The sequence below is a fragment of the Kalmanozyma brasiliensis genome, assembly GCF_000497045.1.
Source record: "Kalmanozyma brasiliensis GHG001 unplaced genomic scaffold PSEUBRA_SCAF20, whole genome shotgun sequence".
NCBI lineage: Eukaryota > Fungi > Basidiomycota > Ustilaginomycetes > Ustilaginales > Kalmanozyma > Kalmanozyma brasiliensis.
In genome coordinates, this window is record NW_015961960.1 from 133157 (window position 1) to 262031 (window position 128875).

The following is a 128875-nucleotide window of genomic DNA, read 5'->3' on the forward strand; positions in this document are numbered from 1 at the left end:
GCGAATCACACCCATATTTGTGCAGGAGCATGGAAGAGAGGGTGCCAGAGCGCATCTTCGTTGGCATGTGCTAGTCTCTTCCGCGTCCACGTCCGCGTCCGTTCGCGTTCGAGTTCGCCCAGCCTGCTTGCCCTTTCAACTCTTTTAGACCTAGCCGACTTCCGAATCGAGGTGGTACCCGGGTGTGGACCATCATCTGGGTTCATGCCGGCGGTTGATCAGCTGGAAGCCCTACAGTAGCGCGCATCCCGTTTCCGAACTGGGCACAGCTTCCCGCTTCGAACTCCCCCTATCTGAGCTGCAACACTTGCCTTCCCCCTGCCCCTTTCCGCTGCACCATGATGCTCTAATGTCGGTATCATGGTATCGTGGCGCGCTGATCCGGTGCATGCAGTATCGCCTTTCTTTGCACGTGTTGCCGGACACCGTTCAGTGACACTGGGTGACCCTTCCAGGTTTTGCTCGACCCTTGTTCGGCTGTTCGTTCTGATTCCGTCGATGTCAAATCATTGATGATTCTGCTCGAACGCGCTCGCCGTCGTCCATGTAGCTTTCGCGCGTCAGAGAGTCCCCTTTGGCGCGATCCTCTCACCTGTCTTGTTCGTTCACCACGAAAGACTTCGGTCTCTTCAAGAAACGAACGGGTCGCTTGCGCACCCAAAGTTTGCCCTAAAGCGACACAGACAATGCTCGGCGCTAGACAATTGCTATTGTTTCCAAAATCGTCCATCCTCCCGCTGTTCGACATCTCACATGGTCCATAGTTCGCCCAATGCTTCTTCTGTCCGCTCCACCATTGTTTAGTCTCGGACCTCGTGTCCAAGGTCTACTCACGCTTCCTTTGTGCTCTCCATCTACTCGCTCTCTCCCTCCTCTCCTCGCTACTCGCCGCAAACATCCGCGTCGACAGCTAGCCCTTCTCCTTGCCCCTTTCACCTGCTCGCTGCATTCCCTCCAGATTGTACGGCTCGGCAAGGCAGACTCACCTACATCAATACTCGACGAGCCGCATCTGCACTGAAACTTTCTTTGCGCATCCTGCTGCACGTTCTTGCACTTGCGACCGCCCGTTCTGACCGCACTCATCCGTGCATTGTCCGGTCCCACAGCAGCCGATCGCCTTCCTGCACGCTCGGGTCCCTCCGACTCCGCGCTGTACGAACCTCGATGACAGATCGTTGGTGTCACGCCCTCATATCACACTCGCACTAAAAAGGGCTGCATAGCGGCAAGACATTGCCGCAGAGTCACTCACGCGCTCTTGGCCACACGCTCATACGTTGACGGAGCGCAGCGGCCTTGCTTCCCCCTCATAAGGGCACGGACGAGGGCGCTACGCTCGCTCTTTGTTCTGTCCGTGGGTCCATTCTTTCAGTAGGACAGAATCCCACCTCTCTTTCTTCATAACAACCACATGGCCTTTCGCCTCTCGTAAAAGGGCTCGCATCTCTTGGTCCCTTTCTCGTCCGCCCTCTCAACAATCAAGGCTATTCTTTTCGCTCCCGGCACGACATTGTCGGCTCGGACTGGCTGTCATCGCCCGGAGGTGGCTTCATTCACCTATCACAGCCGCGTGACCATTTTCCGGACAGCCCCACCATCTCGCATCTGCCCCACCATCGACGCGACTCTGGTCACATTGGCGACTGCGCACTTCATTTGCGCGGTTCCAACGCTCTGCTGTTTCTGTCAGCTTCTTTTACGCGGCCTGTCGTTACGTCGCTAGCTGCAGCAATCAGCTGTGCCAACCAAGCAGTGGGCACGCTTCTGCGTCTCGTCACCACCACCGACAAGACCAGGGGCTGCCGCTGATATGAAAGCGATCTCCCACACCATAGCGTAAGTGAACTCGCCATTCGGTCCCTCATACTTGGTTGTATTTCTATTTCATTGTGGGCAGGCTAGACATGAGGAGGATCTCATCAGCCCCTTTCTCTCCTGAGGAGATCAGGCCGAAAGGAACCCAGCAATCCGGTCGGTGGGCGTAGCCGGATTGTTCGTTTCTCAATGGTGTGCCCGAGATCGAGCTGCGGTCCATCTACAATGCTCTTCGTCGCCCATCGGCTCAGACTTCATGTTCTGGTCATGGAGGCTCGGACAGTGGCGCTGGAGAATTCGACCCCCGCGCTGATCTCCTCGCTTGCAGCTCGTTGTCTCTGACGAGTCTGACCCTTTTGTCAGCCTTCGCATCCCCAAATGCTTCAGCGAAAGCGCAATGTGCTGAACGAAACCCCTCTCCATCCTCCCTCCGCCTTCCTATTTTCGTGCTGTCCCTTTATATCGTCCCGAACACCCCGAAACACCAGCAGGCCTCACAAAGTATCCCGCTCCGCTAGAAGCACTCTGGACTCCGTAAGTTGGCCTTCCGTTCCTTTCCTTCCCTGCCCGAAGCTGTTCTCCGCTTCTTTCGAGCACAATGGGCTTCTGTCATTGTTCTGAAAGCGGCGGAGAGATGAATCTGCGCGCCGAGCATGCATTCTTTCTCCGAATGCTCTCGACCTCGACTGTGCTCTATGTGCCGACTCCCGCCAATCCTGATTCGCCGGTGATGTTCCACTTTAAGACGCCGTACCATCTCCTGCAGAGGCCCTTTCTGCGCAGCATCGTTTGTTTCAGGATCTCAAAATGAGCAGCACGCTGACAATCGCTTCGTTCCTTTGTCACAACTATTCATGGTGGATCCACGGAACCGTATTTGCACCTTGGCGTCTCCTCTCTGTAACATTGTCGACTCGTCAGATCTCACGAGGCGCGGCTTCACTCCCCCGCACGATGGCACAACAGGGCTACGGCCTTGGCTCCGGTCCCTCTCGTGCCGGCCAGTACGATGACAGAGGGACAGGCCAGAGCCGTTCTGACTACGATGGTGTCGCGGTCGCAGCACCGCAGCCCGAAGCTTTCGGACGGTCTCAAACATATGCCGATGGGTCGCCACTTTTCTCGACGGCATCGTACGATCAGACAGCGGTAGGTGGAAACACGTCGTCTCCGCTCAACATACCCAATCAGCATCCGAATAACGGCTCCTATGGATTTGCGGGCGGCAACACCACGCTCCCTCACCATCAGACGCACTACGCGCCGTATTCGCACGCCTCACCGCATCTCGGTCACTCGCCGCACCTCGGTCACTCTTCGCAGACGTACCCTCACCACCATCACCATCAGCAGCACCAACATCAGCAGCATCAGCCGCCGCCGCCGCCGCAGCAACAGCAACAGGGCGCTCAGCACCATCAGCTGGGCATGCCGATACCGGGCGATCTGACCAATACGCAGCCTCTGGGCATGCACATGGGCCCATCAGCTTACGGGCTGCATCACCATCCGACGGGTCACGCGCCGGTCTCGCTCGATGCGCAGCGCAAATCGCAGACTCGAGCCGAGACCGAAGAACCACACACGCCACGACCTCCCAACGCCTGGATCCTATACCGGTCGCAGAAGTTCCGCGAGATTCAACAAACGCGCGACTCGCAATCGCGCTCCGGTGCGGCCGAGAAGCCCAAATCCCAGGCCGAGATCTCGCGCATCATCTCGCACATGTGGCAGAACGAATCGGTGACGGTCAAGCAGGAATTTGAGGCGTTGGCGGACGAAAAGAAGCTGGCGCACCAACGCATGTATCCCTCCTACCGATATCGACCCAAGAAGAAGGGCAAGTCCAAGTCGAGCACTTCGGCGGCGCAGAGTAGCAGTGCGAGACAGCAGTCGTCGGAGAGCCACGAGCTCAAGAAGCGCGTCTACGGCGGATTCTGTGGGGGCCAGCAGGAGCACGATGGTGCCGAGGGCAGCTCGTCGTCTTCGTTCGATCGAAAGGGAGGCGAGCCGCAACGCATGGTGGCCAGTCAGGGAATGCCTAGCTTCCACGACCCGGCGGGACGCGATCGCAAGCCCAACTTCGGCGGCGATCGAAGGGAGGTGGCGACCAACAACTACGGACGGTCTGCGCTCGGCAACATGGCTTCGAACGACCACCTGTTTTCGTACACGAGCTCGCGCATGCATCCGTACGGCGAGCGGCCGGGTTCGCGCACGACCGAGGTGTTTGGCGAAGCTTCGTCGGCGTCGCACGCGTACGCGGGCAGTCACTGGCCGGACTCGGATGCGCTCAGCGGGTCCTCCGGCAGTGCGTACGGGGACAATGCGCGCAGTGGAGCGGGCTATGCTGGTCTCGGCCCTGCTAGGCTCGGCTCGACCTCGCTGTTGGGCTCGAACCCCATGGGCGGCGCGTCGCTGTTGGCGGTTCCCTCGCCTCAACGCCCCTCCGTTCCCTCCCAACACCTCCACCATTCCATCGACCACCTCGACTCGAGCGGCCTCAACCTCAACGAGCTCGCGAACGCAGGGGGCAGCTTCCGCCCCAATCCGCTGACCAACCATCCCCCACCGCCGCCGCTTCCCTCCCGATTCAACCCATCCAGCTTCGGCGAGTCGAGGTCCGACCCCAACGCCGCCAGCGGTCTGGCTGTCAACACGGGCAGCGATGGTCTGCCAGACTCGTTCGACCCGCATCGCCGCCTCCAGATGCCCTAAACCCCACTCCACCTCTCCCCGTCACAAGCAAGGAGAGAACAATGCAGACAAAGCTCCCCTTGCGAACAAAAACACGCACAGCTTGGGCCAATACTACGCACATACATGCAGCACCAAAAACAAGTTTCAAATGCGACGCCGCAACTGAAAGTGTGAAGGGAAAGGGGAAACGGCTCAGTCGTCGCAAAAGGGGATTTGAACATGAGGGTTTCGCGTGGCGACGCAACGTAATGGCCGGGGGGGAAAAGGGGAGGAATGGCTTCGCATGGCGACGCTGCTGTTCGCGTTCGGGCGACACACAGGCACGCGAGCTGTTGCGCACCCAGCTTCGAACCCTAAGCCCCCCAAAGCCACGTTCGCTCGATGTCACGCGGAGAAAGAGGCTTAACCCCGAACCCACAATGGCCGATTTCGCCGAAGCCTTTTTTTCTCGGGCATTTGTTAGAGCGAGATTGAGTTTGGGCGAATTAAGTTAATGGCGGAGAGCTCCACATTTTGGGTTCGTGCGCGCTGAGTCGGAGGACCCTTTCTTCTCGCTTTCATCACCTCTTCGACGATACGATTCAACGCCGCTGCCGGGCTGACCACGTTAAGCGACTCTTTCCCAACCCAACACAAGGAGTCAAGTACAGGCAGAAGCGTCAAGATCTAGCAGCACACGTATCGCCCGCCGCCATGTTGATCAAAGTAAAGACGCTCACGGGCAAGGGTAAGTTCCTCGCTTCGTTGATCGGCCTTCTCACCTGCCCTTCCTGACTGTCCATATCTTCCCGCATCGTCTGACTCGTAACGTGGCCTCATCACTTCCCGGCGCCGCAACAGAGATCGAGCTGGACATCGAGCAGACGGACAAGATCCAGCGCATCAAGGAGCGCGTCGAGGAGAAGGAGGGCATCCCACCAGCCCAGCAGCGCCTCATCTTTGGCGGCAAGCAGATGTGCGTCCCATTTCCCCTTTCACTTGATTCGATGGTATAGGCATAGCTGACATTCTGCGGATTTGGATGCCGCGCAAAAACAGGCACGACGAAAAGACGGCCAAGGACTTCGGCGTCGAAGGCGGCAGTGTTTTGCATGTGAGTGGTGACCCTTCAAACCCCCGTTCAAGCCCTGGGACGAAATGTGCTGCGGAAAGGCGGGGACGGTATGCTGACACACTTGAGAATCGTATTTGTCGTACAGCTGGTGCTCGCACTCCGTGGAGGTTCCCTCTAGACGCCGCGGAATGGAGCTCCCCCTCATCCTGCATTGACCGCCTTGTACCCATAGCTTCAGCCCATACAACTAGCGTCTTTTCTACTCGAAGCACTTCGTCTTGCTCAATAAGCACGTCGATGTGTCCGACAGGGGTGAGCCACAGACGAAATGAGTTGCAGCTCCCAGCGAGGGATTAGCAGGCACTTCACTCAGATCAGTCGACCTACAATCGCTTCGCACACCTCCATCAGCACACACATCTCGCTCGACTCGTCATCTTTCAACATGTTTTCCTCGTCATCTTTCAACATGTTTCCTCTGAAAGCTCGACGTGCGAGCCTAGATGATGCTCTCCCTCTCCTTCAGCGCCACAGCGCCCTTACCCGCACCGAGGCCCTTCAAATACTCGACCAACCCGTCCAACCTGACCACCTCACCCTGGCCCTGTCCCTCATCCGACTCCTTGCCCTTCTGCTGCTTGACTCTAACCTCCCTGGTCTCGCCATTCCACTCGTTGGGCGCCAGAATCACCGCAAACGGAATGCCCTCCTTGTCCACCACGCCGAACTGCGCCGGCAGCTTGGGTTTGGCCTTGTGCATGAACTCGGCCTTGATGCCTGCGTCCCAGAGCATCTTGCTCACCTGCATGCGTTCCTTGAGCAACCCCTCGCCGCCGATGGACATGACGTAGACGTCGGTGTCCTTAGCACGGATGGTGCGTTGGTTGGCGGCTTCCTTTTCGCGAAGACGTTGCATCATGATGGCAAAGACGCGCTCGACGCCGATCGAGACGCCGACGCAGGGGACTGCATCGGGCTTTTTGGAACCGGAAAACATGCCGACCAGGTTATCGTATCGACCGCCGGCGGCGATGGAGCCGACGCCAACGGTGGATTCGTCCACCTCGTCGTCGTCGCCCCCCTTCTTCTTCTTTTTGAGGGTCTTGTCCGCGCCACCGGCGGTAGGCTCGCCCGTGAACCCAGGAGGCGCAGATGCCGACGTGACAGCCTCGTAGATGAGTCCCGTATAGTAGTCCAACCCGCGCGCAAGGCTCAGGTCGAAACTCATCCGATCCGCAATACCATACACATCCAGGTAGTCAAACAACAGCTCCATATCCTTCACTCCCGCACTCGCCGTCTTGTGTCCCATCATCGTCGCGTCCGTCTTCAACTTCTCCAACAGGTCTCGTCCACCTTTGAGTTTGACATACTCGCCGATCTTGTCGGCCACGTCCTCGGCCAGGCCCTTGTCGACGGTCATCTCCCGACGCACTTCGGACCAGGGGCTCTTGTCCAGCTTGTCGACGGCCGAGCTGATGGTGCGGATCTTGTCGGCGGGGACGCCGCAGATGTCAAAGATGCCATCGAGGATCTTCCTGTGGTTGATCTTGATGGTGAAGCCCTCCATGCCCAGGGCGTCGAGTGCTTCGACGAGGATGCACAGCACCTCGGAATCGGGCACCATGGGATCGTACACGCCCGCAATGTCGATATCGCACTGGTAGAATTCGCGGAAGCGACCTTTGCTCATCGCTGGTTGATCGCGACGGTAGACCTTGGCAATGTGGTATCGTTTGACGTTGCCGTATTCGGACTGGTTCATGGCGACGAACCTCGCAAAGGGGACGGTGAGATCGTAGCGGAGCGAGCACAGCTCACCACCCTGATCCTGCAGGTCGTAGATGAGCTTCGAGTCCTCGCCATACTTGCCGGAGAGGATCTCTTTGAGCTCAAACACGGGCGTGTCGATGGTCACAGCGCCGTGGGCGGAAAAGACCTCTTCGATGGTCGAAAAGATGCGCTTGCGAAGCGACATGGCGAGCGGCTCCCAGTCGCGCGTTCCCTTGGGCGTCTTGAGCGTGAACTTGACCTCTTGTTTGGAGGAGCCCGCCTTGGAAGAGCCGAGACCGAGCGCGGCGAGCTGCGCCTCGAGCTTCTTCAGCTTGCCGATCTCGGCCTTGAGCGTCGTCTGGTCTGTGTTGGAAGCGCGGAGCTGCTGCACTTTCGAGTCCTGCTCGGCCCTCTCGGCCTGCAGCGAGGCGATCTTTTGCTGATCGGCGTCGGACATCTCTGCTGAAGGTGCTGAGCCGGATCGCAGGTATTTGAGGAGTTGCTCGTCGGACACTTGCTTGTTGGAGAAGAAGCGAGGCTGTGGGCGAAGTGCGGGTGCTTTTCGGGACGCAAGCGCAGATGCGAGGGAGCCGAGTGGGTAAGTCGAAGGTCGGATGCAGGACCGCAAGAGAGACATCAAAGGACGGTGGTGATGACGATCGAGGTTTTATGTGTAGTCTTGCGATGATGAGAAGATGAGGGTATGGAGCATCGAGAAAGATAGAAGAAAGCTAGCCGAGTCAGACCGCAAAAGAGCCCTTTTTGACATTTTGAGTGTGCGCTGCGTCAATTGCACGTGATTTTTCGCTCTAACATCTTCTCCAAAAGCGCCGAGTCCCGAGGTCTGTGCTCTCAAAAGTAACAGCTCCACCTCGACATCTCGACACCTCGACACCCCCCTCGTTCAGCTTCTCTTCCCTACCACCAAGCCCCCGTTCTCTGGTGCTGTTCATAATGTCGACAAACTCCTCAGCCTCACCGCTAGCGGACGCGCAACTGTCAGCAAGCGCACGACACCAATTTCAGCAATACCTCACTCGCCTACCCACCGCCTCCTCCTCGCGCGCCGCCCCACCTCCCGACCTCAACGCGCTCCTCCAACGCAGCGCCGCTCTTGCATCTCGTGTCGATGCAGTCCACGCACAGGTATCATCCGACGACATAAGCAGCCGCCCTGATGATCCACAGCTCTTCTGGTCCACCACGACGCTTCTGACGCAGCTTCGCGAGGTGTCTCACCAGCTTCGGCAGGCATCGTCAAGCGCAGGAGATAGGAAAGCGTGCGAGGCAGCACTGATGAGGACGCAGCAGGACGTCGAGATCGTCGACTCGATCCTGAGAATGCTGTCCGTGTCAGGTGGACAGGGCTCGAGGGATGTATTCACTGCTCCTGTGGGGTCTCAGCCCGCGGTCGCTGCGCCGTCGAACGCCGGCCCTACGAGAGGCACAAGGAAAGGATACGAGTATTGGAAACAGCGAACGCTCGCCGCTATCGATGCGGACGACGGTGACAACCACACCGACTCTTCTCACGATGATGAGGGCTCGGGCGCAGAATCGGTCCTCACCGATCCGGACATCCACGTTGCATCCACCAAAGACACCACCCCTCTCGCCGGGCTCAAACCGCAACCTCCGCACGAGGACGAGGACGACATGGAACAGTACAACCGATCGCTTAAAGCCAACCAAGCCAAACAGCCCGCTCCCAGCACCAGCACCGCACCAACCACGACCTCAGCGAGCGAAACAATCCTCCAATCGGACCGCGCGACCCACGAGGCGCTCTCCTCCGAACTCCTCCGCATGGCTTCCGTTCTCAAATCCAACTCGGTCGCCTTCGCCGACTCTCTCGAGCGCGATCGTCTCCTCCTCGAGAAAGCCGGCACCGATCTCGGCCAAAATCTCGACCTCATGACACGCACACGGGGACGACTCGGCGTCTACTCGAAAAAAGCTCGTGGCATGGGCTGGTTCACCCTCTCCGCCATCCTCGTCGTCGTCGTTAGCTGGATGATCATGTTCTTACTCATTCGTTTGACCTAACATCACATCTTGGATCGTGCCTCGTCGTACGCTTCCCGGACCAGTTTCGCCTGCCCCTTCGAGTGGGACTTTTTGGAGGCCAGCTTGAGATACTTTTCGTCCACCCGGTCGTCGATGAGCAGAGGAGCGAGTTTGTCGGCCGCCACCCATCCCCAGGTGGTTTGCTTGCCGAAGAACTTGATGGCAACCCGTGCATCGTTTGACTGATATTTGAGCAATTCGCGAGGTAGTTTTGAGCGGTCGGTGATGACGATGCCGGGATGGTGCGGGAATCTCTCCATTTTGGCCCACACCCGCGTGCCCTCCCCCGGTGGGTTGGTAATAAAATCGAGCGGCAATGCTGATGTGGAGCGTTGTCGACTCGAGGTTGCGGGCGATACAGAGCGGTCGGCAGAGACGGTGCGGGTGCGTGCGCTGCGTCGTAGAGAGCTGGGTGTCTCGCTGGCGGCAGCTTCTGAAGGACCTTCGGAGACTTGGCTGTTCTCCCTCTTGACAGTGCGCTTTGATCTGGTCTGCCTTCCTTGCGCGGAAGTGCCGGCGTGCTTCTCACCTTCATCCTCCGAAGTGAGCGGGGAGCTGGCTGCCGTTTCCGCCTTCTGATCGTCCTCCGGTTCGGGCTTCGCCACAGATGCTCTGCGACCGCTGCTCCGGCGTCTACTAGTCCCGACTGCTGGCGTGGTGTCAACCTGCCGGCTTGACGACGGAACGGTGCGCGATCGTGGACGCTGCTGAGGTGTCATCGCGGCGGCGGCTACCTGCTCAGAGATCTGGCTGAGGTCCATGGGTGCCGGCGATTCAGGCGCAGAGATCTTGCGTGGACGCTGGCCGATCATCTCCGGTCTGGCTGCAGCATTGCGATGACGCTTGGAGCCCTCTGGAAGCACCCATCCGGAATTGAAGAGCAGGAACGAATCGTGTGCGCCAACGTCTCCGTTGACCTGGACGCCTTCTTGCGCTTCTGCTGACATTTGCGACGCCGATCTGGTCATGGAAGCTGCTTCTGGCTTCTTGGCACTCTGCGTACCTGCATTTTCGGTGGATGCTGGCTTGGCTGAGCTCTGCGATCGGAGGCGTTTGTTGCGCGCTGGCGTCGCAGGGACGGCTTCTGTGGCCGGGTCCTGCGCCTTTTCGGATTCTGCCTCCAGAGCGATGGACCGACGCGTGCTTCTCCTTTCAATCGGGGCCGGAGGCTCCGTGTTCGATGCTTTGCGCTTCCGTGGTACCTTCGGCGCCGCGTCCTCTGCGGTTCCCGCGGTTGCCGGGGCCTTAGCAGCCTTCTGATTCTTGGACGAGGACACAGGTGACACTCGAGCCGGCGGCGCAGGCGGAGGCGGTGGAACGTACACTTCGCGAACGAAGTCGTCCATCAGGTTGAGTACCGGCGTGAGGCCCCTCCGCTTCGAGTGCTGGCCTACTTCATTCTCGCCTTGTCCCTCCTCTTCAGCCTTGATGGGCACACTCGACGGCATCGGATGCGTACCGTACGCTTGCTGCCTGATATCCAGCTCCTCTTCATCTTCCATCGCACGATAGTCTCGGAGCAGAGAGATCAGGTCTGATGGGGGCTCGAGGCCCAACTCGAGCAGCTGACGACGAGTCTCGGCGTCAACCGAAGGTGAATTTTGCATCGTCAGCGAGGCTGCTTCATCACCTTCGGCCACGTCGTCTTCCATCGGCGGCTCTGTCTGCCGCTGTTCGACCATTCTGTGCTCGTGCACACGGAGATGCGACGTCTCGATTGCTTGCAACTCGGCAAAGACCTCGGGTATCATCTTGAGGATCTTGGTGGCGGCCTTGTGGTAAGGGGTATCCGGCTTGTTGTAGGTCATGGAGTTGGTAGCAATCTTGAGCACGTCCTCGCGCATCTCTCCGACCGTGTCGTACACTTTGAGGTGGATCTTGTCCTTGATGGTCGCCCAGTCCATAGGCTCTCTGATGATATCGTAGTAGTCAGGCACGTCGATCTTGGAGACGGGCAATGCAAAGTAGCCGAATCTGTCAGCAGCTTCGAACTTTGCAATAGCGGCACGAAGGTCGGTATGAAAGGGAAAGAGCACGGGCTCCACGAGCGAATTGCGGATCTCTTGTGCTTGGCGCAGCTTCTCCTTCTCGCGTTTGCGGACCTGTTCGACGAGCATGCGCACACGCTCGAGGTCTCCTCGAATGCTTCGGAGAAAGTGGAGCTTCTTGGCCTTTTGAGCGTCGGTCTGCTCTTTGTTGTTCGTGGAGGCAGTCCAGGGCTCGAGGTGGAGCCGTTTGAGGAGCGGCGCACCCCGGCGGGCCTCGCGTTTCAAGGACCAATAGCGGGCGATGAGCTGCAATGCGGTTGCCTTCTTGCGCAGGTGTAATTTGGTGATGTACTCGAGCACGCGGTTGGCAATGTAAGCGGGAACGAGCGGAGGTCCCGCCTTGAAGCTCTTCTTGTAGGCACGGGCCGACTTGGAGGTGCTCTTCGGGTCGGCAGCGGACGATGCCCCGTCATGGCTGCCGACCATGGAGCTACGGCGGCTGACCGAGATTAACGGCGCTCCGATGCCTGACTCGACGGACATTTCGCGTGCGCGTGAAGAAACAAGAGGCGATGCACGATAGGAGGTCTCGGACCGCTCGTCATCGAGGGCCCCTTGTCGACCAAAGTCGACTTTGAATTGGTCGCGCATCTCGGGGGGCATGTGCCTGTGACAGCAGGCTCGCAGCACCTCGGGCCCCTCGTCATCGCTGCCGTCCGAATCCTCGTAAAGATGATGTGAGACGCGGGTGCGCTCCGTGCGAAAGAGAAGCCCTGCTTTGCGAGCGCAAGTGACGTGGAAGGCAGTGAAGCAGGAGCGATTGTCGCACTGAATGCAGGCGCCCATTCTGTATCTGCACAGGTAGCACTGCAGCTTCCACCTCGCTTTCGGGATTCGCTCCACGCTGTCGATGGGCTCCATGTAGACGGGATTGCTGACGCCCGTCTCTGGAATCCACATGGCGCAGAGAAGATGAGCCCATTTGCCAGTGGTAGTTTGCTTGAAAGCGCCGCCCTCGTGCGGACAAAGGATGCACGATACGGCACGGTCAGGTGAGACGGTGCATTTGCGACAGAGCCACTGGCCTTCAGGGATGTAGGGAATGCCGTAGCAATCCTGGTGGACGGCGAGATTGCATCCGTCGCAGAAGACGATGGCATTCGAGTTTTCGCATTCTCCATCATCGCAGATGGCGCACTTGCTGTCTTCGCCATCTTCCGAGTCTTCCTCGTCGGCATCAGCACCGTCAGCTGCCGCGTCTGCGCCCGCTCCATGCCTCGCTTTGGGCGGGACCCGGTTCATCAGGTCGAACCATTCTTTCTCTAGCTGATCAAGGATGATCTCGAAGACCTCGTACGAGATGCTATCGAGTCCCTGACTGCGCCTGTCGTGGTTGAGAGCGTCGAGCCACTCTTGATCCTGCTCATCCATGTCATATTCGACCTGCTTTTTGAGATCGCCCTCGATGGGCTCAAGGTAGCGAATGTAGTGGTCTGGCTTATCGTAATTTGAGCTGTCATTGTAGCCGAAAGGAAGAGCATGAGGCTCGATGATGCCTGGTGGTATGTGAAAAATGAGCGCTTCATCTGGTGGCACTTTGCGAAAGCTGACCTTAGGAAGTGAGGAGGCCAAGGGTATATTGTTGGGTTGGGAAGGAATGCCCGGCATGGCTGCCAGTCAAAGGGAAAGCGAGTCGCTGACCCGCCTAGCCTAATACTATGAGACGATCGCTGTGGGACGATGCATTGCGTTGCTGGAAGGACGGGGTTGCGCTAGTTAGTCGCGTTTGGCGACCGGTGAGGCGCTCAAGGTCGTGACTGATGGTGGTTCGGCCTGGTCGGCGTGTGTGTGTATGCAATGAATGAGCGTCAATAGCTACCGTGAGATAAGCGCGGTAGCTGGCGTGGACGAAAGAGTGTCGAAGGGGCTGCTGGTGAGGTGGGTTGTAAGGAAGGTAGCTGCTGTCAGTGATGATGGTCCATGCTGGTATGCTGCTGGTTGACTGAGCATTTTGGCGGAGTGCGTTGGTTTCAGCGCGTGCAGGACCCTTCTTTCTCGCGTTGCAGTTACAGACCCAATTTTCTCATGTGTTAGGGTCGAGCTGCATACAGCTTGGAAATTTGCGCCGGGTCCCGGTCAGCACCGCCTGAGCCTTTTTTGAGAGGCTTCTGAGCTCAGAGTTGCCCTTACCTCTGCTCGCCACTGACACCATACTCACCACCAACACTTCAACAGCACCAAGCACAACACACAAGCATGCCGTCCCTTCCGTTTTTCAGGACGGCCTCCGGCTCCGCCTCCCGCACAATCATGGCGGCAAGGTACAACTCGACCCAAGCTGGCAGCGGCCCATCCTACGGCTCGGCAACCCGCTCAACCGTCCCTCCTCGTTCAACACATGCGACGTACCACCCTGACGGCTATGGCATCTCGGAAGGCCTCAAGCGTGCACGCAAGCCCTATCGCGTACGAAACATCCTCACTGGCTCGCTGATCATGGGCTTCGCCACGAGCGTCTACTTCTACTCGATCTCAAAGGTAAGTACTCCCACCGTCACGTGCGCCCTCACGAAGCAATCGCTGACACCACATTTGCTGCTCTCCTTTCAACTTCAACTACAACCACAGGTGAAGCAAGACGACTTCTCAGATTTGGCCGAGATCAGGGCACCCACTGCAACGGACTCGGCACCTGTTACCACCGAGTCGGACCACAAGCACAAAGTATGATACCAGAAGCGCATGCAGGAATACACACATCTCCACTCTTCTACCACTACGACAAGCTGAAATATTTCCTGGGCTGACTTGACAAAGGTGGCGCACCCGTTCGCCGGAGAGTTGGACGGCCAGCCTCCCTTCGACACGATTATCTCAGGCTCTGCTGGCTCCGACTACCACTTTTTTCGGAATCTGAGTGATCCTGAAGAGCCGCAACTTGATAGAGGTACAGCTGTTAAGCTATACACGCTCCTGTCTTGGCCTCCTTCGAATGTGCTAGCGATGCGCCAGCCCTCGAGAGCTGAGTGCGTTCCCACAGATGGTCTGTTGTCGGCGGTGGTTTGCAGAAGGCTTAGCCGCGTTCCGAAAAAAAGCGGGCTGGTAACCTCCACTTTTGACAGCTGCTCAGCAAGCTGATGAGCGTCGTGACACATAAGGCTTCCCTTTGTTCCGACCGCACCGTCCACACCTGACGCTGAACACACGGCGCTTGACTACTTGCGACGTCAAGCACACGCTGACGATGACGGGCGCGAGAGCATTTGCAGGCGTGGCCGAGCGCCACCTCGCGCGGCGAACCACAGCCCCTCAACGTGCGACTGCGTCCGGATCGGCGTCACCACGGTCGCTGGTGCTGCCACACGCAGCCTCATCATCAAGGACAATATCCACGACTACAGCTACAGCATCGTCGCGAATGGGCAGAGGCTCTCGCTACACGATCTCGAGGAATCATCGCGGCCCCAGCAGAGCGTCTGCTGCGTCTCACACGCCTCACCATGCTTCGGGGCAGACCACTTCTCACGCTCCAGCACCGACACAGCATGCCAAGCCCGCTGCCGAGCCCGTGGCTCAGACCACGGAGTCTTCAACCGACCCTTCATCAGCATCGCCGCCAGTACCCACCGATCCAGCCGTGCACGTCCCCGCCATCGTCCCCGATGCGCCTCAGGACGTGCTCCAGTCCTCCTCTCCCTCCTTCTTTGGCGCAACCCGCTTGCTTACCCAATCGGCCCTGGTCGTCACACGCGAGATCGAGATGATGAACATCTTCCTTGGCTTTGAGCAGGCCAACAAGTATTCCATCCACGCCCCATCCGGCGAGCTGGTGGGCTACCTTGCCGAGGAGGAGCAGGGTCTGCTTGGCGGTGCGTTGCAACGACAGCTCCTGCGGACGCACCGACCCTTTCGTGCCACAGTGATGGATACACAGGGCAAGCCAGTGCTCATGATTCGCAGGCCGTTCACGTGGATCAATTCCACAGCGCACATTTATGCGGTGAGGGAGGATTATCCGGCTGGGTACGGCGCCCCGCAGGATAAGGATCTGGAGCTGATTGGGGAGGTGCAGCAGCGGTGGCATTTGTACAGACGGAAGTACGAGCTTTTCCTCAAGAGACGTGGGGAGGAGGGAGAGAGCTTTGTGCAGTTTGCCGGCATCGACGCACCGTTGCTCAGCTGGGCCTTCCTCATGCAAGACGCAGACGGTAAGCTCGTCGGTGCCATCGATCGCAATTTCAGAGGCCTTGGGAGGGAGATCTTCACCGACACAGGCCAGTACGTGTTGCGCTTCGACTCGGTCGGCGAGACAGCGATGACAGACGCTCGACTTGCCGCTTCAGCCGCCTCAGATGGGCCTCAGAACAAGCAGACCGGAATTGCGGAAGGCATGGAGCTGGTCGAGAGCCACGGTACACGCGCGCTGACACTCGACGAGCGGACCGTCGCACTTGCCACGGCAGTCAGCATCGACTTTGACTATTTCAGTCGCCACTCTGAAGGCATGCACGGAGGAGGAGGCATGTTCCCTTGGATGATGATGCCCGGCATGGGTGGAGGAGGACAGCCGGCGGAAACACCACAAGGCGGGCCGAATAACGAGAACGTTCCGCAGAACCCCGCTGCCGGAGACGGCGGCTTTGGAACAGGTGTCGCGGGAGGAGCGATTGGAAACGGAATGGACTATCCATACGGCGCATCTGACTCGGGCATGAGCGAGGACGGCAGGCTTGGTCAGCCACCTTCAAATCCGAACGACTACGGGCAGGATCCAATGCCTCCCCCGCAACAGCAGAACGAAAGCCCGTGGTGGAGCTCAGAACAGCAACAGCAGGGCGGAGGGGAGGTGTGGGGCGAAGGAAGATCCGACCCCTGGGCCGGTGCTGGAGACACGCAGCCACAACAGGAAGAGAGCTTCTGGGGAGGCTGGGGCGGTGGTGGAGGTGATAGTGACGGTGGTGGTGGTGGCTGGGGCGGCTTCTTTGGCGATGAGTGACGGTGGTGGTGAATGTGTGATGGCCATTCATGACGCCGAAACGAACGCAACGTCACCTCTCTGCTTTGGCAAATTTCACAGTTGGCGCTCCGGTCTGATCTGATGAGCTGCGCTGTTGGGCATCATGCTTGTGCAGCATGCTTGTGTTGGTCAAGCGTCTGTCGACCATCAATCTTGTTGCTACGATGTCGACAGTATCCGATGTCGATAGTTTTCACACGTTGGGTGCTGTGAGGCGAGTTCTCCTTCGCTCCTAAGTCTTCACTGACAGTCCCCCGCCATCATGCCCGCTTTCGCTCCTCCACCTCGACCCGTCCCCCTCTCGCCCTGCTCATCAGCTCCTCCTGCTGTCTCAACGCCACCGCTCTCTGCATAGGCGTCAGGTACGGATTTGCCTCGATCCCTTCTGTCCTCAACACGGTTCCGATCGACATGAAGAACCCAAACGTCGCTGCGGAGCTGAGCATGAACTGGGAGAGCGTGCCGAGTGCGCCTCTTGGTCCAGGTCCCGCACGGAGGATCTGAATGCCGCCACCGATGAAGCCGATCGTCAGGCCGACCAGTGTGCCTGTCATGGCGCCCATTTTGACTGCAGCATTCCAAAGAAAGGGAAAGAGAGGGGGTCAGTGGATGAGGAGCAAGGATGAGGGGGGGAAGAGATTCGAGCACGTACTTTTCTGGAAGACCGTCGGCTCGCCGCCTGGCATCCCTTGCATCTGCGGCGGAGGAGGCATCCTGCTATTTTTATATGGGGTGTGTGTGAGGTGGTGCGATGGAGTTTGCTGTCGTGTTGCAGACGTTGACGAGGTTAGACAGGAGGAAGAAGGCTTTGACAGGCGAAAGCTCTAAAAACGGCTCCGATCTTTCCCCGGCCACCGAAAGAAAAAAAATGTGTCAGATCGCCTTCCCCAGGCCTGTGCAAAAAAGTGTCAAACCTCCACCTGCAGCTGTGCCTTGACCACCCTGCAACCCCGACCAACACCATCCTTGCTTTGCTGTTGTAGCCTTTCGCAGAAGCGATCACATTCTCCGACTTTAGCAAGCCATCTGAGACTCAGCGATATCGTCCGTCATGGCCACGAAGCTCTCAGCAATCCCGACGCTGGCCTCGCTCTACGCGTCGTCCACCATCGCCGCACCGTCGCCCTCCACGCTCGCCTCGTCCATCTACCCCTTTGCCCACCTCCTCTCTCTGCACTGCGGCGACATCACCTCCCTTTCCATCGATGCGATCGTCAATGCGGCCAACAACTCGCTCCTCGGAGGTGGAGGTGTCGATGGCGCCATCCATCGCGCTGCCGGTCCCGATTTGCTCAAGGAATGCCGTACGCTCAACGGCTGCGATACCGGCTCTGCAAAAACTACGAAGGGCTACAACCTCCCAGCGAAACATGTGATCCACACCGTTGGACCCGTGTATAAATCCAGCAAGCACGAGGAGAGCGAAAAGCTGCTAAGGAGCGCATATCGGAACAGTCTGGAAGAGGCAAAGCGGGTTGGCGCGAGAAGCGTCGCTTTCCCAAGCATCTCAACGGGCGTCTACGGATACCCGTTCGACAAAGCTGCCACCGCCGCACTGGACGAGATCGGTTGCTGGCTGGAGAATGGGAATAGCAAGAATGTTGAGAGGATCATTCTCTGTTGCTTTTCGCAGAAGGATTATGATAAGTACACCGAGCTGGCTCCCACAGTCTTTCCGCCACAGGACGTGTTCGAGAAGTACGCTGAGGCGTGACGCTGAAGCGCAATACCGAAGGGGTGGGATCTCATCCATTGTGCCAGAAGAGAGCAGAAGCAGAAACCATGCAACGGAAAACAGTGACCTGTGAATGGCTGAGATATTGCGATATCGATAATACAGGGATGTGTTTTGCATACGAATCAGTAGTCGGTTCCTCGCGAAACGACCTCCTTGCACGTCGGTCGCAACAAGATCGTGTGTTCGTACTGTGCGGTCATAGCCCCTGCAACATCGCACAGCGGTGGGTAGTCCTGAACGATGCCGAGCGAGACGAGGTGCTTGAGCCCGAGCAAGTAGTTCTTCTCGCCGACGCGGTCGAGGTATCGCCTGCAGAAGGGGAGCGAGTCAAAGTGCTTGTTGATGGTGTGAAGCAGGCTGTGTGCCGAGTGGACGCGAATCGGAATCGACTTGGGTAGGTTCTTCTTGCGTGCGTAATGCGAGCACTCGCCCTGGTCAATGACGTATCCTCGACCGGTCGAGCCGAACGTCTCGATGGCGTAGTACTCGCCTTCCTCCATCTTGACGTCGAGGTCGGGCATGTTGACGATGGGGACCGACTTGCCGCCGTGGATCGAGTAGCGCTCGATGCTGTGGCCGTTGAGGTTCTGAACGCACTTGACCTGGTGGGTCTTGCCCTCGGCCTCGAATTCGTGCGACTCCATGACTTCTTGGATCGAGCCACCAATCTCGCCGAGACGAGCGTCGATACCGGCCGCCTTGACACCTGCGTTGGTGGCCGCCTTGACCGCAGCCAGCAAAGGGTCCCAAGTGGGTTGGAAGGTGAGCGTGAAAGCAGAGTCGACGATGCGGCCCTTGACGTGAACACCGAAATCGACCTTGAGGACGTCTGTCGCCTGGAGCACTCGCTTGTCACCCGCGTTGGGTGTGTAGTGGGCAGCGCAGTCGTTGAGCGAAACACCCGTGGGGAAGCCGATACCGGACTCGAAGCCTTCCGCCTCGACGAGCGCACGGGTATTATCCTCGACAAGCTCGGCGATCTCGATCATGGACATGCCGGGTTTGATGGCACTCTGGGCGTATTGACGCACTTGCCTGTGCACCTCACCAGCTCGACGAATGATGTTGTAGTCGAAGCCTTCCTCCTGCTGAACAAGCCTCTCTCGCTCGCGAAGTTCCTCGTCGGTGACTCTTTTCCTCTCCTCGCTGAACTTGGAGGTGTCGTACTGCTGAATCTCGCCGACGGGGTACTTGCCATTGGTGAAGATCTTTGTCAGACCAACACGAGGAGGCACGGTCTGAGTGAGCTTGGCCTTGGACTTCTTCTTCTTCTTTTTGTTCTTCTTCTTCTTCTTTGCTGCGCCGTTGGCGCCGGCTGCACCAGCCTCTCCGTCCTCCTCCTCCTCGTCGTCATCATCATCGTCGCCTTCGTCGTCGTTGTTGTCACCGTTTGCGTGGCCGTTGGTGCCGTTGGTACCGTTCGAGGCGGGGAGGTTGGTTTGTGCGAGCTTGTCGGCGACCTTGTCGACAGAGGCGGCGCTGCCGTTGGAAGCGGCGGTGGCAGCGGTCATCTTGCCTGCGGGAGAGAGTGTGCGAGATGCCTTGGGTTCTGTGTTGCTCCGGGGTGAGTCGGGTCCGCGAAAGGAACGAAGGTGGTGTGAGGAGCGCTTGATCTGCGCGCTCCGAGGACGGAAGTCTGCGCTCGGTGCTGTGGTGTGGATGAAGTAGAGAGAGGATGATGCCGACGGGTGGCTTGCAGGGGGTGGAAGGTGTGGAAGCAAATCTGCAATTCAATCAAACTGAGCTTGACCTTCAACCGAGTAGTGTCTGTGCCTCGCTGCGCAGCGCAAAATTTAAAGAAGAGGCCGTCAAGCGACCCTTTTTTCGAGCACCGAAGCGCAGCAAGCCATGATGACTTTCTGCAGTCTAGGCAAAGCTCAAAATTTGGTCAAAGCTGTCTCGGGCGGCTAGACCTACATCGACCCGATGGACGTCTGGACCCTGACAGATTTAAGGCGATGCAGCAAACGAACTTTTTCGGTGACCTGCAACCCTTTCGGCACAACTTCGCCGTGAGAGCTGACTGGTTGGCCCCGCTTCGATGCTTTGCAGTCACCACGCAGCAAGCAAATGACATTTCATTCTCACGCCTGTCGCAAGGTTCTTTGGATGGAGCGAGCTCAGCTTGGTGAGCAGTGAGCAGCTCACTCAGCCAAGATCACAGAGCTCGCCTTCTGAGAACAGCGTCTGTTCCCACGCAGCGGAAACGGGCCGTGAAGGTGGGAAAACGCGACGAGCTAAATTTTTTGTTTCTTCTCAGAGTCAGGGTCGTCGACTCGTAAATTTCGGAAAGATCCTTTTGCCGTGTGATTTTTCTTTTGCCCACCTTTGCCCACCAGACCTTGAGAGAGGCGCAGTCACAACGTGTAGAGAGAGCAGAGAGCAGAGGGACGATCGGCCCAAAGCCGAAAGCTGAGGAGTCTGTGACCGATGCCTTACCACGCTCGCTCACACAGACAGACAGACAGACAGACAGACAGAGAGACCCTGAAGCAAAGCTAAAAGTCTTGCGCAGAGAGCGACGAGCAGCCATCGGTCAACTTTGGCGCAGCAGCTGGCAGGCAGCCAACATTGTCACGACCTCATCGCTGCTTCTTGCTTCCTCTCCTTTAGGTATCCACCTCACCACTTACCAGCGTCGCTTCCTCCTTCGCTCTTCATTCCCACCTTTCTCATCTCGAGAACACACAGCGTGCGTCGCGTACACCACTACCGACGACCTCAATCATGTGTGGAATCACCGCTCTCCTCTTGGCTTCGGCCGATCAGTCCGCTGCGCCCGAGATCAACGAGGCGCTCTCCCTCCTCCAGCATCGTGGTCAAGATGCTGCTGGTATCGTCACTTGCGGTGACAAGGGTCGTTTCCACCAGACCAAGGCTAACGGCATGGTCCGCGACGTCTTTGACGTCAACGCCATCGCCCGTCTCCAGGGCAGCATGGGCGTAGGCCACGTTCGATACCCCACCGCTGGCTCCTCTGCTCACAGCGAGGCCCAGCCTTTCTACGTCAACTCGCCCTACGGCATCACTTTCGCTCACAACGGTAACCTCATCAACACCGACGAGCTCCGTCGCTTCCTCGATGCCGATGCTCACCGACACATCAACACCGACTCGGATTCCGAGGTGCTTCTCAACGTCTTTGCCAACAACTTGCAAAAGACGGGCAAGTTTCGTATCAACGAGGAGGACATCTTCACTGCTATTCGGGATCTCATGAAGCAGTGCAAGGGTGGCTACACCTGCTGCGCCATGCTTGCCGGTTTCGGTATCATCGCCTTCCGTGACCCCAATGGTATCCGACCTCTCGGCATGTGCTCGCGTCCCTCGTCCGCCGCTCAGTGCGAGCAGCTCGAGGGCCACGGTCGAGACTACTGCTTTACCTCCGAGTCGGTCGTCTGCGATGCGCTTGGTTTCGAGGACTTCGAGGACATCAAGGCCGGTGAGGCGGTCATCATCACAAAGCACGCTGTCTCGCGCCGCATCCTCACGCCTCCTGCCGACTCGCCAGATGCATTCTCTTTCTCTCCCGACATCTTTGAGTACGTCTACTTTGCTCGTCCTGACAGTGTCATGGACGGTGTCTCGGTCTACCGTTCGCGCATGGCCATGGGTGACAAGCTCGCCGACGAGGTCCGTCGTCAGCTCCAGTCCACCGGGGTAAACGTGGACGTCGTCATCCCCGTCCCAGATACCTCGCGTGTGGCCGCGCTTCAGCTGGCCCAGAACCTCGGCGTACCCTACCGTGAAGGTTTCATCAAGAACCGTTACGTCGGCCGCACCTTCATCATGCCCGGCCAGAGCGTGCGTCGCAAGAACGTCCGCCGCAAGCTCAATGCCATGGCGCTCGAGTTCAACAACAAGAACGTCCTCATCGTCGACGACTCGATTGTCCGAGGAACCACTTCAAAAGAGATCATTCAGATGGCGCGCGATGCGGGAGCCAAGAAGGTCATCATGGCCTCGTGTGCGCCGCCCATCCGCTACTCGAATGTGTACGGTATCGACATGCCCTCGCGCCAGGAGCTCGTCGCTTACGGGCGCAGTGTCGAGCAGGTCGCCGAATACATCCAGGCCGATCTGGTCATCTACCAGACGCTCGAGGACCTCATCGACTCGGTGCAGCAGTTCAACCCGGAACTCAAGCACTTTGACTGCTCCGTATTCGACGGCCAGTACGTCACTGGCGGTGTCGATGCCGAGTACATTGCGCATCTTGAGCACCTCCGCAGTGAGAACGCCAAGGCCAAGAAGGCAGCAGGCAAGATCCCGGTTATCGCAGAGAGCCAAAAGAAGTTGTATGCGAGCCGTGCCAGCCCTTCGGCGTCGAGTGTGGCGAACGACGATAAGCATCCGTCGGACGCCACGGCCGCCCTGCTCAACGGCCACGCGAACGGCAACAGGAAACGACGCCTCACCGACGAGGAGGTCGAGGAGGAAGAGAAGCAGCAGAACGTCGGCTGCTCCGGGCCCATGAACGGCGCAGACGACATTGGGCTGTTCAACAGCTGGACTCGTTGATCAAAAGAAACGTGGCTCGTCGGCTTTGTTGATAAGTATAATCCAAAAAGCATGTCTCTTTACTGCACTTCTACTCAGAATCTGATTCGGTTACGGTTTCGTCTTGGGGGCAAAGTGTCTGCGTGTGTGTCCACTGCAGAGCGCGCAAGCGGGGCGAGAGCTTTGAGGTCATGCTGGTATGATGGAGCGATACAAATACAAGTGCGATGTTGGTACAGAGGCACGGAGCGACGCCGCGTGGATCAGAGGTATACATGTGGATGCCGTGTGCGAGCAGTTGTCGAAAGTGCTCTACTCTCCATCGCTTCCGCTTTCCTCTTCTGAAAGATCCGAGCTGCCTTGACCCAAGTCGGCCGTTGCCGAAGCAGCAATCTCGGCGGTCAGCCCCGTGACATTCTCCTCGTTTCGATCAGCATTCGCATCCAAGCCCGCCGCCCTTTGCTGGGCTTGTATCCTCTGTCTGATCAGCAGGATCACTGCCTCTTTATCTCTCCTCTCCAGCTTCTTCAACCTCTTTTCGAGATCCCGTTTGAGATCCCAATTGGGTCGTTTGGGGGCGATGTTGTCGAGGTCGAGGTCTTCTTGCCTTCTCAGCTCGTCTTGGGCTATTGTCTGCTGCTGTAGGCCATCGACGTCCTTTTCGACGGTGTCAGGAAGGTCGCGTGCGGATGTGAAGCGTTTCATCTGCCCCGTGATGGGGTCGTAGTTGCGGAAGTGACGTTTGATGAGGAGGGATGCATCGTCGGGGAGGGTGGTGCCGGCCTGCTCGGCTGCACGTCTTTGGCGCAGCAGGTCGAGCTTCTGCTTGCGCGCTGCAGAGAAGGCTTCCAGTGACATGGCGGCGGATGGCCAGGATGGTGGCTGTGGACTGGAGAGAAGACGCAGATGGTAAGAAGGTTGGAAAGAAGGTTGAAGGTTGAAGCGGTCAGGCATGCCAAATTCGAGGCGTTCGGATTTCGGACATGAAGCTCGTCGCAGGCTTCAGGGTCCTTGCTCAGCACCACTTTCCACTCTTACTGGCCACCACATCCTCATCTCACTCTCAACGCACAGGCCTCAACACCGACCAGAACCGTCAGCTCGCTGCCTCACAGCATCCATCGATCACATGCTGCGTCGCTGACCAGCTCAACAACGCGGGCCGAGCTGCCACACACCATCACACGACACCTTCGCACTTGATCCAGTCGCAACCATGTCTCGATCCTCGCCCGTCGCGGGGCCCTCCCGCTCCCCCACCCCAACCCCACCCTCCACCTACCGCATCGAGCGCTTCGAGTCCTCCTCGTCTGCCAACCTCATGGTCACCTCGCGCTCCAAGCGCAGTACGGCAGGCAACCGACTCAAAGCCTTGCTCGACCAAGAACTCGACAAGGACGAAATCTTTGCCGAGGTCGAGAACGATATCGACTTTGAAGCGAACGAGAACGAAGACGGTGTGGATATTGTCGATAGCGACTTTGATCGGGATAGCGATGACGATGCGCGTGCTGCCGCAGATGAGAGCGAAGGGGAGAGGGAGATCGAGGCGCAGGAGAAGGCGGAGAAGTCGAAACGGAGGGCGGCGGCGAGGGCGGTGGGTGTCGTGAGGCGGCCTGCTGCGCCAGTGCAGCGCCCGGCGAGAAGACCTGCACCAGAGACCGCAGGGGAGGGGAGCAAAGAGGTCAAAAGGAGGCGTATCAGCTTCGCGCCAGACCAACCATCGCCAAGCTCGTCCCAGGTGAGTGGGGGAAGGAGACGAACCTCGGCACGATCCGCAACCGTGCAGAGCAAGCTCGAAGTCGAATCGCGGCTGGAAGAGGCGAGTCAGCGTAGAGCAGCACTACCGGCAAGACCCGTGGTCAAGAAGAAGGCGACGTTGACACAGGATGCGCTCATCGCAGAGGCGTTGGAGGTGGAAGAGGAGAACAGGGAGAGTCTGAGAAGGTTCTTGGAGCAGGAGGAGGAGCGGAGGGCAAAGCAGAGGCAGAGGAAGGAGAGGATCACGGGGCCGTTTGTAAGGTGGGTCAGCGTTGGGTTGAAGACCAAGGTGGTGGAGGAGCTTCCGAAGGCAGAGGACAAGGAGCAGCGGAGCGAGACGAAGGCAGGTGCGGAAGGAGAGAGTGCGAGGGCATCGACAGCAGAAGACACCACGGCGCATCCGGCAGCAGCGTCATATGTTCGGTCGGCGTCGATCGAGGCGCACACCACACAGGACGACGCCGACAGGTCAGGGATTACGGAGCCTAACGGGACGGTCACACTGCCGAAACGACCAGAAGCATCTGCGGATGCAGAAGCGAAGGAGGCATCGAGGAGCATCGATGTCGATGCGACCATGGCCGATGCGTCCAAGCCAGCAGAGGGGGCCGGCACGATCACAACGCAGGCCGATCCGACGACATCGGAAGCCATGCCCTCAGCCGCAGCAGCACCGTCTGTACCACCACCACCGCCCACTACACCACCTTCTTCCTCCACCACGCAACCGACCTCACTCGCTCCGACGCCAGCACTTGCATCTGCAACAAACGCCGCCCTGACCCTGGACCCCGTCATCGCCGCGCGTCAGCAAGCCGCCCTTCTACGCACCACCACGAACACCGCCACTACCCCGTCCACCTCTTCCACCACCGCCCCTTCGTCGCGGTACGAACTCCAGTCGCGCACGATCCTCACCGTCGAGCGCGCACCCGACTTTACGTGGTTGGACGAATTCAACGTGCTTCTCGGCTCGCACGTCGATTGGTCTGCCTACCCCTTTGTTCCGTCTCGCAATCGGCCGTTGAAGCCCCGCCAGTCAATTTGCCCTATCACCGGGCTGCCAGCAGTATACAAGGACCCACGAACGGGTATTCCCTTTGCGAACAGTTTTGCGTACAAGGTGCTTACACGGGTGCTCGAGGGCGGGTTTGTTTGGTCTGGTGGACACTATGAGCGACGTGGCGAGGACGAGGGGAAGGGAAAGAAGAAGGAGAGGAGGGGGAGGGAGGCGGGAGCTGTGCCGATCGAAATGGGCGTGTATTTGGATGATGAGGCTGAACAAGGACCGGGGAAGGTCTGGGATACCGCCCGCTCAACCGCACCCGCTCCCAAAGCCGTCGCTACACCAGCAAAGACTCCAGCACCATCAAAAGCAGCACCGACCTCAAAAGCAACAAGTACCCCCTCCAACACAGTTTCAACCGAGCCAGACGAGGCCAAGAAGAAGAGCAAACCAGGCTTCGACGTCGTCCTCACCAACGCCATCGCTCCGGGCGACGAAAAGAGCGTCCTCGCCGCCGCGCTCTCCCTGCCCGCAGGTTCGACCAGATCCGGTCGCCGCGCTCGTAATGTTTGACATGCGAAATGGAGTTTCGGATGGCACATTTGATCGTTTGTTGGGTGTGCGTGTGCGATGTGCTTACGAATACAGATGTGAGGTGTGACGGATAATGCGTGAGAAGATCGAGGAGGAGAGAAAAGGGATGAGGGATGCGAGGAAGAGATGATAGGGGAGAGGCGAGGCACGAGAAGTGAACCTTGAGTCTGCATTGACCTCCGCGCTGGTATGCGTATGCTTTTGATGGTTTGATAGCTCTTGCGAGCGGTATGCTTTTGTGTTTCCCAGCCTAGTCCCAGGACGGATTGAGACTGGATGCGTTCTTCATGGGTTGGACCGGGCTGGCTGCAGCATCGCTGATGGAACCGCGACCATTGCTGCTCCAACGCGATGACGCCGCCATGTCGTGGGGGACCCACTTGCGCGCCTCGTCGATCGAGGCCTGCCAGCGTGCCACGTCCGGATGCGTGTAGACGAGGAAGAGGTCCGACTCGACAAAGTCGTGTGCGGGCGAGCTGGCGGTGTTCGAGACGTTGTTGTGGCGGACAGTCTGGACGCGCAGGTCCCAGTGCGTGCCGTCCGAGCCGACGACGGTGCTCTGTCGGTCGGCTGCACTCGAGTGAGGACTAGTAGGGAGACCACTGGCGACGGCTGTGGCCTGCACAGCTTCGCTCTCTGCAGCTACGAGTCGCAGGGCATCCAGCAGAACGGCGACACGACCACCGCAGGCGGCTCGCACTTCGTCGTCGCTCCACACATCCCACAGCTTGGCTACAGCTTCTTTGCCGATGCCAGCTTCGGAGGAGGCGCCGTCGTCGCCGTGCCACTGCCCACGCACGTACAACTGACGCTGCTTCTCCACCGTGGTGACCAAAATCTCGTCCGCCGACAGCGGCTCGGCCGTCTGGATCTTGCGCTTGGAAGCTTCGGCCACTTGCGCGCTAGGAAGGGAGCAATCGTAGCGGTGGCTCCAGACCAGCTGGTGGCCAGTGAATGGGGTAGGAGGAGCGCTGCTTTGAGGCAAGTCAGCCACGATCGGATTTGGGACAGTGGATAGAGAAGACAGCACGGGCGTCTGTGGAGAAGGAATGCTGAGGAAGGGCAGGTTTTCGGTGCGTCGACTGCGAGCACGTCGACCGGATCTGCCACGCTCGCCGCCGTCCTCTTCGTTCTCGTCCCCCTCGCGGCTGATGGCTTCGTCAAAGATGTCGTGCACACGAGTCTCGACGGGTGGCTTGGGGACGGAGCGTGACTGCAGGAAACGGTCCGAGAAGGGGTGCGAAGAGCCATTGTGGGCACTGTCGTCATTTTGCTGACGGCGCCCAGCCGCGATGTCGTTGGCGGAATGACGGACGAAGAACGCGCTCTGCGTTGCGTAGCGAAGCTTTTCGTCGGCATGAGAGTTGGTGCGAGGTCGCGAGGCGTGCCAGATCTTTGCGCCTTGCTCGGCAGGCACGGGAGGATCCATCTGATCTTTGGGCACCCTGTAGATGCCGGAGCCTACGCCTTCGATGTGAACCTCGTAGCCAAAGTCGTCTGCGATGGTATCGCACCACTGCTTGAATTCTGCAGGGGTGAATTCGAACTTGTGGTCCTCGTGTCGGAAGACTCGGTCGGTGCGTCCGGTGGGATCGGGGAAGCCAGGGCGGGTCTTGAGGTCTTGGCCAAAGTTGTCGTTGAAGCAATAGTTGGGAGTCGTGACAAGGACGATGCGAGGGCGGTATTTGCCAAACACGGTGGGAGCGAACTGCTGGAGGGCGGGCTCGTCGAGATGCTCAATGATCTCGGTTGCGACAAAAGCGTCGTAGTCGTCGAGCGTTTCGTTTTCGGTCTCGACGGGTCCTTGGAAGAGGCGCACGTCGAGCGACTTCCAGCGAGGGCGGTTCTTGGCCAGAGCGAGACCGTGAGCCGAGAGACTGGCCTTGGCATTCTCAAGCACCTTACGTTCGACGTCGATCCCGATCAAACGAGAGAGGACGATATCGTTGGGACTGTAGATCCAGTGGCGTGAGGAGAGAAGGGCATCGCTGATCACATCGTCTGCACCTTCTTTGCGCGAAGGCTTGCTGGGGCGGATGAGGGCTGGGAAGCGCTGGATGGGAAACTGATCAAGCTGGAAAGCAGGCTGCATCAGAGCCGAGAGCAGCACGCCATTGGAGCAGCCGACGTCGACGACCGAGTCGGATCGCTCCTGTCTGAGCTTGCCCAGCACCCACGACTGTCTCTGCAGCCAGAGAGGCGGATCAAAGTAGATCTTGGCCACCATTGCGATAGGCGCGGAAGATCCAAGGTCTGATTGCTTGCTGAGCGAGTCCGGAAGGGATGTGACAGCACCTGAGAAGCGAGGATGCTCCTCAAATGCTGCTGCCTAGATGACTTGTCAATTACCTGTGCGGAGCTCGAGGCCTCGGATCGGATGTTGCGAAGTGGTGCAAATGAACACAGAGGAGCAACGCCTCTTGATCGGATCGCTTCCGAGCAGATGTGCTCAGCTGTTCCGCAAAGATGAGCTACAAGCCGCTCTTTGAAGGAGAGGCGGAGAGAACGAGAGAGCGCAGAGTCTGTTAACGGGCTTGATGGTGGTCGAGGGTGTTCTTTTAAAGTGTTCGGGGCGGAGAAGATGCGAATGGCAGTAGAGGCTGCCCTAGAAGCGATCAGAGAGAGTGAGAGCGCAGAGGCTCGCGGCAAGTCAACGCTTTGAAGGCGTTGACTGTTCGAGGGGAGGGTGGGACTGGAAGAAAGGGGCTGCTGCCAAAGCTAGATTTGTGCGCTGCGCAGCAACGTATCCAAGAGCAAGACAGCTGCTGTCCCAAGCGGAGCAAGACGAAGGGCCAGGAAGGCGATCAGAGGATGGTGGCGGATGGGAAGATGAAGCTCGAAGAAACAAAGTCAGTGTACCACGGTGCCAAGTCAGCCATTCGGGCGCCTTCCGAACCAGTCTCACATGCACACCTCTTTCTGTTCCCATCACATCACATCTTTGGGTTCGGAAGCGAAGCGCATGCATCCACCTTGTGAAATCACATGAGATGTGCACACAGTGCGAAGCACGCCTAGCTCGCAAAAGGTGGGCGCAAGCACAAGCTCAAATTGACAAGCTCGATCGCGTTGGACGAGCTGCATCACATCATCCGCATTCATTTCGTATTACGTACTTGACGCGCCCCAAGACGGAAGACGAGCGGCTGCAAAGGTGGTGCTGGTGGCGTCGGCAGCGGCGCAGAATCCTTGCGACTGCAGTCCTGCGGCATCGGTGAAAGTGAAGTGAAAGCGTCAGAAGAACGGCCATGAAAGAGCAAAGGAGAGTCAGCAAACCCGTGTCCATCTCGTTTAGCCGGACCAATGAGAGAAATGCGGGGTCGGGTCGGGTTTGCATCTGTGCTTCTCCCGCTCCCTCTCTGTGTGTCTCTCTCTCGCTTGCTTGCTGCTGATTCGCTTCGCTTCGCTTGAACTGCTGACCCTTTTTTTCTTTCAGAAGAAATCTGGAAAGTGGCAAGATCCCAAAAAATCTGGGGAAACCCAGGGTGAAAGTCAAAGCGCTCTTCTGAAAGCGTGTGTATTCGAGGAGGACGTCAGACCTCCAAGCCGAGCTGAGCTGCCGATCCAGTCGCCACCACACCGGCTGTGCCGGATGCGATACCGTTACCGAGCGCAGTCTCAAGGGAGGCAGTTGTGAAGCGCAAGACCAGAGCAGATGTGACAGCTACGGTGGGTGTGTACAGCTTGATCACGATCCGAGCCGTCTTGAAGAACGCCTCAAACCTAAGTTGTCTGTCGGTTCCCTTGCAGACGCTTTTTGCAGGCGCCTCGGCCATCTCGGGCTGTGAACGTGGTCCATCGGGGGGCGTGCCGCCGCTCATTTGTCTTGCCTGACCGATTCGATCGCTGCATCCGATCTCAGCGCAACAACACACACACACACACACACATGCTCAATCTCGAGAAACTGTTTTGCCGCGTCATGTCAATAGCGGCGCACGACACTTGACAAAGCAGGCCGCACTTGGGAAGGACAGGATCGTGTGCCATGATCAAGTATTTCCAGTTCAGAAGCGCGCCTAGCGCGGCGTTTCTTGCTCTGAGAGATTGTTGCGCTTCCGTCCGGCAAACGGTTACGTTGTAGCGAGCCGCTTGTCTCCGTGCGTAAACAAGCTCTGCGTGGCAGCCGAATGGGCGTGTTTCGGTCATCCCTTCGCTTTTGGCTACCGCATCGACCTCGTCAAAGCGCACGACAACGATCAGCGTGGACATGCGCTGGTCTTGGCAAGCCACATGCACATCTTGAGACAATGGCGCAGTCTCGACCGCGGAGAAAAGGACTAAGCGATAGATGCATCTCGCACCATTGTCACGTCTGACAATGAGCAATGGCGTGTCCCAGTGTTCCCGCGAATGCTGGAAGCTATGTCGATCAGATGGTCGTTCGCTTATTGGGCAAATATGAGATCTCCCGATGATCGCCCGAGACTTGCCGTCCTCTGCCGAATTGCCGGTCCTTTTGCGCAAACCTCATTGTTCCTCTGTGACCTGCTTTGGGGGACGATGCTACGCTGGCGTCATGAGCGGCCAATCAGAACATTCGACACTGATCGAGGCGGCAAAGGCAGAGAGTGCGGCTGTCCGTTTGGATTTCATTCTGGGCCTCATGTGGACTTTTTGATACGACGCAACGGACCGGTGAATTCCGTTCCAGCCCGGCAGTGGATTGTGTGCCTTGTGCCATGCGAGCGCGAGAGATGGAAAGAGCCGCTCGACTGACCCGCTGTTGCTGGCGGAAGGGAAGGCGACAGATACAGTACGTGGTCGCGGCTACCGGTCAACTCGAATCACAAGGGCGCTCCGAATATCCGGTCTATCGAATCAGTCATCGCTGTCATTTGACCGGTGAGGCGGTATCTCAACAGATTCCCGCATACGTGGACGCAGGGTTGACCACGGCCTACTGTCGAAGATGGATGATGGCGGGCGTTGACACCTCGACTTGTGTGGATCGGGAACGTGTATCGCACGCAACCATAGATGGGACCGATCGAAGCGATCGCATGCAGGATTCAAAGCCTTCCGTTCCGAGCCATCGCGGAAGGGATGCTCCGCTGCAGGTAGGAGGCAGGGCAGCCGCTCGCGAGTTGTCTTGGCCTTTCTCGCCTCTCCCGCCCGGCAATCGTTTTCTCTGCCGAAGCGTTAACCAGACTGAGAAGCTGCGGTATCAGATGGACGAGGACCTTGCATCGGTCTTCTCCGGCTCCTCGTTACCTTTTCGAAATTCAAAACGACCGCCCGCACTCAGAGAGAGGAAATGGATTGCCGTCAGCCGCTGCAACAGCAAAGCACCCACCAAATTAGCCCCGTCTGCTCGGGATTGCCGAGGCACGGTCGGTCGCTGTGCTTAAGCGAGGAAGCAAGGGCGAGACCAAAGTCAACCCTTTCCAGCCCAGCAGCACGCAACAGCCTCAGTCCGACACCCCTCATCCACCGAGAGAGCAATCCCAGCCGCCTGCACCAGGCTGCCCCGTGGATTTTGGATTTCGTGTTCCTTAGAATCTGACTGCGGCAATTGCAAAGCGGCTACGCGACAGCCCCTGCATGCCCCGTGGTCACTTGACCGCACCCTCTTCCCTCTTCAGTCTGGTATTGACCAATGCGAGGCCTTGCCTTGACCTCTCTTGTCGGGTCCAGCCTCAGTAGTAAGAAGCACAGCATGCTTGTCATACCGCACGTTGAGTCCATTGCTTCCATCAATCTGGCGCTGCACTCGAGAGGCCTTGAAGAGTGGAAGCTGTCAGGACTCCAGTCGGAATCGCGTTCGGATTAAATTTTCAATTTGGCGACTCCTCTGACTCCTCTCGAGGAAAGCGGGGATAGAGCGCTGTGATTGGCTGCCAGAAGTCCTGATACACCAAAAGTAGCAAGCCTCGCCTGCCAAGATTCCACGTTGGAGACACTGCCAGCCTCATCCGGAAGCTCAATTCGATGGACTTGCTCTTATAATACCATGCGTACGAGAGTTGTTCACCTGCGCCGTCGAGACAGCATTGAAGTGACACTTGCAGATGTGCAAGCGTGTGTGTGTGTGGATGTGTTTGAGCGCGTGCCTCTTCCACGTCGCCAGCTGCAAGGCAAAGGTGGAGAACAGCATGGCGCGCGCTTCTCAAATGCACTCGACTGCAGTCCAAAAAAGTGGTGGACCCCGGCAATCACAGCTCTCTGGCCTGCTGAACCCGTCTGCAACGCTTCGTTTTTGGTGGTGGTTGACCCTTGTCTGGGCCCTGTTCTTTATTTTTTTCCCTGCTTTTGTTTGACGTTCGGCAGCAGTGGCAGAGCAGGAAGAATGGATGGCAGCCTGCATTGTCGAGGGCCAATCAGAAAAAGAAGCTGTTGCTGTCGCCATCTGCTCCTCCTCTTCCCAATTCCAAAAATTCCCCCGCCTTCCTCGACACTGCCCGCGTGCTTGTTGCTTGAGTGCTCGTCTGCCGCACCCTTTTTTTTTGGTCTGTCGCGGCTGCACCAACCCTTGCCCGCTCCTCGAAGGCCAACTTTTTTTTGTTTGGTTGGTTGCCTGTCATCGTGGTTGTGTGTTGCTCGTCTGTGTCTCGCTGTTCACCCAGCACACACACCTTCGTATCTTCAGCATCATTATCATCAGCACCATCGACGACGACGCCTTTCGCTTCGACCTTCTTACACCTTGATCGACTCTTTTGTTTCGCTCGGCTTTCCTCTTCGAACAAAACACCAACGTCTCGTTGCCGATCTTCGACGTGCTTTCTACTGCCTCGGTTTCTGTCACGGGTCCGCTTGGTCTGGGTCGCCTTCAAGTCACCGTCTCGCACAGTCTCGCTCGCTTCAGCACTTCGGTCTTATTGCTCGCACGCCTGCGTCTTCCTTGGCACGACTTCTCGTTCGGACGTCACTGTGTACAGTCACAAGGTTCTTGACGATCCCCTCCCACCTCTGGTACGACTGACAAGCTTTTCCTACTCTCAGTAGAAGAGTGCTGTCATCTCGCATCATAGATACTTTCTTCGAGAAAGTATCGCGACTCATCGGCTCAGTCTGGTTGAAGACAGGACCGCCTAAATTACCCCCCTCATCAGCAGCATTCAACTCCACCCAGCGGCTCCCTTGCCTGTTGGCCTTCCCCTCAAGAACCTCCTCCTCGCTGTTCCATTCATCTTCCATTCTGAAGCACCGTCACCGCTGTTGCAAGTCTCGCCGCCGGTCTCGCCTTCCAAAGACACCTCACTTCGTGGACGCATTCCACGAAACCCTTCATCCCCTCCTTCTTCGCTGCACGACGTGAGTTTCCTTTCTCCCTTTTCTTGTCGGACGCTACTTTGTCGCTTTGCCCGCCTCGTACCGCATGCTTTCAGCGATACAGGCTATAGGTCCTCTTCGGCTTGCCTCGATAGTAACGTCGACGACGCTAGCAGCAGAACCACGCACCGTCCGAACTTGAGCGAGACGTCTGCCCACAGCTCATCGTACCCACATTCACCCTGTCAAAGAGTGCTTGTGCGCTGTCACGCAAGCTGTGCAGATCGCCCCTAGCTCAAGTCGACGGAAGGTGTACTGATTCGCACCCACCGCTCATCTGGCCAGACGTTTCCAAGAGCCTTCGCAGCCTAACCACCTCCTCCCCAACACATTTTTGCGTTCTTCCCTTGGCCTTCGTGTCCATTCTGCTCTCCGACCATTGCGGTCTTGCACGACATTGCTCTGGCCCACTCGCCGCCCGCAGACCGCAACGAAGGTACGAATCTTCGCATGAGCTTCTCGCAATCCGCCAGTAGTCGATTCTCTCCAAGCAGCGGCAGCGCCACAACCGTAAGTGTCAGCGACAGCAACAATGACAATGTCCTGTCAGCAAGACAAAGGCTCACCCATAGCTCGTCCGCTTTCCCACACGTCCATCAGACCTACACCGTGGCCAATCCCTACCGTCGCGCCTACAACGAGCAACCGCAAGCCATGACCATGACCATGCCCTTGAGCGGCCTTTCGCCGCCCTCCAAAGGCTTCTTCGCGCCGTCCTCGATGCCCAATTCGAGAACCGATGCTTCGTCCAATGGTGTCATCTCTTCGGCAGTGCCGAGTCGTGGTCGCAGGAGAGAGTCCATCACAGGGCAGATGCGTCGAAAGGGCACCGACACCATCTCGGCCGCTGGCGCCGGTGGTGCTTCGGCCTTGTCCATGAGTCGTGCTGCCAACGGCGGTCCCGGGTCTCCCACCGGCCGAGGCATTCCGATGATGGCACGCTCGCCTCGCATGGGCGGTGTCGAGATGGGTGGCCTCTCGACCTCGTTTGGTGCCGCTGCCGAAGCGCTCTCGCTCTCTTCGTCCATCACATCCAACTCGACAGTGGCACCCGGCTCTTTCCAGGCCCGCAGCAATGCGCAACCTATCAAGAACGAGGGTCGCTCGCAGGGCCACTCGCATTTGGGCGTCGAGTGCTTTGGTCCGTCCAGTCTGGACAGCACTATGCCCATGCCGAGCCCTGGCATGATCACCACCAACTCGAGCGTCAGCGGAGCGTTGGATAACGGCGTCAAGCGCGACCGTCGCGCTTCGATCAGCTCGACGGGCACGGTTGGCGACGATGACGAGAGCAAAGGTGGCAAGCACGAGCAGCTTCACCGTTGCGAGAGCTGTGCCAAAGTGTACCGTCACCCAAGCTGTCTGATCAAGCACCGATGGGAGCACACGGTCTACTGGAAGGAAGCGTCCAAGTTCCTCATGAGCAAGCATCAGCAGGTGCAGCTGCTCGAGGCTGCGGCCATTCTGGTGGGCATGGATGCCAACGCTCAGTCACTACCTGAGGAGAAGGCGCTGTGGCCGGCTGCGGTCAGTCCTCCGTCGTCTGGGCTGTTGGGATCCGAGTCGATCAACTTTGAGACCTTGATGGCCTCGAAGCGTCGCAACACGGTCTCGAGCCACGCGAGCGGCAGTCCGGCGCGTGGACCGACGCCTTCGTTGGTGCCCAACGACAGCAGCGACGGCAGCACCACAAGCACGTACGATCCTTCGATGCGCAGTGTCACTATGAGCCCTCTGGCTGGTCTGGGCAACATGCGCCTGACCGAGGGTGATGGCAAACACCGCCACATGGGCCGCTACCGTCTCGACGACAGCGCCAGTGGCAGTGGCAGCGGTAGCGGCAGCGATCGTGCTGACCGCTCCGGCTCCGCCGAGATGTACGACGACGAAGAGGTGGACGATGAGGGTCATCACGACGATGGCGAGGAGCGCTACGGTGCCGACGCCGGTGGAGACGTGATGGCCAACATGGAGATGGACGATGTCAACTGATCGTCGCACCCATCTTCTTGTCTTGTGACCACGCCATCTTGGACGTCTGCTGCTCTCGCATGTCAAGCTGCCATCTGTCGTCCCTGTCATCACGTCTCATCTTGTTTATTCGCGCTGGACCATGCCTTTCGATTCTCTGCCTCCTTTATAACTTCATAAACTTGTTCCTTCATGTGACCGTCTTCCTCGAGGCCAAAAGAAGCTTCGAGAATGTATTATCATCATTGTCAACCACACATCAAAATGTCGAATATCATCGATCCAGAGGTACAAGGCGTAGGTGACAGTGTCTGTCATCGCATCGTTGGCAATCTCGAGTGAACGTGATGTTTCAAGACGTGGGCTTGACTGCACATGGAGATGGCGCGGGACCCTCCGAATGGGTGAGACATCGACCCCAGGGTCATCGGAAGCACCGAACAGAGACATGGAGCAGGGAAGGTTGTGCCCCGACTGTCGCAGCTGATCAGTGAAAATCGCAAATCGGTGATACCGATTTATGATACAGGCAGCGGGTCGGCAGCTGTTGCTCGTGAAAATTCGACCGATGCTGCGAAGCAACAAAGTGCCCAGCAGGTGACCAACAGATGCAGTCACGAGGCGCGGTGGTAACCACGCTTCTCCTGATCTTTTCTTGCTTGCCCCGACAACTCCATGTCCTTTTCCCGTGTCTGACCCCGGGCGAGTCGAGGTGATGACGCTCACAGTCCGGCACGGTGGCACGGCAGGCTCCAAGTCGTCAGGCCACTAGGCTAGCGAGGTAGAAGAGCGGGAGATGACGTCCGGAGATGAGCGCAACGTCACCTTTGTCGCACGCTCGACGGGGTCGAAAAGCGGGGAAGCTCTGGCCGTATTGCAAATAAGGCGCGCGCGCGTCATGGAGGGATCTTCAAAAGAGCGAGTTCTGTCTCCCGCTCGGCTGTGCGCGCGGGGTAGATCCTCAGCATCATCCCGCCGTCTGACCGGGACGAACGACGAAGCCAAGCTCGCTCGGTACGGCATCTAGTCCCGGTCGAAAGCGTCATTCCCAGCTCGCTTGTCCTTGTCCGGAGAAGATCAGGTGCTCACTGTGCACATTCGACAACCTCAAAAGCGCCTGAGCTTTCGGAGCGGCACATCCTGTCAGGCCTACGCCGATGCACAAAGGTTCGAAGTGCGTCAGTTTGCAGTTTTGTGCGTGCCCTGCGGCGTATGGAGAGCGGAGATGAAATCTTGGAAGGATTCTGGCGTCGCAAACAAGACAGCGGCAAGCCAAAGCGTCATTCATTACTGGACCTTGGTATGTCTTGGCCCTTTGTCCTCGCATGCTTTTGAGCTGGTGACTCTCGAGACTTCATTGGACCGATAGATGCACCATTGTCGCGCGCTGGGTCTGAAACACAAAAGGGGTCTTGTCCTGACCAGAGCCGGGACGGCGAGGTTGACACAAAGCTCGTTGAAGATTTGCTGCTGCCCAAACCCAATATCCGCGTCACTGCATAGGCGAGCCGTGGGCGTCAGTTTGTATGATGCGGGAGAGCCAAGCGAGGCGCTGGGCTGCACGGTCACCACTCTTGACATTGGGTGTCCCCACATTGTACCAGCGCTAACTTAACTGAAGAGATGACATCCGGGAGCGCGAAGCCGTAAAGCCGTGGCCTTGTTGTCTAAGGTCAATCGTTACGCCGCCAGGCAGACTCGACTTCTGACCTTGACTGGGGCGTGTGTCTCAGATGATGCTTCTGTCGCCCTGAGCCTGCATTTCACACTCAATGCATCAGCATCCTTGGTCGGCCCCCGCACTCGAGGCGGTCATATCCAATAGCGCCCCCGCAACGAGAATGGCGACGAGGTTGCAAGCAAAGGGAGATGAGTCCATGGTGACAAGCAGAAAGCCGACATGTCCTGTTGTGCAGTCTGGGCAAGAGAGCGTTGGCAGCCTCATCTGTCTCTGGACCGACGCCGAAAGATTGAACCAGGACCACGAACGAGGACTGCACTGCTTGAAACAGAGCCGATGACCAGCCTCTCAACCTATCGAGCCAAAGTATGGGTCACTAGCAAGCAAGTGAAAGGCACCGGCTGGACCCGGTGGTAGGGATGAGTCGGCACTCTTGCGCTTATTTCGGTGCCACCGGCGGATCTCGTGTACTGGATGTCTGTGGGCTGTTCTGTCACGAGCAGGATGTCTATGGAGCCCGACGTCGACGTTGCAATGGCTCAACACCACAACAGCATGCACCATCTCGAACTTGGTCAGCAGCATGCTCGGTCGATCCTCCTTCTTGGCAACCATGACCGCCACCACTGCCAACACCTGATCATCAAACCTTAATTTGATTGGCGGGTCGAGCTCTATAAGCCGCCATCGCAGCCTCTCTTGGCAAACAAGAACGTCGCTTACGACGCTTCCGTCCTCGTCGCACGTCGCTCCGTTCGACGGAAGGGCGCTCTTTGTCTCAGATACCTGCAGCCAACGAGAAACCGTCTTCCTGGTAGCGAAGGCAAGTAACCTGCTTTTTTAAAATTAAACCCAAACCGAGCCTCTCTCTCACCTGCGAAGAAGCTCACTTATAATAACGTGCATGCAAGAATATAAGAATGTGGAGCCGTGCCTCGCTATGATTGCCGTACACTGCCCTGGCGCCTCGACGACGCACAGGGCGCAATTCTCCAAATTTCAGTTCCCACTTTCACGCTATGGCCTGACTTAACGAGGCGCTCTCTCTCTCTCGCTGTCTCCCTCCGCCTCTCCACGCCGCTTGCCCCCAATCCATCTGCGTGGAGCCGACGAGGGAGCATGGCTGCCAATCACAGTCTCCTCTTTATTGGTCGCTTTGGTTTCCCCATGTTTCGTTTGTGCAGCTGCCAAATTCCAATTCCCTGTCGTCACAAGGCTTCTCTCTGGCTCCTCAGCTGTCGATTCAACTCCGCCCCCGCCGACATATACATCCGCTCACATCGTCGTCAAGTGGGCCGTGTGACTGCTCGTTGGCTGATCTTGAGCTCTGTTTCTCCGCTCTCATCGCATCACAGCGCATCATCTTTTTCTTTTGTCTTTTTGTCTCGACCACGCACGCACCCACGCACACTCGAATCCAGCCGAGTTCAAGTGGAAACTCTCTCTCATCCTATCCGGCCTGATTCGAGCTGCAGCCCGGCCCAACGAGCCTCGTCCATCCTTTGGGCCTCGCCATCGCTTTGCCCCGCTCATCCCAATATAACCCTCCGACCGTACCTGCCATCGCTTCGCTTCGATTCCCCTCCATCAAACCCGCTGGTTGCCTCTTTCTCTCCTCCCCAGAGCTTGGCTTCCTATCCTCCATCACTATCATCTCTACTGTGCCTTCAGCACCTTTGCTTGATACCCGTGCTCGAAGCGCCCATCTGCTTTTTCTGCTTCCGCTTCTTCTTTGCTAGTTGCTCGCTTTTCGCAGCTTTCACGCCTCTGGACGACCGACAGTTTCTGTTATCGGAATCTGTGCCTTTCTAGCCAGCTCGCTCTCTGCTCTAGATAGGCGAAACTGCAGCGATTTGGCTTTCGTAGTCTCTTTTGCCTACCAGCTCTTCTCGTTCGACAGCAATCGTTTCAGCTGTACCAACAGCACGATCAGCAGTCTCAACAGTTCAGCTCCCTCAGACTCTCCCCCTCTTCTACCACAAACGGCATCGGTGTAGCTTCGCTCGTCGATTCCAAACGCAAAAACACAACCATGTCCAATATCACCAACGATTTGGGCGAGGACATCCAGCCCGCCTACAGGGGTAAGTTTTCCTGTTTTCTTTCACGACCTGCCTCACTCGCGAATGGCAGGCTCACTTGGCACAACTGCCATTTGGACAGCCGAGCCGCTGCGAGCTACACCGCCTAGGCAAGCAATGCGGATGCATTGCGACAGCAAGCGATGCTTCTAGCATCGTCTGACCTCCGTGGGGCTCTCGCATGCGCGCGGGACCAAGCCTGGCCTCGCTCGCTTCTGCTCGTGCTCTGGGGGTCTTATTCTCCCAAGTCAGCCGTGCAGCGTGCATGACCCGACTGCACAGCAGTCGCTGGTATCGCACCTAGCTCCAAAGGCGTCTCTGCTTTCCACTCTCAGATCCATTCGCTGACCTCTGCTCCTCTCTTTCGCCATCCCCCACAGGCAATCTCAGCGATGACCAGCAAAAGGACCTCCGAGAGATCTGGCGTCGTCTTTTCGAGCTCTTCGAAAAGAAGAAGGATGTCTCGGAACGCGTCATGAAGGAAGGCGGTCCCGCCAAAGTCAAGAAAGGCAGCAAGTCGGCCGACACCGGCGGCAAGGACGGCAAGGACGCCGGCAAGGACATCCCCAAGGACGACAAGGCCAAAGAAGAGGCCAAGAAGGCCGAGGAGATGAAGGAGATGAACGAGTTCATCGACACCTACGGTGGTCCCATCCTTCGAACTACCATGTGGGAGTTCACCAAGATGGATCACCCCGATACCTCGGTGCTTCGTTTCCTCCGTGCCCGAAAGTGGGACATCGACCGCGCTCTTGCCATGTTGGCCGCCGCCTGCAAGTTCCGTCTCGAAAAGGACGTCGCCGGCATCATCTACAAGGGTGAGGACGGTCTCAAGGATGTGCCCGGCTTCATGAACCAGTTCCGACGTGGTATCTCGTACATCAAGGGTAACACGGACAAGATGGAGAACCCCATCTACTTCATTCACGTCGCACGTCACTTTACCAGCGCACAGAAGCACGAGGTCCTCCAGGACTACGTGCTGCTTGCCATGGAGAACGCCCGTCAGATTACCACCGCTCCCTATGAGAAGGCCGTCGTCGTCTTCGACATGGCCGGTTTCGGTCTCAAGAACATGGACTGGCAGTGTGTGCTTTTCCTCGTCAAGTGTCTCGAAGCCTACTACCCCGAATCGCTCCAGCGCATCTACGTCCACGGCGCCCCTTGGATCTTCAAGGGTATCTGGCAGGTGCTCCAGCCCATGCTGGACCCTGTCGTGCGTGACAAGATCAAGTTCTCCAGCAAGGCCAAGGACCTCGAAGAGCTCATCCCACCTTCCAAGATTCGAAAGGGCATGGGCGGTACCATGGACTGGGATTGGGACTACGTCGAGCCTCAGGCTGGCGAGAACGACATTCTCAAGGACAAGAAGTCGCGTTCCAAGATCGAAGGCGAGATGAAGGAGCTCACCGACGAGTTCGAGAAGGTCACCAAGGAGTGGTTCGACACCACCGACACGGACGAGGAGAACCCGGACCTCAACTACCGCCGTGAGGTGCTCGGCAAGCAGATCCGTCTCAAGCACTACCAGCTTCAGCCCTTCGTGCGCGCCAAGAACGTCTACCAGCGAACCGGCATCATGACCATGGACGGAACCGTCACTTGGGAGTACCCGCAGACACAGGGCGAGACCATCAAGCAGGTGGTCAACGACCGTCACAACTACGGTTCGCTCATCAAGTGGCTCAAGAAGCACGACGAGGACACCCTGGAGGACTCCTTTGGTCACAAGAAGCTCTTCGAGATCTGCGAGGACGGCACCATTCTCGAGTCGTACGACGATGTCAAGGGCGGTCCTCCCAAGGCCAGCAGCAAGTCCAAGGCGGGCAAGGGTGCCAAGTCCAACGCCAAGTCTGCCTCCAAATCCGAGGCTCCCGCTCCTCAGGAGGAGGAGAAGCCGCAAAAGAAGGCCAAGAAGGGCGTCGCCGCTGCTGGCGGCGCTGCTGCCGGTGCCGCTGGTGCCGCTGCCGGCGCTCTCGGCCTCAAGAAGAAGAAGAAGAAGGAGCCCGAGCCAGAGCCCGAGCCTGAATCCGAGTCCTCCGAGAGCTCCGAGGAATCCGAGGAGGAGGAGGACGACGAATCGGAGCCCGAGCCTGCACCAAAGCCCAAGCGCTCTGCCTCGAGCAAGAAGGCTGCGCAGCCAGAGGCGGAAGCCGAGCAAGACGATGGCGAACAGCCTCAGACCTACACCGGTGCTGCTTACGGCGCTGTCGCCGGTGCCGCTGCTGGTGCCGCTGGAGCGGCCGCTGCCGGCTTCAACTACCTCCGAGGTGCCAACAAGAACGAGGACGCCAATGGCAACGGTCAGTCGCAGCAGTCGCGTGCCGTCGAGGACGAGGATGACGAAGACGAGGACGAGGAGGACGATGAAGACCACGGTGTCGCCCTTCCCGGTCAGCGTCAGCGCCAGCCCCCTCGTACCGTCGACCGCTACCCCGACGAGGACGAGGAGGACGAGGACGAGAGCCCCGACGACGATCAGATGTCGGCCTACTCGGACGAGTCTATCACGCCCGAGACGGCGGTCCGACCCGACTACATGAACAAGAAGATCAGCGCCTCGGACTGTCGCATCGACGACAACGACTGCCGCGAGGATCTGGCCACGGTGCGCGAAGCCATGGCCCTCTTCCTCAACTCGCGCATGCGCGAGGCGGAGGACCTCTGCATGGAGGGCGCTGGCACTCGCCTCTACAAGGCCGAGGGCATGGCTCTCATCAACTCGGTCAAGTCGATCATGACTTTCGAGCCTGCCGACTTCGAGACGGCCATCATGTGCTGTCAGCACTCGATGAAGATTGCCGGCTTCCTGCGCAAGAAGCAGGGCGCCATCGGCAAGCTCATGGGCGGCGGCGGCAAGATGGGCAAGTACAAGTCTATGAGCCTCGTTCAGCTCCACGCTGAGCTCGTCTTTGCCGAGTCGCAGCTGCTCAAGTCGGTGCTCGGCATCTTCTACTCGGGTGACAGCATCGGCTTCGTCAAGCAAGCTCTGGGTCTGCGAAACGCCTACTTCCAGGTGCGCGAGCTGTTCAAGTTTGTCGAGGCCGTCGACGCCGAGGCCGAGGAGGCCGAGGTTTCGGGCAAGCGCTCGCAGGCCATCCACCTCGACCAGGACTTCCGATCGGGTGTCTACCTCGGCAACGGTGTCTGCTCGCTCGTGCTTTCGATGCTGCCCACCAAGACGCTCAAGCTCATGGAAGGATTCGGTTTCGTCGGTGACCGCAAATTCTCGCTCGACCTGTTCGCTCGAGCCGGTGGTTGGAGCAAGGCCAAGCCTCTCCCCACCATCTCGGCCGACGAGGAGGGAGTGCGACGACCCCTGTGCGACATTGTCACGCTCATGTACCACTTGTGGGTCTCGAGCTACATCCCCGTCACGGAACTCGACTTTGAGTTTGCCGACAAGATCCTGTCCTGGAACTTGGTGCGCTTCCCCAACGGTATCTTCTACCTCTTCTGGTCGGCGCGTCTCTACGCCGCGCAGGCTCTGCCCGAGAAGGCGATCGAGTACTACCGCAACGCCATCGAGTCGCAGCGCGAGTTCAAGCAGCTGCACCACCTGTGCTTCTGGGATCTCTCGCTCACCTACCTGTGCACGTGCGACTTTGCGCGTGCCTACGAGTGCTACGACGTGCTGTCGCGCGAGTCCAACTGGTCCAAGGCCATCTACCAGTACGCCAAGGCGACCATGCTCTACGAGACGGGCATGGACGACCGTGCCAAGAGTGCCACCATCATGCGCACCGTCGGCAAGCTCACCAAGAAGGTGGCCGGTCGCCAGATCCCCTTCGAGCGCTTTGTCGCGCTCAAGGCCAAGAAGTACATTGCGCAGCAGAACCGACTGCCGCTGCCTGGTCTCGAGTTCTCGTACCTGTGGCACTGCATCGGTCAGACGCCCGTCTTCCTGTTGGTGGAGAACACGTTGACGCGCATCGACGAGTTCATCGACGAGCTCGAGTCGTACCACAACCCCAAGTCGTACGGCACGGGTGAGAACGAGTACTGGTCGGCATACTGTCTCGCCTTCTTCCTGCGGGGTGTTGCGCTTCGCTTCGTCGCCTACCCCGAGCCGCAGACGTTGGTGCGTCTTCCTGCCGAGGACACTGTCGGTCCTATCGAGGAGATCCAGGCCGATGCCGTCCAGTCGTTCAACAAGGTGTTCGAGCACGGCTCCAAGCTCGACGAGGTGGACCGCTACCTGGTCTACTTTGCCCACTACGAGCTGGGTCGTCTGCGCAGCTGCATGGGCCAGGACGAGGCGGCCAAGCTCGAGTTCCGCAAGGTGCTCTCGGGCAAGCCGCTCGAGGCCAAGGGCAAGGGTCTCATCGGTGGTGGCAGCAAGGCCAACTACCTGCTGAGCAACATGTGCCAAGTCCGTGCCCATGCCGCGATGGAGACGATGCGCATCCAGAAGTCGAGGTCGCGCGCCTCTTTCTTCCACGGCGCTGAGGGCTCGCTTGCCAGCCAGAGCATCGCCAGCAAATCGACGCGCTCCAACTCGCTCGCCTCGTCGACGAGCCGCAGCATGACCTCGCGTGGCACGTCCATGTCGAGCCGATCGACGCGTGGCAGCATCAAGTCGAACACGTACGCGGATGAGGACCTGCGCAGCACCAACGGCAACGGTGGCCGGGTTCGCTCCGAGTCGAACAGGTCGCAAACCACCGACTACTCGCGTCGTCGATGATGCGCCGGTTCTTCTCCTCAACTCGATACCCTCTCTCTCTCTCTCCACCTTCAAACACAGTACATACGCCCCGCTTATCGTCCTGGATTCCGTTCTAGTTTTGGCTTCCGTCCGACCCTGTGGTTCCGTCAAGTCATGTATCTCTTTTCTCTATATTTGCTCCGGATGAATCCATGTTTCTCTCTACTTGCGTCTTTTAGTTGTGTGTCTGGAAAGTGAGCATACAAGATGCTTCGGCTGGCGTGCATGCGAGAAACCCTTCGGTCTGGATCGCGCGATCTGGTGGATGCCAGCAATATCGGGCGATCCTGCAGGCCAATTGGAACGTGGCCGAGCTGCCCGCCCACCCAGCACGTTTTGCGGCTTTGCTTCCTTGCAGCAGCCACTTTTTTTCGTGGCTTCGATTTTGCTTTTTCGCCGCAGATCCGCGCGTTTTGCGGCGTCTTGAGCAATGCAAGCGATGGCGTGCTCGAGACGTCAAATTGCGCTTTCCCCGCGCTGAGAATACTTCTCTCCTCGTGAGTCAGGAAGATGACCTTTTTCGACGAAATCCTGCTTGTGTCATTCTTCTCTGCCGATGGATAGCCGCTTGCACCCCTGGTCCAGGGCCATTGGCTGGCCCCGCGCTAGTCAAATTGTGTGCTCAGAACAATGGCACCTTGTGGAGCTCGTCATTCGTGCAGCAATGGCAGCTCGGTGCAATGGCACACCGACCGATGCCGATGCCGCCCTCGTCCCTCTGCTCGCTAAGGGGTGAAGAAGAACGTGTGTTGGCTGGTGCCAAGGATGACTCTGCTCTGTGCGAGCGGAGGACAGGTCACTTATAACACCCTCCTCGGCGGATCGTCATCCCTCTTGAGCCCCTTACCATCACAACTGATCCTCTGGAATTACGTTCAACCCCTCTGGATCTCTCACACCCCCTAAGAACCACCTTCACGATGCCATCGACCTCAGCAACGCTTCCACCCTGGGTACCTCCCAAGCCGACGCAGGAGACCGATCTCGAATGGGCGCCCCTGACCACGCTCGACCTGTCCACCATCACGGGCGATGACTACACCTCTGTCCCCTCCTCGGTCGTCTCTGCGGTCGGCGAGGCTTTCTCGCGGGACGGTTTCATCTATGCCGAGAACCACGGTCTCACGTGGGACCACGTTCTCCGCCAATTCGCCATTGGTCAATACGCCTTCAACGGTGTCTCTGAAGCGGACAAGGCGGCGTACAAAGCGGACATTCTCGGCACCGGTTCGTTTGTCGGCTACAAAGAACAGGGGCATTGGAAGCTCAACGGGGTCAAGGACCGAATTGAGCAGCTCAACTTTGGTTCTCGCTCCTTCGCCCCTGAAGAGCGCAAGAAGCTCTTCCCACCGAGTCTGCAGGAGTTGCTGCCGGAGATCGAGGAGTTCGCGAGGTTCAACCACGCCGTGATTCTGCGCAAGATCCTGAGCGTTCTGAGCTTGGTGTTGAAGTTGCCTGCGGATTACCTGTGGAATCTGTCCAAGGAGCCCGAGAAGCGCGGACTGGACTTGCTTCGATATGCCATGTACCACACACCGGACAACGAGGACGACGAGAAGCTCGGCGGGGTGCGACTTCAGGGCCACACGGATTTCAACAGCGTCTCGATCCTCTGGAGTCAGCCGATCACGAGTCTCGAGGTGCTGATGCCGGACAACCAGTGGCGTCTCGTCAAGCACCGCGACAATGCGTTGGTCATCAACCTCGGTGATGCCATGCACTTTATCAGCGGCGGATACCTCAAGCAGACCATCCACCGTGTTGTTGCTCCCCCCGCAGACCAGAGCCACTACACCCGTCTCGGCATCTTCTACTTTGCGCTGTTCAACGACGAGGTGAGCCTCGAGCCGCTCGAGGAGGAGTCCGAAGTGGTGCGCGAGGCGTACAAGCAGGTCAAGGCCAAGGAGGGCGGCTTCTGGGATGTTGCCAAGTCCAAAGGCGAGCCCGTCCCCACGGCTGGTGGCTGGGAGAGGTTGAGGGTCAAGGCGTACGGCCAACAGCACGCAAAGAAGGCCGACGACGGTCACGATGTCGAGGAGATCGCCGGTCAAAAGGTGACGGGTTACAACGGTGAGAGGGTTAAGAGCAAGGCTGTGTTGGGCGCCCAGCAGGCTAGCGTCAAGGCCAACTAATGTGCGCCGATTGGCGCCAACGAGACTTCAACCCTCGCTATACCCCTCAAGCTCCTTTCCCCTTCATGATTCTCTCAGGCATTCCGCATTCTGCATTCAACATGGTTCCTCCTCGCTTCCCCAACGTCGCTTCGGCTTTGCTATTGTACAACATCTCATCACAGACCTGGCTCTTCAATTGGATTCGTGTTGCAATCACGTTTGAATTGACTCTGTGCTCAGTTTGTGTCCGTATCGTTGCGGCTGCGCTTCTGCTGTGGCTCTTGATCAGTCGAAATTGTTTCCGACCCATCGTCCGCCTTGCGTTTCTCCTCGTCCGCCCCATCCTTATCTAGCTTGTGTACTCTAGCATGCCCCCTCGGATCCGATCGAGCCAATTCTTGATCGGCGAGTTGATAGTCCTCTGGAGTCCACTTGCTGAGGTTGCAGAGACGATCTGCATAGTCTAAAAGGGCCAGTTCGTTCCCAGGATAGGTGGCCAGTTGGACACTGAGGTGTGGCAAACGACCTTCCGGCTCGCCGTCGTCGATATGCCCCGGGAGATGTTTTGCCCACTTAGGCGAGTCGGCGGCCGTCTGCCTGAACTTGGATCTCCGGATACGGGGGACGTCAGGGATGCAGATGGATACGGCAGGCCAGTCGAGCAGGTTGAAGATCTGACACCAGATCTCGCTGAGCCCCGCGTCGTCAAGCTCAACGAAGGCCTTGTTCTGTACAGGACCGCCGAGGACGTACGTGGGAGTGAGGAGGATGACGTTCTCTGGACCCTCGTCGGAGTTCACGGGGCCGTCTAGTCCCGCCTGGCGCAGGAAGGTCTTCTTGAGCTCTTCAAGCTTCGCGCTGTCGGGTCTCCAGTCGTCCGCTTTGCATCCTTTCGTGGTTGAGAGGCGCGATTCATCGAACAGCGTGCGCTTGATGAGTGGGTCGTCGCCGAGCATAGCACGCGCGTGGTCAAAGCCGTGTTCTTTCGCGTGCTCCGTCCACACCTCGCCCCACGCCTCAACGTCGACATCGCCGAGTTTGTCGATCGAGTCCGGATGTGCAAGGCGATTACTGTACGACATGTTGCGCAGGTACCCAACGAGCCAGTCCATCAGGCCTTGCAGCTCGGGCGAGCTCTGCTGCGCCGTGTACACGATGCGCGGGTTGTTGCCCAGGTCTTCTGGCACCGGTATAGCCCACTCGTCCAATATGTCTTCGAAGTCTTCTGACGTGAGTTCCTCGACGTTCTCGTACTTGGCGCCATTGAGATGATCCGCAACGGCCTTGAGAGTCCAGAAATTCTTTGCAAGCAAGCCGGGCGCAGTGGCAGGAACGGTCGTATGTGGGAGACCGGTCATGAAGTCTGTCGGTAGCTTCCAGCGAAACTTTCGAGGCTGCGATGGGAACTTGTACCCATACAGCTCGTTTAAGCAGGCGGGCTGACGTACGGAACCGCCCATATCGGTGCCAATGCCAATGTGACTGCCGCCCATGCTAACGAGACTTGCTTCACCTCCCGAGCTGCCACCTACCTGAAATTCCTGCTCTTGGTTCTCGGCATCGGCACTTGGCTCGAGCGGCGATCGAGTGGTGCCCCAAAGTGGTGATTGTGTGGTGTTCGACATCATGAGCTGAGGAGCTGTCGTTTTAGCGATCATCACAGCGCCCGCATCAATCATCTCTTGAACCATTTGAGCCGTTGCCGATTCGTTGTGGCCAGCTCTCGATGAACATCCAAGAGTGGTCGGCAAGCCTTCGACGTGGATGCAGTCCTTGACGCTAAAGATGAGACCGTACAGCGGGTAGCAGTCGATGATCTCTTGAGGATCATCGTAATCGTAGTCGCGGTCCAGGTCGGCAGCCTCTTCCAGGGCTCGCTCGTAGGGAAAAGCCGTGAGGCAGTGTGTTGCCAGACTTGCTTGGATGGTAAGGCGTATCCTTGCTTCCAGCACTCTCGTCACAGTGAGGCCATCTTGGTCAAAGACGATTCTTTCTTGGATTGCTTCGAGAGGCAAACTTGCGATCTCGTGGTCCTCCGCGGTTGGATCGCCAAAGCGCTCGTGGGCTTCTTTGACTGTGGATAGGAGCGAATCGACAGCCGTCTTGGCGGCGGGGTTCTTGAGATCTGGACAAGGGTTGCGAAAATCCCCTCGCGCGATCTTGGAGTTCGCCATGGTGTTGAGGTTCGAAAGGCTCCTGTTTTACGGGTGTGGTCAGGGAAGAAGGGGAAACGAGTACAAGTGTGATCTTAGAGTTGACTTAATCTTTCGGCGCCGGTCACGGTGGGGAAGGTGGAGGGACGTGCGCCTATCACTTTTGTCAGGAAAAACTCGCGTAGATTACACCCCGCCGTGATTTTGAACTTCAAACATCGATCCTTGACATCACGCTATACAGGTCAAACCTGACCACGGTTGACGCAACGGTATTTCTGGTCAGCCTTGGCTCAGCGTGACCGCCATGAAGCCCGTGATGACAGGACTGCTAGTCGGCTGTGCACTCGTATCGTCACGTCACTTGCGATGGGAAAGGGACACGCGATATACAGTAAAGCGCGAATGAGCGTACAGGAGATCATTCCAGCGGCAGCCGCGTGCCGCGAGCGTCTGCTGGCATCATTGAGATACGCCGACCGACACGACAGATGCCTACACATCGCTTCGTGCATCAGGCAGAGTCACCACCAGCGGCAGTCTCTGCTGTCAACTACAACGCGACCACCTTAACGATCGCTCGAGCCAAAACGAGACAATGTCGTTAACCTTACGAACGAATGGCAGTTTTTCATCGTCCCCTGTTGGACAGCCGAGAGGTAGAGCACTCGAGCTGATCTCGACCTCCTTATTTGCAGCAGCGATTCCTGCCTGTAAGCCTGTCGCTAGCTGACGCAGGATTGCAGACCTTGAGGGGGCATCCTCTCCAAGAGTCTGTTCAACCTGTTTTAGCACGTTAGACAACCCTTCATCGACAATCTCGAATGCTTCCACGATCTGGACTTGGCCGAGCATCATCTTTTCGAACTTCTTGAAGTCGTCCGATTGGAAGAGCGGATGTTGGAAGACAAAGTGGTGTGGATACTTCCGCTTGAGCAGAACTGCGTCTTGGATGAGCACCGATCGCAGATCTACCAGCAGCTTGAGGAAGTCGATGGCAGCCCTGTGGTCTTCTGCCGACATTGAGGTGTTTCGTCCGGCCTCGAGATCGTTGAGCTGCGTCGTGGCACCATGGAAGACGCGGGATTGGAGGTCCAAGGGCACAGGAACATCGCGAAGGAGACAAGGACTCTTCTCGCCGAACAGAAATCCAGCCTCGACCCTCACCTTGTCTCCCGGGCTTTGATACATCCAATGTGATTGCCATTGATCTTCACGCCGCAATTTGATAGAGCTCAGGGCATGCTTGAGCTTCGATTCCTCGATGATCCCGCAGCGCAGGAAGGCCTCTCGAAAGTTTTGGGCGTGTACAGCCTTTGGGATGGCGGTGATTGCCGACCGCGGCGCTGAGAAGAGTTTGAGACGCTCCCAGTCTCGTACAGATGTAAAGTCAGGGAAGTTGCCGTTGCCGCTTCGGTTAAGACCATGGTCGGCCTCCATCTCAAACTTGCAGAAAAGGTGAAGAGCAAGAGCGCCGATTGCACACTCCTCGAGCTTGGCGTTTCGCATCACTCCGACATCGTCGACGCCCTTTAGTTGACCCGTGATCGCAATGAAGTGGACTGGCACTTTGAGGCTAGCGAGCTTCGACTTGTGGAGATCGACGAGCTTGAGGTTGCGCAAATTCTCGCCTCGCACGTCGGCATGGCGAGTCATCGTTATCATGAGTCGGTCACGAATGCCATCGTAGGAGTTGCGTTCCAGTCCGTCGTCGGTGAGCTCGGCCACTTCGTCGCGGTCTAGGAGGTCATCGAACACCCGTCCAAACCAGGAGATTATCGGCAGAACCTCGGGCTCAGCCTCGACGGGCTGACTTTGTCGCTGCTGTTTCCGCAGGGACCGAAGCAGGTCTTTCACATCGTCGGTGCGAGGACTTGGGTAATGGTTCTCGTCTCGTCGCACCTGTTCCTTCCACAGATCGACCACGGCAGAGACATAAAGCTCGACTGAGGCATAACTCAGTCTATCGCCGCTGTTGCTTTCGCTGGAGCTGTCAGCCGCAGCAGTGTCCTGATCGACCGATTGTGCTGCCTCTGCGTTGACAAGGATTGTCTCCGAGGGCGAAGAGACCGGAGGGCGGCCTGCGTCTGCTGTGTTGGCGGAAGGGCAGGACGAGACCCTTCTGCCTCGCTTCCTTGACGGTTGCTTTTTGAGCACATACGTCTCAAGGAACAGCATCAGCTTGTCCGAAGTGATGAGGCAGTCGCCGGCCCCTTGCTGATGGCACCAGTCGTTCCATTCCTTTTGCCTCGAAGAGTAGGCTTTTGTAGTGTTCGAAGCTCGAGCTGGCGTAGCAACAAGGCTGGCGGTCGCAGAAGGCGATCTTTCGATCCTGCTCGGACCTGCTGTACGGATAGGAGGCATTCCGTGATGTGCGTTGGCCGTCAATTGCGAAGAAGCCGAATAGGGTCACAGCGATGATGATGAAGGGGAGCGAAGGGAAACTCATGCGGATGGCAGCTTGTGAGACGAAGCTTGAACGCGCTCATTTACGCGCGCTCGCATATTCGCCCGTTGTGGACGGCCACACGTGTTCGGGCGGATATGATGGTTTCAATTAACTTCACATATCTGTCCTCCGTATGGTGACAAGCGGGCGAGAGCAGACAAACAAAGCTCATGTCCAGAACATGTCCCCGCACTGGCCAATCTACGCGACGCGCCGAGGCAGAAGCTGGACTTTCGAAAATAACACTTTTTGGCGCCTTCATTTTGAGCCTCATTATTCTCATAATTCTGACCATCAAACTGCGCAGTTTTGCTTCACGACATCGATGTTCCTGCCTCGCAAGCTGCAGAAACGTTCGCAAAATGGCCGCACCATTAAACAGCGATCAGCGAGCGTAGCTACCGAGCTGTCTGTCAGGGATGACGGCGATGCTCGCGAGGACCGAGGTTCTGTCCGCTTCGGCAGCACGCCGGGCAGCACGCAGGATGCTTCGTCGCCCGAGCTGACTGGGAGACATCAGGATGTAGCGAGCCAACCTGCGTCGAGATCCATTTCAGAAACCGGCAAGCTCGATCGACTCGTTGACTTTCTCTTCCTGCGACTGTCCCCGCTCAGTCTTGTCCTGAGCGCCAGAGGGCAGGCCAATAGAGGCTTGTCGCTCGCTGAGCTGGTTCGAGGCATTATCGGCGACGCAAAGCATCCAGAAGCTGACGGCTCGAAGCCCGCAGTGTCAGCCGAAGCATCTAATGTTCATCTAGCTCGCCTCTTGAGCTCGCTGCCTGGACTCAACTCGAGATGCAAGTCCATCAGCCTTCTCGCAGAAGCTCTGCATGAAGCTCAAAAGGGACCGGCAGCCGGGTGGTTCACCGTCCACCACGACACATTTCAGCTCGAATGGTCGCCCTCCTTCGTCGGCCGTCTGCGCGAGCTCTCGATAGCAGCTGAATCAGCGGCAACACTGTCGACCTCCATTGCGCCTCTGCTCATCTACATCGAGTCTATTCCACCTCGCATTCGAACCCGAGCTCAAGCATCATCGTATCTCGCCGAGCTGTTGCGATCGAGCTGCGAAGGGCCCGAACATGGCATGGTCTTGAATGTGCTTGAGCCCAGCCTTGTCGACGGCCAACTGATGTCGGGCATGGATACGCTTGCATCTGCTTCGTTGGAAGGAAAATGGATCTCTGGGCGCGGGTTCTTCCTCTTGAACTCGCCGGCACATGTCAACTCGCTCTGCAAGAAGTACGAGTGGGATCTGGCTCTCAGAGGACGTTCCACGAAAAGGTCAGAGCAAGGACAAGAATCGCCAATCAGATGCCTCAGCTGGACGGGCTGGGTCGAGATGAGGCAGTCATACTTGGACTGGCAACGGCGAGCGCAGCAGGACAACGAGAGGGATTCATCTGCTGCTACTGCCGCAGAGGACGACGCAAGTCTATCCCAAGGCGATGTGGGAGCTACGCACGATCACAACGGCATCACATCATCCGCCGTCGTCCCGGATCTCGACGCCTCGAAAGACGAGGACCACTGGTACCGCGGGACCATCCTCCTACTTCGCCTCCCTCCTCCATCCAACTCCACCCTGATCATTCCTCCTTTCTCATCAGCATCCGACCTCACACCGGCCTTCCTCAATCGGCACCTCAAGCCGCAGCTCGAGCAGCACGTGCCCGAGTCGATCTCGTACATTCACGTCCACAATCCCGACTCCTCGTCGAGCACCGACGACCTCACAGTGGCCATCCGCACCGCGCATCCCACCTACGCCACCAAGCTAACCACGCACTTTCCCGCGCTCCTGCGCATGGACGCCCCCGCCGAAGACGCATACTGGTCCGCCCTCCCACCCAAAGTACGCTCCTCCGCACACAGTCGCTTCCTCGCACTCGATCGCACACTCTCTTGATATCCATTGTATTTTCTACCTTTCAAAACAAATGCAGACTCTGTGTCATGGGTAGCTCGTCCGCGGGTGGGACGGTGAGCAGTTTTCCTCCATCGGTCACCTCGTACGTCTCGGGATCGACTTGCAGATCTGGCGTATGCGTGTTGAGCTTCATATCCTTCTTTCCCACAGTCCTACATCCTTTCACCCCCTCTATTCTCTTCTTCACGCCGTACGCCTTGACGATGCCTTCTTTGACACTGACCTGACTCACGAAGAGGATGGAGTTGTGTGGGGCGGCTCCGGGATTGGCGCCGTGCATAGGGCGACCGTAGATGGGTTGGACGGTGGGGATGGATGCGTTAGCATCGCCCATTTGGGCCCACGCCACCTGGCCTCCTTTGAGCACGAATTCGGGGCAGATACCAAATTTGCTCGGTAGATAGAAGGAAAGATCCGCCAGCTTGCCAGGTTCGATCGAGCCGACGAGGTGCGAGATGCCGTGTACGAGGGCGGGGTTGATCGTGTACTTGGCCACGTAGCGTTTGATGCGGAGGTTGTCGGGCACCGCCTGGCTGGGATGCGGGATGGTGCCCGTCGAGGGGAGCGGTCCGACAAGGCTAGCCATTTTCGACGCGGTTCGCCAGGTGCGAGCGACAACTTCGCCAATCCGACCCATGGCCTGGGAGTCGGAGCTGATCATCGAGATCGCTCCGCTGTCCTGGAGCACGTCTTCGGCAGCGACCGTCTCAGCACGGATTCGGGAGTCCGCAAAGGCGACGTCTTCTGCAATGTCCTTCGAAAGGTGGTGGCACACCATGAGCATGTCGAGGTGTTCGTCGAGGGTGTTTCTCGCATACGGTCTCGTCGGATTCGTCGAAGATGGCAGCACGTTTTCCTCGCCACACACCCTGATGATATCGGGAGCATGCCCACCACCGGCACCCTCGGAGTGATACGTGTGGATGGTGCGCCCTTTGAAAGCGGCGAGCGTGCCCTCGACAAAGCACGACTCGTTGAGCGTGTCCGTGTGGATGTTGCACTGCACGTCGTACTTGTCGCACGCGGTGAGGCAGGCGTCGATCACCGCCGGCGTCGCTCCCCAGTCCTCGTGGATCTTGAGTCCCGCACAACCGGCGCGGATCTGGTCCTCTAGCCCGGGAAGGCCGGAATCGTTGCCCTTACCGGTGAAGGCAAAGTTGAGGGGCACGTTGTCCGTTGCGATCATCATGTTTCGCAGTTGGTCCTGACCGGGTGTGCAGGTGGTGGCGCTCGTGCCGGCTGTGGGACCCGTACCACCACCGATGAGGGTGGTGATGCCCGTAGCGAGCGCCTCCTCGTGCAGATCGGGACAGATGTAGTGCACGTGCGCGTCGATCGCACCGGCCGTGACGATGTACTTTTCGCCCGCGATGACTTCGGTACACGAGCCGACGACGAGGTTGGGGTCGACGCCGTCCATGATAGCCGGGTTGCCTGCTTTGCCGATTCCCACAATGTGCCCGTTCCTGATACCAATGTCCGCCTTGACGATGCCCCACCAGTCCACAATCAGCGCATTGATGATCACCACGTCGAGTACGGCGCTGTCAGCCCGACCGGACGCTTGGCCCATGCCATCGCGCAGCACCTTGCCGCCGCCAAACTTGAGCTCGTCGCCATACACCGTGTAGTCCTTCTCGACTTCGAGCCAGAGCGGGCTGTCTGCTAGCCGCACCTTGTCGCCCACCGTCGGACCGTAGAGCGCGGCGTAGGCGTCGCGGGAGAGCTGCAGCGGTGCCGGTGGGGTGTCGTCGGCCATATGCGGGGCGGGCTCGTTGGCAAAGCCTGCTGCTTCGATTCGCTTCACGAGTGCGGACTTGGACTCGTTCGAAGCGAGGAACTCGTCCAGTGGGCCAGCAGCAAGATTGTTGCCACCAGCGAGGATCTTGGTCCCTCCGACCTGGACAAGCGTTACGGCCTTCGAGTCTCCCGGTTCGAACCTGATCGCCGTACCCGCGGCAATGTCCAACCTCTTCCCCAGGGCCAGCAGCCTTGGGAACGACAGCGCGGCGTTGGTCTCCAAGAACGGATAGTGCGACCCGACCTGAATCGGTCTGTCTCCTGTGTTGGTCACTTGCACCGTCACCCTCTCCCTCTTTGGGCACAGAACAATGGGTCCCGCTCCGACTTTCGTCACCATGGCCCCCGGGAGCACGTCCTCGGCCCTCGCCCTTCCCACAACCTTCGCCCCTGCGTCCCTCTCCGCCTGCTCTCTGAAGACACTCGCGTCTGGCGCCGGGTAAAAACTCGAGTACAGCGCAGCGACCACGTCGCCGTCCTCCGTACACACCGGCTGGTGGACCGTCACCAAGAACGTGCCGTCCGGAAACGTCCCTTCGACCATCACCTCGTGCAGCAGCTCTGCGACCCCAGGCAGCACGTGGATCCGCCCAAGCAGCGTCTTGCCATGCTGCATCAGCTCCGCGACCGAATGTTCGCCATCGCGAATACGCTCCTGCAGCACAGAGGCGATGAGCGCGGTAGCCTCGGTTTGGTTGAGACGCAGACCGCGGGCGAGACGTTTTTGCGCCAAGGAGCCAGCGTGGTGGAGCAGGAGCTTGTCGCGCTCCCGCGGAAGGAGATGCATCTTTGAGGTTGAGTTTGCTCTGATGAAGGGTGGCGTGGGACAAGATGAGAGTGCGGAGGGAGATGCAAGTTTGAGGTTCGAGAGATAAGCCGGAGGTTGGCCAGATTAGAGCTTGGTTGAGAGCACAGACCCACGCGGAGAAGCGCGAGTTCGGGGTCCTCGTCCCCACGTGGAGTGGGGTCTAACAGACTGCCGAAAATCGTATGCAGCGCCGACTTCCGACAGGACCAAACGTCTTCTATCGACTTTCCACTTCGGACCTCTTCGCTCGACGACCACATCGGTACAACATCGCGACCCAGTTGCCGACGCCAAGGATGTCGTTGCTACCGGCAATAGCAGCGAGCGCGCGCGCCACCTCGTCCAAAGTGACGCTCGAGGCGTTTCGACCCCTCGCCTGTTCGCGCCGACGATTCTCCTTCCGACCTCCTCTCCAGTCGCAAGCCCAACAGGACGTCTCCTCGCGGATCCGCCACCTCATGCGAGAATCAGCCCAGCCCGTCGCCCTCATCACCACGTTTCTTCCTTCGAGCAGACTCATTCACGGCGCAACGCTGTCGAGCTTTTCCTCGATCTCGCAACGGCCCGACCTGGTGTGCTTTGCGATGAAGACGCCGTCCAAGCTCGCCGATGCGTTGGCGAGCCATGTTGCGGAGAGAGGGAAGGATGAAGAGACGGGAGAGGCCGATATGGTGATCAACGTGCTATCGGAGAGCCAGGCGGCGTTGGCGGATGCGTATGCGAGACCGGGGACGCCGCCGTTCGAGTATGCGCTGGAGGGAGAGGGTGAAGGGCGGTTGGAAGGAGATTTGCATCCTTTGGAGGAGGCAGGGCTGGTGAGCATGGATGGGGAAGGCTTGCCGGTCGTACAAGGGTCGATCGGCGCGCTCGGCTGTCAGGTGGTGGACACCATCGAGTTGGATCGCTACAGCAACAAGCACGAACAGGACAAGCAAGGCAGCAAGAGCAAGCTCTACATTGCAAGAGTCATCAACGTCCACCTTCCCGATACAACCAGTCAAACCCCACTAATATACCACCGTCAGAAATTCGTTACCACCACCACGGACCTTTCCACAGACACGAACACGCAATAGACCAACAGCATACGAATTCCACCGTTCACTCGAGGAAGCCCCGGATCGCACCACCCACATTGGGCACGTCGATGAGGAAACTATCGTGTCCATGCGGCGCATCCAGCTCGTAGTATCGCACCGCATCGTTCCCGTTCAACCGCAAACACTCTGCGATCTCCCTCTGCTGTTCCACGGGGAACAGGATATCGCTCTGGACGCCGATGACCAAGGTTGGAATATCCGAGAGTCTGGCCATGCCTCTCGCGAGTGCCGGCACATAAGCGTGTGCTGCGGGCGAGGAGAGCGTGCTGATGTGTTGCCTCTTTCTCGGTCTCGGCGCCGGGACGTGCGTGTTGCTGACGGAAAGTGGGGTGGACGAAGGACCATGGGCGCGCGTTCGACGTCGTTCCAGATCGGCAAGCGCATGATCCGACATGTCGAACAGATCCATCGCCTTGCTGATGTAGATGAGGCTGTTGGCGTCGTACTTGAGGCAGAACGCTTCGCCCTGGTGGTCGAGGTACGTTTCGATGAGGAAATCGGGGCAGAGAGCTGGGTCGAGTTCCTCCTCCTCCTTACCCTCGGATGAAGGTGCCACTCGGCGAGCTCGCCCAAACCGCTGCTCCCATTCCGGGCCGGAACGGTAGGTGAAGGTCGCGATCTGCCGGGCTAGCTTCATGCCCGTGTGCGGAGGTAGGGAGCCTTGATCGTAGTAGAAGCCGCGGTTCCAATTCGGATCGCTCATGAGGACCGATCGTTGTGCGTAGCGGAGAGCGATGCTGGCTGGAGCGGAACGCGCGCAACCGCTGATGGAGACAACTTTGCCAACACGATCACGCTCGAGATGCGCAGCTGCGATGGACTGCATTCCGCCCATGGAGCTTCCCACGCTCGCATACAGCTTGCCGATGCCGAGATGATCGAGAAGCAGGAACTGAGCGCGGACCATGTCGAAGATGCTCAGAATCGGGAACCTCGTTGCGTAGGCTGCTTTGGTAGGGTCGAGAGGGTGCGGTGACGATGGTCCTGTCGAGCCGTAGCAACCACCGAGGACGTTTGTGCAAATGACAAAGAAGCGATTTGTGTCGAGAGGCTTGTTGGGCCCGACGAAGTCCTCCCACCATCCTTTTGCTGGATTTGAAGGTGTGCTGGCTGCATGTGATGATGCCGATAGACCCGTGTGCAGCAAGATGGCATTGCTCTTGTCGGCATTGAGCTCGCCCCAGGTTTCGTACGCCAGATCGAATTCGGGTAGTCCGCCTCCATAGTCCAGACGGAATGGTTGCGAGTGGTGGTAGAGCTGGTATCCGCTCACCACCTTGGTATACGACGGTTCTGGACCTGATTCGTCGACTTCGTTCTGCGATGTCGAAGGGTCTTCTGAGAGCTGCGGCGACGAGAGCTGTGCGCGCAAGCGGTCCTCTCTTGCCTCGTTGGCGTCTACGCATGGGAACGCTACTGGAGGCTCGTTGCGGGCCGCCGAACACGATGTTGCTTTCGCCTGCTCTGCTAGCCGCTGCAATTTCTGACCTCTTCGCTCGTTTGCGTCTACGCAAGAGAATTCGGGCTTGGCAAGGTTGGAGGCCGAGGACGCAGCCGAGGAGTGAAAGGACGTCCTCGAATAGATTGCCGCGGACACAGCTGGTGCGCTTCTCTGCACGGGCGAAGATGACGAGGATGCCAGCGATCGTATTGACGCCAAGAGGCGTTGTGATGACCGCGACATAGTTTTCCAGGATGGTCGATTGACGAGGTGATGGAAGAGGATCGGAAGGAGGAGCAAGTCAGGGTCTCGCGTCCATGCGCAGTTTCGACGAGCTATTTCCGAAGGTGCTGACTGGGCATGCTCAAGGAATGCCCGATGGTGCTCTTCTCCCCTCAGTCTGCTATTGATTTCTTCCGGGCCAGCTCGAGAGCATTCATACAGCTCGTGCGCGTCCTGTCATCACGTACGTCAAGTCAGCTGGTGTTGATTGCCGTCGAAAGGTGATCAACGACGAGCGGTGTACGATGTTCAACATCCGGGAATCGGCTATGGACTCATCCTCGCCCACCTGAGCAAGAAGAAATCCCAAAGGACGATGGCGTGATTGATCTTTCTTCTTGCAGCCGCAGGAGCTCAACGTGGGATTTTTGTGTTGCTCTCCACACACTTTCTTCCGGCTTTCTATCCGAGCAAGGGTTGACTCATTCATGTCCCTCCTGTGATTGCGTCTTCCTTCTTCTTGCTCACCATCACCACAAGCACAGAGCAGATCGATTCAAGATGGTCCACGCAGACGCAGCCGCGCTTCCGTCATACGTCGTCTCCAAGACCGACTTTTACGACCACCTCGAGTCCTCCCTCTCCGGCCTCGTCGACCCAGGCACCGACTGGATCAGCTCGCTCTCCAATGCGGCCTCGCTCATCTTCAACTCGATGAACCGCTACCCCGTGTGGGCCGAAAAGCGCGTCAATTGGGCCGGCTTCTACCTCCTCTCGCCTCTCCTGCCATCCGAGCTTGTGTCGAGGAAGCACAGGAAACACCCAACGCTGCTGCTCGGCCCCTTCAACGGTCTGCCTGCCTGTCAGCTCATCTACAGTGTACCTGGCAAGGGTGTTTGCGCTGATGCATCGGCGTTGTTGCCACCAAGAGTGGTGCGGGTGGCTGATACGGAGGCCTACCCGGGACACATCGCTTGCGACTCGTTGAGCAGGTCCGAGATCGTCGTGCCTCTGGTCATCAAGCGGGAGAGATTGGCGAGAATTCATCAGGAGGCACTGGAGGAGCAGTCGCCGTCAGGGAAGCAGGCCGCGAGCGCGGCGGACGGCAAGGACAGGTCGTGGGCTGGCAGAGGCGACGGAGACGACATCATCATTGGTGTCCTCGACATTGACTGCGAATCGCTCGACGGATTCGACGAGGAGGACGAAAAGAGGCTGCAAAAGATCGCCAACTTGATCGTTGAGCGCTCAGCTTGGTAGTGGCCCTCGGCATGCACAAAGAATACCCATAGATGTCCGGAATGGTAAGATCGTGAAATGTCATTGATCGTGTTGTGTCTGTCGGAACAGTGCCGTCGTCATCAGCCTGTGCGTGTAGAGGACGAGGCGCCGGCAGTCGTAGTCGCACCGAACGAGCGCGCCGTCCTGCGACCCGAGGTCTCGGATCCTCCAATTGTACCGTCACCACCGTCGTCATCATCGTCATCATCGTCGTCGGGCTTCCTCCTCTGCCTCAAGGCCGCGTCTGCTGACTCGCCAGATGCCGACTCGTCGTCCAGATCCTCCCAAGACTCTGTCTCGCCCGATCCATTTCCACCACCTTGCGCCGTCGCAGAGGTTCTCGCAGCGAGGCGGGACGATGGTCGAGAAGGTCGCGACGATGCCACATCTGTATCTTCCTCTGTCTCCTCGTCAAGTCGGTCCAGCACCCTCCTCGACATCTGAATCTCGGACAGCTCTTCAGGAGATATGGGCGAGGTCGGGTCGACGATATCGATGAGCGATTCTCCTTGCATCATGCCTCTGTCACTGCTTCCACTCGGCCCAGCACCACCCATTCGTCTCGCTTCCAGCAAATCGCGCATCCTCGACTGTCGGATCGCCTCGGCCAGATCAGCTTCGTCCTTCGCCTGAAGACTCTGCAGAGATCGCAAGCGCATCTCTTCCTCTTCTGACACTCCAGAGCCTTCCTGATCCTCATCGTCGTAGCCCTCTGTCTTGATGCGTGGCTCGCGCTTGTACCTCCTTCGAGCCTCGGTCTCGGTCTCGGTCTCGTCTTCCTCGTCGTCCCTCTGTTCGTACCGTCTTTCCTGCCAAGCCGAGTCTTCCGCCGAGGGCGTTGTCTCGGTCTCGGTCTTGACGCCGTAATCCTCATCACTGCGACGCGAAGGCCGCCACGACTTTTGATTCTGGAAGTGCTCGTCTGTGTCCAGCGACACGGGTGCCACCGTCATGGTGCTGGTGTAGATAGCGGCCACCGACCACAATGTTAGGGCCGTCGCCATCTCCAGGGCCAAGAAGAGACCGGTGAAGATGATGAAAGAAAGAAGTGGGAAGTGGTACATAAAGAACCTCAACCCGGAGAGGTGTGCGTCAAAGCGGAGACTGGCGGCGTAGGTCTGCAGCTCTCCGCGACTGGAGTGCGAACCGACAGCCAGAGGCACCACGCGACCGTTGTGAGGCAGAGTCTGGACGCCAGCGAGCGTGTTGTGATTGCCGCCGTACATCCAAAACTTGTTCTGGTCAGATCGGCCGACGCTCACTTGGCCGTGCGTCACCTTCCTGTCGGCTCGCGGATCAGGCGGTGTCGAAGAGAGCGGAGGAGCAAAGGAAGAGGGTCGCAGCACGGCTCTGCGCAGAAGCGGAATGCGGAGCAGCTGCGAGGTAGCCGGAGCCTGTTGCGCCGGCGGATTTCGCGACATCATTTGCGAGATCGAGTCGGCGGCTCGCACCGGAGCAGTCGAGTAGGTGAGCAGGGTCGGCTTGCTGACGTGGAATACGGAGCGGTTGGATCTGCTCTTAAGGTCGAGATCCACCATAAAGTTGCCAAGGTCCAGATTGGCTTGGTTGAGAGGCACGGAGATCTCGAGCGTGACATCGTAAGCTTGATCTTGAGCAAAGTATTCGCCGCTGATATCGGTGGATGGATTGTAGGAAGACGAAGAAGGTGACGGCTCGCCCAGCTGGTGTCGATACGCAGCGGTGCCAAAGTCGAGATGGGCGAAAGGTGGTCGGTCATGACCATACTGCAGCCAGATCTCTTTGCGAAGACCGACGTCGGGCACCCAAGCACGGTAGAAGCCGATGTAGCTGACCACGGCGGCAGCAAGTGCGATCCAAAAGATGGTTGCAAGAACACCGAGACGCACCACGACACGATGAGTTTTGGGTGAGAGAAGAATGTCGCGCGTGATTTGTAGCAGCTGTGTGACCGGCGCTAGCAGCAGGCGATCAATGAGCAGGGTGGGCCATTCTTGGATGGGTGGCAGCGTTGCGATCCAGTTGGCCAGGTCGACCAAGGGCGGAAGCAGCGGTGGCTCAGGGACCGGTTGCGAAGTCCATGTTGGCGTCGTCGCTGAATACACTCTCTGCGTCTGTGGTCTTTGACGTTGTTGCTGTTGCTGTTGTTGCTGTTGTTGCTGATGAGAGGAGACGCGCTGGTATCGCGTATTGAGGTCGGAGGATCCTCGGCTGGATCTTGATTGCTGCTGGTATGACATGGTGCTGAGATGGGTATATTGCGAATGTTCAGACGTTGACGGGCATGATTGCTGAGAAAAGCAAGGAGGAGGAGGAGGAGATGGATGGTGCTGGTCGTGAGGGTATATGCAGTCGAAGCTGTCTGAGACCCTTGAACTCAGCCCGGATGAGCTTGACTGTGCCGAGCATGTGAATGTCTGAGAGTCTCTGCCAGAAACGCGTCTGCTTTGGCGTCATATGACGTCCGCATTTTTGGCCGACTTAACATGATCACGTCGCGCGAAAATCGGCGTCAGGGTCCTTTGACATTATTCCCGCTCCGCCAAGTGCGGGAAGCTTTTGGATTCAAGACTCGTCGGACAGAGACCCTGCATTTAGGGGGGGAGCGATAGCACTTGACTCTCGTCGACACCGTCATCCTTGATGAATCGGCGCTGCGCTCTGCAACATGCCCCGTCTCAGGCTAGCACTCGGGCGTAGGACATTCGTCTTGCTCGCCACGGCTTTCATCTGCACATGCCTCTATCTGGCATCTCAGTACAAGGATGCCGCACCTTATCTCGACAGCATCCTGGGCGCATCACAAAGCCACCTTGGCTTCGACAACTCTTTCTCTCATCTCGATGGGCTCATGAGCTCAGACCAAGCCAGCGAGATTCTGCGCGCTCCAGTTCCAAACGTGGATCCGTCGCAATACGTCGACACGTTGATAGGCACACTCAAAGGCGGCAATGTCTTCGCTGGTCCCTCCACACCCTTTGGCAGTGTCAAGCCTGGACTCGACTCAATCGTGGGCAACAACCAAGCTGGCTTTGTGCCCGATGGCGTCTCTCCCATCCGTGGCGTCAGCGCCTTGCACGACGACGGAACCGGAGGATATCCCTCGCTCGGCATGTCCTCGCTTCTGCCTCAGTACTGCCAGCTCGCCAACAACGAGGCAGCATCCGAATGCAAATGGGCCACAGATGGTAGAGCCACCAACATCTCGTTCGAATCCGTATCGAGCTCCCCGGGTCGTTTCAGCTTCAAGCTGCAGAACGGCATTGGGATCCAGTTCTCTTCCACTGACCGCGCCGCCATGTATACCTTTGACTATTCGCCAGTCCTACGCCAACCCTCGGTGCCAGTCTACCCAGGATCGCCATCCAGACCCGAGGTCGCAGCTGACCCTCCATCAGTAGTCCAGGAGAAGCGCGCTATCCTCTTATTTGACCACATCTCCGATCTTCGCTATAGCGGTGGTCGAAACGTCAACAACACCCTCACCACATCGAATTTCACCCTCCCACCACCCGCGGGCAGTGCATCTGCGGTTCCAGTCACTCGCGTCGAGACCAGCGCCTTGTTCTTGCCCTCCTTTGGCGTCGGCAACTTTACCGTCTACTCCTGTCTCGATGTACCCTACGCTAGCTCCTTCGATATCTACCTTCGCAGGGATCTGAAACCCAAGATGACCAGCATCGAAGGCATTCAAGTCGCAGGCGGCATCGTCCTCACTGTGGATCGAGATACGCTCAAGGGTGCCACCCTCAACGGCGTTCTTCCTGTCCGCATGGGTATCAGTTGGACCTCCACGGCTGCTGCCTGCAAGTACGCCGAGTCGGAGCTTCCCAATTTCCACGTCAAAGGCAACTTTGACTCGGTCGTCCAACAGAGCCGCTCGAAATGGAACCATCTCCTCGGCGATACACTCTGGATTTCCCAAGAGGGCGTCACCCATGCCGACCTCACCCTCTTCTATTCGTCCCTCTACCGCTCCTTCCTCTCTCCGAACAATGTTACAGGCGACAACCCTCGCTTCCAGACCACCAAGCCGTCCTACGACTCGCTCTACTGCATCTGGGATAGCGCACGCACCGTGCATCCCCTTTGGGTGCTGCTTGCGCCCAAGGTGCAGGCCGAAGTGCTCCAAGCCGTCGTCGAAATCCAGAAGCACGAAGGGTGGTTGCCGGACTGCAGGATGTCCACCGACCAAGGCTGGACCCAGGGGGGTAGCAATGCCGAGATGATGCTCAGCGACTCGTACGTCAAAGGCATCCTCGCCAACGACACCGCCTTCTGGGAGGATGCGCTCCAAGCCATGCTCAAGGATGCCCAGGACGAGCCGGTCTCGTGGGGCCAAGTGGGCAGAGGAGGCATTGCGGCGCGTGCCAAACTCGGATACGTTCCCACCGGCCCTTCCGGGGGTGCGCTGGTTCTAGGCTCCGTTCCAGGTCGCAGCGCGTCCCGAACGGTCGAGTACGCCTTCAACGATTTTAGCATCGCCCTCGTTGCGGCCGGTCTGCGACGCCGAGAGCTCTACGACACCTACCGTCGACTCACCGACGACACGTTCAATCTGTGGAATCCCGACATTGTCTCGGACGGCTTTTCGGGCTTCCTCCAACCGCGCGACGAGAACGGCACCTGGGTCTACCAGGATCCCAAACGCTGCTCTTCCGCACTGGAACCGCTCTCTTGTTTCCTCAACATCGGCGGCGGTGAGTTTTACGAAGCGTCGGCCTGGCAATACTCGTATTTCGCGCCTCAAGACGCAGCGAAGCTAGTGGAATTGATGGGCGGGCACAAACGTTTCGTGCAACGATACGATCACATGTGGAAGAACGAATACGCGGATATCGGCAACGAGCCGGCGTTCCTTGCGCTCTATTCGGCCAACTTTGCGATCGGCGGCTATTCTCACACGGTGGACCAGGTCGTGAGCATCATCAGGAGCAAGTTCGATACGACCAAGACGGGTTTGCCGGGCAACGATGACATTGGCGCCATGGGAAGTTTTGTCGTCTGGTCGCATTTCGGGTTCTATCCGGTTGCCGGGACGGGCGTGTATCTGCTCAGCACGCCATTGTTGAGCGCCTTTGCCATCACCAACCAGATGACGGGCAAGATCTTCCGTCTCACGACCAGGGGTTTCGACGGTGCGAAGAAGAACAAGTACATTGTCGAGGCGAGGTTGGATGGTAAGCCGTACACCAAGACTTGGTTATGTCACAGCGTCTTTGCCGAGGGAGCGACGTTGGAATTGACGCTGGGTCCCAAGCCAAGTCGCACCTTCGGGATGAAAGAGGACGACCTGCCACCGAGTCTTTCCACGGGTGGGTACCGCTACGATTCGTCGTATCTGGGTTGTTGATAGTCGCTTGTAAACGATTCGGGATCAATGTCATCTGCTGTTTCTTTCGTCGCAAAGTGTGTCTCTCAGCGCCTGCTTTTTGAGGGCACGACGTTTCACACCGTCCGCGTCTGTATGCAAACTTGTCGTATTCTCCACTAAAAAGTGCGACTACGACGACTCTTCGCCGCTGCTTTTGCCCCCATCCCCCTTATCCTTACCGGCATCGTTGATGAGCCCCAGATCCATGATGCTGCTGGTTGCTCTGACCTCGCCCTTCTCCCGGGCGGCGTGGGCCTCTTTCGCCTGACGCTGGAGCCAGTGATCCTTGATCTCCTTGGCGCGCGCAATCTCCTTGGTGTGGTGCAGACACTCGAGGTAATCCTCCTTGGCCGCGATGCAGTCCGAGGGTGTATCGGCGGATGCGTAGCATTTCTGGAACTCCTGCCAAAAGGCGAAGCAGCGCGGTCGACCGCCTTTGAAGCTGAATCCGGACTGGAGTAGGCGATGCAATGCGTGTGGGATAGATGAGCAGATGATGGTGCCGAAACGGAGCGGGCAGAAGGTGCAGATCCATGGCAATTCGTACGATCCAGGTTGATGGCCGTGAGTCGGCGTTGCAGATCGGTATCCAGATAGAGCACATGCGAAGCGTGCGAAGGTCATAATGGATGTCAAAGCGTCCGAGGAGAGATCAGGAAGAGAGCAAGGCAAACGTACACGATCAGCTTCTCTTGCTACGGCATCGACGTCTAACCAACAATCTTGCTTATCTGCTGAGAACTTACAGCCATTGTGAGATGCTATGGAGGTATTGCGCTTTTCTTGCTGCGTCTTCTTCAGGCCTTGGGGTAAGCCTGGAGGTGGATCGAGCCGTTCGAGTTGGTGGGAGCGTTTTGTCGGTCTCGGCGATCAATGATGATGATGAGGATGTCGAGAAGGTGTCGAAATGTGGAAAGCGACAAGCAACCTCGAATTCTTAGCAGCGCGCTTCGGCTCCGTTTGAGATGCGATCACGAATTTTTCGAGTTATGTTATGTCGACTTCAGACACAGTACATCAAAAATGGGCTTGCTATGCACGGACCGTTGCGAAGAACCATACCCTGCTACTTTAACGTATAACAATCATAATGTGCTCGCAATGCTCTTCTCGTATGGCCGCCCAGGACACCTTCTCGGGCACACATGAATCACAGCGTCGTTTGCTCACAGCGTCATTGGAAAGAAGAAGAGCTTTGATACGTGTCCTGGCACTGACAAAGTTGAATCAAGGGTTGAGGAACGGAGCCATGTAGAACTTCTCCGGACCATGCTCCTTGCCTGCCTCGTCGATCTGCTTCAGCTCGTCCTCGCTGAGCTTGAGCTCTTGGTCATTGCCCGAGTCCACCTGGTCGAGGTACTCCTTTGCGCGCGACTCCTTGTTGGTCGTCGTGGTGATGATTCCCTCGGACCTCTGCAGAGCCCAGCGGAGGAGGACGTTGGCAGGGGTCCTCTTGTCGTTCTTGCCCGCGATCGAAGTCAGCGCCTTGTTGAGCGGTCCGTCTTCTGGCAGGGCGGACTTGTAGAACGGTGCCAGGGCTGAGTAGGTCATCGTCACAATGCCGTGCTTCTTCTGGAGCGCGAGGAGCTTGGTGTACTCCTGGTGGGAATAGCAGTAGGGGTGGAACTCGATCTGGTTGATGTCAGGCACGGACAGACCTGCGTCGAGGAGCTGCTGAATGTCACTGGCAAGCCAGTTGCTGACACCGATGCTCTTGGTGAGACCCGCCTTCTTGATCGCCTCCAGCTCCTTCCATGCGTCGACATTGGATGGCAGACCGTCCTTGCCGCGAGGAGGGAAGTGGAGCAGGTACGAGTCGAGGTAGTCTACCTTGAGCTTTTGCATCTCAACCTTGACCGCGGACTGCAGGTCCTTCATGCCATCGCTGCCAACCTTGGTCAGGATGTAGAGATCGGAGCGCTTGAGACCGGACGTTTTGAGGAAGGATGCGATGCCTTCGCCGGCATAAGTCTCGTTTTCGTACACCTCAGCATTATCGATGAACCTGAATCCAGCTTCGAGCGCCATGGTGACCTGCTTGCTGGCGTCGGACTTGTAGAGAGCGGTGCCGGTGCCGAAGGCGAGGCGGGGCAGCTCTACGCCGGAGGGGAGACAGATAGTTGGGATCGGCATGTTGAAGCTATTCTTGAACGGGGTATGTATGGTATGTGTTGTTCGACAGTTAGGAGGACGGGGTTGTTGGTGGTCGGGAGGGGGAGAGTGTGAGTTGGGAAGGTTGATGGAGGGCGTTAATATACGAAGCCGACGGTTGGGGAGGTGTCACGCGAATGAAGCAACCGCTAGTCTAGCGCTCGCACGGGCATATGCCTCCGCTGCTGACTGTGTGCTTCCGGAAGGTGCAGAGGCCGACTTTCTGCCCATCCGCTGCCTTGCTACTGTAGCACGAGAACCGGCGTTTGAGCTCGAGGCAAGCACGGCACGGCTATGCAAACAACGCCGTTGACAGCTCCTACAGCTAATCATGACTAAGCACTTCGACTCCACCTGAGCCTCGCAGACCCTTTCCTTGCCGAAATTCTCAGACCAACACTTCTTCCAACCCTTCGACTCAGCCATCAACCTTCTTCTCTGTGCCGTCACCATCCTCCTCACCATACAGCTGGTCTTCGCAACAATGTCAGGCCAGACACTCAACGATCTCATATCGACCGTCTTTCTGCAAGCGTCCAATCCGCCCCCAGCACCGCCGCCTCAGCAGTTTGACCCTCGCGCAGCCTCCTCCTCCACCGCCTCATCCTCCTCCTCAAGCACAACCGACCCAGCCGTCGCAACACTCTCCCTCCTTACCCGGGCACAGCAGATATCCGACTCGATCGGCGTCATCTCCTCCAACGACGCGCTTCGTGACATCTCCACCTCGTCCCTGCGCACGCTCTTCCTCCCCTCCCTCGCGGCGGAGTTGCACACGAGCGTACGCACGGGCACCGACCATGCAGCGCGGAAGCAGCGGTTGCGCTCCAGTCAAGAAGCCGCCGCAAAGTTCCTCAACCGCGTGATTGCGCTAGGTGTGGTGCCGCCAACAACGAAGCAGCTGGTTGGGTGGACGCGGGCGAGTGTGCCCGAGGGTGAACTGACCGATGCAGGCGTGGATGTCAGCTGGGTAGGCACCGAAGCACCACCGCACACACGAGAGGTCAAGATTGCCACGTTCAAGCTCGAGCGTGCGCTGAAGAGCAACTTGCAGTCCTTCAGGGAGGCATATCGGGCGAAGCGGAAGTTCAATGGCATAGCGCCGGATGATGTGGTTTACGATCTGCTGCTGTACCCTTCTCAGCGGGACGACGACGACGAGGGAGATGATGACGATGGGGAGAACGAAACGTCCGAGACCTCCGCACCAGGAGGCATCGCTTCAGTACGACAGTACCTCCTAGCGCTGCTCAACCTACACGTCCTGCGCAACGCCTCCCTCCTCGCCTCGTCCTCGCAAGAACTCCAATTGCTTCGATCCATGCCACCGCCGCAACCCACCAACCCCTCTTCCACCTCCGAATCGGAATGGCGTCTCGACCGACCCACCTCCGGTCTCCCCACCAGCGGTCCCCTCCTCGCACCGACAGGCAAAGTCCTCCGACCGTTCACCATCACGCCTTCCACGCGCGCCGAGGTGGCCGCATCGGTCTTCCAGCCCTCCTACCGTCTGCCGACCATGTCGATCGACGAGTATCTCGAAGAGGAGCAACGGCGCGGGAACATCATCCAAGGAGGCGGTCAAGCGAGTTACGATGCGCCAACCAGCACCGAGACGCGTCAATTGCGTGCTGAACAGGACGGAACACTCGATGCCGAGGAGGCGGAGGAAGAACAGCGACAGAAGGATATCCATTGGGACCGCTTTGCCGAGGAGAACCAGAAGGGAGCGGGAAACACCATGAACCGCGGCTAAAAAATTGCATTGCTGTTTCTACATCTTCGTCTGTATGGTCTGAAGGGTGGCGATGAGCTTTTTCAGTTCGTCTGCGCTCGCCTGTTCGGCTCGAGCCTCAAACACCCGCACAAAAGCTTCGAGCACCCGTACCAACCGTGCATCCCGCTCGTCAAAGTGCCGCCCAACCACACGGAGCATGCTCCACAGCGTTCGTGTTTCGATCCACCCCTGCTGACGATCCAGCAGCTGGATGACCAGTTTGAGCTCCTGCATCCCTACCTGGAGGTGCGGGAACTTGCGGTGGAGGGAGGAAAAATGGCGCCAGAAGCGTTTGAGGAGCTGGGCGCGGGAGGGGATGGAGCTCGCTCCGATGCCAGAGGCAACGGAGGCAACGGGGGCAACAGAGGGTGGGATACGAATGCTCTGCGCGGCCTTGAGAAGCGTCGTGACGATCCTACTCTGCGCTCGCTTATCCTCCATAACCGCGCTAAGCAGGATCGAGGTGTACCGGAAGCCCGTGAGCAGCGAACCTCGTTCGATGCAGCAGCGGACGATGCTGAGGCGGGCGGTCTCGGTGAGGTCGTGGATCGTGCCGAGTCGTGTGGTGCGTACAAAGTCGAGGTCGGACTGGATCAGGTCGAGCCGGCGGTTGCGGGCGTGGCAGATGATGCGCGCCGACATGGTGCGTAGCGTCGGTCCGCCGAGATGAGGGATCGTGCAGATGTCGTGCCAGAGCTGCTCGTCGGTCGATCTGAAGCCGAGGCTGGGCTCATTCGAGTCGAGGATTGACAGCGGCGCCGGTTGGGAGGGAGCGTTGGCGAACATGCCCATCAGAGTGTCGTACATCGCTGACGTGCGCTGCGACGCATCCAGAACACTGAGCAGCTCGAAGGCAGTTCTTGCGCCAGCCAAGTCTTGTGCACAAAGCAGAGACAGCGAATCCTCCATGACTTTGGTCGAGACCACTTGCGGTGGCTTGATCTCTTGCGCGCGGAGGCGAGAGAAGCCTCCCGCCGTCCGTAGTCCATTGCTCGCATCTGAGCTCGACAGATCGATCTGTGCGCGCCTTTGAGCCGTCCGCAAGAGGCGGACGATACGATTGCCCGCTTTCGTCAAGCACAGCAGCTTGAACATGCGATTGACCACCTTGCGCTTGAACGAAACACCGTCTGCGGTCAGGCTGATCATGGCGTCGCCCATCGCACGGACTGTGAGTCGGACGTCAGACACCGGAGAGGAAGTCGACGATGGTTGTACGATGTCGACTGAGGTCGATGAAGGCGATGAACCTTCGATAGCGTCGGAGAATGGCTGTACTGTTGTCGGTGTCGAGGGCAGCTTGATATCGAAGATTAGACGTTCCAAGAGATACCGAGATTGTGAAGGCCTCAGACGACCGTCGCCGATTACGGTCGCTGCTTGCCGTGTCAGACCCGCAGTCTGAAGGTGTGTGACACATTTGTAAAGCGTTCCTTCCTGCATGCGACGGATCGTGGATCGTGATGGTCCAGAGTCGGAGTTGTCCACGAGCTTTGTCGGCTTCCAAGAGCGGTAGATGTCCCATACGAGTCGAGCATCTCGAGACTCTTTGACGCATTGTGACAAGACGTGGCAGCAGATCTGCTCCCTCTCTGAGGAGTTGACCTTGCCGAACTCGGCGCACAAAGCTGACATAGACCGCTCGCCAGACTGTACGAGCAGACGAATGCGACTCTCGATAGCTTCCCTTTGATGCGGTTGCAGCGATTTGATGTAGGTGGGAGGCAAAGCTGGTCGAGCTGGATGCTGATTGACAATTGGTGGTGATTCGGCTTGAGCGGGATCAAGGCGTGCATTTTGTGGTTTGGATGAAGTGAAGAAGTCGGGGGGCGAGGTTTCGATGAGCAGGGGTCGGTTGCGATGCTCGTACAATGCTCGTATTGACGGTGATGGTTGTAGAGTATGATCTTTGCTGGCTTGTCTTCTCGACTGCGGTCGCGGTCTTGAAGCGTCGCTGGGATGCCAGAAGTCGGCAGAGGTCTGGGGCTGGTCATGGTGGTAGGGGTCGAGAGAGCTCTCGTATCGGAGGTCCTCCAGGGGCAGCTCTGACGCCTTTGCGGGTCGGTGCGATGAGCAGAAGCAGCGCGAGGGCCCAGCTTCGCCAGAGACAAGGCTTCCGTGAGGAGCATGCCACTGGCGCGATGCTGAGCCGTGTGTGCTTTCGCTATGGCCTGGTCTCGAGCTCGAAGCAAGTCTCGACGCTTGACCGTATGCCCGCGACCGCGCTGCCGAGTGGCGCAGCGACTGAAAGGCGGTGCTGAAGAACATGCCCTGGCATCACTCTTGCTGCCGGCAGGATCGCCGCACAGAGTCAAGACGCGCCTCGGACTGCTGCCGTTGCAGGGCGGAGCCAGCTTCTCCTTGGGCAGCGCACGTGTGCTGGTGAATGTGTTGCTGTGCTCCGTACTATCGCGACATCTGTTGATAGTGTGTCGTTCGGTGCTGGTCGTACCCGACTGTGGGGATGCTGAATGTGATGAAAGGTGCGAAGCAAAGCGAGGAATGTCTGGATATGTATGCTGTGATCAGCCTGGAGGCACACACACCTGCTCGCATGGTCTGACACTTTCTCGAGGGTCGCCAAAAGATCTCGGGATTCGGCAGACCCTCGAGCTGACGATGTAACACTTCAAAAATATGAATCGCTGTTTTCGGATCCGAGAGACCTCTTCTCTGCAGGCAGGACTTGCCGCAGCAATTTGGTGGTTTTCGCTGGAAGAACGGGGCAGCAGACGGCTCTTATCAGAAATTCGAGAAATTCTCAGGCGAGAAGCCATGGTTGCGGTCGTCTGGCCTGCCAGGCCCGACCTCGAAATCCGCTCGTCACGATCCTCCCTTCCCCTCCTCACCATCCACCGTCGTTCGACCTTTAAACTTCCTTTCAATCCACTCTCTGAGGTGATAGGTAGGCCGAACTCTTCTTCACCACACACACACACACACCACACCCTTTCTCCCCACCAACTTCAGTCAATTCGCCAAAATGGGTGGAATGCCTCGCGCTACCAAGGAGGCTTGGTTCGAGAAGCTCACCGAGCTGCTCGAGAAGTACCCTTCGATCTTCATTGTCAACATTGACAACGTCTCGTCGCAGCAGATGCACCAGATCCGTCAGTCTCTGCGCGGTAAGGGAGTTGTTCTGATGGGCAAGAACACGATGGCTCGTCGAGCTCTGCGAATGCTCATCGGTGACCACCCCGATTACGAGCGTCTGCTGCCTCACCTCAAGGGCAACATCGGTTTCGTCTTCACCAGTGGCGATCTTAAGGATGTGCGGGATCAGATCCTGACCAACCGAGTGGCTGCGCCTGCTCGTGCCGGTGCCTATGCTCCGGCTGACATCTTTGTCAAGGCCGGTAACACGGGTATGGAGCCGGGTAAGACGTCGTTCTTCCAGGCTCTTGGTGTTCCTACCAAGATTGCTCGTGGTACCATCGAGATTGTTTCCGACGTCAAGGTTGTTGATGCGGGTAACCGTGTGGGTACTTCCGAGGCAACGCTGTTGAACATGCTCAACATCTCGCCCTTCACGTACGGTATGACGGTGGTGCAGATCTACGACCAGGGTCAGTGCTTCGAGTCGTCGGTCCTCGACGTCTCCGAGGACGAGCTGGTCGACCGCTTCGTGCTGGGTATCAAGCAGGTCGCCTGCATCTCCCTTGCGCTCAACTACCCTACCATCGCCAGCGTCATGCACTCGCTCGTCAACGCCTACAAGAACCTCATCGCCGTCTCGCTCGCCACCGACTACGAGTTCGAGGGCAGCAAGAAGGCCAAGGAGTACCTCGCCAACCCCGAGGCCTTCGCCGCCGCCGCCCCCGTCGCTGCCGCCGCCGACGCCGGTGCCGCCCCCGCCGCCGAGAAGGAGGAGGAGGAGGAGAAGGAGGAGTCCGACGACGACATGGGCTTCGGTCTCTTCGACTAAGCGTCGACGCTCCAAAAAGACCGCGTCTACTGTTAGACGTTGGCACGGTCGTCCGATGATCCGTCATCTTTGTCCACACTTTTCTCGTTTGTTGCTGTGATCGTTCAGTCCCCTAGCAATGACACGCTCTTCAGACGGTGCCTCCCCAGTGTGAACATATGTGAACTACTATCGTTACGTTCATGACATGAGAAGCTTCACTACACCTTGACTTTGAACGCCCCGCTCTCGCGATCGTAGCACTCCCGACACCTGACCTCACCGTCACCATTGACCTTGGCCCCGCTATCCAACCGCTTCCCGCAGACCGTTGGCTTTGGCTTCCTCCACTCATACAGTCCTTCCTTCGCAGCCTTCTGTGGTGGGGCGCGACAGATCAGACAGCTCCTGTGCCACTGAGTACCTCGAGGGCCGAGGACGGCTTCGAGGGAGGAGACGGTGAGGCCGCAGAAGGCGCACGTGTGCATGCCGCCGAACTTCCCTCCCGAAACAGGGGCGAGGAGGGCCGGATTGGCAGAGGAGAGCGCCGAGATGCGGGAGAAGATGCCGGCTGCCGGGTTGGCCGGGCGGCCAGTCGAGGGGGTGAGGATGGTCGATTGGGTGGGTGGGGCGGCGCCTGCGGTGGGTTGGAAGCGTCGAGCTGTCGATGTTGTCGTGGGAGCGCTGGGCTTGGTGAGCGACGATGGCGCTGGACTCGCGCTGTCTTTGGATGATGTCTTGATCATGGCACTGGGCCGGGACAGAGTCGCGGAAGGCAAGATTGACGGTCGATCAGCCTCATTTCGCTCCCGCATGGACGTTGCAGGCGACGGCGCCGGACTCGGCTTGAGCTCCCTCTGATGCGTCGCGTGGCTCCTCAAGCTGCCATCGCGACTCACAACAATTGCATTGGCAGGATCGAGACTCGTTCGGTAGCTCTTCTGCCCTCCGCTTGGCGTACCCTTGTTGTCAACCTGCGCGGGGACCGTCTTGAGCTGGATGGTCGGAGAGCAGCGCGGATGTGCGTAGGCAGGCAGCCCATCTGCCAGTGCCGGATGCGCAAGGTCGTCCTGAAGCCTGACAAAGGTCTTGGTGCCATCGATGAGGTCGTGGCAGATCGAGCAGCGGAAGCAGTCGGCGTGGAGGTGGACCTGGTCCGCCAGCGTCACCATGACGACTTCCTGTGCTTCGATGGAACCAGGCTTCTCGAAGGGGAGAAGGTGGCAGGCGGCACATTGGACCGTCCCCTCAGCTGGCTCGAGGGGAGACGGAAGGCTGCCATCTGACGGCTCTCTAGATTCGGCCAGACCAGCCTTCTCACCTTGAAGGATGTTTTGCCGCTCGACCTTCTTGCCGGAGAAGGGATCATTGTGGGGACGGATGAAGCCGCCCGAAGTGCGAGGACGACCCGCATCTGTGGTCGCCACACGTAGCCGATTGCTTGAGGCGATGATGGGATGCAGTGACGGACTGCCCGGAACCTTTGATCCAACTCGTGTGGTCGATGATCCGCTTTCGACGCTCGCGGTTCGATCCAATATGGATTGCTGCTTGAATGCAGCGGTGCTGGATCTCCATTCGGGCCTCTTGATCGGACTGACGCTGCGGCTGCGTGAGTCTCTGCGAGTGAGGCCAGTGCTCTCGGTATTTGAGGCGAAGGAGGGCTTGAACGCGGCCAGGTTCAGACCGTCCCTGAACTGCGCAGTAAGAGGACGTGGCTTCGGGGGGCTTCCGGTGAGACTTCCCGACCGGGTCATGCTTGGAGCCTTGCCCGGTGAAGCGGGCATGGGGGTCGGGACAATATACTGGCTCTTGACTGGCGACCGGCGCGGATCGGCTGCGCTAAGCGAGGATGTAGACTGAGGTAGGGATGTGTTGGAGTTCGATCGGCTAGAGAACGGAATGCGAGGAGCAGACGAGACCGACTGCTGGCCCAGCTTCTTGGTAAGCTCGGCGATGGTCGCGCCCATGGGTCCGTTGCGTGTAGCACCGATGCGCGTGACACGGCGCATGTCAGGGAGGCGGCTGTCGTCGGGATCGTTACGAGCGACAGGAGGCTCTGCAGAGGGAGCACGCCGAGGACGGTCGAAGCAGCCCTCGCAGGTGGGATTGCCATCCATTCCAACCAAGATATCCACTCCGTCCGCGCCACCCTTAAAACAAGACGTGCACTTCCAGCATTTGCCATGCCAGATGCCACTGGAAGCCTTGACGTATTTGCCGTATTCCTTTGTCGAGCCAAGCACGTCACGGCCGCATGCACGGCAGCCGCCAAGGCTGTATCGTTTAGCATAGCAATCACGGCAGTAGTAGGATGAGTCCTGACTTTGATGGGAAGGAGGCGCTGCGTAGAGGGTGGAGTCACGTGCGAAGACGGCGGCGCAGTCGGCGCAGGCCCATCGATTGCGACTCTCGGAGGGCTCGACCAGCGAGCCACATACTTTCGAGAGGACGCCATCGGAGCCCTTGACGATGGGAGCCGAGTAGTCCTGACTGGGCCGTCGAGATAGAGGCTCTGTCAACGGAAGGTTTAGGTTCGACGAGCTGATGTCGACTGAGCTGACGGAAGCGTTTGGGTCTAGACCAAATCCAGATCTAGAGGATGTGCTGGTGCGAAGGTCGCGCGAGATGCAGGAGGGCATGCCGAAGCCGAGAGCAGGTCCGTAGCTGGACCGCTTTGGAGAGCGAGGAGGTGGCCGATCGTGGGTGTACTCGTCGTCCTCTTGATCGGCGCCAGAGGCAGATTGCAAGCTCGAGTCGCCGTGAACATAGCGATGGGCCCAGGGATCCGGCTTGTTAGCGGTTGGAAACGCTTTGGTAGAGCGTAGAGAGGCCTCCTTGCTGGTGCCGCTACACTTGCTGCAGCGGACTTTGCCAGAGATGGGGTCTCCGCAGCGCTGACAGAAACCTAGACGGCTTGGAGAGGGGGCATTTACGGTTGGCGAGGCGAGGGCTGGGGTCGACATTGGATCACCTGGTCAATGCGATTCGGCGAGTGGTCGTGTGGGACTCGAGTTTCTGTGCAAGATTGTATGAGAGCCCTATATGTACCCTCTGAGGAGGCAGATGCGGGTGGACAGCAGAGACGGAGGAAGGAACAGCTAGATGATGGCTCAACAGAGTGGGGCTGTCAACCTTGATGAAACAAGGACAAGCTCGACCTCGAAACTCCCACCTTTGACACAAAGCGGTGGGAGAGTGCTTCACGGATCGGGATGGTGGGGGAACGCAAGGAAGGGAGAAGAGGCAAAGCGCATTCATAGCCAGGCATGGAGCGAGGAGGAGGCGCTTGACAAAGTGACACTTTTCATTGAGCCCCTTTTCTCCTTAGTCGAGACCAACACTTTTTTAGCGGCCTTGCGGTGAAATGCAGACTGCGCCCTGCTGAGCCCCTTTTTTGAGGCTCAGCCTCCACAACAAGAAATTCTCAAGGCTGCCGGCACACGCTGGATGACCAAACGCGTCACAAAGCCACGTGCTGCCCAATCGGTGCCAAATCGTCTTGAGACGTACGGCTTTGATCTCGACAGCTTCTCTCTCACAGGAGTGTGCAGCGGGCTGTTTCCTCGCCTCATTGTATGGCAGCCAGTATGCAAGCCATTGAGCCGACAACATGAGTGTGCTGCTTTTGGTCTCTATGCGCTTCTTGTTTCTGTTTGCGATCATACAAGCTTATGTACACTTGGGCATGCTTTTGAGCACTGCCATCCCTGCGAGCGTCTGTCCGCATTACAGCCAGTCTAGGCCGATCCTACTGCTCGCCGTAGCCCTTGGGGTTGTTGCTCTGCCATCGCCACAAGTCATCGGCCATAGCATCCAGGTCGCGGGTGGCCTTGAAGCCGAGCTCCTTCTCTGCCAGCGTGGGGTCGGCGGTAAGATCCGGCACGTCGCCCGTTCGTCGACCCTCGATGGTGTAAGGAAACTCGTAGCCCGACACCTTCTTCATCGCCTCGACCATGTTGAGCACCGACATGCCGACGCCCTTGCCTAGGTTGAACGCGCGGTACTTGCCCTTGGTCTCGGTCTTGCCCTCGGCAAAGATCTCGTCGCGGTCGAGCGCATCCACAGCGTTGACGTGGCCACCGGCGAGATCCTCAATGTGGATGTAGTCGCGAACGCACGTTCCGTCCGGCGTGGGGTAGTCGTTGCCAAACACCTTGAGGCCCCCCTCGCGGTACTTGCCGACGGCCATCTGGGCGAGCAAGGGCAAAAGGTTGCCGGGCTTGCCGCGAGGGTCCTCGCCGATCTTGCCCGACTTGTGCGCACCAGCAGGGTTGAAGTATCGCAGACCGATGGCGCGGAACTCGGGGTAGGCATCGCAGACATCGCGGATGATGATCTCGCTCATCCACTTGGTTCGGCCGTAGACCGACTCGGGCGCAAGGCGCGTCGACTCGGGGATGGGCACCTTGGGAGGCGTGCCGTAGACGGTAGCAGACGAAGAGTAGACCAGACGGTTGCAGCCGTTGTCCTGCATGGCCTTGAGCAGGTTGACCAGGCCGCCGACGTTGACATCGTAGTAGTCGATGGGGATCTCGGAGGACTCGCCCACCGCCTTGAGAGCGGCACAGAGGATGACACCCCAGATCTTGTCTTCGCCCTTGTAGCTCTCAAAGACCTTGTTGACGTCGTCCTTGATGCGCAGGTCCCCCTTGAAGACGTCGACCTTGCAGTCGTCCTTGTCCTGCTGCGAGGCACCCTCGGGGAGCTCGTCAATGGCAATCTGCTCGAGACGCTTCACAGCAGTGGGGAAGGCATTGTGGTAGTTGTCGAGGACTGAAGGGTAGCATTGCAAAAGCAAACAGTGTCAGCTGCTGTCGTGTACCTGCGTCGTCGCAATCAGAAGCTACTTACCCGTGACACGGTATTTGCGGGTGAGGAGGGTGACGAGGGCGACGTGCGAGCCAATGTAGCCGGCACCACCGGGGATGAGGATCCTAGGCTTCTGAGAAGGCATGTTGTCGAGTTAAGCAATGCGGGTGATGGTTGGGAAGCAAGAAAGAAGATCGATGTCGACACGGATGGACAATGCAGACCGACACTCGGGAGCAGTCGATGCAAGAAGAACTCGGGACGTGGATTTCCGTCGACTTGGATGTGCATGACGGGCGGCTGACTGACTGGCTGACTGGCTGACTGGCTGCTGCCTCGCCGTGGGGAACTGATTCTTCCTGTCGAGGCGCACTGCCACGAGACAGAGAAAAACTCGACGCGTTTCGACGATCATCGGATCTCCAAATTCAAGAAACCAACAGGGCCCACCGGCGTTCCTCGTGCTCAAGATACGGCGATCAGCGCTTCTGGATGGGGCCAACAACACGTTGCCGAGCTGGATGGGACCCTGAAGGCATCCATTGATCAGGTGCAATCGGCGTGACTTGACAGGTGATTCAGTCTCAAGTCTGTGTTACACTCGCACGGGCGGGAGCACAAGACCGAAGTCCGAGAAATCCTCCATTCAGGGTTCACGGCAATCTTCTGTGACAGCCTTGCCGGGCTTCTCCGCTCATCCTCCTCCTCGACTCGTCGGCACCACCGACGCAGGCCATCCGACAAGAGTCATCCATCTCGACTGCCTATCTCTTCCCGAACAGCCTCTCCAAGATAGGACGACGATGCGACCCTCCGCGATCCTCCGAACGACATTACCCGGCGGCCTCCGCCTCCCCTGCTCCTTCTACCGCGGCGGCACATCCAAAGGACTTCTATGGTCCACCTCCACCCTCGCTTCGTTCAACCATGCCACGCGGGACCGCATCATCTGTCGTGGCATGGGCTCACCCGACCCTGACAAACGGCAAATCGACGGTCTCGGAGGAGGCATCAGCTCTCTATCCAAAACAGCCATTGTCGGCCCTCCAGACGCCCAACTCGCTGCTCGACTGCGCGACGCCAAGATCGGTTTTGCAGACGGCGTAGATTTCGCCGACGACGAAGCGTTGGCAGCGGACAAGGAGAAGGGATGGGATCTGGTCTATCGCTTCGGCCAGGTGCCTGTGGAGAAGGGAACCGAGATTGACTGGACGAGTACGTGTGGCAACCTCGTTTCTGCCGTAGCGCTGTTTGGGCTGCACCAGCCGCATGTGAGGCAGGAGAGGATAGCGGATGTTTTCGAGCAGGCTAAAGGGCGACCAGCACACGTTGGGGACAGCTTTGCCTTCCCAGCGCGACTGCTCGTGACATGCTCGGGTCAGATCGTGAGGGCTAACGTGCCCGTCACTCTCCACGAAATGGGGTGGTATCCGGACCTCGAAGGCGATGTGTCAATCTCAGGTGTGCCGGGCACAGCACCTGGAATCCTCATCGAGACGCCCCTCGACACTTCTTCCCTTCTTCCGACGGGCAACCAGCTCGACACCGTCTCCGTCAACAACACCCCCTACCCGGTCACGATCATCAACGCTGGTCTCCCAACGATCTTTATCTCCTCTTCCTCCCTCTCCGCCGTCCTAGATCCGTCGCAGCTTGCATCACTCTCACCATCCGACCTCGATGCAGACATCCCACTCATGACGCTGCTCGATCAACTTCGTACCGCGTCTGCAGCGCTGACGCCGTTTCTCCAGAAAACGCTCAGTCCGTCAGCGCCCAAGATCTGCATTGTCCACCCGACGCCCGTTTCGGGCTACACGACCACGGGCGGATCTAGCGTTTCAGCGCAAGAGATGGATGTGTTAATACGCGCGGTGAGCGTGGGCAACCTGCATCGGACGGTTCCCGCCACGTGTCTGTCCGCGCTCGCTGCCGGTCGGGCATTCCCACAATCGACCATCGAACAGACCGTCCAGGCTGGAAACCGCGCGAAAGGTGAGCAAGACGGCATCGTGTCCATCCGCGTAGGTCAACCAGCCGGTGTCTCGGAAGCAAGCGTCAAAGTCCGCCCCGCCACCCAGACCGAGCTGTCTCAAGGATTCATAAGCATCCCCGAATCAATCGTCTACTTTCGCACTGCCCGACGCATCATTGAGGGCTTTGTCGATGTTCCACACTCTCTCCTCTAGTCTCTCTCTCGCAATATACCCTTTCTCTAGCAATGTATTATCTGTGTGTCTAGAAGAAAGCGCGGTAGGTCTTCCAAGCGTACCACAGCGCGACGGGTGCCACACCCCAAGCGAATGCATCGCCGATCTCGCGCAGATTCCGCAACTCCGCCTTGAGCACGGCGAACTTGCCATACGACTCTTTGGCATCCACCGCCTTGCCCGATTGGACCAACTTGGCAAATTCGCCACCGACAAAGTCGCCCTGCTGGTAAAACCTGTCCATGAGGCCATCCTTCTCCGTCCATCGATTGCGAAGCCATGCCTCAAAAGCGTTTCTCTCGTCTTCGGTGCTTTCGCCCGCCTTCTCGTTGACCCCGAGAGGCGGGGTGTCGACTGTTGCCGAGGAGACGGCGGCGACGCTGGGTGCATTGGAGCTGGTATCTCCCTGAACAGCCTCCGTGATGCGCGTCATGGTGAAATGCAGATGGATCGCCGGCGGTGGGATGCCTTGCATGAAGATCGAGCGCAACGTGTAAAAGTCCTGTCCGTAGCCGGATTGGGGTACGCCAGGATAGCCAATGGTGAAATCCAGCAGCCACAGATCGTCCATCTCCTTGGCCAGCGTTCTCAGGCAGAAGAAGAGACCGGTGGATCTGGGCAGGAGGCAGTTTTTGAGATCCGGAATGCCCATCTTGTCGGCAAACTTGGCTGAGACCGGTCGTGTCAGGGCCGACACCAGAGTGCCTTCGGGGAAAATGAGCAGGAGGAGCTTCTTGGCCGTCCCCGTCTTGCCCTTGTCGCCATCCGCGGGATGCGAAGAGACGTCGCCGAGCTGCTTCGCCAACTGCCGTTGATCACTCGCCCAGTTCCTCGCCAGGAAAATGAAGCGGTAGAATTGCATCCCCCATCCGATGAACGGGATCCATTTGAGACTTTTCTTGAGAATGATCAGGATCGAGTCGGCCAGATCGGCGTAGTAGGCGAGACACCAGAGATAGAGCCAGTCGGTGTACACCTGGTGGTTGGACATCCACACTGCTCTTCGGGGCAGATCTACCCCTTCGATTCGACCCGTCTGCTTGTTGCGCCGAACAAACTGTTCTGCATCGAGCAGGCCACCGCGGCCGTCGCCGACAGAGATGACGAGCTGCGTAGGGCCGAAGAACTGGGAGACGATGAGGAGGATGCGGGCAAAGGCGAGCTTGGTGTACGCGATGTTGGAACGGTACAGCGGTCGAGTGGCGGGAATCAAGGATAGAGGCCAGGATAGAAGTTGGAAGAGGTGCGCGCTGATGATGCAACCGTTGAAGACGAGCGCAAAGAGGAGCGTTTGCAGGTAGGTCTGTTTAGGCGGACGAGATTCGATGGGGATCGAGTAGGGTGGTGCGACCGTGTGCGAGCCGAGTCCCGTCTTGGCAGAGACCTCGTCTTTGATGTTGCCGTTGCTTTTGGACGACATAATGGCTTGAGGGAGGTAGGATGTATGCCTGATGTATGTGGTGCTCAGCTGTCAGGGGGAGGAACGGCTTGCTGTTTGAGGATCCTCGTGTCCTATCCGGGAGGAGGCAGACGCGGAGGGTGGTGAGAGAAGACGTCAAGGGCGACGACGTAGCTTCATCCAGATGGTGCCGGGCCGAGTTCCATGGAGGACGCAAGATGGATGGCAAGATGCAATGACGGTGGGACTTGGTGTCATGACGCACAGAAATTGAGTTTGTCCAGTCCACGAGACCCTGTTCCTGGCTCGCACAGACGCTCGGCTGTGCTTTCCGAAGCCTCAATTTTGAGGCTCTTTTCCTCTACCTCTTGCGGTGCTCGAGCCAAGCTGGAATCTGTGTAGATGATGGTGCTCGCATCGAATCATGTCGAGCAAGTTGACATCTTCGCCATCACATCCGGATCATGATTGCTACCAGACGGAGAAATCTTTCTACGATGTATGCTGACAACTCTGCACAAAGATCTATCTGAGCAGCACGTGCTTAACCTTGGGATTATCCTCGTAGCACTGGAGGGAGGCGATGCGTCAAGGTACCGTGTACAATGACATTGTCGATTGCTCTAAAGATTGTCAAAGGATCCAGCACTGTGTAGCTACGCCTGTTTGTAGTCCTTCAACGAAGACTTGTCCCTTCTCCGAGGTAGAAAGTGCGTCCGACCGATCCTTCCCCGACCTTTCCGAGCCCCGGTCCGGTCTTTGCCTCCACGACCTTTTCGACCTTCTCGGCATCCAAGCCGACTGCCCTGGCGATACGAGAGCCGATGCTGCTCCCTGGACCACGAACAGCGTCCCTTGTTGCTGCCTTTGCGTTGCTCTCCGCCCGCAGCGAGACGCCTTGCGTGTTGATGACGCCGCTCTTGATGCCGCCCGTCGCAGCTGTTTGCACAGCAAGTGGTGTGCCTACCGCAGACGAAGACTCGCCAGATGTGACCTGAGAAAAGACGCTCTTTGCCTTGACAATGCCGTTGGCGAAGAGGTCGTAGTAGTTGGCGTTGGCCACTGTGTCTACTGCACCGATGAGGTGCTCCTGTACAATTGCACAAAAGTCGATGATGATGTCAGTAGGTCATTCCTTCCGCAACACCTCGCTGCTGGCTCATGACACTTACGTTCCAGCGAGACTTGATCTCTTCCGTCACCGAGGGTCGCACAGGGGCAACATAGGCCGGCCTCAACTGCTCGCGCGTCACGCGCTCCTTGCCCTCCTTATCCCAGTTGTCCGGGTCAATGTCGTTGAGCTGCAGCTTGATTCGGTTGAGTGTCACCGCCGTGTCGTGCGTTCGAACTGCAATGGTATGGCGAAAGGTGTAGAGCAAGGATGTTGCTACAAAGACACCACCCAGTGGTGCGAGGATGAACCGTGAGACTGCCATGCTTGTGGACCGGTGCGGCGTATGTAGCTGCCAGAGAGATGAACGTCCGTCCTAGAATTGACTGCCGGTCAGCTGTACGGCTAGTGTTTCGCCGAACGATGGGCCGATGTGACGGGTTGAACGAATGCTTCGGGCAAGAAGATACGAGGTGGAGGATCCAGACGATGCGATCGTTTGAAATCGGAAGCGTTGCACCTTTCAACGGAAGCTTTCGGTCTCTAAAAATCGCGGTTGCAGACAGGCAGTAAGTTCGATTCGTGATCGCAATCCAAAAGTGCGGATTTCGGGGGCATCTTTTTTAGTGTTGCTTTCGAAGAAGTGCTTTTGAAGGACTTTGACCAACACCTTCCTCGAACCGGACCATACTGGACTGCTCAGTGCATCTCACACGCTGTTGCGACTCGCTCGAGCTGCTCTTGGATCTCTCGCTCGACCGCAGGCTGCCAGATATTTTCGGCCTGCTGAACGATTCGCAGCTGTCCGAACAAGGCCGCCGTCGGGGTGGACGCTGCGGTTGCTCAAGATGAACGCCGGCTTCAACCCAATAGCCATGCTGGCAGAGCGAGCCTGTGGTCCCATCTACAACGCCATCGACACGGGAAACAACTCGCTGGCCATTCGACATGCTGACAAGGTGCTGCAGTCGCAGCCGGACCTCGCTCTAGCTTTGTCACTCAAGGCGCTCGCCCTCGTGCGCTCTGGAAAGCGTGAGGAAGCTAACACATTATGCACAAAGCTTGTCACCAGAGGGCTGCGGAACGGCGAAGACAATGCCTTGAACCCACTCACCTGGACACTCGGACGACTTGGGCGAAATGCGGATGAGATCACTCTGTTGGAAGCGGCGGTCAAGAACAGCCCCAACGACGAGGGTCTGGCTCGACAGACCTACTTTGCGCTCGTCAAGAACCAAGCTTTCCAAAAGGCCCAGCAGCTTGCAACAAAGATGCACAAGTCCTTCACTGGTCGCAACAAAGCGAAAGGACGATTTGTCGAGGAGTACTTCTGGTGGTCAGTCCTCTCCTACTTGCTTCTCTCGAGAGACCCAACGGCACCCGGTGCCGCACTTGCACTCCCTCTCAGCCAACGGATGATCGAGAAGCAGATCGAGTCCAAGCCATTAGGTGTCAATGACGAAGAAGCTCTCTGTCTGCTGCTGCAAGTGCTGATACGACAAGGCAAGAAGAAGGAGGCTTTCGATCTGATCGCTGCCGAAGGCTCGGTGGGGCACACGCTGTGCGATCGCAACCTCAGTCTCGAGTTCACACGGACGGACCTCGCCAAGGAGCTGAACAACTGGGCCTTTGTCGAGACAAGCTGCTGGGCCCGCATCGACGCTGGTAGTCGCAACTGGGCTCACTTCACCGGCTTCCTCGATGCAGCAGAAAAGCTGGGCAAGGACCATCTCGTCGCAGCTAAGAAGAAGACCAACATGCTCCTCAGCGTCAAAGGTGCTACCATGGACCGCTCAATACGACTCGCCGAGCTCGAGGTGCTCAAGAAGCGATCCAGCAACGGAGACCGGGACGCTGCAGCTCAGCTGACGCCCAAGGTGATCTCGTACTTTGATCAGTTTGCGAGCAAGGCGTGTTGTCACGAGGATCTGCTGCCGTTCCTGACCGTGCTGTCAACAGAGGCGAGGGAAAGTGTGTCAGACAAGCTCAAGGAGAAGGCGCGCCCTCTTTCCATCAAGAATGAGCTTGACCTCAGGACAAACATCTCGATCGCCAAGATCACTCGCACAGTGCAGCCTGCTACGACGCTGACGGAGGAAAGCGAGGCGGAACTGGCAGCCGAGTTGCTGAAGCAATACCTTGACGGACTGACGGTGGGAGCATCGTTGCCAGAGACCGAGATGCAGCCCGCCGACGATCTCGCCCTGCTCGGTGTGCAAGCGCTGCTCTCGGCCTACAGGCTGTCTCACGGCAAGCTGGTCTACCTCCACCAAGTCATCGCTCTGCTCGAATTCGCATTGACAAAGAGCAAGAAGGGGTACCAGCTGCGTATGCTCCTTGTCCGCAGTTACATTCTTGCAGGTGCGTTCGACCGAGCGTCGATCCATTACGGCCTGATCGGGCTCAAGAGTGTCCAAGCCGATACGCTGTCTTACCTGATCAGCGAGCGATGCGCGCCCTTCTCTGCGGTCGGCTCGAGCAGCAACACCGTCGACGATGGGCTGTACAAGATGGCCGTACGCACGTTGTCAACATCACAAGCCATCTATGAAGAGAATCGGAGCTCGACGCCGGACATGATCTCCAAGGCGTTCGAGCACGGCATCTACTCGCGCGTGGAAGAGTTTGTCGAGTTCGGCGAGGCGCTGGAACGTTCGTTGCAGCGTCAAGTGCTGCGGTTGGAAGAGTCGCGCTCTCATCTGCACAACAGGCAGAACTTTAAGAGCGAGCAGCAGAAGCAGTCGTTCGAAGCTGGGATCGAGAAGGCGGTGTTGGCGGTGAAGGCGGATCTGGAGAAAGGGGTGCATGATCAGAGGGACTTTTCGGTGCTGGTCAACTATCAGCCGCTGGACACGCCGGATGTGGCCGAGCTGACGCAGGTGGGACCGCGTCAGGATGCGGGATGGGTGCGATGCATTGCATCGACCATGTCGGACAAGGTGAATGACAGCATCTCGGAGGTTGACATGCACAGTTTGACGGCTGCCGAGAAGGCGCTTGTCACGCTGGTTCGAGGTGCTCGATCGGGCACGTTGGACTCGGCAGGTTTGATCTCGATGCTTGAGTCGACCAAGGCCACGCTTCGTGCGCTCGTCGATCTCGCAACCAGCAACACAGTCGACAACACTCGAACGATACGGCCCATCGATGCCATCCACGAGGCCGGCTTGACCTTAGAAGCGATCTATCATACGCGATCGTCATTGACCGACAGCGAGGCAACTGCGACCGTCAAGACACATGTCGCCGAGATCGCCACCCTGGTGAACCATCTGTCGAGATCAGTGCAGACGGTTGTGGTGACCGCTTCGAACGTGCTAGAACAAGGACTGGCGTCGTTGGGCAAGGACAAGGTGGCTCAGATGATGCAGACGACACAAAAGAACCTCGCAGGCAGCTCGGTGAAGGTGCTAGGCAACCTCCGGGATGCTCTTCGCGACGCTCTGTAATACTTTTTTTCTGGATCAGCATGCATCGCTATAGACAAACAACCATCATTGACAACATCCGACTGCGTGAAAGTGAGCCGGTCTCAGCTGTTAGGACTGCCCCGGCTGGGATGTCAGGGTCCAGCTAGAAATCTGCACGTTGCCCCGCGTTCCCGCGGCCCAAGCACGTCGCGCCTTGGTTAGGCTGTGTGGACAAACAGAACCTGAAACGGCTTGCTTTGCTCCTCTGTGTGCTGCTTTGAAACACCACACGCAGCTTTGATAACCGACGTGCAGCTTCAATTTCAACCAGGACGTGACGTGCAACCGGCTTTTTAAGGTTGATCCGCAGCTGACCGATCTGCACAACGCACATCTTGCCGACTCGCTTCAGCATGCTTGCAGTTCAGAGCTTGAGCTGTTTGCGCTGTGCGGGAGTATCGAACATCGAGTGTGGGATGGATCATGACGCAGGGTCTGGTGCAAAGCAACGCGCGCAGATGAGCGGCATTCCGATGTGTGTCTGAGAGAGTACAGAGCGCCTCTTTGACTCGAGGAGTTAAGCGCCACTCTCGCGCTTTGGGCAGTAGTCTTGGCGGCCATCGCCTTTGCTCCCTTCCTTTCCATCCACCATCCCTTCCCTCCAAGATCTCGGACACAAGCACCCATCAGATACCCTTTCGATACCTCGTGCCCTTCGATCAAGATACCCTCCCTCCAGCGACGCCGCGCTCCCTTGCCTCGGTCACTGATCTGAGCGCTGAGATCAACCACGACGACATCGACAATCTTCTCGATCCGGCTACTCACAACCACTCACTCGAAGGTCACATTCACATCTCGACTCATTCCCGCGAGCCATGGCCACCGTCGCGCCGCCTGCCCCCATCCACGCTCCCTCGGCGTCCCACTCATCCACCCTCCGCCGAATGTCATCTCGCAAGCTCTTTAGCCGGTCGCGCAAGCCAGCACCGCCCTTGTCCGTTGCGCCTCTCGAATACAACGGCAGCGACAGCAGAGTCGCCTCCGGTTCCAGCTATGCCACCATCAAACCTTCCGCCGACCCCATCTTCACCAATCGCGACACGAACAAGTCCACTTCTGCACTGAGCACCTCTTCCACTGCCTCGCGCACCTCGCGCTTCTTCCGCAAGTTCAGCCGCCAGAAGCCTCCACCTGTGCCCTCGCTCCCACCGGCGCTGGTGCTCGATCTGGATGCTGGAACGGCTCTCCCTCGCGGGGCGGACGCTAGTAGTCACGATACGGTCTACCGAATCCAGCGCCAAGCGGCTACACCCACCACCGCCGCCGCAGCCATCATTGCTGCCGCTGCTGCTGCCGAGAGCATCCCGAAACCTCACGGCGTGCAGCGAAGACGCATGCTCGAGGCCATGTCCGCTGCGCGGCTGGACGTGGCACAGACGCGCGATCTGGTCCGCATGTGTGGGCTGCAATTGCGCGAACGCGGGCTCGACACACCGGGTCTCTTTCGCCCCTTCCGCGTTGCCGAGTCGCTCGACCACGTGCATCGCATGGTGCAGCTCCTTTTGCTGTCCATCGACCCGTCTACATATGGATCCGTGTTCTCCATTCTTCCCGAGAACGCACTCGATCGCATCGGCACCACAAGCACATCCTCGCCCTCCGCTTCTCAGCGTCAGATCGCACACGACGAACTGGACAAGGAGCTCCGCTACGCCTCGCCGCACGATATCGTTAGTCTGCTCAAATGGGGGTTGCGACACGCCCGTCTCTCCCCCACCGACTTCAACTCTCCCACCCCTGACGGGTGGTACGATGCCTTCGTGACGCGCGAGCGCGAGTGTGGGTATCATCCACGCTCGATCGCTGATCACCTCCATCCGTCGCTCCCGCAGCCCACCGCCGAACTCCTCTCCGAAATCCTGGACCTCATGGCATCCATCACCGCACACTCGACATCCAACCACATGCCACCATCGACACTATGTCGCATCCTCGGAATGTGGCTCTTTGCCCGACCCCCTCACCCACCAGCAACGTTCGACGACCTGCTCAGCGCAAGCACACGGGCAACGTCGATCGCGGAACATCTTCTCCTCGCGCACATCCGCGCACAGGCAGCCGTGACGTTCGCCATGCCCGGTCGGCTCACGGAGCTGATCCGTGGGTATCCGGTTCTGTGCGAGGGCAGACCCGGGTTGCCCGCCATGGCGAGGGGGAGGGAGGTGGAGGTGCTACGGGTGGATGTGCGGTCGGAGGGAGTGGTGGGAGCGGGGGTCAGGGGGAGGGGGCCGATGGTGACGCTGACGGACGCGCTGGGTGCGACGAGCGACGGACACGAGGTGTGGGAGGGGATTGTGAAGCAGCTGGAAGGGAGGGGAGTGGACGGGTTGGTAATCGATGAGCACCTACGCATACTGCGCCAGGTGGAGCGCGGGACGGACGATGCCGCGGGGACCTCGACGACGTCGAAAGACGACTCGGCGACGACAGCGCACGACACATCTGGCAGGCGACGCTCCCAGACGCTCTCCAACCTCCAACCTCGAGGTCCACCACCCCTCATGCCCCTCCCCGAAACACCCCGTGGCGAGGTGGAAGAGCTTCACCCAGCGCCCAAGCACGCCGAGGTGTTCAACGGCAACCTCAACCCCACCGCTTCCTGGCGCTCTTTTACGGATGAAGGCTTCCTCTCCACCGCTTCGTCCGATCTTTCGCTGTCTTCGTTCGATCTCAAACCTCTCTCCTCCACGCTGCCGGCGAGTCGACGGAGTCATCGGAGTTTGTCGAGGAAATCGATCGCTCCCGCTCCCGTTTTCCCGCCGATAGCTTCGAAGGGCGACATCACGCATACGATTACATCGGTGCGCAAGATGGAGTTGGATCCGGCATTGGCGCTGCTCTGGCAGGATACGCTACAGGATCAATCCCCGTGCAGCAGCCTACCCAGGATGACGTTGGTGCAGCTTCAACCTCGATACGCCGCCCAAGTGGGGGAGGGAAGCTGGTTGTTGGTGGTACAAACGTGCATCCCTCCGCGACCACCCACTCCAGAGGAAAAAGAGGTGGATGGACGGAGCGTTTTTGCCCCCAGCATGCGCAGTGTCCGGATGCGGTTGAGGAGGGTCAGTACGGTCATTGGCGCTGGGGTAAGGCGGAAAGGTGGGCTGAGAGAGGCTTGATGTGAAAGAGAGAGGGGAGGTGAGGCGGAGAGGTTGGCGCGAGAGCGAGGGGCGCTTTTGGACAGCTTCAACCGGCACTGGAGTCGCGCAACGACGCTGTACAACACATATCCCCATCACGCACACTCATCACGAACCATCTTCGCACACTCATACATCAACGCTCATCAGAAAACATCATTGAGGACTACGCAACTCCGCCCGCTCAACACTGCTTGGCATACCCCGTAGCCTTGGTTCCACTGCCCTTGGGCAGACCACCCCTGTGCTTGTCGGTCGCCACATTGTGATGACCGGTGCTGGCGCCCTGTTCCTTCTGCTTCTCCTCGTGCTTGCTGGTCGCCTCGGCCAGGTGGCGGTATCCACCCTCGGTGCCTTCCTTCTCCAAACTCTCCGTGATCGTAATAATGTCCACCAGGAGCTGTTCGATCATGCTCTCGCTCAAATTCTCCCTCACGACGACGCGGAGGATGTCGATGTCCTCGAGGTCGGGCGAGAGGTTGTAGTTGGGTACGATCCATCCTTTGGCTCGGAGGAGGGTTTGCATCCATCGCTGTTCGAGGTTGGGGTTGCGTTCGCGGAAGGACTGGGACCATCGGAAGGAGACGACGGGGAGACCGGGACGGTAGAATTCGGCGGAATGCTCGTTGATCTCGTGGTGGTGGCGCTTGTGTTCCTTTCCACCGACGAGGGCGGCACCCGCTTCCTTGATCGTCTCGGCCACGCCACCCGCAGCGGCACCCGCGTTGGGCAGCGGCTTGTGGATCTCACTCAGCACCTCGTAGTATCCGCTGTTCTCCAGCGCGCGGGAGAGCAATCGTGCATTCTGCAGATCCGACTGCATCACGCGACGATAGCCGTCGAACCCGAGGTTGATAAAGTTGAACAGCTGACCGATGATCGGGTGGGCGGGGCGGGAGAAGTTGAGTCCGAACGAGTACTCGACCGAACCCAGGTAGTGAAGTTCAAAGACGAGTTCCTTGGGCACCTGCTCGTTGTCCCTGAACAACACCCAGCCGAGACCCGGGTAGACCATGCCGAACTTGTGGCCCGACGTGTTGATGCTCTTGACCCTAGGAATGTCGAACGACCATTTGAGCCCTGGAGTGGCAAATGGAGCGACCATGGCACCCGATGCGCCGTCGACGTGAATCGGAATATCGATGCCCGTCTTCTCCTCGTAAGCGTCGAGCAGCTTGGACATGCCTTCGACGTCCTCGTAGTGGCCCGTGTAGGTCGAGCCGAGGATGACGACGACGCAGATGGTGTTCTCATCGACATAGTCCATGGCCTTGTTGATGTCGAGGCAGTAGCGCGACTCGTGGCTCACCGGCACCAGGCGCATCTCGACGTCAAAGTAACGTGCAAACTTTTCAATGGCCACCTGGGCGTTGCTGCCAAAGACCATGTTGGGCCCGGGCTCCTTGAACGATTTGCCAGCGGCCTTCATCTTGTGCTGCCATCGCTTTTTGGCGGAAAGACAAGCGAGCATGATGGCTTCGGACGAGCCGGTGGTAGCGACACCCATGGCGGGCTTGCGCTTGCCGTTCTCGTCCTTCTCCGTAGGAGCCTTCCAGAGGTCGGCGAGCATGCTAACGCAGCGGGCGTGGATAGCCATGGTGGCCGGGTACTCGTCCTGGTCGCACATGTTGATCATCATGGTCTCGGTCATGAGCTTGGTCGCCTCGTCGGGCATCCAGGTGTGAACAAAGGACGCAAGGTTGAGCGTAGGCTTGCCATCGAGCGAAAGGTCCGAGTTGATGAGCTGGTAGGTGGCCTGCGCATCGGTACCCTTTTTGGGAATCTGGTACTTGGGGATGGGCTCGGTGACGTAGCGACCGGCGTGGGCGTGCGAGTGGTAGGCGTGGGACTTTTTGCCGCCCGGGTGCTGGAGGAGACCCAGGATGGGGTGGTCGACGGCTTGCTCGATGAGCTCGTCCGGGTCGACGTGCTTGCTGAGGGACATTTTGGCGATGAGGAGGAGGAGGTTTAGGAGCTAGATGAGTTGATTGCGAAGAATGCAAGTGCGACGGAGAGATGTGTCGTTCCGATGTCGCGGGGAAGGCAGAGAAGGTTGGATGATGGAAGCGAAGAAAGTTGGTACGCCGGCAACCAGGATGTTATATACGATGAGGAGTGGGCTAGCCATGACCCGCGCTGATCCATCACGGACGGCATCAGCCGAGAGTCTCGCCAGCAAGTCACTCACACGAACACAATAAGATGCTTGAGCATTGTCAGCATCGGCAAGCCACCAGTGGGACTGTGAATTGAAGCACTCTCCACGTTCTCGATCAAGAAGGCCTTCTGAACCCACGGGCCATGCTCCAAGCACGGCCAAAGTGGAACAACAGCCGCAATGACCGCACAACCGCGAGGAAAAAGGGTCCACTTCACACCCAGCATCGGCAGCACAGGCCAGCTTCCATCACAGCCCGTGCCGAGTTGGATTTCTGGCTCGGCACGATCCACGTTGGTCGCCGCAAGATCTCTTCGCCGCACTCCTTCTGACAGCCTCCACTGTCCTGCGATGGCGCTCGGCGTCATCCGTCGACGATCAACTCACATACAACTCATTGTTATGACACGAAGTCAAGCATGTGATGATGCATGTGAGGGTGGTACAGGAGCAAAAAGGCTGTGTGAGGGAATAGAAAAGGGTTTGCCGTGTCTGATGACGCACCTTGTGCAGGGTGATGCGCGGAAATCCCCTTTGCCCTGCCGCCGGTTTGCTCCATCCGACCCGCGTGCCGATCCTGTGCGCACAATAGCCCGCCGACTCCTTTGAATCGTGTGCCGCGGACCCTGCTTGCCGTATCGCTCGTCATGGCCAACAAGACACCGTGGGAACGTAACACTCCGTTGTGCCTCGCTGCTGTCGACGGCTGCAAGACGGACCAAGCGCTCTCCTAGGTCCCTCGCCTACCTACACGATTGGCATTGTCTCGACAAGCTTCGAACCTCTTGCGTGACCCAAGAATCCGGGCACCGCTGACGAGTTCAGCCCTCGCAAGCGCATGCTTCGTTCCCCCGCAGCACGTCTCTGTTCAAACCTGTTCGCTTGGTAAGGTTGGCATCTTCGTCGGAACCTTCATCCGTGATCTGTTGCTTTTCACGCCAACATTTGATGCTTCGCTACCCACACGCCGCTCTCTTTGCTCCAAAGTCTCTCAAATCGCAGCCTCGAGACGATCTCTGTACAGACGGGGTAGGTTTCCTGGATTATAGATGGTGCTGTTCCTAAACAGATCGAAGCGAAAGCGTAGACAGAGAAGAGGGGAGGAGAGCCATGACAGGACGTGTAGAGATACGGCAGAAGTACACTATGTCGAGTCGACTCGACATGCAGGCATGGCTGTGACGGGCATCCGTCGAGAGCGTGTCTCTCCTGTCAACGATAAGAGGTATACAGCCATGGTGGGGCTAGAGTCCGTGTTGCGGTCGATACGAGAGGTGATCCGAGCGAGCCGACGATCGTGTGTGTTGGTCCCGACGATCAGAGCAGCACAGCGGCGCCAATCACAACACCTACGCAAGCGACAACCATCTGCACCGCAACCGCATTGGCTCCCTTGCCGGCATTCGAGCTTCCGCTTCCGCTCGAACCACTCGAGCCACTCCCGCTGCTTCCACTACCACTGCCGCTGCTGCCGGTGGACCCGCTTCCGGAGCCCGTGACAGTCCTGGTGCTCGTCAAAGCGCCGGCACTCTGCCTGCTTCCACCGGTGTACGCCGCACTCGCACCCGCAGCAGCGAGACTCGAGATGTACGCAGAGTCGATCGTCGTCACCGTCGCCAGCGCAGGCGTGAAGGCGGGTGCCGTAACAGGCGCGTTTTGTGTTTCAGTGACGATTCCGTTGCCGCCGGCGGTGGAGCACGAGCCGAACTCGACACACGCAGATTGGCTGTTGTCCGTTGTGAAGGGCGGTGCACCTTGTTGGGCCAGGGTCGGGTTGAGGGCCGCTGCGAGGAGCACGAGGAGGAGAACGAGGATTGTGCGTGTCATCGTGTGAGGTTGGACTGCTTGCGCGATTCGATCCGGGAGCAAGGCGATTAGGTGGATCCTGTTGGAAGGGCTTGGAGTGTGCGGGTGCGGACAGAGGTGTTCTCGAACGCTGTAGGTAGGTATGTCCTCGATGATGGTGGTGTGGATGCAACAGCGACCACTCAAAGCTTGGCCAGAAGGCTAAATGGGGAAACCAAGAGCAAAGGCCTAATCCGGGGCAATCCCTCTAGCTGCCCTGCTGCGGGGGGTCTAAGCGAGGCGAACGAGAGTCTCGCTCGTTGGCCTTTTTACTCTTTTTCGACTCAAATTTGAATTCCCGACGCAGGACTGGGCGTCAAAAAAAGTCAGGCGACTCGTGGGCTTTATGCCGGGGTAATCGACGTTGCATGCAAGCACAAAAGGGGAAATTAACGCAACCCCTTTTCACGCAACCTCTCGCAGTGACTGGATCGGGAGCACTCGCCCGATCCGCCATCTGCGCAGCTTCATTTGACGGATGGCGACAAGACGCCTTCCCGTCCATGGCTTCATCTCGAGCTTATCTGTGCGCACGTTTACTTGTCAAACTTCTACCGTGCTATTGCATCTGTTCTCTCTGTGGTTGAACGGGTTTGTGGATCTGGAGTCGAGTTTCGAGATGTGTCTTCTTTCCACCACCACGCCAACCGCATCGCCAGAGCTACAGCGACGCAAACGATGGGTGCAGCAGCGGTAGCAGGCCTCGTCCTAGGCCTCGTAATCGGAACAGCAGCACTTTTGTCTGCCGTTTTATTCTGTGCTCGTCGCTCCGAAGAATCTCTGCCTTTGCACAATCTCTCGAACACCCCGCCCGCCACCACCGCCGTCAAGAAGGACGAAAAGCCCGCTGCCTCCAAAGACGCCAAGCCTGCAGCAGACAAGCCCCCACAGAACGCTACTAAGGACAACAAAGACAACAAAGACGGCGAAAAGAAAGAAAAAGCCCCCGCAGCTGGCAAAGCGGAAGAGTGGTCAGGTGCCAAACTGTGGGCTGAGTATGTGGCCAAAGCGGGCACAGACGCGAGCAAGCCCCAGTACGTCGTGTTCGATCCGAAGAGTGGAAAGATCGATCTCAAGCCCGCACCGGCGAGCGATGCGCCGTTTTTGAAGGTTCATGCTGATGGAAAGGTTGAGTTGGTCGACGGTGGGAAGGGAGGTGGAGGAGGAGGAGGAGAGAAGCAGAAGCAACCCCAGCAGCAACAGCAAGGAGGAGGGGAGAAGAAGGAGGACAAGAAGCAGGGTGGCGAACAGAAGGGAAAGGACGAGGTGAAGAAGGATGAGGGCAAGAAGAACGAGCAGCCTGCCAAGGATGGAGGTGGGGATGGCAAGGCGAAGGAGGATGGCAAGGACAAAGCGAAGGACAATGCTAAGAAGGACGACGGCAAGAAAGACGAAGGAAAGAAGGATGAAGGCAAGAAAGACGATGGTAAAGGCAAAGCTGCGGAAGCCAAAGCAGACAACAACAAGAAGGAGGCGCCCGCAGCCAAAGCAGAGGACAAAAAAGCGGACACACAAGCCGCAGCCAAGAAAGACAACGCTGCTCCAAAGCCTGCAGCGGCTCCTCCTGCAGCCAAGGAAGAGGCAAAGACCACGGAGGCTTCCAAGCTCTCGCTACATGGCACTATCGAGCTGATGGAGATGCTGAAGGCGCTTGGCGTGACCACCAACGCTTCAACTTCTGCCTCTCCAACCGATAAGAAGAAGGAACAGCAAAAGGAGGACAGCTGTTGTTCGGCTCATCGGGCAGGCTGCACCGGCGGGACTGCATGCAAGCATCAAACGACCGCAGATTCTGAATGCGATCACGGCGCCAAATGCTATCACTCCAAGCATAGAAAGCGGGACCACTCGCTCGACCATCATCACCGGCATCGTCATCGAGATCCGACCACAAAGTATCCTGCCTACTCATCTTGTCGTCATGCGAGCTGCTCCAACAGCCGGTACGATGCGTGCTGCGATCGACACGGCCGACGCGAGTCCGACTGGGAGACCACCTCGACCTCGACGACGACGACCCTACCGCCCGTATCCAGACATCATTCCTGTCATCATCACCGACACAGATAGGGCGCCGTCACAGCAGATTCCGCACCCTCACAGCCTCTCCCTCCTTGATACCCAACGTAATGCTGCAATAAACGCTATTCCTTCCGAATGCTCGTCTACTCTGCCAAAAAGTGCCACAATGCCTCCCTCTCCTTGTAATCATGATGCACGACCGTCACCAGCCACCTCCCCTCCTTGATCTCCTCTACCAACTTCCTACTCGCCGAGCCTTTGGGGAACAACAACGACCATTCGCCCCAGATCTCAAATGCCTCATCCCTCCATGCCTCGAAGCTGTCCCTCTCGATGATGGTCGACTGGACGATTTCCTTGCCTGGGAACACGGCCCATGTCACCGTGTTTGCCTCTCCCTCTCCCAGATTCGACTCGAACTCGCCCTTTGCGTTGCCGGCAAAGTAGGTGATCTGCGCATTGGCACCCAACCCATCGATCCGCTCCACCAGCCTGTCCTTGTCCGCGGTCGACATGAAGAGTTCCACAAACGCTTTTTGGAACACAAACCCGCCAGGGGGGCCGAATCCAACCGTGGGATCTGTCGACGGGGCACCATCTACCGCGGGCTGAGAGCCGACGGACCACCATCCTTTCCCCGACCCCTCCTGCTCGCCGAGCCGGTTGAGCGCCAACAGATGATCGCGGATCTGCAGCGTCTCGTTCATCAGCGGCGCATCGCACCACGGAATGCACTCGATCTTCTCTTCCAAATACGACGCAAAGATCTTGGAGATATCGACGGAGGTGACTGGATGACCCCAGATTCGCAACGCGTCTTGGGGTGGCACTTTGAGGCTGACACCGTAGCCGTCCATCTCGCCGAACGCAGGACTGCGCGAATCGCCGTAGCGTCCGTTTGGGAACTCATCCCATGTGGCCGTCTCGGGGACCTGGTACGAGCTGGATGTGCGGGCGAGCGTGCGTGCTAGCGCTTCTTGGGTGGTGACTTTGAAGTCTTTTGGCGTGTTGGTGCCGGTGCGGTCCGAGAGCATCTGATTCTTTGTTCGCTCCAGATGCAGGTGCGATGGGATGCCTTTCAGTCGCGCATCTGCTTCTGGCTGTGCTCCTGCATCAGACTTCCAGTCGAGACCCTCGAGAATCCGCTCGATGCTCTTTTCGAGATTGAGCGAGCAGAGATGGAAGCCGCGCACATCGGTCTCGAGGAAGATACGCCCGATCATGTGGATGCTGAGCGAGACGCCGTACTCTTTGACAGCAGCATCGTCGCTCTTGATCGGCTCGATCGCGTCGAGGATGGCCTTTGGGACTTGTACCTTGCACAGGTTGGTCATGCGGCGGAAGCTCTGGTAGTTCTGAATCGGCATGATGCCAGGTAGAATCGGGATAGTGATACCGATGTCGCGGCAGTCTTTGTACCAGCCGAGGAACTGTTCCACATCGTAGAAAAGCTGGGTGACGATGAACTGAGCGCCTGCGTCTTGCTTGCTTTTGAGGTAAGCGAGATCGCGCTTGACGTCCCTGTCGACGTAGTCCGCGTGGCCTTCGGGATAGCCTGCTACGCCGATGCAGAAGAAGTCGCCATGGTTTTCGCGGATGTAGCGAACGAGATCGGTGGCGTGCTGGAAGCGTTCGTCGGCTGCGACCCAGTATTCTTCGCCTCTTGGTGGGTCGCCACGTAGTGCGAGGATGTTCTTGATGCCCAATCGTTTGGCCGTTTCCAGGGTCTCGTCGAGGCTGCTCTTCTCAACATTGGTGCAGGTGAGATGCAAGCAGACGTCGCAAGCATCTGCACCCCCTTGCTCCCATGCTTCGCCGCCCTTGACATTCTCGATGTGCTGCTGTGACCCTGAGCCGATCTGCTTGACCTCTGTCTGGACGAGCTGGACATCCGGATCCAACTTGCCCTTCTGTATCCTCCCTGCAAGCTCGAGCGATTTGCCTCCCGTAGTACCACCTGCTCCCCATGTGACGTGGATCCAGCTCGGGTCGAGATTAGCGCTCATGCGAGCGATTCGATTGTATAGGTTGGCTAGACCTTGTGTCGTCTTTGGCGGGAAGAACTCGAAGGACCAGAAGGGCGCATCGCGTGCGGAAGCTGCTTGGATCTTGGAGGTGATGTGTGCCGGGTCGGACGACGCTGTCGCCGCAGCTGATGTTGAAGCCATTGTGACCACTACCGACGGCTGATGAAGGCCGAAAGACTGACAATGGTGTTTGGGCGAGAGGATTGAGAAGAACCTGGCCTGACTCAAATTCGGCTTGCAGTGTCATGCGAGCAGCGCTGACTTCGCGGAGAGGGTTATCCGATTTCCGAGATGCTTGGTTCGATCTGACAATGGTCGACAAAAATCATCTCAGATATCGGGCCTCGATCCAGGCTCATGCAGCTCGAACAGCTTGTGGAAGGTCACCTAGGGTAAGGAGACGGGAGAGCGACCACGACGAGCAGGAGGAGGATGTTGATGAAGGCATACTTGAGATCCCGTCGGTAAACAGAAGGTCGCAGCTTGACCTCGCATCAAATGGATCTCTGGTGGTGATGTGACAAAACAATCTCCAGAGCGTTTGAAAGGTCGTAACATGTCTGAGAAGTGATGGACTGGAATCATAAGAACGTGGGTGCGTATCGCCGTCCAGGTACATCGTCATGGGAGCGTAATGCAACGCCAAGGCCAGCGACCCAAATGCTCACGGCCACGGTCCTTCTTGGCCTTTTCTGGGCATTGCATCAATAGAATGCGGATTGTGCTGAAGGATTACCGACCTGGGAATGAAGCTGAATGGAAGAGAGAGTCGGTCTCCCACGCTTCAAGCCCACACCTCTGCGCCGCTAACCTCATCCCAAAGCAACAATGGTATCGCCAGCATCATCAGCGTCATCTGGCTTTGGGTGGATTCGGCATCGACTCTGCCGAAAAGAAGCGTGGCTCGGTTGCACTCCGACTGCAGCTCAATTTCAGTCAGTCAGGGGGCCTTGACACCGTCACTCTGCCTCGCTTAGAGCCCTTTTTAGACTCTTGGACCTCCACTGGCCTGCGCAGAGCTGCAGCTGCCAACCCACACTGAATTCCCACACTCCCACAGCCCTGACCTCGTCCGGCCCGCTCGCACCGCCTTTCTCTCCACAGAGTCACACTTGGCTTCAGTCACACTCTCGACTTCATTCAGCTCATCCTTCTTGCCCACCAACCACTAACCACCAATTCTCGACACCCTATCCTCGCCAAATCATCCCATCTCCTATATACTATACGCGCCTGTCTGCAAAACCAGCTGCGCTTCATCTCCTTCGCACTCCACATCAAGACACGCATCCGCATCGCATCTCTACACGCTCACATAGACACTCAAATCGCAATCCACCATCGACGTAGGCTTCAATATGCCCATTTGCGGATCCTCGCACATCCACAACGAGGCCGCAGAGAAGGCGCATCTCTCGGCTGGCTCTCAAGTCGGGCCCTTCCAAGACTCGCGTCCCCAGTCTTCGCAGCCCACCATCACGTCCGCCGTAGCTGCGGATCCAACTCTACCGCCTTCGCAAGCCGCAAAGCACCTCTTCCCAAAGCCATCAGCAGCAAAGCGCGGTGTCATCCGCTTCAAGATCAAAGAGCAACTCGAAGAAGGTCGCGGCAAGCATTGGAATTGGAACAAAGGCGCTGTCCATGACGGCAATCGCGAGCCAGATGATCAAGAGATCGAACGCGTCCGTCATCGCTTCGGCTACAAGCCCACCGACCAGGGCGGACCCTCGCGACTCTACCTCATGGTGCTCGCCGACTGCCTCTTGCCATTACCCCGCAATCCCATGTCTGGCGTCGTCTCGCCGCCTCTCCTCGCGACCACCGGTATCGTGCCTCTCTCCATCTTCTCCACAGGCCCAGACATCATCGGCCACTACTACGATTGCATCGTCGCAGCACGCAAAGAAGTCATTCTCCTCACCAACTACTGGCAGGGTGGCAAGAACGTAGATCGCATCGCCGAGGCTCTGCGCGAACTTAACAACCGCGTTCAGAAGCGACGCAAGCTTCGAGCCCTGCAAGCCCGACGCAAAGGTCAGTCTGCCCCTACAACCAACCCATCAGATACCCCTCACCAAGAGAAAGCAGCACGACAGCAAGCCGACCTCCTCGAGCATCAGGGCGCGCCAGGCTCGCACTCCCGTGCAGAGAAGGACCAAGAAAAGCCCAATGGCGATGCAGATGCAGAAGATATCGAGCTCGGCCCTTGCGCCGCTGAAGATCGCATCGTCGTCAAGCTCATGTGGGATCGAGGTCCTCAGACCCTGGCCGACCTCTTCCGTCTGCGCAAGCCTGTTCCTCCCGGCATGTGGAAAGCCAACGGCCTGCCCACCGAGAACGAGATTCCCAACCTCACCATGGAGATTCTTAACTACCATCGACCTTTGATGGGCACCTTCCATGCCAAGCTCCTCATCGTCGATCGCCAGGTCGCGCTCATCAACTCCAACAACATTCAGGATCGACCCAACGTCGAAGCGTGCATCCGTCTCGAGGGTGACATTGTCAACTCGATCTACGATCACGCGCTCATCAGCTGGGGCAACCGTCTCCAGCCTGCGCTTCCCTGCCTGACCGCCCCTGCCCCCGTGACGCCATCGCCCGAGGCCTTCATGACGGGCAACGACAGCACTCTGCCCTCGCTCACCACAGAAAAGCTTCATCAGCTCGCCCGCAACGTCAGACAGCGTCTGCACGAAGAAGATACCGCCACCGAGCTAGAGAAGGAACGCAGCACTCAGAGCCCCATCGCCTTTCACTTTGGCGACGTCGTTGACCAGGTGATGCGTCGCGACAGTTTCGGCGCCAAGGGCGCGGCTGCCACTGAGCATCATGTGGATGGCGACAAGGCAGCTCGCAGTGCTGGTGCGGCGTGGGCGCAGAAGGTGCTCGGTGAGCGCTTCAGCCAGTTCCAGAGCAGCAGCAATGCCAGCAAGCTCGACAGGTCAGAGTCTGATCCGCTGCCTCAGACGGGACCAACACAGCCTGCTCAGCCTCCTCATCAAAGGAAGCACTTTGCCGACCTCGTCGAGGCTCTCATGAAGAAGGAAGGCCACAAGCCACCTGCGTGGGCCGAGGGCGCGCTCGAAGTATTTGGTCTGGGGCAGAGTAGTTCCAAGAACGTCGCGCAGGAAGTGAGACGCAATCCACGTCCCAGAGCAACCCTCGCAGCGGGGGCCAACGTGCCCACAGCAGTCGCAGAGGAGGATCAGTCCAACTGGCGCAGGTCGGTTGAAGCCGAGGAAGAAAGCCTCGATGACGCTCCAAGCCACACCGCGATCGACGAGGGCTCCGCTAGTCCCAAAGCTCCCCCCAGCAGTGTCGGAAGCCATGACCCCCTCTCTACGCAGAAGGATACAAACGGTGCAGGCGAGGATACCGCCACTCTCAAGGCCGCCGCGTCGTCTGAGGAGAGGTCAACAACCGCTCCTCCTGCGTTCAACACCGAGATCTTCCCCACCAAGCAAGATGGTGCCACCGAGGCAGCAGCCTCTGAGACCAAGTCGCCTAGCTCCAAGGATGATGAAGGAGTGCCCGGCTCGGTCGGATATCGACGCGTGCATCGTCGCACTCTCTCCCAGATCTCCAAGTCGTCCGCCGCCGAACGCCTCAGCGCCATCACCAAGTCGCTCGACTTCGCCAACAACTCCAAGGTGCAAGGCGAGATCAAAGCCGACCAGCTCGCCAGCGAGGTGCTCGCCGCCGCTCACAACGACGTGCTCGACTTCCAACCTTACACCTTCCACAAGCCACACGAGCCTGTGCCCATGGCCCTCGTCAACCGACGTCCGCACGGCACGCCCGGCCACTCGGACATTCGCAACCCGCAAGACGCTGCGTGGCTCGCCGGCTTCCGCTATGCCAAGAAGCACGTCTTCATCCAGTCGCCGACGCTCAATGCGTCGCCCATCAAGGCGGCTGTCCTTGCTGCGGTACGTCGGCACGTCAAAGTCGAGCTCTGGCTCGATCTCGGCTTCAACGACAAATCCGAATCGATGCCCTTCCAAGGTGGCACCAACGAGCAAGTCGTCACTGCGTTCTACCGTCAACTCCGACGGGAGGGCAAAGGCGACGAGAAGTACCTCGAGGTCTACTGGTATACGGGCAAGGACATGACGCGGCCGCTCAACGCCGTCCGTAAGCAGCGCAACTGCCACGTCAAGTTCGCCGCTTTCGACGGCCACGTCGCCGTGCTTGGCAGTGGCAACCAGGACACCCAGTCCTGGTTCCACTCGCAGGAGATCAACGTCATGGTCGACTCGAAGCAGATTGTCGACGAGTGGATGGCCGCCCTGTCCAGAAACCAGAGCACCAAGCAATACGGAATGGTCGATCAGAGGGATGGGATTTGGAGAGGCAGAGATGGAAAGGAGCTGGCGGATACAGGCAAGGACCAGGCGAAGGACAAGTCCGGGGAGAGCTCGCCACCCGCCACTGCGGCGGCTACGTTCACCGGCCAGGCCAACGCCTAGGTCTGATGCCGCGACACACACATACTTTCCGAACACTTGCTTAGATACCACACATTCATTTTTCCATGCACAATCTCTTTGTCAACGTATGCTTGATCGTGTTCATTCCGGCTCTGCCTCGGGAGGTCGTTCTACATCTGTGGCATGTCCGGTCCGGCGTCCTCGCCCATTCCCGCGTCGGGAGCCTGAACACCCGGTGCTGCACCGCCACCCGCCTGCCTGCCCCTCTTGGCGCTCACAACATCGTCCACCCTCAACAACAGCGACGCCGACTCGATGGCCGTCTTGAGCGTCTGGATCTTGACGGCGGCCGACTCGTACAGGCCGTACTCCTTCATCTCGACCACCTTGCCCGATTCGCCGTCGACGCCGTACGAGTGCTCGCCGTTGGCGTGTTTCGCCCGGAGCGTGGTGAGCGTCTTGATGGCGTTTCCACCGCAGTTCTGGATGAGCGTGCGGGGGATGACCTCCATAGCGTCCGAAACGGCACGGATAGGTCCGACTTCGACGCCCTCGAGCTCCTTGGCAAACTCGGAGAGACCGTAGGCGATGGCCATCTCGGTCGCACCACCACCAGGACTGAGCAGCGGGTTGAAGACCACATTGCGCGCCACGGCCATCGCATCCGCAAGGTTGCGGTCGATCTCGTTGAGGATATCTTTGGAGGGGCCGCGGAGCAGGATGGTGCATGCCTTGGGCTCCTTGCACTCCTCGAGGAAGGTAAAGTACTCGTCGCCGAGCTTCTCGATGTGGAACAGACCGCAGCGGGTGCCGACGTCGGCATCGCGAAGGTCATCGACGCGGTTGACGATGGTTGCACCCGTAGCGCGGGCGATACGGTTGTTGTCCGTCTTGCGAACTCGTCGAATGCACGTAATGTTGGCCTTAAGCAGGTAGTGCTGCGCGAGATCGGAAACACCCTTCTCCGTGAATACCAGGTCGGGCTTAAACTCGATGATCTTCTCGCACATGGTCTGGATCTGTTGCTCTTCGATCTCGAGGATCTTGTTCCAGTCCTCCTCGCGGGTGATCTCGATGTTGGTCTGCGACTCGCCCTTCTTGTACTCGAGCGGGCAGTCGAGCAGGATGATGCGCGGGTTTTCGATTCGCCTCCTCATCTTGGGGTGGGTGACGTCCTTGTTGAGCATGACACCGTCGAGTACGCGGCAGTCCTCGATAGTTCCACCAGGCACCTTTTCGACACGGGCGTAGCGCTTGATGTCGACCGTCTTGCTCGGGTCGCTGCCCGCTGCTGAGCTTGACGAGTCGACCATAGCCACGGTGCGGACGGCTTTGAGGGCGAGACGGCACATCTGGTCGGACCACCTCGAGACAAACTTGGTGCCGATTGAGGTCTTGATGAGGGCGAGCATGTCCTTTTCGTTGGTGACGTCGACGGGTACGGAGATCTCCTCAACAATCTCGAGCGCTCTCGCGAGCGCCTTCTTGAACGCCGAGATGATGACAACGGGGTGGATGCCGCGTTCGAGTTGCGGCAACGACTGTGCGAGAATCTCGCCGGCGAGAATGATAACACTGGTAGTACCGTCTCCAACTTCTTCATCCTGTGTGCGGCTGAGCTCGATCATGGACTTGGCAGCGGGGTGTGCGACCTCGACCTCACGGAGAATGGCGTTTCCGTCGTTGGTGAGCAAGATGCCGCCCATGGGATCGAGGATCATCTTGAGCATGGCTTTGGGACCGAGACAGGTGCGGATGACATCAGCGACGGTCTTGGCGGCGGTGATGTTGGAGATCTGCGCCTTGCGACCGGTCTGGCGCTCCGGCCCTGTGTTCATGACGAACACCTGTTGCCCTGACATGATGGCGGTTGCGTCGCTTGTTCACGTGCGGATCCCTAGGTATTGGAGTGGCGTGTTACTAGTCGGTAATATCGTGCCGAGTGGTGCGAGTGCAATTTCAATGCGATCGAGGCCGTGACGTCAGGATGGTGATGGTGGTATCGTCCCAGTGATCTTGATGAGCTGGAGAGTGTCACTTTCTCGACGTGCACACACACAGCGCGCGCGGTTCTTGGGTTGAGCTGCAACAAAAATTGGCTGCGCGTTTCTTCCAGCTTCTTCTCAAGAGCTAGCTCAGAGGTGGAGATCGGGCAAACTTGGAATTCAGATATTCCCGATCTGGAGGGGAGTTGGCCGAGCTGTGCCGGAGACCTAGGCTCCACAAAGCACAGCGCACGCACCACGCCAGGCTCCTCACTGGCCCGCTTCGTAAGAGCTACTACGTTCAACGCATCACCGCACAGATGCTTCCAGCGAACATCATATGATGACACCTTGTTTTGCTATCAACGGCAGACACAGATTGCAGTCTGAGGGCCAGTGAGACTCGAAGCGCAGCCAAACCTTAATCTGCTCGACCCACTAGCGTGGCTTAGCAGGGCGAAAGGGTTCTCTTTGTCTAAAATTGGCCATCAAGCCCAGCGCAGATTCAACTGAGACGGAGACTGAGACAGAGGCAAACGTCACGACTTTGAATGCACGCAACGCACTTGGCACACGCACTTCTAACGCACCTCGTCGACCGCCGCCAATTCACTTGCAACAGTCACTCTGCCCACGCCATCACCAACGAATGCTCATTCCATTCGTCCACGACGCAGTCACGCTCCCTTCGCTGCTCATTTCTGGCCAAGCGCATCGGTCGCAAAAGCACCACAGTCTCTTCGCTCTATAGAGTCTGGCATCGCTGCTCCACCCTAGCCATCGCCCCTCATCATCTAGATCGTCTCAGCGTTGTTCTAGATCCACATCTTGGCAGCCCTACCCATCCGACACTCCCGCGACTCGCCTCGCTTCACCTCAATTCTGACATAGAGGATGGGGCTGTTCAAGTCACGCAAATCCGTCACCTACGACGCTCCGAGTCCCAACAAGCGTAATTCAACCCTAGAGGCTTCTGACGTGGTCGGTGCAGCACCCGAATTTGGCAGTCGACGTGGAGCATCGCACGCTTCCGACACCGCCTCGATTCTCTCACGTAACTCGAACGGCATGAAGAAGCTCTTCGGAAGCACCCGCAGAAAGGGGGCTCCCAGCATCGACGCCGACTCTTCTGCTCCACCCAGCAAGAACCTCGGCTCGGATTACTTCAACAGCACCAGCTCGAAGCGGGACAGCCGCTCCAGTCTGCATCAGCCTGCTGCCATTCTCAACACGCCTCCCGTCATCACCCCTTCGGCCATCTCCCCGTCCTTGAGCTCTCCTGCGGGTGGAGAAAGCTCTTTTGCTCAAGCCATCAGTCAGAGTGTCTCGGGCGGTCTGGCATCTCCGGCCGCTCCCTCAGGTCCGCGCCCTTCTGAGCTATTTGCAGGCAAGGGCGTACAGTGGAACGCAATCGACCTCACCTCTCGCGACATCACCAAGCCCACAGATGCTGCAACCACCAGCGTCGATCTGCAAAAGTTCCTCAAGGAGCGCCGTCAGTGGATCCCCACCTTCAAGGACTCGGAAGCTGTCGAGGAAGCTCCCATCGATCTGCCAAAGTCTCTGGACCAATTCTCTTTCGACACACCTGCCGAAGTCACCAAGTCGTCGGCTGGTCTCAAGGATCTGAGGGACCTCGAGGACACGCACAAGCGCAAAGCCGCGCTTCTCAACCCGGCTCCTCTCGCCAGCGCTGCCGACGGCACCATCTTTGAAGAGGCAGGTCCGAGCTCCTCGATCGTACCCAGTGCATCTGGGTCTGTCGCTACTCTCCCGCCTACACCAGCACAGCCCTCTCGCAATCAATCTTTCCGTGTCTCGAGTTTCGCCAAAAAAGACGATTCGGCAGCTCCGAAGACTGGCAGCGTCTCCCGCAAGCCCGCTCCCACACTCGGTCTCAACGAGGGCGGCGCACCTCTTTCTACATCGGCATCACGCGATATTACACAGCAAAGGACTTCGTTGCAAAAGGAGCGCGCGGACCCCGCAGCAGAGACAGACAGCCCGACAGAGCAAGGCCGACCAGCGAACGGCAGGGTCGATCAGATCAAGGACCGAGCTGGAGCTGCTGAGTCACCGCAAACCAGACCAGGAACTGCGAATGGGAGCATCCGCCCTTCCATCGATACGGCTGGATTCGCGACACCCACTGGATCGCAGACGCACGAAACCGAGCCACCCACCTCCAACACACCTGCGGCGCTCGAAGTGCCCAAAACGCCTGTCGGTGCAGCACAAGAAGCGACGCAGGATTCGTTGAGCACCATCGCACCGCCTACCAGCCCACCCCGCCCTCCGAAGAGTATCTCGCGACAGAGCAGCAGGGAGCCCGTCAGCAATGGTGTTCGCAAGTCTTCAAGCGCCTCGTTCGCCCCACTCGAGCCAGTGCGATCCCCTGCTAATGACGTGGTTCAGGCCGCGCCAGCCTTGCAGACCATCGTGCCTGGCACTGGAGCTGCTGTGAATCGACAAGCCTAATTGTTTCTGAGTCATGTAACAAAAGCGGCAGTGCCGTCAATCACAGTCAGTTCTTTCCATACCCAGCCTATCTCTAGCAGCGTCTCGTAACGCGAGACCAAATGTGAGCAAACCTGAGTAACGTCAGAAGCAGAGGCATAACAGCGTGTGGGCGAAGCTCTCGGAATACGGAATCGTCAAGCGGCGTGCGGAGAAAAAAGTGAGAAGAAACGCAGGACCCTGAACGGTTCTTCTTGACTTGGCTGCTCGTGTCGCTGCTTCTCCTCCTTTGCAACCTTCGATCAGTAGACACATTAAGCCCAACGGGAGCAACAGTCATGGCTGACTTCTATATCCGCTCAGCGCGGTCGCTCGATCGTGTGCTGCGCGACGAGTGCTCGGTCAAAGCGGCCGCGTCCCCACACCCGGATGCAGGCCGAATCCTCGCGCTGCTGGTTAACTCGCTCGCCTTCCGCAGCGCTCTCCTGCACGCTCTGGGCGAGTCTCGCGTGCTCACTCTCGAGGAGCGCGTCTTCACCCTTGCGCCTCCTCCTACCGCTAAGGGCAAGGCGAAACCCAACCCCAAAGCGACCTCGTCGAAGAAGCCTCCTCCCAAAAGCAAGTCCGACCAACCGAGCAAAGAAGCCCTCCTCCTCGTCCTCACGCACGACCTGCTCTTCCAATCGCGTGGCATTCAAGCCGCGAAAACATGGCCACCCAAAGTCACCCTCGAGCGATACAAATCTGCGCTGCACGCATCGCTCGTCAAGCAGCAAATCCGTCAGGGCAAAGCGCGCATTTCCGACCTGCGCTCGGGGGCGCTCTACCACGAGATGACGGCTCGCATGCCACGGTGGGTGCGCATCAACTCCCTTCGGGCTACACGGGAGGAAGTGTTTGACTGGCTCAGCGAGCACCGTTTCACCCAAGTCACTGGGGAAGAAGTGGGGCTGAGAGAGTTCGCAGAGTCGCGCCACGTACCCGGGCTCCTCGCGTTTCATCCCAAGGCAACGAGCACGTTGTTAGCCAGCGAGATGTATAAGGAGAGCTGGGTGGTGTTGCAAGATCTAGCCTCGTGCTTTCCGGCGTACATCTTGGATCCGCCTCGTGGGGGTAGTGTGGTGGATGCAACCAGTGCTCCGGGCAACAAGACCAGCCATCTCTCCGCGCTTATGGCCCAACCGATGGGACAGGACAAGGGGAGAGTGGATGCGTTCGAACGAGACCCGGTGCGGTATAGAACGCTGGTCAAGCGTCTCACGGCCGTAGGGGCGCTGCACACCTCGGGGGGGATGGGAAACGTCTTTGCCCAGAAAAAAGACTTTCTCACCACCAAGCCATCGGAGTATCCGCAGGTGACGCACATGTTGGTCGACCCCTCCTGCAGCGGAAGTGGCATCGTCAACCGCCTCGACTTTTTGAACGAAGACGACGAGGTCGAGACCGATCCTGCAGAGGGGGACGAGGGGATGTCCAAGCTCGAACGCCGCCTGGCGCAGTTGAGCGCGTTTCAACTGCTCATGCTCCGTCATGCGTTTGCGTTCCCGTCGTTGCAAAAGGTGGTCTATTCGACGTGCAGCATCCATGCTGCGGAGAACGAGGGCGTTGTGCTGCGCGCACTCGAGTCAGACGAAGCCAAGGAGAGAGGATGGACGCTGGCCCCACGAAGCGAGGTCATTCCAACCTGGCCGGTGAGAGGCGACAAGGCGGCGTGTGAGGGCAGAGAGGAAGTCGCGGACAGCGTCATCAGATGCGTACCTGGTGGAGTTGGGGACGGCGACAAGCCGAACGTGGAGAGCTGCAATGGGTTCTTCGTCGCATGCTTTGTCCGAAGCGCGACACAGGACGGGAATGCGAAGAGGGCGAGACAAGACGAGTCAGAGCACGATGACGACGAGGTGGCGGAAGAAGATGATGAAGAAACGGCTCAGGACGAGGGAGCAGATGCTGCGGCCAAGACGAGCAGCGGTAATGCAGCCGCGAACCGAAAGAAGAAGCTGCAGAAGCGACGGAAGAAGCAGCGCCTGCAGCAGGAACAGCAGTGAATGATCTTGGAGCACACGGACGCTTCACGACATCACACGCTTCACAGTCACTTCGCCGCAACGCAGACACGCGGTCTGGTCACGGCCCCTAAAAACGAGCGTTGAACGATTGACATTGTGCAATTCGCGGAATTTCTGATCCGACGATCAAGCCTACACTTAGTTGGACGAGCTCGAGATGAAGAACCACTTGTCGATGCTAGCATCGATGGGCGCAGCAGGCTGGGGGTTGGCCTTGGGGATGCTAGCGACCTCCTTGTCGTTACCGCCGACGAGACCCTTGGAGCCCTGGACGGCCGAGTTGGCGAGGCTGATCTCGCCGGCGTCCGCCTGGCCGTTGATGAGGCGCTTCCAGGCCTCGTTGCACTCGTGCACGATCTCGGTGGCGTACTTGCGGTTCTTGGCCTCACCGGAGAAGGCGAACTGGTTCTCGGGCTTTCCGTCGGGGATTTTGTAGATGCGGAACCACTCGTTGGTGGCGCGGATGAGGCCGGGGAGGTGGCGCTCGACATCCTCAATGTCGTTGAGCTTGGAGGCGAGCGGGTCGTTGACGTCAATGACGATGACCTTCCAGTCGGTCTCGCCCTCGTCGAGGAGAGCCATGACGCCGAGAACCTTGACCTGCTTGATCTGGCCGGTGTAGCCGACCTGCTCGCCGATCTCGCACACGTCCAGCGGGTCGTTGTCACCCTTAGCCTTGGTGTCGGGGTGAGTGTGGTGCGGGTCCTCCCAGGTCTGAGGGAAGGCACCGTAGTTCCAGATGTAGCCCTTGTGAGGGAAGCAGTTGCGAACGAAGCGCAGCTTGCCCTTCTTGGTGTCCTGCTTGAACGGGTTGAAGTTCTCCTCCTTGGAGATCTCGATCTTGGCGTTGGTCCATCGCGGGATCTCGACAATCATGTTGAGAATGGTCTTGCTCTCATCAGCAAAGAGAGGAACATCATGGAAGGGCGAAGCGGGGAGGCCGGTCTTGGTGTTCTCGAGGTAGACACGGTAGTCGAGCGTGTTGGGCGCACCGACGGCGCGGGTCTTGTAGTCCTGAGCGGAAGCCATGGTGTGAATGGGTGACGAACCGTTGGACAGCTGACGAGCGGTCTGAGAGAGTCTACGGATCGATGTGGAAGCGCTAGCACGAACGGGTGACGGCATATACCTGATGTGGGTCACAAGAGGTACGTGTTGGTGGTGGGAGGAAGAGGTGACGCAGCGAAGTGTTGATCTTGTTTCTTCTGAGGCACGCAGCCAATCGATGAAATGCACAGAGCGCTTCTTGATGCTTCTCACCCAACACAGACGCTGCAGTATTCTCTTGTGTCCGCGTTGCCCCGTGCCTCTCGTGCTTGGCTTTCTTCCACCTTCCAAATTCGTTTCAAGGCCTGGAAGGAAGTACAGAAAAATGTATTCAAACGCATGCGAAAGGAATTCAAGCTCTTCAAACAGGCGATACCAGATTCAAATCACGCCACCGGATCGGTCGACAGATCTCCCGATTCGAGTCCTCATGCTGGAAGCATGCTGTTCACCTGCCTCCGTTGACGCTCACGATTCGCACTGTCATCGAAGCCCCGAGCTCACGAGCGACAGTCGATACTGTCGCTCCAGTCGGTGGAAATGAGTGACAAGGCCTAGGAAGTCGAGCTATGTGAGTCAACCGGCCGGACCCCATGAAGGCCCAAACTGCGCTCTTGGACAAGCGCCAAAAGGCGTTAGAGAGCCTCATGCAGGGACGCGTCAACACTGCTGTGAAGGCACCAAAGCTTGTTCGACCTTTGACCACAACCCCCAGCCTGCTTCCGCTCTCGCTCTGTCCACCTATTCCATCATGATCCGCATTCGACATCCGCAAGGCACAACATCCTTCAAAGTGGACGACAGCAGTACCACGCTGGCTGAACTGCAAATTTACATTGCCGAGCAGTGCGGCATCGCAGGGGCGGACCAGGAGCTCAAAGTCGGGTATCCGCCAAAAGCCCTCCAGCTCGACTCGGTTGACAGTGCAGCACTTCTCAGCTCTGCAGATGTGGGGATACGAAAAGGCGAGCAGGTGATCGTTGCTCGCAAGGCGGGTAGCAGTAGCTCTTCTGGGGCTCCTGCCCCTATCGCTTCGAGGCCGTCTGCGTCATCATCATTCGGCACAATGGGCGGACCCAAACCGAACATCTCTACCGCAACAGGGCCCATCTCGTCGTACGGCCTCGGCGCAAGAACACTTCAGGATGGCCTCACAGCACGCGCTCCATCTTCCACCAGCTCCTCCTCCGCCGCAGGCGCCAAGAGCGTCACAGATGGCAGCGTCTCTGTCGCCATCCCTTCCTCCCCTTCCTCGCGTCTATCCCTCAAGGTAGTTCCCGACGACAACTCATGTCTGTTCAACTCTGTCGGCTATTTGTTCTCACAGCGACTCGGCTCTGATGTTTGCAAGAACCTTCGCGAGACTGTCGCGTCCGCCATTCGATCCGACCCGGACGCCTACCCGGATATCGTGCTCGGTCAACCGCGCGAGGCGTACATCTCCAAGATCTTGTCACCGCAGACGTGGGGTGGTGCGATCGAACTGTCGATCTTGTCGGCGCACTTCCAGGTCGAGATCGACTCGATCGACGTGGCAACGGGAACGGTGCATCGGTTCGGCGAGGATATAGCGTACGAGAATCGTGGGCTGGTCGTCTATTCGGGAATCCACTACGACGCACTGACGCTCATCGATGACGGCAACGAGACGACCATCTTCCCCAACTTGACCGCACTAGGCCTGAAGGAGGACGAGGATGAAGTGCTTGCGGCGGCTAAGGAGTTGTGCAAGGAGCTAAAGAGGAGGCGGTACTACACGGACACGGCGAGCTTCAGTTTGAAGTGCAAACAGTGCGGAAAAGGGCTGACGGGCGAGAAGGAGGCGGTGCAGCACGCCAAGCAGACTGGGCACGGTGACTTTGGCGAGGTTTGATCGAGGATCTTGCTTCTTGCCTCTCCTCAGGTGAGATGGGAATGAGCGGCGTGTCCCTTTATTGCTGCCTCCTTGCTGCAGCTACCCCACCAAATGCTTCAGAACAATCGATCTCATCGCACAAAGGGCAGCAAGAAGCGGCAGTCTGCATGATTCCACGGCAACGGCCACGCGTCTCGGCACGACTTTTGGCAGCTCGACGTCCCTTTGTCCCTGCAGGTCGGCGCCGCCACTTTCATTGTCGGAGATCTACGTCGACCTGGGCTGACATCATACAGCGGCATGTCAGCGGCTGTCAATGAACAGACGTAAGCGCTTCGATCGCCAACCTTGCCGTCGCCTGCATCCGTGGCCAGCGTGGCGATGTCTTGGTATGGCGAACAAAGGGTCTTGACTAGCAATGGCGTCCGCTCGGCAACGCTTGTCAAACACTGCTGAGCTCGAACAAAGGGACCGGAGTTGGGCGGCTAATTTGGCGCGTTGGTGGGGGTCGCTATACATCGTGGAGACGTCCCTTTGTTCTTTCCCCTTCATTCCCGCTGTCGGAAGCCGTCAATCTGTTTCACTTCATTCGATCGGTCGAGAACCCATAAGACACGCACCTTCGTCTGCTGCCATTCACCTCACCTACACAAGTCTCACTGCTCTTCTTCCCTCCTGACCACACGCAACGATGTCGCTGGTCGGCTCGCTCATCTGCCTGGTCTGCAGCTTTGTTACTTGCATGCAGACATGTGGTGCCGCTCCTGTCCCTCCCTGTCCTGGAAACGACTGCGTGATCTCTACCAATCCTCGTCCTGCCGCCAATCCGCTCTTGGTCAACCTTTCTCTCGGAGCGGTCACCGGCACGGTTACCGACTACTCTGCACAGCGCTTCACGCTTCCCTACGCAGCTCCGCCGGTCGGATCGTTGCGTTTCGCCTGGCCTCAACCGCTCACCTCTCTCAATGCCCCGGCGTATGACGCTAGCAAGCTTCCGAAGGCTTGCATGCAGCAACCGGACTCGCGGTACGAAATCTCGGAGGACGGTATCAGCGAAGACTGCCTGTACCTGAACATTTATCGACCTTCACCGTCGATCTCTGCTGCTGGTCAAGGCAAGAAACCCGTCCTCGTCTGGGTGCATGGTGGCAGCTTCGTGTCCGGCTCTTCTACCGCGCCTGGTCTCGACGGCTCGTGGCTGGCAAGCAAGAACAATGTGATCGTCGTCACGATCCAGTACCGACTCGGGATGTTCGGATTTTTCTCTCCTTCTGCTTTCACCGACGAATCTGCCGCTCCCTCTTCCAGCACCAGCACTCCTGGCAACCAAGGCGTCCGAGACGCCATTCAAGCACTGCAATTCGTTCACGACAACATCGCTTCGTTTGGTGGTGATCCGAACAGCGTCACGCTTGCGGGACAGAGCAGTGGCGCACACCTCATCCGCGCGCTCCTGAATGCTCCGTCCGCCGCACCACTCTTTCAGCGCGCCATTCTGCATTCCGACCCGGCCAACTTCGGTACCCAGTCCCGGACCACCAGTCAGAAGGTGAGCGACTTTGCTCTCTCGCAAACGGGCTGCTCCGACCTCGCCTGCTTGCGGTCCCAGTCAGCGGACGATCTCTTGGGCGCCAGCATGTCGACGCTGCAAGCGGGTCAGAGCATCGACCCTTCCGTTGCAATGACAGAGGTGTTCCGTCCTTTTACTGGTGCGCTCACCGCCTCGCCATTCGAGAACGATCCCAGCCGATCCTCGAGCACCGGCAAACCGATCATCTTTACCAACGTGGAGAACGAATCTGGTTCAGTGGTCGGGTCGATGCTCCAGCCGACGTCTGCAGGCGCTCAAAATGCTCAGATGCAAGCCTACCCGATGTCGTTATCGCGCGATCAGCTGCTGGGTCAGATGTTCAACGCCGGCCGCAGCACCAGTCTCTCTTCTGCACCGCAATACAGTGTGGACATGAAAGCCAACGACGGCTTGCGTCAGAACCTCGAGTCCATCCTCACCCAAGGCATGTTCACCTGTCCGAACTGGAACCTCGCACAACGGTACGCGACGCACACGCCTTCGTATATCGCCCTCTTTGAACGCGGCATCAGCTATCCGTCCAACGCAGGCAACGACTACTGCGCCACGCGCGTGTGCCACGAAGACGACATCCAGCTCGTCTTCTCCAACCCGAACAAGCTTAGCGACGCATCGACGAAGGCGGTCGTCAAGGAGGTGCAGGCAAGGTGGGTCGCTTTCATGAGAAGCGGCAATCCGAACGTTGGCCAGTATGGCGGGTGGAGCAGCACAGGTGACGATCAGCAGAACGCTCTCGTGCTCAGACTCGGGAAGGACGGAGGAGCGGCATCGTCAATCGTGGATACGGTGTCGCTGCAGTCGGGACAGTATGCGGGATGCGGTCAGGTATGGGGAAGCCATGTCAAGTACGATTGGCAGCTGTACGGTTGAAATCGGAAAAACAGTCTCTACGTGTCATTTGAATGTTCTCTAAGTCTTGCTAATCACGTTCGGAACCACTATCGGTAATTGTGCTCTGTCGCTGCGTGGTGAGGCTCAACATCCGGCGAGCGGTGCTCTTATGTGCTTTCAACAGTATGCTCCGTGCGGTCCTAGAATCACAACGTCGGTCCAAACGGACAATGGGAACGTCGGAGCCAAAGGTGGCTCGCTCAGTCTGTCCCGCTGAGCCTGTTTCGCCTTGCTCCGCTTGTTTTCTATTTCGCAGAGCCTGCTGAGTCTGTTTCGCTGGTCCCGCCGAGTCTGTTTCGCTGAGCCTGCCAACGCAGTAACGCAGTCTCGCTGAACCCGCTTATGCACTTTGGCTGAGCCTGCCAAAGCTTTCTCGCACCTCCCGCACACGCCGCTGAGTCTGTTTCGCTGATCCTGCCAATACAGGCATGCTGGCCACGCTAGGCTGCAGGCAAGGCCACGACTTGACGCCCAGCTCGCCGCCGCTCGCCCTACTCGCGATCCGATCGCTTGTCTGAGCGCTTGCTTGTGCCGTCCATCAGGGCACCGCCCTCAAGCCAGGCCTTGTCCGCCTTTGTCTGCCACTCTGGGCGTGTAGACGCTCGTCGAAGACTCCGAATATAACGGTGTGGCCAAGCTTTCCACGCGAGACGGTCTGGTACGGCTGCTGGGTCGTTCAGAATGTGCAATGTGCACAAGTGAGAAGAGCAGACTCACGGTGCACTTAGGTCGAAGCGCAACGCTTGACCAGCCCGCACGAGACCTTCTCAACGCCGTCACTCTGACAGCTCGCCCAGTGACCTGACAAACGCGGAAATGTTCTCAAAACGCCTTGACAATGCTGCACATGCTTCTGTCACAAGTCTCACCTCGGAGCGCTCACTACTGAGAAGAGCAAGCCGACGTTGCATGAACCTCCTCATTGTTGTGTTCGACACGTGGGGGAGAAATCTCATTCATGCAGCCGCGAGGCGGCTCGACGCCTGCAGCCTGCAGCCTGCGAAAAATATCTTAAGAAAAATATTCACGGTTTGACAGCTGAGGCTTCTGCCCAACGCGTTCATGGTCCGGAGTGGTACGACACAAGCACAGTCGAAGGTATGATGAGCGAATGACGATTGGATGCGGGTAACAGAAGACCTTTGGTTACAGTAAGATGGTGACCGATACAAGGGAGGGGGTGAAGGAGCGATTCCTTGAGCGAGGTAAGGAAAAGCGAGGAAGAAGAGGAAGGCTTTTACGGGGGGTATCTTCAATGACACTGCTTGGAGCGAGGCTCTTAGACGGTGTGGGTGACGACGTGGCCCTCGTCCTTGGCGAGGTCGGAGCTCTTCTCGTCGATCTGGTCGTCCGAAGAGTTGTGGGCAAGGCCAGCCTTGGACTCCTCGATGCCGGCAAGGCGGAGGAGACCAACATCGCGCTGGGCCTGGAGCATCATACCAGCCTCCCACTGCGAGCGGCCGGAGTTGTCACCGAAGACGGCGTCAAGCTCATCGAGCGACTTCATCTTGGTCTCGGGGACGAAGTAGATGACGTAGGCGATGGCGATGAGGCACATGACACCCAGGAAGATGAACACGCCGTAAGGAGCGGCAGTGATGAAGTCGGGGGTGGACATGGCGACGGCGAAGTTGTTCAACCAGTTGGAAGCGGCACCGATCGAGACACCCTTGGCACGGAGACCGAGAGGGAACACTTCAGCGACAACGATCCAACCGCATGGTCCCCAACTGAATCCGAAACCGCAGGCGAAGATCCAGACGAATGCGCAGGCGACCCAACCGGCAGCGCGGTGAGCGGGCCAGTCGCCACCGCAACGGGCAATGATGATCGCGACCGACAGGTGGCACGCTCCCATGATAGCGGCGCCGGCAATCATGGTGGGCTTGCGTCCCCAGGTGTCGATATAGAGAACGGCAGGGATGGTCGAGAGGAAAAGCAGGATACCGACGACACCCGAGGCCAAAAGCGAGATCGTGTTGCCTTCCAGACCGATCTTCTTGAAGATAAAAGGGGCGTAGTATAAAATAAAGTTGATCCCGGTCCACTGCTGGAAGCTACAGCCCGAACGGAGAAGGATTGACGGAGATATGAAGGTTTGAAGTCATCGGGTATGATGAGGAGGAGGGGGGTCGAATTATTTTGAGTTGTTACGTCGACGCGAGAAAAAGAACAATGGAAATGAATATGCACAGGTGCAGGAAACAATGAAAGAGGCGTCAGCACTTGCATCTAGGCTTCCGATGACAAGCTCCGGATAGCTCGAGAACACTTACAGCATGATGAGAACGGCGACAAGGGTTCGGCGAAGGTTAGCGGGGTTGGTGAAGAGCGACTTGTAGCCAGCGACACCGAGCTTGAAGTTGCTCGATCGCGAGCCGTCCTGGAGGGTGGGGTAGTCGTGGGCCGAGATGCGGTCCTCGAAGAGCTTCTGAGCCTTGACCTCGAGGAACTCCATCTGGACGAGGAGGTCCGACTCGGGAAGACGACGAAGGCTGGCGATGGTGGCGAGGGACTCCTGCTCGCGGCCGACGTTGATGAGCCAACGGGGCGACTCGGGCAGCCAGAAGATACCGACACCGAGGATGAGGGCGGGAAGCATCTGAACGGTGACGGGGACCAACCAGGCAGCACGGCTCTGGTTCTCGCCAGTGCCACCGATAAAGTTGGTGCCGTAGGTGAACCAGTAGGAGATCATGACACCAGCGACAATGGCGAGCTGCTGAAGGGCGACAAGGGCACCACGGATCTCAGGGGGAGCGAGCTCGGCGTTGTAGAGGGGAACGATCATGGAAAGCGAGCCGATACCAACACCGACGACGGCACGGCCGGCGGTGATAAAGTCGTACGAGCCACCGGTGGTAGCAGCCTGGATGATGCAGCCGATGAGGAACCAGAAAACGCCGAACAGGACACACTTGCGACGTCCGTAGGCATCCGAAACGTAACCGTTCATGAGCACACCGGCGAAAGCGCCGAGCTCGAGAATGGCGGTGATGAAACCACCGAGGGTAGGGTTGGTGATACCCTTGACACCGGAGGCGGCCTGGAACGAAGGCATGCTCAGAATCTGACCGAACATGCCCTGGTTGTAGCCATAGATAAGACCACCCATCGAGGCAAAGACGGCAATGGCAAAGGTACGGGCGTTCTTGATGAGACCCTTGGCGCCGGTGGCGCCGACCATCGAAAGACGGTGGTCAGCGAGGGCCTGAGCGACCTCGCTCTGCTGGCCGGTAGTAGCGGTGGCGACCATGTTGATAGCCTTGAAGGGGAGGGGTAGGGTGGAGAAGGTGGGGAAGGAGAGTTGTGGGGAAGCGGGGAAGACAGTCGACGGAAAGCAGCGTCTATTTCTACCTTTCGGGAGCCGAAGGTGTGGTAGGGCGAATCCTATTGCTGAGCAGCACGACAACTCGACAGCTCGACAGTATGCAAACATGCCCACGAGGGTCTGGCCATGAAACGAGATGGAACCAAGGGCGGAAACTGAGTCTTGCCGTTGATGTGCCTGAAACAAAGCGCCGACAACGAGCAAGAGGGAAAGTGGCATCTGATCAGTGACAGCTGAAACAAAGGAGCGGGACACAAGCATTTCAAGAGCAGCAGCCATCCGTGTAAGCTTGGGCAAAAAAGCCCAGGCGCCATCCTCGAAGCCTCTTTCCTTGCCTTCTCCGTGTAACTCCTCGCCCGCCCCCTTCTTCGCCTCGTTTGACCTGACAATATTCTCTTGACATCCTCCCGCTTCAGTTTGCAGCGGTATGCTTAGAAGGAGAACGCTTTAATGACAGGGAGACGAGGTCAGCCAAGTAATTGTTTCAGGCAAAGATCAGCGACCGACACAGCCGAGCTACAGGCGCGACGCGCGCTGCTCGTCCATTGTGCGGCGGCGAATGCAGCCTCGGCGGACGATTCAGGCACTGGCAACGAAGCGTTGCGATGCCGTGCATGGGCACAACATGTCGATGTTGGCCGTGACCACAACGGGACCATTGCTCGAGTAACAACATCGCAAAAGGGTTGACCGGTCATGGTGCATCTCGCGGAGCAAGAATCAGGCGACGGGAGGGTCAGCGGGGGATTTAGCGACCGGCAAACTCGAGCGTTGGTTCAGGGTTCGCGGGGTGTTGCTCGCGAGAGTAAGAAAAAGGGAGCGACGAGGACGATTGAAAGACAGCCGAGCCTCATGGCAATGAACAGATCCAGACGGGGAACCGCACTCCGCTGCACTGATTCTCTCGTCCAACCCCGGAAAGAAGCAGCAATCTCGCTTGGCCTCGCCTCGCCTGGCTGGCCATGGCACGAAAGCGGAGTGCATGAGGCATGAGACTGCTGCTCAAGTGCCTTTCCTCGAGAGTCAAATCAATCAACAAGACTCCGCAAATGCCAGAGAGCTTCCTCGTGGAAATCAAGGGTCCTCTTTGTTCCCTTTTTTTCATTTCTTTTTACCCCATTGTCCGCTGCCGTCTTTGGGCTTGTGGCAGGTTCCCCGGGCAGACCCCAGATCGGCAACCTTTTGGCCGAGGGTCGAATCGCCTGTTCCAGCCCTTTTCAGAGACAGGCACACGCGGGGAGCCAGCATTGATGCATGGCTGCTTACGATGCAGGGTTGTTTTACAGCCGAGACGTCCCTTTCTCTGTGTCGCGCTCTACCATCGCTTTCCCTCTCGACCGGCTTCGTCCGCAACCGTCGTCTCTCATTGGTCTCGCGCGCTCGAGCTTGGCGTGTCGACCTCTCTGCGCGTTGCAGGCCATCAATTTGCGGCGCCCCGCGCTCCTCGTTCCCCGCACTCGCTATCCCTCTCTCTTCCACTGAGCCTCGCATTCACCGTCCTTCCGTCGTTCTTGCTTACGGGCGTGCCCCGCCGCACTTTCTCTCTGCATCCCAGTCCAGGACGCCACGATTGATGCACGTCAGAGGCCGGTTCCCGCGCGACCGACAGTCTGTGAACCATGAGAGACTGCCTCGACCGGCGACGTTGCTGCCCTTCGCTTTCTCCCGCCCTTCTCATCGACTGAGGCCTCCAAGTCAAGGGCAAGCATACGTGGTGCACTGTCGTGCGACAAGCATCCTTGCCGTACTGTCGTGCACGGGCACTCGGACCCGTGCTCATCAGGCAAGAATAGCTGACCCATTGACGCTCGAAGCGAGCCCGTCGTGTATCCTTTGTCGACAGCAAGGGACGTGCCCTTCCGCGTATGGTCTATGTGCCAGCGTTTGCCTCCCTTAGCGCGATACATTCGACAAGGGTCACGAGATGACCTTGCTTGGCTCATCTCGGCAATTTTTGCGCTACCCAGAGCCGACCAGAGGTTGACCGGCCGCTTGATATTACCAATTGGTACGGCATCGGGATTATTTTAGCAAAGGGTCGGGATCGTAGGATCAACACCTCGGCCACCGGCCTATTTTGTCGCCGACCCACCATGAACCACAAGAAAAGCACCGAGCAAACATCGGAAGCTTTACGACATGATTGCCGCCGCTTCCATCTCTCCAAGGCATCGGCGACGTATGTCGATGTGACATCAGTGATGTCGCGAGCAGATCACATGCAACCGACACGAGCGCATCGGCTAATTCCGACCGCGGTCGACACGCCAAAAAGTGTGACTTTAGAAAGTCGTGTCGGTGTGATATCAGACTTGGACATGCGTGTGTCGAACAATGGAGCGTCAGTAGCATCCTATTGTCTTGCTCAGCTCGGTCCCAGTCGCTCTGAGCTGAGCTGAAAGTTTTTCGGTACCGCAGTGACGCCTCGCCTGAGGCTGCCTTTGGTGCCTGAAGCTCGACAGAACTCTTGTCAGATATATCTGAGCCTTCTTCATGTCCACCATTCCCATGTGCGCCGCTTTCGAATCAGCAAGGACGATCCTCAATGACAAGCTCAGCATACCATTCAGCTCATCAAAGCACGGTCATCTACACGAACGAGTCTGTGACTGCTGGGAACCACTTGCGCGACGATCTCATGGACCATCGTCGACTCTGCTACCACACGTCGGCATGCCTTCCATGCGATCACGTGGGCCAAACACGCGCATCCTTTGCGGTGGTGAAAGGCTCCGGTTCGACTCAGCTGGCTTCGACAGGTCCATCGCTATTCCTCATCGTCGCTCGATGCTCCGTTGGTGATCCATGATCTGGATCGCCCGCAAGTTATTCGTGAACAGCAATGGGCCCCGTCGTTGGCGAAATTACCGATGTTTCGGCCCCTAGACCCTTTCTCCTGCATGTCGAGGCACACTGCCCCAATTGACCTTTTTCTCCTTTCGAATCTTCGAGTTGCAGGATCTCAGCTGCACACTGACGCGGACACATTGACCAAGGCACGACCTGTTCACGCACGCTGCAGCTCGCTCAAATGATGGGCTCAATCGCTCGCTCGCTTCTCACGCTCAGCTCGCATACATCCTCGCAGACCACGCAACCATCACCTTCGATGACGGATCGCTGGCAAGCTGTATAGCAGATGGGGGATTTCGCGCTTGGGTCCCACGTCGAGGCGATCAGTGCAGCTGGCAGACACCGGCGAACTCGGAGTGACACGACCCCAGCCTAGCTCGCAGTACTCGCCGTTCTCGTTGGCGGAGCGTCAAATAAGGACGAGGAAAATGGCCTCCGCTTGCCCCGCGCAAATTCCATACCTCAGGTCGATTGGCTTGCTCGTGCAACAGCGCGCTCCGCTTGCGCGGTTCTACCCCAGCCCTCCAGGGTTGCCGGTCCACGCTTCTCTTTTCGCCACGTGAATCTTTGCCCCGCGATCTTGTTGACATGGAAGATGGAAAGGGTTCCAGCTAGACGAACATCGCCGGTCAGCGCCTCCACCTTTGCACGACACGCTCTACAGTATCAAAAGCGATCGTTTGCTCCTCTGGCATCCACAGTCAGACAAACGAACGCCGCAGTCCAGAAGTTTACGGTCACCTGTCCGCAAGGACTTTGGTCGGCTGATCATTCTAGGACGAAAGATCAAATCGACGAAAGCGCAAATGGTCGCTGACTCAATTGACTGGGTCATGCGACACTTGCGCGCCGCAGCACAGAATGCACGTCAGGGAGCGAAATCAACTCGTGCGTCCTTCCGACGGAGCGCATCGAGTGGATTACCACATACAGCTGTGTGCGCTGACGTCGAAGCACCCTGCCTAGATGTGGACGCCGGTGGACCCTGTGTAGGCCTGCTAGGAACTGTCGACATCATACAGGTCAAGCGCAAACATCGGCACGGACCTGATGACTCGCTTACCTCCGTCTTGTCCGTGTCGGGTGGGTCTTGGCGCGGATACGAGCCTCGAAAGTCGAGCAGAGTGGACTTTTCCCCACATAAGACATCCATCTACCGATCAGAGTGTGTTTCTCAACGACGTTGGGCCCTACCAAGCGCGCGATCCTTCGATTGAGCCTGGCTCAAGGTTGTGTTGATCATTAAGCATCACAGCGATGTTGCAGCAGTGATGGGTCGGGTCGAGACCTGCTCTTCAACAGGCTACTGCAGTCCCTTCGAATGTATCTGCTTGCATGTGGTCTCTCAGTCGCCACAATTCGTGCGGAGACAATCAGAAGTTGGGTCGATCTGACACGTTTGAAATTAAATTGCTGTTCTGATTTCGTTGTTGGGCCCCACATTGCTGCGGCTGGCCGCGGTCCGCTGCAAAGGCCGGCGGGGGGGACGATTGTTTGACAGCGTCAAATTCGGCGCCTCGAAGCACCGTCTCGTGCTTCGGCAATCTATCCCTCGGCTTCCCCCACTCTCTTGCTCGCTCCTCGCTAAGATGAGCATCCACTGTCTCGCTTCGTCAACAGTCCGGAGAACTCCCTCCGCCGGTGAGCTCGGCAGACATCGCCGGTCCAGTCGGCCTCCACTATACCCTAGTATGGAGGAAAAAGTTTGCGAAGAACATGTAGCCCAACATGCCGCGTTAGCGATGCGCCATCGAGTCGGAACGACTCTGCGAGCGCCTTGTCGGCATGTCGAGCTTCGCTGAGAGTCGACCGTCGTCAAAGGGAGCGTGCTCCCGCTGTCTGGGCTCTGCGAGGAACGAGGGTTCGAGCCCCCACAGCTCGTACCTCATGGTACATAGCCGAGCCGGCCATCGCGGCTGCACATTTGCGTGCGTGCGTGCGTGCGTATGTGCGTGCGAATCTCACAGCATCAAGGTTGGTGGCGCTGATGCCAAGACTAGCCGGTGACCTTGTACCATGCGGTCTCAGGGGTCACGGACCAGCTAGTGAACACCATGGGCTCGTAGTGCTCAGTGCTCTGCCGCTACGGGAGCGACTCGAATGGAACAAAGGATCGAAACGCCTTCAAAGCATTGTGCTTGTTCTCGTAGAACGCCGGGCGGGTTCTGATCGACAAAGATGTCCTTCTATATAAGCTCTTCGAAACTCCGCCATCCGTTCGCCGACGGTTCAAACATCACATCCTCATCCTCCCTTCCCCCTCCTCCTCCTCACGGCTCGCAAAATGAAGGCGGCCGTCAAGTCATTGTTGGTGCTCAGCATCTACGCGGCCAATGCGCTTAGCGCCCAGGCTGCTTCGCTCGAGCACCTCAACCTCTTGTTCAAAGCACGACAAGCTGAGGCCTCGAACCAGACCGACACCACCAACATCAACTGGAACATCAGCTCGTCCGACAACTCTGCTCTCGCACAAGCACCGCTTGCTGGTACCTTCTATCGCGGTGGACCAGAGCTCGCTGACATCAACAGCCCTTTGCACACAGTCACCGGAAACGGCGGCTGGGAGTGGGCTGTCGAAAAGGCGCGTGGCGTGGTGAGCCAACTTACGCTCGACGAGAAGGTCAACCTCACGGCGGGTATCACTGGTGGTCGCTGCGAAGGAACGCTGGGTCGAGTCGACCGCTTCGGCATTCCAGAGCTCTGCTTCCAGGACGGCCCTGCTGGCTTCCGTGCCTCCGACTTTGTCACCGTCTTCCCAGCGGGCGTCACCACGGCTGCGACATGGAACCGCGACCTCATGTACAAGCGCGCTGCTGCGCTCGGCGCCGAGTTCGTAGCCAAGGGTGTCAATGTTCACCTTGGTCCTGTCACTGGTGGACCGCTCGGCCGCAGCCCATTCCAGGGTCGCAACTGGGAAGGCTTTGGTCCCGACCCTTACCTTCATGGTGAAGCTGCTTACTACACCGTATCAGGCACCCAGTCGGCAGGTGTCATCGCGACGGCCAAGCACTTCCTCGCCTACGAGCAGGAGACCTATCGACAGCTCTATGCCGCTTCGGACCCCTACACGCTCAACCCCGACAACAACACCGAACTCACTTACAGCTCAAACCTCGACGACCGCACCTTGCACGAGCTCTACCTCTGGCCCTTCATGAACGCCGTTCGTGCTGGCTCTGGTGCTCTGATGTGCGTTTATAATAGGCTCAATAATACTCAGGGATGTCAATCGAGCAAGCTGCTCAACACCATCCTCAAGGAGGAGCTCGACTTCCAAGGTTTCGTGGTGACGGACTGGTCTGCGGCGTTTAATACCAGCAACACGTACAATGGCGGCTCGGATGTGGTTATGCCCGGTGGAATGACCGGAGGTTACAAGAGTTTAGTGGGTGGCTCGGAGCTCGTCCGTGCGCTCAATGCAGGGGAAGTCAAGATCGAACGCATCAATGATGGTATCACACGTCTGCTCGCGCAGTGGTACCTGCGCGGTCAGAACGAGGGCTACCCGACCGTCTCGTACAAGGACGGCTACCAGAACACTCTCTACAACGGCAGCGTCGTCAACGAGCACCGTGATGTTCAGGGTGATCACTGGAAGATCGTCAAGGAGATCGGCGAGGAAGCTGTCACGCTCATCTACAACAAGCGTTCTAACGAAGCCGGTCCTCAGGGCAACACCGACTTTGGCCTGGGTCTGCCTCTCAGCAAGAAGTCGCGCGTCGCCGTCTTTGGTAGCGACGCCGGACCCAACCCGTACGGCATCAACGCTTGCCAGTCGTGGATCGGTCTTGGCTCCCAGCTCTGCCCTGCGAACGCCACCTCGAACGGTACGCAGGCAGTCGGCTGGGGTTCGGGCGCTGGTTTCTTCCCCTACCTCATCGACCCTCTCGCTGGCATCTCCGAGGTTGCCAAGGAGAACCGCGGTGCAGTGCTCAACAACCTCAACGATGTCGGTGACGAGCAGAACCAGATGCTCATCCGACAGAACGCTGGTCTTGCCGATGCCTCGCTCGTCTTCGTTCAAGCTCGCTCGGGCGAAGACAGCGACCGCCACTCGCTTCGTCTCGACGCCGATGGGGATGAGCTGATCAAGCTCGTCGCTTCGCAGAGCAACAATACTATTGTCGTGATGCACACGACCGGTCCCGTTCTCATGAGCGACTGGTTCGACCACCCGAACATCACTGCGCTCGTTCTGCCGCATTTGCCTGGTCAGGAGTCGGGAAGCTCGCTCGCCCGTGTGCTGTACGGCGACGTCAACCCATCCGGCAAGATGCCCTACTCGATGCTGTCCGACGCCGACGCCGTGCACTACCCCAAGATCGTCGGTGGGCCCGCAAGCGATCCCCAGGTCGACTTCTACGAGGGGCTCTACATCGACTACCGCGCATGGGACAAGATGGGTCTCAAGCCACTCATCCCCTTCGGCCACGGCATCTCGTACACCAACTACACCTACTCGAATCTCCAGATCCAGCGATCGGCGGAAAACTGCTATGCGCCAAGCGAGTTCAACGGCCAGTTCAAGAGCGACAAGCAACCGGGTGGACCAGGAAGCCTGTTCCAGTACCTCGTCGAGGTGACCGTCGACGTGAAGAATGTGGGCGGCATGCAGGGCGATGAAGTGGCCCAGCTCTACGTCGGATACCCCGAAGCGGCAGATGCGCCGATCAAGCAACTTCGTGGATTCGACAAGGTGCAGGGCCTCAAGCCCGGAGGTAGCGGACAGGCAGAGTTCAAGCTCGCCAAGCGCGACTTCAGCGTCTGGGACGTCGTCAAGCAGAAGTTCGAGGTCGTCGATGGAGAGTACAAGATCTGGGTCGGAAAGAGCTCCAGGATGTCGGACCTGACCCTCAAGGGATTGGTGACCATGAAGAATGGCAAGATCGCCTCGATCAGCTCCTGATCTGGCGTCCGTTTGATCAACAAAAGGAGAAGTACCGCCGCATACTTCTTTGTCTGCTTCTCATGCAATCTAGACACATGACCTTTGATATCTGCGTGGGTGAGAGGAGTGATAGACTGTCTGAATTACTCGCTGCTTTGCGTGGCGGCGTGGTGCAGGTATGCGCGTCTGGAAACGGCCGTTGTGAACACAACACGGTGCAACGTTGCGAGATACGGGCGAGCATGTGACAGGCTCGGTCATGATTTTGACATCTTTGAGGCGATCCATCGCGGTCAACCGAGCTGATTGGTTGAAATCGGCCACCGTCGGGCCGACGGCAACCCGCGGGAGGGTCGAGGGTCCAATTCCGCGCAGGCCGAGGGTCCAACTTTGGCAGGCTCGAGAACATTCTCTTCCCGCCGTCAGAGAACTGCCTCCCTCGCCACTTTCCCTCGGCTTTGAGTGCGGTCCGGAACGTCGCCCGTACCGTTCGCGGACCGATGAGAGCGCCTAATAGCACGCATGCAACACTTGACCGTGTATCATGGGGGTTGACCGGCACCGCGTTATCTTTTTTACCCCGCACCCCGCGTGATGCATCACCTCGGTGGCGATGGAAGGTTCTCGTAAGGGTCGCAGGGGCACGAAGCGAGACCGAGGTCGGAGCGGTGCCTCAGGTCGGAGGACGCTTTGCCGAGGATGCCTTGCAGTGAATCTGCTTGTACGAATGCAAAGTATGGCTTCAGACCTGCACAAGACCGAGTAGAGGACACCAGCGCTATGCGGGTTGTTGCAACCGACTAGGGTTCGGACGGCAATGCAACAGCCGCAGGGATCTTCGTTGCGCTTGGCAGGTGCTCGCTTGCACGATATGGATGGTGCGCTTCAGAAGCGATAAGAAACATCATGGAAAGGTACTTATACCGTCATTGTTTGCTAGCAGGAGTTCCCCACATACCTCGTTTCTCATACCATCCGACTTTCAAGCAATCATGTTGTGGTCCAGCCTGTACCCTCTCGCTCTCTTCGGTCTGCTGACCTCCTCGGCTAGCACACTTGCTAAGCCGGTGCCTTCCGCACCTGCCCACATCACCCGCCCGCAAGTCGATGCTGCGCTCAACTCGCTCTTTTCCTACTACAACGCAACCGATGGACGTTTCGACACGGTCGCCTCGTGGTGGCTCACGGGCAACGCCATGACGGCGGTGCTGGAGTACACGCACAAGACCCACGACATGCGCTACATGCCCCAGATCCTCAAGACGATTGAGGAGCAAAAGAAGCCTCTTCCCTGGTGGCCTTCCGGCGGGGGTATCTTCCGTGCCGACTCGACCGACGACACGGGCTGGTACGCGCTCGCCATGCTTCGAATGTTCGACATCACCCACGATGCCAAGTACCTGCAGTACGCAGTGCTCGACGTCGAGTACCTGCAGAGCTTCCAGAGCAGCACCTGCAATGGTGGTATCATCTGGGACATTCCTTCGCGAACGTACAAGAATGCCATTTCCAACGAGCTCTACCTCTCGCTCGCTGCTGGCCTGGCGAACAGGCTGCAGGACAAGAAGCAGGCGCAGAAGTGGCTCGCGGTCGCCAAGAGCCAGTACACGTGGTTCGTCAACAGCGGCATGATCAACAGCCAGAACCTGGTCAACGATGGACTCAACGATGCTTGCCAGAACAACAACGGCGACGAGTGGTCCTACAACCAGGGTGTCATCCTTGGCGGTCTTGTGGAGCTCAGCAAGGCTGACCGCAAGCCGGAGTACCTCGCTCTCGCCCAGAAGATCGCCAACGCGGTGATCGCCAGCCCGGCTTTCACCAACGCCCAGGGCGTGCTGACGGACAAGTGCGAGCCCACGGCCAACTGCAGCACGGACGAAGACGCCTTCAAGGGCATCTTCATGCGCAACCTGGCCAAGCTCAACCACGTTCTGCCTGGCAAGCCGTACGCCAAGTACATCCAGAAGCAGGCTCTGTCGGCCTATGCATTCGGTAGGAACGCAACCGACTTTTACGGTGTTCAGTGGACCGGGCCTGCGGGCCAGGCGAACGTGGGCACGCAGGGATCGGCGGTCAGCGCGCTCGTTGCTGCTCTCTGAGCACGAAGGCCATCACACACGAGTATCACCTACATGTACGCAGCGTCGAAGGGAAATTAATGTAATGGGTTGATGATGCAAAGGAGAGCGTGAGCGCGATCGAACCTCGCTTTGCTAGTCCGCCGATTGAGGTGTAGGCGAGGCGTGTTCGGCAAGATGAGGTAGAAGCCTGTCAAATTTCGGCAGAGGCACGGATGCCCGCGGTTGGACCTTGTGGACGAAAAAGGGGTTCAGACAGGGTTCAGCACGCAAAAACTCCGACAAACAAGCATTCGGCACAAAGCACAGCTTCCAGAGACCAACACTTTGGCACGTCACAGCACTGCCTTGTGATGTTCTACAAGCATGCCGCTCGTTCGACTCCTGTCACTTGATGTAGGACTTGGCTAAGCGCAGGCTGCAGGCGTGGCTCATCGTCATTCCGATGGCCGTTCTCAGTCGAGCCTGACTACGCATTTGCACCTTGCCGCCTCCTTGGCTATCATCTCCCCTCGCCTGACTTAGCCATTCTTCATCTCGAAGCATCGATGCCTGGCGATTCCACCTTTGATTGACTCCCATCATTCTCTCGCGCCTCGATTTCTTTCTTCCTTCATACGACCTTGCCTCGATCAGCGCCGAGCGCTTCCCTCATCCTCTTACACACCATCATCGAGAGTCACATTCGCCTAGGCACGCATCTCCAGCAAGCTTCTTCCGCCATGTCATCGCCTTCAGCACCGAGAGCGCAAGGCCCAGGCATGTCTTACGAGCGCAACGTTCCGGACGCATACGACGATCACAGCGCCTCGCGTCAGCAGCTGCTGCAACCGCAGTACCCTCACTATGCCGACGAACCTGCTTATGATGCTCCCACTCCAGCACTCGCCGCGGACAACTACTCGCCAGACTACACCATGGAGGACATGCGCAGACCGCTTGCTCCAGGCTCTCAGCCGTTCTCCAACGCAGCTTACCCTCATAGCTTTGCCGATCCAGACGCTGGCTGGACCGAGAAGCGTCAATCAGGCGTACCTGATACCTATGCCGCCGCAGCTCCAACTCGCACCCGCAAGAAGCTGTGGTGGACCCTCGGCGGTGCCATCCTTGCCGTCGCTCTTATCGCCGGTGTAGTCGCCGGCATCGTCGTTGCCAAGCACAAGAACAGCAACCAGAGCGCTCCCTCTTCCAGCGGCAACAGCAACGTCCTCTCTGGCGATCCGTCCAAGTTCAAGAAGAACTCTGCCCTTCACAACAGCTTCTACGGAATGTGCTACACTCCCTTCAACTCGCAGTACACGTACGGGTGTGGTGTCGACCTCGCCTCCGTTGTCGAAGATGTTCAGACTCTTTCGCAACTTACCACCCGTGTCCGTCTGTACGGCGCTGACTGCAACGTCACTGCGCTCATGCTCGACGCCATTCAGCGCACCAAGGTCAATCTTACCATCTATCCCGCCATCTACCTCGATCTGTCGGACCCTGGCGACGTCGCCTGGACTCGTCAATTGGACAACATCACCTTTGCTCTCGACAACTTTGGCACTTCGAATGTCGGAGGTATCTCGGTCGGAAATGAGTATCTGCTCAACGGTGGTTCTGCGACCGATCTGCTCGCCTACGTCCAGCGATTCCGCACCTTCGCTTCATCCAAGAGCTGGACCTTCCCTGTCGGCACTGCCGATGCTGGCAGTATGCTCACTGCGACCGTCGCTGCTGGTGTCGACTACTTCATGGCCAACGTCCACGCTTGGTTCGCCGGTACTTTGGTCTCCGACGGCCCGGCATGGACCTACCAGTACTTTGAAGACAACGACGCCAACGTCGCTGCTGCTGCACCCAACAAGCCTGCCGCCTACATCGCCGAGACCGGCTGGCCCTCGGGCGCAAACGACACCAAGGCACTCACCTACGTCAACGACCAAGGCACCGTCACAGGCGCCCACGCTGGCGTTTCGGAGATGCAAACCTTCTTGGACGGCTACGTCTGCCCAGCAAACAAGAACGGAACCGGCTACTTCTGGTTCGAGCTCTACGACGAAGAGTGGAAGAATGCGCTCTATGGTGGCGTCGAGGCTCACTGGGGCTTGTTTGATCAGGACAAGAAGTTGAAGCAGATCACGATTCCGGACTGCAGCCATACTTGAGAGCAGGTAGGTGTTTGTACTGCTATTACGCCACGAGCAATCTATGACTGTAACGATTCTTCTATGTGCCTTCTTCTATCGTTTGATATCTCGTCTACTCGTCTCCGGGATTCTTGTACCTCCGCAGTGCCCTCTGTCTTGCTTCTGCGTGCTCGACAATGGGCTCAGGATACCCCAGCTTGGCGAACTCGGCCTTGCCAAGTCGGTGGAAGGGATCGTGAATCGCGTTGCCCTTAACGTTCTTGAGCTCGGGAACAAAATGTCGGATGTAGTCACCCTGTGGGTCGCTCTTCTCCGACTGGCTCAGTGGGTTGAAGATGCGGAAGTAGGGCTGAGGATCCGTGCCGGTACTGGCGCTCCACTGCCATCCTCCGTTGTTGCTGGCAAAGTCCTGGTCGATAAAGTTGAGCGAGAAATGCCTCTCGCCCTCGCGCCAGTCGTGCAGCAGATGTTTGGTGAGGAACATGGCGGTAATCATCCTGCCGCGGTTGTGGATGTATCCCTGCTGTATGCACTGTCGTTGGGCAGCGTCGACAATGGGGTAGCCCGTCTTGCCCTCTTTCCATGCTTGCAGCGTCTTGGGGTCCGTCTCCCACTTGACGTCCTCGTACTTGGTGATGAAGGCGTGGCCCATGCATACCTTGGGCCAGGCGGCGAGGACGTGGCCGTAGAAATCACGGAAGCTGATCTCGGTGTTCCACATGGCCGCGCCGCTGTCACGGCCGACGGTGAGCTTGTTCTTCGTCACCTCTTTGGTGCGGCGCAGGCACTCGCGTGCCGACACCAACCCTGCTGCGAGATACGGGCTGATCCGCGAAGTGCCATTCTCGTTGAGCAG

The 128875-nt window shown here is 58.2% G+C and overlaps 53 protein-coding genes across 53 annotated transcripts in view; 29 read left to right on the forward strand and 24 right to left on the reverse strand.

Moving 5' to 3' along the window:
- Positions 1-2772: 2772 nt before the first annotated feature.
- PSEUBRA_003141 (High mobility group box domain protein) lies at positions 2773-4536 on the forward strand (the record flags this gene model as incomplete). Its single annotated transcript, XM_016436278.2, has 1 exon — positions 2773-4536. One exon carries the CDS (start codon positions 2773-2775, stop codon positions 4534-4536), a length of 1764 nt encoding a protein of 587 aa, XP_016292313.2.
- Positions 4537-5211: 675 nt separating this feature from the next.
- Positions 5212-5750, forward strand: PSEUBRA_003142 (Ubiquitin domain protein; the record flags this gene model as incomplete). The annotated part of the gene is made up of 4 exons (XM_059465011.1): positions 5212-5245; positions 5359-5473; positions 5557-5611; positions 5718-5750. The coding sequence occupies 4 exons, from the start codon at positions 5212-5214 to the stop codon at positions 5748-5750; spliced, it is 237 nt and encodes a 78-aa protein (XP_059321363.1).
- Positions 5751-6071: 321 nt separating this feature from the next.
- On the reverse strand, positions 6072-7982 carry PSEUBRA_003143 (Anticodon-binding; the record flags this gene model as incomplete). The annotated part of the gene is made up of 1 exon (XM_016436289.2): positions 6072-7982. One exon carries the CDS (start codon positions 7980-7982, stop codon positions 6072-6074), a length of 1911 nt encoding a protein of 636 aa, XP_016292314.2.
- A 317-nt stretch (positions 7983-8299) lies between these two features.
- On the forward strand, positions 8300-9391 carry PSEUBRA_003144 (Vesicle transport protein, Use1; the record flags this gene model as incomplete). The annotated part of the gene is made up of 1 exon (XM_016436281.2): positions 8300-9391. The coding sequence occupies one exon, from the start codon at positions 8300-8302 to the stop codon at positions 9389-9391; it is 1092 nt and encodes a 363-aa protein (XP_016292315.2).
- A 2-nt stretch (positions 9392-9393) lies between these two features.
- Positions 9394-13068, reverse strand: PSEUBRA_003145 (Bromodomain protein; the record flags this gene model as incomplete). Its single annotated transcript, XM_016436283.1, has 1 exon — positions 9394-13068. The coding sequence occupies one exon, from the start codon at positions 13066-13068 to the stop codon at positions 9394-9396; it is 3675 nt and encodes a 1224-aa protein (XP_016292316.1).
- Positions 13069-13656: 588 nt separating this feature from the next.
- On the forward strand, positions 13657-14130 carry PSEUBRA_003146 (Coiled-coil domain-containing protein 56; the record flags this gene model as incomplete). Its single annotated transcript, XM_016436275.2, has 2 exons — positions 13657-13938; positions 14029-14130. 2 exons carry the CDS (start codon positions 13657-13659, stop codon positions 14128-14130), a joined length of 384 nt encoding a protein of 127 aa, XP_016292317.2.
- A 688-nt stretch (positions 14131-14818) lies between these two features.
- On the forward strand, positions 14819-16396 carry PSEUBRA_003147 (Scramblase; the record flags this gene model as incomplete). Its single annotated transcript, XM_059465012.1, has 1 exon — positions 14819-16396. One exon carries the CDS (start codon positions 14819-14821, stop codon positions 16394-16396), a length of 1578 nt encoding a protein of 525 aa, XP_059321364.1.
- A 281-nt stretch (positions 16397-16677) lies between these two features.
- On the reverse strand, positions 16678-17130 carry PSEUBRA_003148 (Reactive oxygen species modulator 1; the record flags this gene model as incomplete). The annotated part of the gene is made up of 2 exons (XM_016436293.1): positions 16678-16985; positions 17070-17130. 2 exons carry the CDS (start codon positions 17128-17130, stop codon positions 16678-16680), a joined length of 369 nt encoding a protein of 122 aa, XP_016292318.1.
- Positions 17131-17468: 338 nt separating this feature from the next.
- PSEUBRA_003149 (Macro domain protein) lies at positions 17469-18131 on the forward strand (the record flags this gene model as incomplete). Its single annotated transcript, XM_016436279.1, has 1 exon — positions 17469-18131. One exon carries the CDS (start codon positions 17469-17471, stop codon positions 18129-18131), a length of 663 nt encoding a protein of 220 aa, XP_016292319.1.
- Positions 18132-18277: 146 nt separating this feature from the next.
- PSEUBRA_003150 (Peptidase M24, structural domain protein) lies at positions 18278-19666 on the reverse strand (the record flags this gene model as incomplete). Its single annotated transcript, XM_016436287.1, has 1 exon — positions 18278-19666. The coding sequence occupies one exon, from the start codon at positions 19664-19666 to the stop codon at positions 18278-18280; it is 1389 nt and encodes a 462-aa protein (XP_016292320.1).
- Positions 19667-20882: 1216 nt separating this feature from the next.
- Positions 20883-22676, forward strand: PSEUBRA_003151 (Class II glutamine amidotransferase domain protein; the record flags this gene model as incomplete). Its single annotated transcript, XM_016436273.1, has 1 exon — positions 20883-22676. One exon carries the CDS (start codon positions 20883-20885, stop codon positions 22674-22676), a length of 1794 nt encoding a protein of 597 aa, XP_016292321.1.
- Positions 22677-22967: 291 nt separating this feature from the next.
- Positions 22968-23513, reverse strand: PSEUBRA_003152 (mRNA splicing factor, Cwf18; the record flags this gene model as incomplete). The annotated part of the gene is made up of 1 exon (XM_016436288.1): positions 22968-23513. The coding sequence occupies one exon, from the start codon at positions 23511-23513 to the stop codon at positions 22968-22970; it is 546 nt and encodes a 181-aa protein (XP_016292322.1).
- Positions 23514-23871: 358 nt separating this feature from the next.
- Positions 23872-25995, forward strand: PSEUBRA_003153 (YL1 nuclear, C-terminal; the record flags this gene model as incomplete). Its single annotated transcript, XM_016436269.1, has 1 exon — positions 23872-25995. The coding sequence occupies one exon, from the start codon at positions 23872-23874 to the stop codon at positions 25993-25995; it is 2124 nt and encodes a 707-aa protein (XP_016292323.1).
- Positions 25996-26266: 271 nt separating this feature from the next.
- PSEUBRA_003154 (3'-RNA ribose 2'-O-methyltransferase, Hen1) lies at positions 26267-28243 on the reverse strand (the record flags this gene model as incomplete). The annotated part of the gene is made up of 1 exon (XM_016436284.1): positions 26267-28243. One exon carries the CDS (start codon positions 28241-28243, stop codon positions 26267-26269), a length of 1977 nt encoding a protein of 658 aa, XP_016292324.1.
- Positions 28244-33741: 5498 nt separating this feature from the next.
- PSEUBRA_003155 (Zinc finger, C2H2) lies at positions 33742-35283 on the forward strand (the record flags this gene model as incomplete). The annotated part of the gene is made up of 2 exons (XM_016436276.2): positions 33742-33801; positions 33892-35283. 2 exons carry the CDS (start codon positions 33742-33744, stop codon positions 35281-35283), a joined length of 1452 nt encoding a protein of 483 aa, XP_016292325.2.
- A 3692-nt stretch (positions 35284-38975) lies between these two features.
- On the forward strand, positions 38976-43711 carry PSEUBRA_003156 (CRAL-TRIO domain protein; the record flags this gene model as incomplete). The annotated part of the gene is made up of 2 exons (XM_016436272.2): positions 38976-39027; positions 39405-43711. 2 exons carry the CDS (start codon positions 38976-38978, stop codon positions 43709-43711), a joined length of 4359 nt encoding a protein of 1452 aa, XP_016292326.2.
- Positions 43712-44652: 941 nt separating this feature from the next.
- PSEUBRA_003157 (Oxoglutarate/iron-dependent dioxygenase) lies at positions 44653-45864 on the forward strand (the record flags this gene model as incomplete). Its single annotated transcript, XM_016436271.1, has 1 exon — positions 44653-45864. The coding sequence occupies one exon, from the start codon at positions 44653-44655 to the stop codon at positions 45862-45864; it is 1212 nt and encodes a 403-aa protein (XP_016292327.1).
- A 218-nt stretch (positions 45865-46082) lies between these two features.
- Positions 46083-50363, reverse strand: PSEUBRA_003158 (Amidase; the record flags this gene model as incomplete). Its single annotated transcript, XM_016436290.2, has 2 exons — positions 46083-48042; positions 48802-50363. The coding sequence occupies 2 exons, from the start codon at positions 50361-50363 to the stop codon at positions 46083-46085; spliced, it is 3522 nt and encodes a 1173-aa protein (XP_016292328.2).
- A 410-nt stretch (positions 50364-50773) lies between these two features.
- On the forward strand, positions 50774-52357 carry PSEUBRA_003159 (uncharacterized protein; the record flags this gene model as incomplete). Its single annotated transcript, XM_059465013.1, has 1 exon — positions 50774-52357. The coding sequence occupies one exon, from the start codon at positions 50774-50776 to the stop codon at positions 52355-52357; it is 1584 nt and encodes a 527-aa protein (XP_059321365.1).
- Positions 52358-52379: 22 nt separating this feature from the next.
- On the reverse strand, positions 52380-54965 carry PSEUBRA_003160 (Urease, gamma/gamma-beta subunit; the record flags this gene model as incomplete). Its single annotated transcript, XM_016436286.1, has 1 exon — positions 52380-54965. The coding sequence occupies one exon, from the start codon at positions 54963-54965 to the stop codon at positions 52380-52382; it is 2586 nt and encodes an 861-aa protein (XP_016292329.1).
- Positions 54966-55282: 317 nt separating this feature from the next.
- On the forward strand, positions 55283-56062 carry PSEUBRA_003161 (Flavin reductase-like, FMN-binding; the record flags this gene model as incomplete). Its single annotated transcript, XM_016436274.1, has 1 exon — positions 55283-56062. One exon carries the CDS (start codon positions 55283-55285, stop codon positions 56060-56062), a length of 780 nt encoding a protein of 259 aa, XP_016292330.1.
- A 25-nt stretch (positions 56063-56087) lies between these two features.
- On the reverse strand, positions 56088-57770 carry PSEUBRA_003162 (Alpha/beta hydrolase fold-1; the record flags this gene model as incomplete). Its single annotated transcript, XM_016436333.2, has 1 exon — positions 56088-57770. One exon carries the CDS (start codon positions 57768-57770, stop codon positions 56088-56090), a length of 1683 nt encoding a protein of 560 aa, XP_016292331.2.
- Positions 57771-58310: 540 nt separating this feature from the next.
- Positions 58311-59009, forward strand: PSEUBRA_003163 (uncharacterized protein; the record flags this gene model as incomplete). The annotated part of the gene is made up of 1 exon (XM_016436301.1): positions 58311-59009. The coding sequence occupies one exon, from the start codon at positions 58311-58313 to the stop codon at positions 59007-59009; it is 699 nt and encodes a 232-aa protein (XP_016292332.1).
- A 101-nt stretch (positions 59010-59110) lies between these two features.
- PSEUBRA_003164 (Adipose-regulatory protein, Seipin) lies at positions 59111-61249 on the reverse strand (the record flags this gene model as incomplete). The annotated part of the gene is made up of 1 exon (XM_016436328.2): positions 59111-61249. The coding sequence occupies one exon, from the start codon at positions 61247-61249 to the stop codon at positions 59111-59113; it is 2139 nt and encodes a 712-aa protein (XP_016292333.2).
- A 428-nt stretch (positions 61250-61677) lies between these two features.
- Positions 61678-64362, forward strand: PSEUBRA_003165 (Glycosyl hydrolase family 92; the record flags this gene model as incomplete). Its single annotated transcript, XM_016436308.1, has 1 exon — positions 61678-64362. The coding sequence occupies one exon, from the start codon at positions 61678-61680 to the stop codon at positions 64360-64362; it is 2685 nt and encodes an 894-aa protein (XP_016292334.1).
- A 150-nt stretch (positions 64363-64512) lies between these two features.
- Positions 64513-65135, reverse strand: PSEUBRA_003166 (uncharacterized protein; the record flags this gene model as incomplete). Its single annotated transcript, XM_016436326.1, has 2 exons — positions 64513-64836; positions 65130-65135. The coding sequence occupies 2 exons, from the start codon at positions 65133-65135 to the stop codon at positions 64513-64515; spliced, it is 330 nt and encodes a 109-aa protein (XP_016292335.1).
- A 475-nt stretch (positions 65136-65610) lies between these two features.
- Positions 65611-66516, reverse strand: PSEUBRA_003167 (NADP-dependent oxidoreductase domain protein; the record flags this gene model as incomplete). The annotated part of the gene is made up of 1 exon (XM_016436323.1): positions 65611-66516. The coding sequence occupies one exon, from the start codon at positions 66514-66516 to the stop codon at positions 65611-65613; it is 906 nt and encodes a 301-aa protein (XP_016292336.1).
- A 502-nt stretch (positions 66517-67018) lies between these two features.
- Positions 67019-68290, forward strand: PSEUBRA_003168 (TAP42-like protein; the record flags this gene model as incomplete). Its single annotated transcript, XM_059465014.1, has 1 exon — positions 67019-68290. The coding sequence occupies one exon, from the start codon at positions 67019-67021 to the stop codon at positions 68288-68290; it is 1272 nt and encodes a 423-aa protein (XP_059320663.1).
- An 18-nt stretch (positions 68291-68308) lies between these two features.
- On the reverse strand, positions 68309-70579 carry PSEUBRA_003169 (uncharacterized protein; the record flags this gene model as incomplete). Its single annotated transcript, XM_016436336.2, has 1 exon — positions 68309-70579. One exon carries the CDS (start codon positions 70577-70579, stop codon positions 68309-68311), a length of 2271 nt encoding a protein of 756 aa, XP_016292338.2.
- Positions 70580-71294: 715 nt separating this feature from the next.
- On the forward strand, positions 71295-72236 carry PSEUBRA_003170 (Ribosomal protein L10/L12; the record flags this gene model as incomplete). Its single annotated transcript, XM_016436307.1, has 1 exon — positions 71295-72236. The coding sequence occupies one exon, from the start codon at positions 71295-71297 to the stop codon at positions 72234-72236; it is 942 nt and encodes a 313-aa protein (XP_016292339.1).
- Positions 72237-72436: 200 nt separating this feature from the next.
- PSEUBRA_003171 (Zinc finger, LIM-type) lies at positions 72437-75181 on the reverse strand (the record flags this gene model as incomplete). Its single annotated transcript, XM_059465015.1, has 1 exon — positions 72437-75181. The coding sequence occupies one exon, from the start codon at positions 75179-75181 to the stop codon at positions 72437-72439; it is 2745 nt and encodes a 914-aa protein (XP_059320664.1).
- A 785-nt stretch (positions 75182-75966) lies between these two features.
- Positions 75967-77172, reverse strand: PSEUBRA_003172 (NAD-dependent epimerase/dehydratase; the record flags this gene model as incomplete). The annotated part of the gene is made up of 2 exons (XM_016436334.1): positions 75967-76991; positions 77070-77172. 2 exons carry the CDS (start codon positions 77170-77172, stop codon positions 75967-75969), a joined length of 1128 nt encoding a protein of 375 aa, XP_016292341.1.
- A 658-nt stretch (positions 77173-77830) lies between these two features.
- On the forward strand, positions 77831-79216 carry PSEUBRA_003173 (PrpF protein; the record flags this gene model as incomplete). Its single annotated transcript, XM_016436304.1, has 1 exon — positions 77831-79216. One exon carries the CDS (start codon positions 77831-77833, stop codon positions 79214-79216), a length of 1386 nt encoding a protein of 461 aa, XP_016292342.1.
- Positions 79217-79265: 49 nt separating this feature from the next.
- On the reverse strand, positions 79266-80657 carry PSEUBRA_003174 (Phospholipid/glycerol acyltransferase; the record flags this gene model as incomplete). The annotated part of the gene is made up of 1 exon (XM_016436321.1): positions 79266-80657. One exon carries the CDS (start codon positions 80655-80657, stop codon positions 79266-79268), a length of 1392 nt encoding a protein of 463 aa, XP_016292343.1.
- A 655-nt stretch (positions 80658-81312) lies between these two features.
- PSEUBRA_003175 (uncharacterized protein) lies at positions 81313-82072 on the reverse strand (the record flags this gene model as incomplete). Its single annotated transcript, XM_016436330.1, has 2 exons — positions 81313-81726; positions 81809-82072. The coding sequence occupies 2 exons, from the start codon at positions 82070-82072 to the stop codon at positions 81313-81315; spliced, it is 678 nt and encodes a 225-aa protein (XP_016292344.1).
- Positions 82073-82595: 523 nt separating this feature from the next.
- PSEUBRA_003176 (N-acetyltransferase B complex, non-catalytic subunit) lies at positions 82596-85196 on the forward strand (the record flags this gene model as incomplete). Its single annotated transcript, XM_016436302.1, has 1 exon — positions 82596-85196. The coding sequence occupies one exon, from the start codon at positions 82596-82598 to the stop codon at positions 85194-85196; it is 2601 nt and encodes an 866-aa protein (XP_016292345.1).
- Positions 85197-86035: 839 nt separating this feature from the next.
- On the forward strand, positions 86036-88339 carry PSEUBRA_003177 (protein of unknown function DUF1708; the record flags this gene model as incomplete). Its single annotated transcript, XM_059465016.1, has 1 exon — positions 86036-88339. The coding sequence occupies one exon, from the start codon at positions 86036-86038 to the stop codon at positions 88337-88339; it is 2304 nt and encodes a 767-aa protein (XP_059320665.1).
- Positions 88340-88544: 205 nt separating this feature from the next.
- Positions 88545-90305, reverse strand: PSEUBRA_003178 (Pyridoxal phosphate-dependent decarboxylase; the record flags this gene model as incomplete). The annotated part of the gene is made up of 1 exon (XM_016436320.1): positions 88545-90305. The coding sequence occupies one exon, from the start codon at positions 90303-90305 to the stop codon at positions 88545-88547; it is 1761 nt and encodes a 586-aa protein (XP_016292347.1).
- Positions 90306-91835: 1530 nt separating this feature from the next.
- PSEUBRA_003179 (uncharacterized protein) lies at positions 91836-92345 on the reverse strand (the record flags this gene model as incomplete). Its single annotated transcript, XM_059465017.1, has 1 exon — positions 91836-92345. One exon carries the CDS (start codon positions 92343-92345, stop codon positions 91836-91838), a length of 510 nt encoding a protein of 169 aa, XP_059321366.1.
- Positions 92346-93041: 696 nt separating this feature from the next.
- On the forward strand, positions 93042-94504 carry PSEUBRA_003180 (uncharacterized protein; the record flags this gene model as incomplete). Its single annotated transcript, XM_059465018.1, has 2 exons — positions 93042-94092; positions 94434-94504. The coding sequence occupies 2 exons, from the start codon at positions 93042-93044 to the stop codon at positions 94502-94504; spliced, it is 1122 nt and encodes a 373-aa protein (XP_059320666.1).
- A 24-nt stretch (positions 94505-94528) lies between these two features.
- PSEUBRA_003181 (Methylenetetrahydrofolate reductase) lies at positions 94529-96553 on the reverse strand (the record flags this gene model as incomplete). The annotated part of the gene is made up of 1 exon (XM_016436322.1): positions 94529-96553. The coding sequence occupies one exon, from the start codon at positions 96551-96553 to the stop codon at positions 94529-94531; it is 2025 nt and encodes a 674-aa protein (XP_016292349.1).
- A 1217-nt stretch (positions 96554-97770) lies between these two features.
- Positions 97771-100884, forward strand: PSEUBRA_003182 (Phospholipase D-like domain protein; the record flags this gene model as incomplete). Its single annotated transcript, XM_016436312.1, has 1 exon — positions 97771-100884. The coding sequence occupies one exon, from the start codon at positions 97771-97773 to the stop codon at positions 100882-100884; it is 3114 nt and encodes a 1037-aa protein (XP_016292350.1).
- A 131-nt stretch (positions 100885-101015) lies between these two features.
- Positions 101016-102707, reverse strand: PSEUBRA_003183 (Chaperonin Cpn60/TCP-1; the record flags this gene model as incomplete). Its single annotated transcript, XM_016436325.1, has 1 exon — positions 101016-102707. One exon carries the CDS (start codon positions 102705-102707, stop codon positions 101016-101018), a length of 1692 nt encoding a protein of 563 aa, XP_016292351.1.
- A 1017-nt stretch (positions 102708-103724) lies between these two features.
- On the forward strand, positions 103725-105308 carry PSEUBRA_003184 (uncharacterized protein; the record flags this gene model as incomplete). Its single annotated transcript, XM_059465019.1, has 1 exon — positions 103725-105308. The coding sequence occupies one exon, from the start codon at positions 103725-103727 to the stop codon at positions 105306-105308; it is 1584 nt and encodes a 527-aa protein (XP_059321367.1).
- A 317-nt stretch (positions 105309-105625) lies between these two features.
- PSEUBRA_003185 (Bacterial Fmu (Sun)/eukaryotic nucleolar NOL1/Nop2p) lies at positions 105626-107332 on the forward strand (the record flags this gene model as incomplete). Its single annotated transcript, XM_016436314.2, has 1 exon — positions 105626-107332. The coding sequence occupies one exon, from the start codon at positions 105626-105628 to the stop codon at positions 107330-107332; it is 1707 nt and encodes a 568-aa protein (XP_016292352.2).
- Positions 107333-107491: 159 nt separating this feature from the next.
- PSEUBRA_003186 (Inorganic pyrophosphatase) lies at positions 107492-108478 on the reverse strand (the record flags this gene model as incomplete). Its single annotated transcript, XM_016436331.1, has 1 exon — positions 107492-108478. One exon carries the CDS (start codon positions 108476-108478, stop codon positions 107492-107494), a length of 987 nt encoding a protein of 328 aa, XP_016292353.1.
- Positions 108479-109151: 673 nt separating this feature from the next.
- PSEUBRA_003187 (Ovarian tumor, otubain) lies at positions 109152-110273 on the forward strand (the record flags this gene model as incomplete). The annotated part of the gene is made up of 1 exon (XM_059465020.1): positions 109152-110273. One exon carries the CDS (start codon positions 109152-109154, stop codon positions 110271-110273), a length of 1122 nt encoding a protein of 373 aa, XP_059320667.1.
- A 673-nt stretch (positions 110274-110946) lies between these two features.
- Positions 110947-112716, forward strand: PSEUBRA_003188 (Carboxylesterase, type B; the record flags this gene model as incomplete). Its single annotated transcript, XM_016436299.1, has 1 exon — positions 110947-112716. The coding sequence occupies one exon, from the start codon at positions 110947-110949 to the stop codon at positions 112714-112716; it is 1770 nt and encodes a 589-aa protein (XP_016292355.1).
- Positions 112717-114016: 1300 nt separating this feature from the next.
- On the reverse strand, positions 114017-115993 carry PSEUBRA_003189 (General substrate transporter; the record flags this gene model as incomplete). Its single annotated transcript, XM_016436329.1, has 2 exons — positions 114017-114794; positions 115014-115993. The coding sequence occupies 2 exons, from the start codon at positions 115991-115993 to the stop codon at positions 114017-114019; spliced, it is 1758 nt and encodes a 585-aa protein (XP_016292356.1).
- Positions 115994-121205: 5212 nt separating this feature from the next.
- PSEUBRA_003190 (Glycoside hydrolase, family 3, N-terminal) lies at positions 121206-123827 on the forward strand (the record flags this gene model as incomplete). Its single annotated transcript, XM_016436298.1, has 1 exon — positions 121206-123827. The coding sequence occupies one exon, from the start codon at positions 121206-121208 to the stop codon at positions 123825-123827; it is 2622 nt and encodes an 873-aa protein (XP_016292357.1).
- A 974-nt stretch (positions 123828-124801) lies between these two features.
- PSEUBRA_003191 (Glycoside hydrolase, family 76) lies at positions 124802-125911 on the forward strand (the record flags this gene model as incomplete). Its single annotated transcript, XM_016436305.1, has 1 exon — positions 124802-125911. The coding sequence occupies one exon, from the start codon at positions 124802-124804 to the stop codon at positions 125909-125911; it is 1110 nt and encodes a 369-aa protein (XP_016292358.1).
- Positions 125912-126612: 701 nt separating this feature from the next.
- On the forward strand, positions 126613-128037 carry PSEUBRA_003192 (Glycoside hydrolase, family 17; the record flags this gene model as incomplete). The annotated part of the gene is made up of 1 exon (XM_016436300.1): positions 126613-128037. One exon carries the CDS (start codon positions 126613-126615, stop codon positions 128035-128037), a length of 1425 nt encoding a protein of 474 aa, XP_016292359.1.
- A 94-nt stretch (positions 128038-128131) lies between these two features.
- PSEUBRA_003193 (DNA photolyase, FAD-binding/Cryptochrome, C-terminal) overlaps positions 128132-128875 on the reverse strand; it is a gene marked incomplete at both ends in the record, with an annotated part of 1983 nt that continues 1239 nt past the window's right edge. The window contains one exon of the mRNA XM_016436318.1: positions 128132-128875. This exon is cut by the window's right edge and continues 1239 nt beyond it. Within this exon, the coding sequence (XP_016292360.1) occupies positions 128132-128875 (744 nt within the window).